The sequence below is a fragment of the Symsagittifera roscoffensis genome, chromosome 7, assembly GCF_963678635.1.
Source record: "Symsagittifera roscoffensis chromosome 7, txSymRosc1.1, whole genome shotgun sequence".
Classification (NCBI taxonomy): Eukaryota; Metazoa; Xenacoelomorpha; order Acoela; family Convolutidae; genus Symsagittifera; species Symsagittifera roscoffensis.
This window is the reverse complement of record NC_087068.1, coordinates 34,320,433-34,464,611: the sequence shown is the minus strand read 5'-3', so window position 1 is coordinate 34,464,611 and position 144,179 is coordinate 34,320,433. Positions and strand designations below refer to the sequence as shown.

Genomic DNA, 144,179 nt, shown 5'->3' with positions numbered 1-144,179 from the left:
ACAAAACAATTCTGAGTTTTAACTTCTTCTCTTTCGTCACTTCTTTGTTCTTCTTTTTTCGTCGTTTAGAAGTTCTAAAACTTCTAACTTCTTCTAAGTTCGTTTCTTCTTGCATCTTGTTTTTCGGTCATTTGTCAATGCTCCATCTCCTCCTCCTGCGACATTGACTCTGCACTTTCAGTTTCTGTGTCGTGCAACACATCAGTAGCTATGCTGACGCTGTTGGAAGCAGTCCTCCAACACTTCTGCTCTTATACTCTTTGTTAGAAAAAAGGTAGGGTATCAACGTTAGATTCTCTGTTCCGGCAGAAGCTGTTGTGGAGGCACAACGTCACGTTTCTCTCCAAATCTTCCTTCAACATCGCTTCCTTCTCCCTTCCATTACATTCAATCGTCCTGGAATTTCTCTTTACTGCGGTAGTCACTGCATTCCGATGAGTTACAAAAGCTCGCTTGAAAGCTACTGCTCCAATATCCAGCTGATACGCACTGTAGACTCCGCTTCGACATATGCCTCATAGCATATTCGTACAACCATGCAGTCATGTTGGCTCTAAACCATGGCATCAGTCGTCTTCTGGTCCATATAATTTTCACTTCCATCGGAATGTTCACGATTTTGCACATTGTCTCAAATAGATCGAAATCTTTTAGACAATCCAATTTCTGCAATTGTTCTCTTGTTGGCGTCTCCTGTCTATTGTTCTCTTTCACATGAGCTTCCAGCCATCGTATCGCATCATAACTCCCACTATCACTATAGTTATGGGCCGTGTTGAGTCTGGTAAACCCATGGAGAGCAGCTCTCCACAGACCCAGATCAACACCAGATTACTACGCCCGGGGTACCACCATGTTTGCAGCAAGCAATGGCAGGGAAACTCATCATGTGTTGACATGATGCTCCTCCAGCTACGCTTTCCCGAAGTTTCCAGTAGTGGCTCCACTTCCATCATCGCTCGGTGGATTTCATCATTCTCATCTCTGCATTGTAATCCGTGACGGTTGATCCTTTCTGCTTTTGTTTTTCAAAGTCACTGAAGTTCCCACTGGCGTATCCCATGAACTTCTTTACCAGTATCGATTCTAACTCCTCCTTAGTTCTCTCTTGAACTGCTGAGAACATTTTGCACCCTAACTCATAAGACTTTTCTGACATTCTCGCTAGTCTTACGCATTTTGGCACCGAGAAGGCTTCATCCACGATCGTTCTCGTACTTTTCACATCCACAGCTACGAAATGCACTGGGTATCTGCTCTTGCACTTTGGAGCTAATGTCGATCCCACCAAATATCGCGCTCCCGACGGTCTGCGATATCTCTCTCTGTTTCGGATGATCATTACTGCCTCAATCGCTTCCCTCCACCTTTCTATTTGTTTTTGCTCAGTATGCAAAACTCCTGGGAACACTTCTACACTGATGGCCGTGACCCTCTCATGCTTTTGTTCTTGATTCAATAGTGACTCTAATGAACGAAACAAGCTGTAGAATGCTAGTGCAGTCACTAGATTCACCTCGGTTCCTCCATGGCAATCTGCGATCAGTTCCGTTTCCGTTTTCGTCCTCATCACAATGTTCCTCCAGGGTCCTCACGCAACCCAAACCTCCACAGATGTGACCTTTCAGTCCACAGGCTTCTGCCAGACAGCTACCAGGTTTGACCCAGTCATCTGGTCCCCAACCAGCCAACTCTATCTTATCTTCTCCGTTGCTCTTAGAGTATGTCGTCATCACGTTAGAGATGATGTTAAGATCACGCAGGTTACAGTCTGATTTCAGTTCCCTCTGTACGTCTTGTAGTGCAAGTAATATCGAATCAGAGTTGGGACTATGACACCATGATGGTTTCATCAGTTCCCACACCACCATCAAGCTCGTTCTCAGCAGTTCGTCTGAAAATCCCAATCCAAACTCCACTCGTTTGTCAGATTTTGGCACTGAAGGTGCGGCCACCTTCTCCTCTAGGACTAGTCCCAGCCTGATCTGCTGATTAGCAGCGCCTCTTATCGTTGCAATTCTCGATGTCCAGAACCGTATCATTACTGCTTGCTCGTAATCAAAGAAGCAATCGCGTATATCTTCATTTAGGAAAAGTTTGTACGCTATCCCTGATTCCGGATACGTAACTGTTCGATTTCTTTCTGTTTGGTTCACAGTATTCACTGGATTTCGGCAGTGCTCCCATAGATTCCTTCGAGAGCCTCAGTTCCTTGTTTGAGAACCTCCTCATTTCGTCGATTTTCTTCATCGGTTCTGGTTCCACGGGTTCTTTCATGTTTTTTACTCGCATTGGTTTGCTCTGATGTATATCCAAAAGTGCTAGCAAGAGCAAGGCTTTCGCTCGCTCATCACCTTCTCTTAGCATCTCGACACAAGTGCTCAGTGCTGGCACTGAAATCTGCTCTATCATAAATCGAACGAAACAGAGAGCGTCTCTCCGCTTCGCGCACGCTTCTGCTGCTTCTTCTTGGGTCACCAGATCTTTCATATTCGTAATTCAGAATACATGTTCTTCCTTTGATCTTTTCCTTTCTTCAGAATCAAATTCCCGCGTGTTCTCCAGAATCAAATCTTCGGCGTGGTTCTCATTTCTTCTTCGAAAAACCGTAACACTACCGCTCTCCATGGAAGGCTCACCAACTGCTCGATCGTTTCTGCATGCATTTCAGACGACGCTAGAGTCCCGTATGCTTTCTGTTTCAGGGTGGTGCCTTGCATTATGGTCCCCAAATAACCTTCCATGGCACTTTTGTCTTTCAGAGCCATGAAGTGTCCTCTGGCCAAATTGCTGTACTCCAACATCTCCATGTATCCACTGGGGGGTTCATCTATTGATACGGTATCCGACACTGTCAGTCGGTTAAATTCCACTGCCACTAGCTGTCCTACAACACTTCCTTTTCCGTGGTTCATGGGAGACGGTTTAAAGTCTTTCATAGTACTCTCTCCACATGTCTCTATCTTCTTCCGTACTGAGCATGGTCTTAGTCATTTGGTCCAGCTCCTTTCTGGTCTTCTCCAGTTCGTCTTTCGTCCCATCTAGATCTTGCATGGTTTCGTTCGTTTGAATCTCCTCTTCTACTCTCGTCCTTTTTGGTGGCACAGCTGCTCTCAGTTGTGAACTAGACGAGGCAACCTCGCTCTTCATTTCCTGATGCATCCTCCTCAGTCCAGGCTTAGGCTTGGTGGGCAAAGGCATCTCACCTGGCTGGTAGGGCCTCGAACTTCCCAAGCCAGGCTCATTCACCAAGTCACTCCCTGAGAGAGCCCCGTTTCTCCACCTCATCACTCCAACGTTCGGGCGGTCTAGTACTCACCTTTCTCCATATGCTGCCATCAATCAGACTTCCGTGGGGCGGTCCCCACGGTTATCATGCCCCGAGATGTTTATCAAAGCGGTCAGCAACATGACTACCTCTGGGTCCTCCAGAGCGAAGTCTCGATCCGTTAGCCTTCGATAGATCGCATCTACCATCGGTCCTACATATGCCACTGTCAGGTCCATCAGTTCGTCCAAAATGAAATTAGCCATTTTCTTGCAGTTTTGATTTTACTATCGATTCGATGTTTTGAAATCAAGTGAGAAATTAAACGATCAATCAGGATGTAGAAAAGAGGTCACGAATATCGCATTTGTCAGCTTTACACTAGTTTAATTAAAAATTCTTTAAAACAGTCAGATAAAAAGATTTTGATCCTAAAATTTATTAAAATCAATCAGTTTCTAAATTTTTGGATTTCGAGCTAAGATTGGACAGTTCAAACTTTGGATATATTCCTAAGATCGTCATTCAGTAGTTCATGGTCACTAACTCCTTCTTACCCATGGTCTTAATAACATAACACATAACATAACATAACACACATATCAGTATGACGCCCTCCCGCATGCCACCTAAACTCAGCCTATACTTAAGTAATATTTCTTATGTAAGTATACTTGTATGCTAATGTCAGAGAAGATTACGTGTATCAGTGCGTACAGCTCCCGTGCATGCAGTCGTCCTCTGTTCGGATCGTAAACTGGAAGCGAAAGCTCCTTCAATTACCTTTCCACAGGGAAGTCTCTAAATCTCGTCAAGGACACGACTAGGTTTTCCGGGTCCACGTGCCGCTTCTCTGTCGCCCTCGTCAACAAGAAGCATAAATACTTTCCCGGTATCTGTGACCCCGCCGGAGGCAAGGCTGCTACGCCCCCTATTCCTGGTCTTTGCTTCCAAAGGAGTTCTATGTTTTTATAGTATCTCTTAAAATCTGCTGCTAACTCTGTCATAAAACTCTTGACTGCTGTGATTGCTATCGCACATGTTCTATTTGTGAGTATGAAATCGCAATCTGTTAGTATTATGCTACTTGAATATTCATTTGGTAAGTTAAAATATGACATAACTACCCTCCCTAGGTCCTCGGCTGTTTCTGCTTCTAAATCTCCTGTCGCTCTTGCTATTCTTATTTTTTTTGTTAATAAATTATCAGTGTGAGTAAGTCCTACCCCCCTTCCCCGGTTAAAAATATCCATCGACGTCCCCGTCGATCGCATACCAGATATCAAGTCGAGGTTGGAAGTCGGAATGAGTAATTGCCCTTCATGGGCAGCCCAGGAAGGATCCTCTCTTTCGGTTTTTAAGTATTTTATGCTTTCACGATCTACATCTTGAATTGTGACACTGGTCTCCTTTGGGTCCGACGTCACCCAGGAGCGCCATAAAAATATCTTTGTAACCTTCGCCCGGAAGTACATATGGAAAAAAAAAGCTACGACTGGCCAGCGTCTAAACAAAGCTCTACATGCTTTTCACCGTCTCTACCAAAGCCAGTTCTTTTGGTGGTCTTTCTAACATTGGGACGACAAAACCGTTACTGCTTTCGGCTTCGCTCAAAACACCCAAATTAACTTAGTTAGATGCAAGAATGATGAGCTCATGGCTGGGTCTCAGTATCCCCAGACCACGAGGTCATTCCTAAAAACAGGGTGATTACTATTTGTTATATTACTATTGTTTTCGTTCAGTAGATAAAAATCATCATCTCCATTGGAGATGGATCAACCCTTTCCCTCAACTCTTAGCTTCTTATTATCAAAAAATGAATCCAGATGTTATTCAAATTCCATTCAGGACAAAACCAGGAAGCTAAAAGTTTGTATTAAATATTTTGAGTTCAGGTCTCCAGACCCCTCCGGATTCCTGAATCCGGGGAAAAAACGTCCTTATTTCCTTTCCGGAAGGCTAAATTCACGATTTTACCACCCTTCACCGTTGGCGTGAATGGCTTTGTAACAATTATAGGGACACAATCGTTACAACTCGGAGCGGTCTCTGCTAGTACTCTGTCCTATTTTTCTATTTCTTGTCGTTGTTTCTATCGCAACTATAGTTGTTGTTGTTGTGTTTGTTCTCTCTGATTTTTCTTCAGAATGGCCGTTTCAGCATTTCTCAGAAATCTGACGTCATCATTCGTCATTTTAAAAATTTAAAACACCAGAATATCCTAGCCTTCACAGTTTGTCTAATCCTTCAAACTTTTCGCCTAGGGAACATGCGAGTCTTTTGGTACTCTCTTGAGTGTTCGGACATTTGAGATGGCTGTAAAAACTTAATGGTCTAGCATAAATCATTTTCTATTTATGCTTTTTAACAGTTTTTTTATCAACGCGTAAAGGACATTGAAACCATTGGGTTTTTTTAGAGTTGCTAAGAGAAAAAATTACACAACTGATATGATACCAACTAGAACAACTATCACATCCAATCTAATTTATCAGTCCTGGCGGTTTTAAGCAATCTTTGCTTTTGCACTCACTGTTCTTTTTCCTCATCTTGACGCAGCATAGGGTTAAAAAAGAGATATTGACTGAACTGTAGGGGACTGAACTTACCCATGACAAACGGTTAGTGGGAATTTGATAAATCAGCAAATAAAAAAAAATAAAAGACAACTAAAATAATTTAAAATTTAAAACCGAACTACAAATTCAGAAGCAAGGAACAATCTCACCCGAGCTTAGTAGTTCCAGCGGTGCATCACCAGACACTTCAAGCCAGTTACAGTTTCCCCCTTCCCCACAGAAAGCCACTTGACAGACCTGTCTCTAAAATCCCTCAGAGGGCGCTCCACAAACTTTAGTTACATGCGAAGACAACCACATAGCTGGGTCCTGAATCCCCAGATTACGTGACTAATATTAAAGACACAGCTTAGAATCCATTATTTACTATGGTTTTAGTGACAGTTATATACTTAATCCATTGGGGATGCATTGACTTTTTTTTCTCTCCAGCTAATCAAGCTCTGAAATACTTTGTAAAATCGAAGTTATTTCATTTATTCTGGACATCACTGCAGCTAAAAAGTACATTCAAGAGTCTCACACTGTATATAAGAGTCTCTGGACACCGGACCTCCGACGATTCCGTTCCCCTCAGAAATAACGTCGTTATCCCTCTAATCTCGTGGTACGGGAGGCTACGTATCCGCTCTGGTTGTCCCACTGAAGCCTCCTTTCTTCTAATCTGCTTCAGCTAAGCGTCTTATTGTGGCTTGTTATCACACTAAAACGCTCCGTTTTTCTCGTTTTTTCTCCATATTTTTTCCGTCTTATTGATTCGTCCTGTGTTTTCGTTTTGTTCTTATTGTCCTTTTCTGGTTAAAATGGATGTTTTCAAGTTTCTCATAAATATCCATTCCAAATCGAAAATTTGAAAATATAAAATTTGTAACATTCGCCCGGAAGATACATATCGACGAAAAATAAAGCTAGGTTCTAAGATGACTGGCCAACGTCTAAACAGAGCTCTACATACTTTTCACCGTCTCTACCAAGCCAGTTCTTTTGGTGGTCTTTTCAATATTGGGTCGAAAAAAAAAACGTTACTGTTCTCCGGCTTCGACCAGAACGCTCATATTTACTTAATTACGTGCAGAAATAGTGAGCTTATGGCTAGGTCTCAGTATCCCCAGACCACGAGGTCACTCCTAAAATCAGGGCTACTACTACTTATTATATTACTATTGTTTTTGTTCAGTAGATAAAAATCATCATCTCCATCGAAGATGGATCAACCCTTCCCCCCAACTCCTAGCTTCTCATCCTTGAACAACGAATTCAGATGTTAATTAAATTCAACTCAGGGCAAAGTAGGGAAGCTAAAAATTTATATAATAAAGTTTCAGTCCAAATCGCGAGACCCCTCCGGATTCTTGAATCCGGGGAAATAAGACTCTTTTTCTCCTTCGGAAGGTTTGCTGCTAAAAATTCAAAACTGCTGCATTTGCTTTTATGTCCAATCTGGTCCAATGTCACATACTCCCCGGACAACTCGGTCAATGTCCCCATTGAATCTTGCAATATTCGTAAAATTGGTACAGTGTCATCGAACAGAATTTACAAAATGCACGAAATAACTTTTATCCACGTCATATCGACTCACTGCAGAATATAAATGGCATCATACTACATTGCTATAGCCTTCTAAATTTTTTCACCAATCTGCACCTTGAGGATATGACTTAAGATAAAACATTTTTTCTGACTTCCAACGTCATTGCCCTGATTTAAAACTTTTCCCCTAGGGTTTAAAAGGTGTTAGTTTGCAGGACAGTCCTGCCAACCAACAAGCTAAAATTATCCTACTATGCTTCTTCCCTTCGGAAATTTTAGCTGTTATTGTCCTGAATTTTAAAATTAAGAAACTTTGTGGTTAGAAAGAACAATGAAACAATCTCCCTCTTCAAGAGATTACTCAAGCCTTTCATGTCACCACAAAGTGATCAGTTCTCCTAGTTGATTAAAAACAGTCATGCAGGCTGGAATAATTAAATATACTCTTTACTCAAGCCTTTCTAAATAAATAGTAAGTGTCTCTAAAGCCACTAACCAAAATCAAAATGCAAGTTTAAAAATGCAACAAATTCTTTAATGTTCAAAACTCAACTAAATGTTTCAGTTTCAATTACAACTTGGTTGCTTAGTTTCTTACTTGAGTTTTCGTCACACACATAAAACAATTCAGAGTTTTAACTTCTTCTCTTTTGTCACCTCTTTGTTTTCTTCTTTTTTCGTCGTTTAGAAATTCTAAAACTTCTAAATTCTTCTAATTTCATTTCCTTTTGCATCTTGTCTCTACGGCCATTCGTCAATGTTCCGTCTCCTCCTCCTGCGACATTGACTCTGCACTTTCAGTTTCTGTGTCGTGCAACACATCAGTAGCTATGCTCACGCTGTTGGAAGCAGTCCTCCAACACTTCTGCTCTTATACTCTTTGTTTACAAAAAGGTAAGGTATCAACGTTAGATTCTCTGTTCCGGCAGAAGCTGTTGTGGAGGCACAACGTCACGTTTCTCTCCAAATCTTCCTTCAACATCGCTTCCTTCTCCCTTCCATAACATTCAATCGTCCTGGAGTTTCTCTTTACTGCGGTAGTCACTGCATTCCGATGAGTTACAAAAGCTCGCTTGAAAGCTACTGCTCCAATATCCAGCTGATACGCACTGTAGACTCCGCTTCGACATATGCCTCTTAGCATATTCGTACAACCATGCAGTCATGTTGGCTCTAAACCATGGCATCAGTCGTCTTCTGGTCCATATAGTTTTCACTTCCTTCGGAATGTTCACGATTTTGCACATTGTCTCAAAAAGATTGAAATCTTTTAGACAATCCAATTTCTGCAATTGTTCTCTTGTTGGCGTCTCCTGTCTATTGTTCTCTTTCACATGAGCTTCCAGCCATCGTATCGCATCATAACTCCCACTATCACTATCGTTATGGGCCGTGATGAGTCTGGTAAACCCATGGAAAGCAGCTCTCCACAGTCCCAGATCAACACCAGATTACTACGCCCGGGGTACCACCATGTTTGCAGCAAGCAATGGCAGGGAAACTCATCATGTGTTGACATGATGCTCCTCCAGTTACGCTTTCCCAAATTTTCCAGTAGTGGTTCCACTTCCATCATCGCTCAGTGGATTTCATCACTCGCATCTACTGCATTGTAATCCGTGACGGTTGATCCTCTCTGTTTCTGTCTCTCAAAGTCACTGAAGTTCCCACTCACTTATCCCATGAACTTCTTTCTCAGTATTGATTCCAACTCTTCCTTTGTTCTCTCTGGAACTGGCGAGAACATCTTACACACTAACTCATAAGATTTTTCCGACACTCTAGCTAGTCTTACGCTTTTTGGCACCGAAAAGGCTTGATCCACGATCGTTCTCGTACTTTTCACATCCACAGCTACAAAATGCACTGGGTATCTGCACTTGCACATTGGAGCTAATGTCGATCCCACCAAATATCGCGCTCCCGACGGTCTGCGGTAAGTTTCACTGTGTCGGATGTTCATTTCCGTCTCGATCGCTTCCCTCCATTTTCCTATATACTTTTGCTCAGTTTGCAAAACTCCTGGGAACACTTCTACACTGGTGGCTGTGACCATCTCATGTTTCTGTTCTAGATTCAATAGTGACTCTGAAGAACCAAACATGCTGTAGAATCCTAGTGCAGTCACTAGATTCACCTCGGTTCCTCCATGACAATCTGCGATCAGTTCCGTTTCCGTCCTTGCTTTCATCATAACGTTCCCAAACAATATAGTCAACTGCTTGTGTTGTCTCTCTAGGGTTTTCACGCAATCCAGACTTCCCCAAACGTGACCTTCCAGTCCACAGACTTCTGCCCGACAGCTACCAGGTTTGACCCAGTCTTCTGGTCCCCAGCCAGGCAACTCCACTTTGTCTTCCCCGTTCCTCCTAGAGGCTGTTGTCATCACATTATATATGATGTTCAGGTCACGCAGGTTACAGTCTGCATTAAGTTCCCTCTGCACGTCTTTTGTCGCTCGTAGTATCGAGTCAGCATTGGGACTAGGACACCATGATGGTCTCTTCAGTTCCCACACTACCATCAAGCTCGTTCTCAGTAATTCATCTGAGATTCCCAATCCAAACTCCACTCGTTTGTTGGATTTTGGCACGGAAGGTGCAGTCACCTTTTCTTCCAAGACTAGTCCCAACTTGGTCTGCGGATTAGTAGCGCTTTTAATCGTTGCAATTCTCGACGTCCAGAACCTTAGCAACACTGCTTGCTCGTAATCAAAGAAGCAATCGCGTATGTCTTCACACAGGAAAGGGTTGTATGCTATCCCTATGACTCCGGACACGTAGCTGTATGACTTCTTTCTGATCGGTCCACAGTACTCACTGGACATCGGCAGTGTCCCCATAGATTATTTAGTGAGTCTGAGCTCCTCGTTTGAGAATCTCCTGACATCGTCTATTTTTCTCATGGGTTCCAGCTCTTCAGGTTCTTTCATATTCACCCTCATTAGCTTGCTCTGATGCATATTCAGCAGTGCTAGCAAGAGTAAGGCTTTTGCTCGTTCATCACCCTCTTTCAGCATCTTGACACAGGTGTTCAAGGCTGGCACTGAAATCTGCTCTATCAGGAACCGAATGAAACAGAGAGCGTCTCTCCGCTTCGCGCACGCTACTGCCATTCCATCCTGGATTATCAGATCCCTCAGATTCATCATCATGAATACCTTTTCTTCTTTTGACCTTTTCTTTTCTTCTGAGTCATATTCCACGCAAGTTAATCCCATCATGCAGCAGGCGAACCTCAGTTGTAATTCGGTTCTCACGTAAGGTAATGCCATGAGAGCGTGTATTCTCGGCGTAGTCCTCATTTCCTCTTCGAAGTACCTCAACACCACTGCTTTCCATGGAAGGTTCACTAATTGCTCGATCGTCTCCGCCTGCATCTCAGACGACACTAGAGTCCCGTACGCCTTTTGCTTGAGGGTGGTGCCTTGCAACATCGTTTCCAGATAACCTTGCATGGCACTCTTGTCTTCCAGAGCCATCACATATCCTCTAGCCGAGTTTCGGTATTCCAACATCTCCATGTATCCACCGGCGGGTTCATCTATCGACACAGTCTCCGACACTGTCAGTCGGTTATACTCCACTGGTAGTAGTTTTCCTGCGACACTTCCCTTTCCGTGGTTCATGGGGGACGGTTTAAAGTCTTTCATGGCACTTTCTCCACATTGGCTGAGTATCTCCATTTCCAAGGTTGCTCCAGTCAGAGTGCGGTCACTCCTTTTGGATTTGTAACCTGTTGACTTTATCCCTGCCATGAGAATGGGTGGCACCATCGCTACATCAGTTAACATTCTGTCCGTGCCAGGCAATTGATAATCACCTTGTCCCAAATCCATGGCCTCTTCGACTCGTTTCCTTTTCGTTGAATTGACAGCTCTTATCGATATCTCCGAATCCACCTTCGTCTTTCCTGCTCTCCTCTGTATCACTTTACTGACTAATTTATCTTCATCTCGTTGATCTTATCGATCACCAGTTTCGATCGCATCGTTCCTTTCCTGGTCCTTGACAGATACACCACCTCTCCTTTATCCTCCTGCGGTGTCATCTTGATGGGAGAGTTCGCCTCACTTTCGTCAGTGGCTGAGTCAATCAACAACTCACTCAATCTCCCTTCACACTCATCAAAATTGTCGAGGACTTCCCGCATCAATGGTCGGTTGAGACTCACTTTCAAAATGGACTGTGTCCCGTAGCTCTGAACTACTGTCCAGATTTCTTCCATGAACGCCACTCTGTCCAATTTACATCAAGTCTTATTCTCATGGTCTCGGTGATGCACTTCCCACTCTTCTTCGGGCAACGTTCCCAAGAAAGGTACTCTGGCTGCGCCTTCAATTCTTCTTCTCCTCGGTGATTCCATGAGGAGTCTTTGTTCGTTATCTTTTGAATTGCCCGGAGAGCTGCTCTCCGGCAAATTCCGTTTCATTTCCATAAAGGCCGACGGAGGTTCCAGTGTCAAAGTGCCTTCGTCTGCTGGCTCAGCCACTCCCAACGTATCCGCATTTTTTTCAAAGTCACCGAGGAATTTGAAATCCAGGCTGGATAGTTCTCCTGTCGATGCCTTGTCGTCTTCCCTGTCTGCTTGATCGTTACCTTGTTGCATTGGTTCCTCCGTTCGACGGCTTCCTCCCTGTCCATCATCTCCTTCTGATGTATGTTTTTGGAGCTTGAGGGTCCTTGTTTTTCCGTCTCGGCCCATTCCGGAAATTTTGGTATGATCAGTATGCCGGCCGATTCATCTTCCTCCTCTCCATGGACCACTTTGATTTCCTCACAGCCTAAGGGTGCCAGGAAGGTTCTCGCCTGCAGCGTTCCTCCTACCGTCAACTCCAGTTTCACACTAGTCAGGATCAAGGAGGCCTCAGGCAGTTCGGCTCTGCCTCTCATCTTCATAGGCGCTAAGACTAACCTCGCCCATTCCTTATCAAATCCTCCAGGCTTGGGAGTCGCGGCGGTGCTTATTCGTCTCCTCGTCGCCTGATCCGTGTAGGCAAATCGTGTGTATTGGAACACGGCGGCATTCCTCCCCACAAAGTATGGATCCATCGTTCCCACGAATTTCTCTATCCTCCTTTCATTGTTTTCAAACGCTCTTAGTCTAGGAGTTTGTACTACGGAGACTGCTCCGAGCAACATCCTTGTTATCAGAGGGAATTCAGGGATTTTTTCTGGCAGCTTTTCGTAATCAACGCAATTTTTCGTCTTTTCTCTCACCTTGTGATATGCTGCAGTGAGACGAGGAACTCTGGTCATTTCACCATTCTTCTTACCATAGGGTCTTAGATTCCAGAGCTTCGGAAACACCTCGATGTGCCCTCTCTCTACTTCTCCCATGCGATCACGGAAGTGATCGTCAAAATTGATGACTGTCATTTCTGGCTCTGATATTTTCGCAAATAACAGATCTTCGCTCAAGAGCTCCCGCAATACGTGCTGCCCACAATAGTTCAGCGCACTACCGTCCACTGCTGAATTGAGGTTCAGGTGCAGTACCGACCTCCTGTATGCCTCCACCTTGACATCAGGGAGCGCAAACGTGACTGCTGGCCCATAAATCACTGTCACAAACTATGTGGCTCCCCTGATCAACGCTAAGGGATCGGTCCTCATAGCCAAGCTTAGATCAGTTAGTAGGGGCATGCCCCCAACATGTCGTCTCACGTCTTACCCCCTCTCAATCGTCTCATCCTCTCCCGTTCCAAAGCGATTTTGCTACAAGAGATACTGGATAAGAGTGTGTCTCAGTTCTGTTATCTTATTTCACAAATCTGTGGCTTTCTTCACATCAAATTTCTTCCCACCCCCAATCATTTGTTCCGGGTAACGTGTGAGTTTCATTAGTCCGCCCAAGTTTCCATGGGTAATCGCAATCAATGTTAGAAGCCCATCTAACCGCAAGTTCTGGATTCCTTCGGTGAGTAGCATCACCGGTCCCTTCACGAAGCTCTCTGCTCCAAACGTCACGAACAAGGCTAGTAGTTCCACAATCGACACTTCCACTACTGCTTGGAGGAATTCTTTTATCAAGTATCAAGAGAATTTTGGGTAGACTTTTGCCAAGAAGGACGCGGTCCATCCGGCTCCCAGCCCTTCCAACATGCTATCAGTCCGTTCAAAGCCTTCTTCTCCATTCACCTTCTCATTCCAGAAAGTTTCCAGGGTAACTTGGCACACTCTGTTTACGAATTCGGCTGTATTTTCTCCAGCATTCTCCGCCAGCTTCACCTCCTTTAACAAGTAGGCAAGTATCTTCTTGATCATTACTGGGCTTTGCTCAAAAGCATCCGCACCCAATGCCGCTACTCGAGGAGTTAGATGTAGCCACTGATTAGCCTCTGGTTTGGTTCTCAAAACCATCGTCTCCAAGTGAGCTCTAGTCTTCTGGGAATTTTTCCTTCTCTCTCTTTCTCCTGCTGCTTCCATCCCTCGGAACCATAAATCTTTCGACATCGCTATGATCACTCGATGGTCGTCGCCTATTCCCGGTTTCAGTTTGAGTTGTCGACTGAAGTTGGACAGTTCCAACCCCAGCACCTCGTCCAGCACCAGCATGTGTAGCGTATGGTCCTTGAATCCTGTCAATGCGATTGAGATATCCGACCACATCGCAGGTAGCTGAGCCCTGAATGGTCTCAAGTTCTCCATCTCTATCATGCGATTTGGGGCCGATATGATTACATCATATTTCCCTTCCGAAAGCAAGGCCACGATCGCATACACGAATTTCATTCCATCCGGGAGATGTGCATACCCCGGAGACAGCGCGAAAACTACTCTCGATGTCGTTTTGGTGAAGGACCCCTACTTCATCGCATCCACCACTTCACCCATTGACTCGAGGATGTCTTTTATTGCTGGCCATACAGTATTTTCTGCCGTTGTAGGCTCTCTGAATCTGCTCAGGAAACCTCTACTGTGTAAATGGTCGTTGATGCCAGCAAACACGATCGTGATTGGATTCATATCCGTCTGTCTTTGTACTCCGATAGCCAATGACACGGATTGCAATAGGTCCAGATCGACCGCTGCCAACATTGTGACGTCCGGCCAAAACAGGGACTTGGAAGTGTGTGCGAACTCTGAATTCGCTACTGTCATAATCTTGGCCTTACTCATTTCTGTTTTGGCCTTACTCATTTCTGGCGCCCTTGTTATCAGAAATCTTCCAGGTCTCTCTTCCAATTCCCCTCATCTTGATTCAGTTTTACGTCTTGTAACGGTCGGGCGTTCACTGTTCCCATTGTGTTATTAGAGGGCAGTCCCTCTAGGTCAGCAAACCTCAAGGCAGTTGTAGAGCTGAAGTTTATGCCAGCCGCTATCAACCAGTCCACCCTGTTATCGAGTACAATCCGCTGACCAATAACCTTGCTCCGTTCAGCATCCTCATGGCATCCGCTGCGAAGCTCACCGTCTGAATGTTCAGTTTCATCAGGTCATCCTTGTATATGTGCCATGGAGAAGGTATTGGCCTCGACCACATTAGAGAGCTCCTGTTAGGGCGTCTTTCCTCTCGACTGGTCCTTGTCGTCTCCGACCTCGTGTCCGATCTAGAGGTGCTGACTGTCTCTTCCATTGGGTTGACAGGCTCTAGTCTTCTCCTAGGTCCTCCTCATTGGCGCTTCTCCCAACCGATCTTGAACGTGTGTTCTTTGACCTGATTCGCTAGAGCTCTGCTGTCTATAGTTCGTCACGGCCGGACCGTCCCCAAGCGTGTTTCCAGGCTAGGAGGCACAAAGGTGGTAATCACAGGTTCGTTAAATGCTCCCTCCTCCTTCAGCGCTCCTGTGTCAAAGAGTTCTATTCCCAACTCATCCAATCGCTCTTGGAAAACTCTGTTCAACCAAGCCTGTCCTTCTATATTATCGAAGTGGATGCCTTCCGTAGTCAGCCTGGCCTGATCCATAGCTCTCAACTCATGTTCGATGTCAGGATCATCCTTCCTCAGGATCAACTCAGGATCATCCTTCCGGCATTCCGACTTGCGAGGTTCCTTAGGATGTTGTTCCACCTGACTACTCCTTCGTTGTGCCTTCTCCCTGTTGCAGTTAAACTACTTGCATTCATTGGCACAGTGCAAACGGTCAGTACCGCTGTTGAAATTCTGCCAGAGAGTAGTGAACAAGCACACCATCATCGATTCCCACAGTGCTTCCTCCTCATCCGAGCTTCTCGAGATGTTATTTGTCCCAACTAGGATCTTTACATTAGGGATTCTCCCTGGGTTCATCAACTCCACCCTCCGAAAAAACTGGGCTATGGTCGCACCTCTGAAGGCCATCACCGTGATGACCCAAGAGGTCCTCAAGTTCGAGAGTACTCTGACTAAGCTATCTCCCAGTATCAGATGCGATGTCCCTAGCGGTGGTTGCTGCAGGTTCACTGCCGGGTTCCAGGTCGCCCGATTGAAGCAAGCTCTCGAATCCGCCTCAGGAACTCCTGTTAAGTTATATTTCAACTGATTGTTCTTCTGTACATCTATTACACGTGACACTTTCTTCGCCGGCATCTTTCGTATCTTCCTCTCTGGGACTTTAGAGCTCCCCATTGGTGGCGTTGCGTCGCTAACACCCTGGCTGGTCATCACGTTTTGGGAGAGTCGTACTCTGCCCGTATCGTCGATCGTTCCATAGGGTGCAGTCACCCCGGAACCTGGCGCATTCTTGTTGGCGACTAGTCGTCCAGCTGTCTCTATCAGCTTCCTCACCGTTTGTTCCACGACTGGGTCACCCAAGGTGTCACTCGGGTCCGGGATCGTCACTCGACCTGTTGTTGTCGGGGGTCTCGTTTCCGTTGTCTGATTCATCTCTCGAGGCGTCAAGAGCTTCATCGGGGACTGCCCACCAGGAATACTCCTTACAGGTATCGCTTTTTCCACGGCTGTAGTCAATGCCGCCGGTTCCGATAGCTCCTTGTAGTCCCGCCTCAAGCGCTCAATTTCTTCACCCTGCTTTTTGTTGCAGTCTTCGAACAATCTCTTCCACATGTCTCTGTCGTCCTCTGCAATGAGCATGGTCTTAGTCACTTCATCCAGCTCCTTCCTGGTCCTTTCCAGCTCATCCTTCATCCCATCCAGATCTTGCATGGTTTGGTTCGTTTGAACCCCTTGTTCTACTTTCGCCCTCTTCGGTGGCACAGCTATACTCAGTGGTGAGCTAGACGAGGCTTGGGCTTGGAGGGCAAAGGCATTTCACCTGGTCTCGATCCATTAGCCGACGATAGATCGCATCAATCATCGGTCCTACATATGCTTCTGCCAGGTCCATCAATTCATCCAAGTTGCAATTATCCATTCTCTTTCCAGGTTTTGATTTGATTCGATTCTTTGATTTGAATCAGGTGAGCAATTAAACGATCAATCAGGATCTAGAAAAGAGGTCACGAATATCACACTTGTCAGTTTCACCTCATCTTTTCGTTAAAATTTATTTAAAAACAGTCAGATAAAAAGATTTTGATCCTAAAATTTATTAAAATCAATCGGTCTCTAAAACTTTGGAATTCGACCTAAGATTGGACAGTCCAAAGTTTGGATCTATTCCTAAGATCATTATTCAGTTGTTCGTGGTCACTAACTCCTTACCCAGGACTTTAATAACATAACACACATATCACACTCTACATAATGTAGTCTAACACCCTCTTACACGTCACTCAGCCTATTTTTAAATTATATTTCTTATGTGAATAAACTTGTATATTAGTATCAGAGAAGATTACATGTATAAGCGCGTACAGTTCTCGAGGATATGTAGTCGTCTCTGTTCGGGTCGTACACTGGAAGCGAAAGCTCCTTCACATCTCTTTCCACGAGGAAGTCTCTCAATCTCGTCAAGGACAAGACTAGGTTTTCCGGGTCTACGTGCCGCTTCTCCGTCGCCCGTGTCACTAAGAAACATAGGTATTTTCCCGGTTATCTGTGACGCCGCCGGAGGCAAGGCTGCTACGCCCCTATTCCTGGTCTTTGCTTCCAAAGGATTTTTATGTTTTTATATTCTTTCTTAAAATCTGGTGCTAACGCTGTCTTAAAACTCATGTCTGCTGTGATTGCTATCGCACATGTTCTATTTGTGAGTATGAAATCACTGTCTGTTAGTATTATGCTACTTGAATATTCATTTGGTAAGTTAAAATATGACTCAACTACCCTCCCTATGTCAGGTTTCTTAGGTTCTTCGCCTGTTTCTGCTTCTAAGTCTCCTGTCTCTCTTGCTATTCTTAATTTTTTTATTATCAAGATTTCAGTGTGGGTAAGTCCTACCCCCATTCCCCGGACAAAAATATCCATCGACGTCCGCGTCGATCGCATACCGGGTATCAAGTCGAGATTGGAAGCCTGAATGAGTAGTAGCCCCTCCTGGGCAGCCCAGGAATGATTTTCTCGTTCGATTTTTATGTATTTTATGCTTTCACGATCTACATCTTAAATCGTGACACTGGTCTTATTTGGGTCCGACGTCATTTCGTTCAGCCATTCATAGACACGCAGATTCGTCAAGTCTTGTTCATATGACTGCCGTTGCTCGTCGTCGAATTCTACCTCGGGTTTCGACCGGTCATCGACCCACTCCTCTTCTTGATCATCAACTATGTCAATGTCCTGTGACACAGTTATTTCCTCTAGACCCACTACTTCTTCCCCTATCTTCTTTAGGTCTATCCTGTCCACTACAAAATTGTCGCCGTAGTTTCTTCTTGGATCTTGTCCTGTCATTCTGACGAGTCTGTATCCTGAACGGAAGATCCGGTTCCAAGTTTTTAGGAACCTCCCTTTGTTCAGGATCCAGCCAGTGCTCTTCTGCGTAGGGTAAAGTTTCATTGTCCGCTTCAATCACGTCATTTGGGTCCAGGTCCAGTGGTGTACTTGTTCCTTCCTCTATGACCTTATTTCCATCGTTCTTTTCCCTGGTGGCCTTCTCATTGACCTCACAAGCAGGGTCCATCATTAGATAATCTCCTTCTTCCATGTCTGCAGGTATACACCAGTCTTCTGTCGATGGATTTTGTGGCTTAATGCTTTCGTAATGAGCGGCTCGGCCAGTACTCAGTCTATGAAAGCTTCCCTCCTGGTGCACCTCCGTAATCATGAAGGATTCCCTCCTTTTTTTTAAAAGCTTTTTTGTTCCTTTCGGTGGTATGACGTTTTGAAATACCCATACGTAATCATCTCCTACCGAGTAAGCTTTTGCACCAGCTGCTTTCTTGTCAAATCTTTTCCGCTGCCTTGCCTGTGCTTGCTGAGTATTTCGTCTACACAAGTCGTTCAACTCTTGCTAACGTCTAATTACATCCCTCACATAGACCTGTGGTGACATCTTCTTCCCCTCATACTCTGGGTAGAAGAAAGTCAACGGCAAAGACTTCTCGTGCCCTGTCAGCATCATATGTGGGCTGACTCCGGTGGTGGAATGTTGTGTGCTATTGTAAGCTCCCATCACCTGTGGAAGATAACTCTCCCAATCGGTCATGTACCTGGAACAATATACTCTCAGCATCGACACTAACGTTCGAATCTGCCTTTCCACCAAATCATTTTTCTGTGGATGGTATGTCGCGGAGTGAGCTTGAGCAACTTGTGAGCGTCTCATTAGCTCTTTCCTGAGTTCTGAATGTTCAGTTTCATCAGGTCATCCTTGTATATGTGCCATGGAGAAGGTATTGGCCTCGACCACATTAGAGAGCTCCTGTTAGGGCGTCTTTCCTCTCGACTGGTCCTTGTCGTCTCCGACCTCGTGTCCGATCTAGAGGTGCTGACTGTCTCTTCCATTGGGTTGACAAGCTCTAGTCTTCTCCTAGGTCCTCCTCATTGGCGCTTCTCCCAACCGATCTTGAACGTGTGTTCTTTGACCTGATTCGCTAGAGCTCTGCTGTCTATAGTTCGTCACGGCCGGACCGTCCCCAAGCGTGTTTCCAGGCTAGGAGGCACAAAGGTGGTAATCACAGGTTCGTTAAATGCTCCCTCCTCCTTCAGCGCTCCTGTGTCAAAGAGTTCTATTCCCAACTCATCCAATCGCTCTTGGAAAACTCTGTTCAACCAAGCCTGTCCTTCTATATTATCGAAGTGGATGCCTTCCGTAGTCAGCCTAGCCTGATCCATAGCTCTCAACTCATGTTCGATGTCAGGATCATCCTTCCTCAGGATCAACTCAGGATCATCCTTCCGGCATTCCGACTTGCGAGGTTCCTTAGGATGTTGTTCCACCTGACTACTCATTCGTTGTGCCTTCTCCCTGTTGCAGTTAAACTACTTGCATTCATTGGCACAGTGCAAACGGTCAGTACCGCGCAGTTGAAATTCTGCCAGAGAGTAGTGAACAAGCACACCATCATCGATTCCCACAGTGCTTCCTCCTCATCCGAGCTTCTCGAGATGTTATTTGTCCCAACTAGGATCTTTACATTAGGGATTCTCCCTGGGTTCATCAACTCCACCCTCCGAAAAAACTGGGCTATGGTCGCACCTCTGAAGGCCATCACCGTGATGACCCAAGAGGTCCTCAAGTTCGAGAGTACTCTGACTAAGCTATCTCCCAGTATCAGATGCGATGTCCCTAGCGGTGGTTGCTGCAGGTTCACTGCCGGGTTCCAGGTCGCCCGATTGAAGCAAGCTCTCGAATCCGCCTCAGGAACTCCTGTTAAGTTATATTTCAACTGATTGTTCTCCTGTACATCTATTACACGTGACACTTTCTTCGCCGGCATCTTTCGTATCTTCCTCTCTGGGACTTTAGAGCTCCCCATTGGTGGCGTTGCGTCGCTAACACCCTGGCTGGTCATCACGTTTTGGGAGAGTCGTACTCTGCCCGTATCGTCGATCGTTCCATAGGGTGCAGTCACCCCGGAACCTGGCGCATTCTTGTTGGCGACTAGTCGTCCAGCTGTCTCTATCAGCTTCCTCACCGTTTGTTCCACGACTGGGTCACCCAAGGTGTCACTCGGGTCCGGGATCGTCACTCGACCTGTTGTTGTCGGGGGTCTCGTTTCCGTTGTCTGATTCATCTCTCGAGGCGTCAAGAGCTTCATCGGGGACTGCCCACGAGGAATACTCCTTACAGGTATCGCTTTTTCCACGGCTGTAGTCAATGCCGCCGGTTCCGATAGCTCCTTGTAGTCCCGCCTCAAGCGCTCAATTTCTTCACCCTGCTTTTTGTTGCAGTCTTCGAACAATCTCTTCCACATGTCTCTGTCGTCCTCTGCAATGAGCATGGTCTTAGTCACTTCATCCAGCTCCTTCCTGGTCCTTTCCAGCTCATCCTTCATCCCATCCAGATCTTGCATGGTTTGGTTCGTTTGAACCCCTTGTTCTACTTTCGCCCTCTTCGGTGGCACAGCTATACTCAGTGGTGAGCTAGACGAGGCTTGGGCTTGGAGGGCAAAGGCATTTCACCTGGTCTCGATCCATTAGCCGACGATAGATCGCATCAATCATCGGTCCTACATATGCTTCTGCCAGGCCCATCAATTCATCCAAGTTGCAATTATCCATTCTCTTTCCAGGTTTGATTTGATTCGATTCTTTGATTTGAATCAAGTGAGCAATTAAACGATCAATCAGGATCTAGAAAAGAGGTCACGAATATCACACTTGTCAGTTTCACCTCATCTTTTCGTTAAAATTTATTTAAAAACAGTCAGATAAAAAGATTTTGATCCTAAAATTTATTAAAATCAATCGGTCTCTAAAATTTTGGAATTCGACCTAAGATTGGACAGTCCAAACTTTGGATCTATTCCTAAGATCATTATTCAGTTGTTCGTGGTCACTAACTCCTTACCCAGGACTTTAATAACATAACACTTATATCACACTCTACATAATGTAGTCTAACACCCTCTTACACGTCACTCAGCCTATTTTTAAATTATATTTCTTATGTGAATAAACTTGTATATTAGTATCAGAGAAGATTACATGTATAAGCGCGTACAGTTCTCGAGGATATGTAGTCGTCTCTGTTCGGGTCGTACACTGGAAGCGAAAGCTCCTTCACATCTCTTTCCACGAGGAAGTCTCTCAATCTCGTCAAGGACAAGACTAGGTTTTCCGGGTCTACGTGCCGCTTCTCCGTCGCCCGTGTCACTAAGAAACATAGGTATTTCCCCGGTTATCTGTGACGCCGCCGGAGGCAAGGCTGCTACGCCCCTATTCCTGGTCTTTGCTTCCAAAGGATTTTTATGTTTTTATATTCTTTCTTAAAATCTGGTGCTAACGCTGTCTTAAAACTCATGTCTGCTGTGATTGCTATCGCACATGTTCTATTTGTGAGTATGAAATCACTGTCTGTTAGTATTATGCTACTTGAATATTCATTTGGTAAGTTAAAATATGACTCAACTACCCTCCCTATGTCAGGTTTCTTAGGTTCTTCGCCTGTTTCTGCTTCTAAGTCTCCTGTCTCTCTTGCTATTCTTAATTTTTTTATTATCAAGATTTCAGTGTGGGTAAGTCCTACCCCCATTCCCCGGACAAAAATATCCATCGACGTCCGCGTCGATCGCATACCGGGTATCAAGTCGAGATTGGAAGCCTGAATGAGTAGTAGCCCCTCCTGGGCAGCCCAGGAATGATTTTCTCGTTCGATTTTCATGTATTTTATGCTTTCACGATCTACATCTTAAATCGTGACACTGGTCTTATTTGGGTCCGACGTCATTTCGTTCAGCCATTCATAGACACGCAGATTCATCAAGTCTTGTTCATATGACTGCCGTTGCTCGTCGTCGAATTCTACCTCGGGTTTCGACCGGTCATCGACCCACTCCTCTTCTTGATCATCAACTATGACAATGTCCTGTGACACAGTTATTTCCTCTAGACCCACTACTTCTTCCCCTATCTTCTTTAGGTCTATCCTGTCCACTACAAAATTGTCGCCGTAATTTCTTCTTGGATCTTGTCCTGTCATTCTGACGAGTCTGTATCCTGAACGGAAGATCCGGTTCCAAGTTTTTAGGAACCTCCCTTTGTTCAGGGTCCAGCCAGTGCTCTTCTGCGTAGGGTAAAGTTTCATTGTCCGCTTCAATCACGTCATTTGGGTCCAGGTTCAGTGGTGTACTTGTTCCTTCCTCTATGACCTTATTTCCATCGTTCTTTTCCCTGGTGGCCTTCTCATTGACCTCACAAGCAGGGTCCATCATTAGATAATCTCCTTCTTCCATGTCTGCAGGTATACACCAGTCTTCTGTCGATGGATTTTGTGGCTTAATGCTTTCGTAATGAGCGGCTCGGCCAGTACTCAGTCTATGAAAGCTTCCCTCCTGGTGCACCTCCGTAATCATGAAGGATTCCCTCCTTTTTTTTAAAAGCTTTTTTGTTCCTTTCGGTGGTATGACGTTTTGAAATACCCATACGTAATCATCTCCTACCGAGTAAGCTTTTGCACCAGCTGCTTTCTTGTCAAATCTTTTCCGCTGCCTTGCCTGTGCTTGCTGAGTATTTTGTCTACACAAGTCGTTCAACTCTTGCTAACGTCTAATTACATCCCTCACATAGACCTGTGGTGACATCTTCTTCCCCTCATACTCTGGGTAGAAGAAAGTCAACGGCAAAGACTTCTCGTGCCCTGTCAGCATCATATGTGGGCTGACTCCGGTGGTGGAATGTTGTGTGCTATTGTAAGCTCCCATCACCTGTGGAAGATAACTCTCCCAATCGGTCATGTACCTGGAACAATATACTCTCAGCATCGACACTAACGTTCGAATCTGCCTTTCCACCAAGCCATTTGTCTGTGGATGGTATGTCGCGGAGTGAGCTTGAGCAACTTGTGAGCGTCTCATTAGCTCTTTCCTGAGTTCTCCTACGAAAGCTGTTCCGTTTTCCGATTGAAACGTCATCGGACAAGCGTGTCTCGCTATCCACGTATTGATCAGGTGGTCGCACGTCTCTTCCGCCGAGGCAGTTATGCAGGGCACGGCCTCTGCATTTTTCGTGAAATGATCTATCATGACCAATACCTGATTATAACCACTGTCTGTCATGCATATCTTTTGGTGATCTATCTGCACCACCTCGTTGAATTCAAACGACTCGATCGATTGCCAGGGAAATTGCAATTTCCTTGGATCCTTGACCTGTTGGCATGACAGACATGCTGTTACCCACTTCTCGCATGCATTTTTCATTCCAGGCCACTCAAAGCGCGTCAGGATCCTCTGGTACACCGTGTCGATCCCCTGATGGCCCATCTGATTATGCGATAAGAGTTGTGTCTGACAGAGTTGCGGCAACACTATCGCGTTATACTTGTATAGGACTTTGTTCTCATCTCTTCTCAAGCCACAATCCCATCCTTGTTCAAGTATAACCTTCCCTCTTTCTGCATGAAATACTGTCTCAGGATACGGTAACTGTCTTCCTCGAGGTCTCCTTTATCCGGAGAACCATTCTCGATCCACCTTTTCAGGTTGCTTGTCATGCGATCATTTCTCTGCGCCCTTAGAAGATCCGAGAGTCTGTATCTCGCCTTCAAGTACGTCTTCATGATACTCATCTGACTATTCAGCTCATTGGGCTGGTGTGTGTCTTCCTCCATCTTAACGCACCAAATCTTCGCCAACGGCTGTGTTTCTTGTTTGAACGGCTGAAGATCAGTCCTGGCTACCTCTTTTTGTGGCAACAGAATAATCGAATGTTTCGATACCGCTATTGTTTCCAAATCATCCGCTGCGTTATCAAAGACTCTTTCGCTTGGTATGAGGTAGCGATCACTGTCAGGATCCTGGTACACCTCTCTGGCCAAATCCCTTGCACGAGTTTCCACTAATAGTGTGTGGATCGCTAGTTCGGACAGTTCTGATCCCGAGCTCGAGTTTCTGTTTGAGTAGGTGTCAATTCCTGAGTTTCGGGAGTTGTCATCTGTTGAATAGGTTGTTATGGAGTCTGCACCATCTCCTAGGTCAGTTCTGTGCTTTCTTCTCATCCATCTGAACTCCCCGGATAAAACTTTGTTCTCCAGGTCCTGCCTCCCATCAGGAACTTCCTCATCTACATCAGACTCCCCGGATAAACTTCCTTGTCCCGGGTGTTGATCTTGAACTCGCTGGCTATTCTCATCTTTCGTCTCCCCGGACAAACAATCTTGGACCGGGTTTCGTTCTACCTTTTCACCTTCTTTATCCTGGTCCACAAAGACAACGGTTTTCCTTCGCGTAATGCCCCCTGTTCTTTCCGTCCGTACGAAGTACTGGTTAAAACTTCATGTGGTATTGAGGATACTAGATGCTGAACTATTGTCCTACAATCCCTCTCGTTCTCTTCGTGTTGTCGTCTGGACGGCATGATCTTCACCTTCTCCCTGACTGTTAGTGATGCCACTGCTGCTGTCCACTCGGGTCATCTCCGGTCACTTCCCTTTCTAACAATTCACCCAGCATCCGCATCACTTTCGGTGTGACCTGAACCATTTTATCCAATAATAAGAGGCTGTTTATGTTCATGCGAGAGAATTCTTGCTGGACCAGGTTTGAGCGCAGCAACAGATCCAAGGGGACCGGGTCCTCCTTGGAAAGGATCTTTATCTCGGCTGCTTTATCTACAGGTAACTCAGGATGCCCTGGAATTGGATGTCCAGACTTGTCCAACCATCTCGTTAAGGGAAGCGCTTCATAAGTTTTTTTGTCCAGAAACGAGAATCCTTCCTTTATTTCTGCCTGATTGGCTTGCTTCTGTTCCAATTTTTCAAAGAACTCAGTTTTCTTGCTGAGGCTGTCAGCTTTCTGGTGTTTATCACATATCCTGTGCTCGATTATCATGTGGTAGCCATCCAATCTTACTATCCATCTACCAATATAACTCTGATCCATCGAGTAGGTCTTCAACCAGGATAACGCTCTGTTGTCTACGCGTAACTTAAAGGTTGCGCTACCTCAAGTATGCGCGGTATTTTTCCACAAATGTGACTAGTGCAAACATTTCTGCTTTTGGTGAACCATATTTCATCTCAGTGTCACTCAAGACCTTGCTGCCGTATGCACTGGGACGGAGAACCGTTCTTCCATTCCATTCTTGCTCCTGATGCAATATTCCTGAGATGGCTACTACCGATGCGTGTGTGTCAAGAACATACATGCCCTTTTCTGTAGGCTTGCCTAGCACTGGCGCTTCGCACAGTTCCAGCTTTATGTTCTCGAAGCAACTTGTGCTTCATCGTTCCATTCGAACTTTTTACCTTTGTTGCGCATCAGCTTCTGCATCGGATACACCTTGTCTGCATATCCTTTAATGAACTCACGGCAGTAGTTGGCAAACCCTAAGAAGCTCAGGAGGAGTGTGTCCGTTCTGGGAGCCTTCCATGTCAACACTGCTTCTGCTGCTTCTGCGTCCGGCCTCACACCATGCCTGTTCACCATTCTTCCCAGGTACTTGATTGAATCCCTAAGGATTTCTTCACATTTCGATGGTTTGCACTTCAAGCCTGCTCTTTTCATGCATCCAAAGACCTCATTTAGCCGATCAATGTGACCTTCCAGGGTCGGTGTTGCTATGACTACGTCATCCACGTAACACATCACAAGATTCCCGTACTTTTTTGTCACTCTGGTCAAAGCCTGAGCCATCAGTCTTAGAAAAGTGGCCGTTGCGTTGCACAAGCCGAAGGGCATCCTCTTCCACTGGTACAACCCCAACTCACACGCGAATCCGGTCTTTTCTCTATCCTTCTTCCGCAGCGGGACATGCCAGAAGGCAGAACCCAAGTCCAATGTGGTGAAGAATTTGGCATCACCAAGTTTAGAGAGGCTCTCGTCTATTCGCGGTATCGGGTACGCATCTTTTATCGTTACCGCGTTCAAGTAGCGTTCCATCATGTCGTATTCGAGCAACATTTCTATTTCCGCTCGGCACGTTTCCAATTTATGTGGCGTCATTCGTCTTGCGCCTTCCCTATGAGAAACGGCGCCTTCCTCAAGTTCGATTTCGTGTTCGACGAAATTACAGCAACCGATATCCGCCTTATGTCTTGAAAATACATCCGCGTTCCGATTTAAAACCTCCCGCAGTAGCTCGAAATCTCCCTCGCCTATTTTTCTTTTTAACTGTTCTATCTCTGGCAAAACCGGTTTGTCAGACTCTAGTTCATATGACGAGGGGCGTTCCGGAAAATTCGAGCAGCTCGATAAGCCGTCGTCCGTGTCGGACTTCATTGAAAACAATTTATGAATAGATTTTAATTCATTAATTCTCTTTAAAATTTTCTCTTCATTGGCATGATAAGGACAGTCTTTCACACTAAATTTCTTCAAGTTCTGTGTCTCTTCATAGTCAGTCCTCATCGGCAAAGCGTAAACAAGCTTCTTTCCACGCTGGATTGAAACCGTGGTGTCCAGTGTGTTCAATAACACACTGACACACAGTCCGTTTCGCATTACCGAGAAGCTCCGGCCTAAAATCACTGAGCCTTGACTATTTAGATTCGGTACCAAACAAACCTGTTTAATATCACTTAACGAATTTAAATTTCTCATTCTGGCTGTAGTTTTACTTTTCCGTCTGAAAAAATTGGTACCTTGTTTTCGTCTGTTTTATGCTATTAATTGGTTTCTTAACATACTTCCAATCCGGGTTCCTAATCCTTATTAGACCGTTGTTCAAGTCGATCATCGCGTCAAAATTCCTGACGAAATCTCTGCCCAAGATGAATTGGTCGGCGTCCTCCAAATTCTCTACCACCAGGAAGCTCATCCAAAGATCCCGTCCTCCCATTTGGAGAACCGTTATTGGTGTTCTTCCGGCTACGTAAATCGCTCCTCGATTGGCGGCGGCCAGTCGGAGATTCTTTGGAATTAGATCTTCCCTCGTGAAGCCCATTGTTTCCCAAGTTTTTATCGGCATCACACTCACTACCGCTCCTGTGTCCAGAAGTCCTGTGACTCCGATTTTCTTTCCGTTGGTGTCGAGCAGATGTGCGGTCACATCTGCTTCGTACCCAATGTGTTCTGCGTCTCGTTCCATCATGGCGTTATGGCCTATCCTGCGGACTTTGAGTTCCTCCTCACCCAAATATATCTGCCCTATTTGGTCACTATCTGGTGTCACATAAGTCCTAGTGTAGATACTGATTCCATCCACGTTCAGCATCACTTGATACGGCCCATAGACTTCCACGTAGCGTCCATGAAGCTTCTTTATTCGAGGGCCACCCGTTGTCAGTAGTGCTCGCACCGCTCTTGACTCAGTGCATGGCTCCACCAGCCTCAGATAATCTGCATATGTGTCCAAATGCATCAAAGTGAACTCCGATGGTTCACTCAGATTTCTGATTACCTGGTGTCCTGCTACCGAGATTATTGACTGTATTTTGCTTCCTTGCGGCACCATGCCGAACCTCTGACCGGAGATCACATTAAGTTTCATGCTCAAACTGCTTGGTGCCTTTGTCTCATCGACTTCTGTCGCCTCGAAGGTATTCAGTTTCTCCTGTAGTTTCTCATTTCCCAGTTCCAGTTTCACTTTCTGTTCGATCTCTTTTGTTACCAGTTCCTGCTGCACTCTATTTAGAACATCCCTCGCGGCTGCCCTATAATCAATCTTGAAGTCATCGGCCGCAGTCACTGGTCCCGGTTCGCATATCTGTTCAGTTACTGCTTGCTTTCTCTTCGTCACCAGCTCTTACTGTTTGTCTTTTCTGCGCACCTCCGCTTCACTCAAAAGGCGAGCCTTGCTGGCTTTCACTCCTGATAAAGCTTCTTCATGCTTTGGATGCTTGATGTCTGCTACAGCATCCCAGAATTGCGGACAATCCGATTTAAAATGACCTTACAAGTTGCAAAAGAAACACCTCGGGCCGAACTTTGCAAATACTCCCCTCATGAAATCTTCATGATCGACCTCTGACGCATCTTCGTCTTCGAGGCTAAAGCCTTTTGCTTTCATGCCCTGTTTGTAAGTTGGGCATGCTGACACATGATGGTCCGTTGAACTGCAATGGGCACAAGAGCGTCTCTTGTCCATATCATCCCTCGGTTTCTACCAGTTGTTCGCTTGGTTTGCTGGTCCGTTGTTAAAATTGCCATAATTGTTCTTATAATATCCAGATCTCGAAGGAGGTTTCAACAAAAGATATTCTTTTGACTCCAGCCTCAACTCCTCTGGTGTTGGCGCATTGGTTGATAGTGGTGTGTAATGCGTTGCTAGCATTGTTCGAAGTTCATCATTCTTCACGCCATCGATGAATTTCGAGCCTACTGCCAGGTTCACCCGTCTGTTTGACTCATCCGGTTGACTGCGTCTTCTCAGCATTTCCATGTCGTCTAGGAACTTGTCTATCGTTTCATCTTCTCGTTGCCTCCGTTTCTCGACGCGCGTCATTGCCTGGTGCCCCTGCACCCCTGATCCAAAACGATTTAACAAGATTTCGAAGATTTTCTCAGCTGTGTCTCGCTGAGATTGCTTCTTGCCCATGACACAGTTCAGGGCTGTCCCTTCCAAGTTACTGGTGAGCGCACTGCATTCTTGTCTTTCCGATAAATCCTCTTCCTCGAAATGCAGTTTCATTACCTCTATCCAGGTGTCAATACAGCCATCAGATTCGTCTTTGTAGCATCTTGGTTTCTTAAAGACTCTTCTGGACTTCTCACTGCGTTCATTGGTTCTGGATAACCTCGTCAGGAATGTCTCCAAAGACCTGTTCAGGGGTTCAAAGGCTGTGGCCATTGCCGTAGCATCTCTCGAGTGCCCCGCCTGAGTATCATCGCACCTTGTTAAGGGCTCTGTTTTCGGTGCATCTCTGCAATCCGAATCGCCGTGTCTGTTTCCCCCTTGGCCCACATGACTCCTCCCTGGGCTCGCATGTCTCCTGTTACCGGAATCACCTCTCCCAGTCGCATGTGTGCCTTGCGTCGGTCGTTCAATTGAGGTCTGTCTGTTCCCGATGAACTTGCTCTACTGTTTGGGCCCCATGTACTATTATCCCTTGTGGCATAGCCTGATGAACTGCCCCTACCTCTAGTGGATTCATATGTCCTCCTCCTTTGATGGTCATTGAAGTTCACTTTCGGCTCCCTGCTGGGACCTCTCGAATTAGGTTCCCCTTCTTTTGGTCCGTTGTTGCTGCCTAGTAGACCGTCCAACCTATCCATGATAGCCTGAGTTCGCCTCACCATCATCGCATCTATTTTTGTGTCAAGAGTCCCAAGAGACTGCTCTTGCTGAATTCTTAACTTCTCCATGTCGTCTCTTAAGCGTAACTCTCTCTGTTCCGCTTCTCTTGTCATTCGCGACAAGTTCTTCGCTATGTGCTCGTCCGTTCTTTCCTTCAGGCGTTTTTCGCTCCTACTAACTTCTTGTCTATTGCGGTTTACTTCTTCCCGCAGACTTTCTCTTTCAATGTGGACTGCTCTTTCTAGTTCACTCATTCTTATGGACATCTGTTCATTTTGTTCTCCCATACTGCCCACTATGTTGTTCGAGGCTTCTTCTAATGATGCCCCGTTTTCCACCACCGGCGTCACTAGTGGCGGTGTCACCCTGTCGATCCCAGGTAGCTTTGTGCTGGTCGAGATTCGGGCTTTGATTCTCTGACTCGATATCATTTCATTATCCACCTCCGGATCCGCCGATGCGTTGCCTAGCCCTTTGTTTCTATTCTCCCCAGTTCGCGTCTCTGAATTTGTCATACTCGCAAAGCCTCTCGACTGGCCTGGTGTGTTTGCGTCTTTGCTTATCGTTCTCACCACACCATTTTGTCCTTGGTTCCAGTCTCTCTTTCGACGTATGCCTTCTTCTCTTGGGTCAAACTATTGAGGCTGACTTGAGATCCAAATTCCACTTGTTCATCTTCGTCCTCTTCTTCCTCCTGGGATTCACCTTCGTTTCCTGTGCCCACTCCCATGGTGAATGGAAAGATGTTTCCGAAAGTGTTCTTCATTCTTTCTGAGAACGATGAGGACCTTGTCTGTTTCTCCGTCACGCCTGCCTTCATGGTCTTGTCTGTGGGAGATCTTCTAGTTGCCACATTTTCACTAGAGATGTCGGACAGTTCCGACATCTCCTCTCGGTCCAGTGTCCCGGTGGAAGTGACAAAAACTTGGCCTTGTTCTACCGGAGTAGATTCACTCGCCAGCCTTCTGTCTCTCCCCCCCGGTCCATGTATTCCCTGGTTCTCATTCATGGCCTGGTCCGGGTGGACCTCCACTTCTAGCATAGCTTTTAGCTCTTCTGAGGACTTCTGACTCCTGGTTCCAAGCATTCTGCCTGAAACCGTCTCCCCTTTGTCGGTCCGCGCTCGTGTGATCCGTTCCACAAAAGGGTCGATCATTGCTCTTCTTTGCTTTTTAGTCATGAATTTCCTAGAGCTATTACCTCGTTTAGGTATTCTTGATTTATCTAGACTCATTCTCAATTTTTCACTTCTTAATGCCTATACACTCAATTCGATTGCTGGTGACCTTCTAGTTTGACTATCGATAAAAATAACACAACACAATAAATTCCAAAAATTACTATTAAATAGTGACCACGAATCCTTGTATGTTATGACGGCACAGCGTATTCACAACTTGTTCACAATATCCATTTTTAGTCGTAAGATTTGAGAACTAGCACAGTATGATGATATCAGTCAATTTAAAAGATAGTGTATTCACTACCCAATCAAGCACAAACTGTTGACTCAAATCAGATATAACACAATAAGAATATTTTTATGAAAAACGTATGTGTTTTGTACTTTTAGTTGGTTGCAGTACAATAGTCGAACTTGCTTTATAAAGAAAGAGCTTTCCCTGCTTGGTGCTGCACCAAACAGACAAAACTTGAAGGCAGTGATTTTCTCAAGTGGGCGTCTATTGCACCCATTGTCCTGTGTTACCTATCTGCCTTCGGACTGCCCGAGCTAGACCTACTAAAATCCTCAGGGCAGTCACTTTTCTCAAAAACGTTTTAGGATTTCAATCCACACCAATGAGTTACAAACTCTAGACTTAGTGTCGCGAATATCCGAGTTTGGACCTGTTTTTTTTTGGTCTGGTCTTTTTTGAAAGGCAAGTAATCAGTGCAGTCACTGATTCCTAGCCTGTTTTTTAATAACCTAACACCCCTCACTCTTATCTTTTCTTCTATTTGCCTAAGTCCTTTAATAAAATAATGCCCCTCCGGTTTGACAAAAACAGTACCCCTCCGGATTGGCAAAAATAGGACCCCTCCGGATCGGCAAAATTGAAACCCCTCCGGTTTGGGACCCCTCTGGGTTAGCAAATGTAAGACCCCTCCGGATTGGGACCCCTCCGGTTTTGTGAAAACAAGACCCTCCGGATTGGGACCCCTCGGAATTAGGAAAGAAGTAATTTTGACCCCTCCGGATTGGGAGCCCTCCGGATTTGTAAAAATAGCTTTTCTGAGACTTCCTTGATTTTCAACGTACACCTCTCCGGATACGTTCACCGATGCTATTATGCTTTTTGTATCAGCTGGGAAGGGTATGTGGTCCTTCCCTAGACCCTTCCGGATTGAAGTTAAGCCTCTTATTTGACAATTCACGCTAACGGTGAAGGGTCTTATCGCTAGCCTAATTTCGGCTCTATCAAGGTTTTCCGGTGCCTTTAGCCTTCCTTATTCTTCTAGAACAGCGTAAAATTGCCTTATTCAACCGTTTCTACCCTTTGGTAGGGGTGTAAGGGCTTTCCAAAAAAAATCTATAAAACGTGAGGGGTCTACCCCCGCGAAATGGCGAATTTGATAAAAACAATCTCAAAAAATTTTCAGGCTTACTTTTTCGAATAATTTTTGTTCCTATTAGTAAGCTCAGCTAATTTCTGATCTATTGGTACCAAGATCAACTGGATCTGTCCAGTTGTTCTAAAGTTATTATTCAAAACGTCTTTTTTCAAAAGTCAAGAAATTTTTCTCTTATAGGTTCCGCCTAACTTTTTCCGCAATCCTGTTCTTTTCGACCTAAAAATTATTGATCCGAGCTCAGAAGGCCTATACTCTTCTAGTTCAATGCAAAAGACCCGATCTAAAATGCTATAGTTGAAAAAATTTACGAAAAATTATGCTATTTGGACCCCTCCGGATTGATGAATCCACTGAATCAAACACTTTAAGTTCGATTTCTCTGTACTCCGGAAGGCTTTCGGTAAACAGGTAGATTCACTTGTGAACGTTGCCTGAACAACTATTTTTACTGTCCTAACTCAAAGATTTAAAAAAATTTTCTGAGTTTATAGTGTTCCGTTTTCTCAAAAATCACGAAAATTCGGTTTTTGGTACCAAAATAGTTCCAACCACTTCCGAACTAAACTTAACCGGTTCTACCTATTATAGTAGTGCAATTTCGATGTAACACACTAATTTAGCGCTTTTTCACATTTCAAAAAATATCGATATGTCAAAAATCGCGATTTGTGGGGGGATCAAATTATCGCTATTTTGACCCTAAAAACCGGTGTGTTTTCTTTGTTTTTTCACTGAAAAACGATAAAGGAGTATTATTATGGGCTATATAAGTAATAATAATAGAATACTATACCCCTCCGAGTTTGTTCAATAACCGAATTAAGGTGCTTAATTCAGATATTCGCAGTTCGGTGAAGGATCACTACAGTGCAGCACTGTCGAGCACCCCACAGATTACTATCTTAATTTTTGTACCAAAAGGGATACAAAACTCGTTAACTATACCCAACAGTCGATTGTTGTTGTCGTTGAGCCCCTCCTTGTTGCTCCTTGTACTGCTTGCCGGATCAGTCTTCCCCCAAGACCCCTCCGGATTGAGCGCAAATCAGCAGACCCTTCCGGATTGAGTGCAAATTAGCATTAACGTGCTTAAATACTCAAACAACCCTACAGTACAATAATCACAAACGGGCTACAAAAATGATCGTAACGATTTTGATTGATATAATTGCCTGTAATAACAATATATCTGTCAACAACAAACGGGAGTGTCGGATCACATCTTGTCTGGGGGGATGATTTCTACTGCTGTTTTTTTACTTTTTTACTGTTTTTGTTTTTTTTTCGGTTATTTTTTTATGTTTTTTGTTTTTCTTGGGTACTATACTACTTTTTGTTTGGTTATATACATATATTTAAGTGTTTTTGGTCACAAACCTCTCAGGAAAGGAGGGGATGGCCGATCCACCACCCTTCCTGGTTCGTGAATTTGCGGTCTTAACTAGGTTAAAAAGCTATTCACGGTAATCCGGAAGGCTTCCGCGTTCCGAACTACCCTTCCTCCCAGGCGGTTTTGGCTTATTAAGGGATTTAATGTGAGCATCCGCTCGGCGCGGAGTGCTCGTTAGCGGTTCTGGCGGTCATGATGTTTAAAAGAATAACACCCAGGAGCGCCATAAAAACATCTATGTAACATTCACCCGGAAGATACATATCGACGGAAAATAATAACAGGTTCTAAGACGACTGGCTAATGTCTAAACAGAGCTCTACGTGCTTTTCACCGTCCCTATCAAGCCAGTTCTTTTTGTGGTCTTTTCAACATCGGTCGACAAAAACGTTACTGTTCTCCGGCTTCGTCCAGAACGCTCAAACTAACTTAATTACTTGCAGAAATAGTGAGCTCATGGCTGGGTCTCAGTATCTCCAGACCACGAGGTCACTCCTAAAATCAGTGCTACTTCTACTTATTATATTACTATTGTTTTTGTTCAGTAGATAAAAATCATCATCTCCATCGAAGATGGATCAACCCTTCCCCCCAACTCCTAGCTTCTCATCCTTGAAAAATGAATTCAGATGTTATTTAATTCAACTCAGGGCAAAGTAGGGAAGCTAAAAGTTTATATAAAATAGTTTCAGTCCAAATCGCGAGACCCTCCGGATTCTTGAATCCGGGGAAATAAGACTCTTATTCTCCTTCCGGAAAGCTGACTTCCACCCTTCACCGTTGCTCGCATTGGCCTTGCAACTATTGTAGCGGCACAATAGTTGCAACTCGGAGCGGTCTCTGCTCCTTCTACTTTTTCTTTGATTCCGATTCTCATTTTTTTGCGTTGTTGTCGTTGTCGCAACTATCGTTGTTGTGTTCTTCTTCAAGTTTTTCTCCAAAATGGCCGTCCCTGACGTTTCTCAGAATTATTTCGTCATCTTTTTGAATTTTTAAAATTTAGGATTTTCCGAATCCTTCAGCCTTCACGATTTGGCTAATCGTTCGAATAACGCTCTTATTCCTTCAAAACAGCCAATTCGGAAGGTTCGCTGTTAAAAACTCGAAACTGCTGCATTTGCATTTTTGTCCATTCTGGTCGAATGTCACAATTCTGGAATATTCCTACCCTCCTTTTCGTAATAATTTTGTAGCTAATATCGCTAATGCCTGGTTTCGTTCTCGTCGGAGGATTCGACTGTGCCAATCCGTAGGAATGGCAAACACCTTGACTGATCGCTCATTTCTCTCCCCCCCCCCCCAATGATGTAATTTTGGTGCAAATTTCAAATTTGTAAACATCTGATTGGTTGAATTTTTCTTTTGTATAGCGCCCTTGTTTCAAGATATTTTCATGATCGATGATCATTTTATATGATTTTTTATACTTTCAATACTGATGATGCAAAAATGTGCGAAAAAGTTTGTAATAACATTTTAAAATCCCTCTCTCTATCCACGTTATGTTTTGCTCTTCCATAGCTAGATAATTCCTAGGATTTTGAGTGGAATGTGTGTTGAAGGGACTTCTAACTGTAACCTCGGTTACTTTGATATTTTTGACCTTCTGACTAGTCGTCAATAGGGAATTTTGGCTCACTCCTAAAATCAGTGCTACTTCTACTTATTATATTACTATTATTTTTGTTCAGTAGATAAAAATCATCATCTCCATCGAAGATGGATCAACCCTTCCCCCCAACTCCTAGCTTCTCATCCTTGAAAAATGAATTCAGATGTTAATTAAATTCAACTCAGGGCAAAGTAGGGAAGCTAAAAGTTTATATAAAATAGTTTCAGTCCAAATCGCGAGACCCTCCGGATTCTTGAATCCGGGGAAATAAGACTCTTATTCTCCTTCCGGAAAGCTGACTTCCACCCTTCGCCGTTGCTCGCATTGGCCTTGCAACTATTGTAGCGGCACAATAGTTGCAACTCGGAGCGGTCTCTGCTCCTTCTACTTTTTCTTTGATTCCGATTCTCATTTTTTTGCGTTGTTGTCGTTGTCGCAACTATCGTTGTTGTGTTCTTCTTCAAGTTTTTCTCCAAAATGGCCGTCCCTGACGTTTCTCAGAATTATTTCGTCATCTTTTTGAATTTTTAAAATTTAGGATTTTCCGAATCCTTCAGCCTTCACGATTTGGCTAATCGTTCGAATAACGCTCTTATTCCTTCAAAACAGCCAATTCGGAAGGTTCGCTGTTAAAAACTCGAAACTGCTGCATTTGCATTTTTGTCCATTCTGGTCGAATGTCACAATTCTGGAATATTCCTACCCTCCTTTTCGTAATAATTTTGTAGCTAATATCGCTAATGCCTGGTTTCGTTCTCGTCGGAGGATTCGACTGTGCCAATCCGTAGGAATGGCAAACACCTTGACTGATCGCTCATTTCTCTCCCCCCCCCCCCAATGATGTAATTTTGGTGCAAATTTCAAATTTGTAAACATCTGATTGGTTGAATTTTTCTTTTGTATAGCGCCCTTGTTTTAAGATATTTTCATGATCGATGATCATTTTATATGATTTTTTATACTTTCAATACTGATGATGCAAAAATGTGCGAAAAAGTTTGTAATAACATTTTAAAATCCCTCTCACTATCCACGTTATGTTTTGCTCTTCCATAGCTAGATAATTCCTAGGATTTTGAGTGGAATGTGTGTTGAAGGGACTTCTAACTGTAACCTCGGTTACTTTGATATTTTTGACCTTCTGACTAGTCGTCAATAGGGAATTTTGGCTCTTTTACAGTTTACCCCCTTTTAAAATACCGAGTTTTATGTTTTTTTTACGGGTTATTACAGCTGAATTCGTGATGTTACTCTGTAAAGTGTGATGAACAAATCTGTTCAGAATTGTCGATTTGTCACCTAGCCAAATTTCATTGCATTATGACAACGACAACGTTTAATAGACTTTTCAAATTTAATGGGGGGGGACTGGAAAAGAGCCGGCATTTTTGTCTTTCCGTCACTGTATATTTTCTGGCGAATGTTACAAGGTCTTGTGTAGTAACTTCGGTTATCATGATAATTTTTTAAATTAAAAATGAAGGTGCACTAAAAGTGGGCAAAACCGCCTGCTTAATTTTTTAAATTTTTTATGTAATTGATTTATTTCCAGGTTTTTGGAGTCTAATGATCGGCACAAGCAATGGCCCCAAAAATTACCAAAGCTGATCTTGATAAAAAGCCATTGAACTTCAAATTGCTAGTTATTGGTGATAGTGGTCAGTCTTCATTTTTTTAAATAATCCGTATTACTGGAGGAGATTAATGAAATGATATTACTCATTTTTTCGTAGGAGTCGGGAAAAGTAATATCATTAACGTCTATGTCGGCGAGCCATTTCAGAGTGAGTACTGATAATATTCATCATTAGTAAGTACTGCTCGAAGTTTATTTGTTTTGTTTTCTAGTAGATTTCAGGGACTGAAAATATGATTTTAGTCGTACTGGCTAAAAAAATTTCAATAACTTTTCATCATCAGGGACGGTAGAGAATCGCGAAAAAGTTTCACGTTTTCCGTGCAGATAAACCCGGAAAAAACTATTTGCGGCAAAAAAAACGCAAAAATATGCAACTTCCAAAACCGGAATTCAGACTTTTGTTACTTGAATTATAGGAAGGCAAGTTTTTCAAGCAGCTCCGGGGACATATTTTCCCGTGCTTCATTCAAAAATATTTTGAAGTAGAAGAATCGCTCAACCATAGCAGAAGTTGATTACAAACGCAAACTGAACTTCAAAGTCACAGCTGAGCAGTGGCCGAATTTCCGGTACTAGTTTACGTGTTTGGTACCGTGACAAAACTAGGTTACATGATTGATCCCGCCTATTTTATAAAAAGAAGAGTCAGTTTGGGAATTCAACATACGCCTTGGAGTTGGTAACCGGATTCGCACCCTTTATTAGCCACATACTGTACCTCAGTTTTTATTAGGGACCATAGCCTTTTTGAGTGACCAAACAAGTAAACTAGTACCGAATTTCCTTTTGACCAAAAAAGCGCGGCTGTTCATCTAGTTATTTCAGAGAACCACAGCTTTTTTCACAAGAAAATCACTTTTTTTGAACGTAAATCAATTTTTCTTTCAAATGGATTGAAAGGAACATGACGGCTATATTCCGTTGCCAGCTCAACAAAATCTTGAAAATCGGACGAATGAAGGTTTCAAACGGTCAGAAATGCGAACCGAAAAAGTGCGACACGAATTTGTGTTTAGAACATCTCGAATCTTACATCGTTTGGAACTTTTTTTTATAAACATAAGACAAAATTGAGGACTGAAAGTAGAATAATAAAAATGATGTGGAAATTTTTTAAGGGAAATTTTTCTGAGTGAAACTTTTTTACATGGATATTGTTCTGTGATTGTTAAAACTGTCGGAATAACTGGACCTAATTTTAATGAATTACGAATGACACTGATCAAATCAACCGTTAAGCGGTTGCGTAGCAGTATTTAGACAACCGCGTATTCATACTCGTCGTTAAGCAGAAAATGCATCGTTAACCAATCAGAATCGATACAAAAAATCATATCATATCCGATTTTTGATTAGGGCGCTGTCCCTGTCCCGTCACATGTGGTTGGCAGCACCATGCGTTGTCGAACTGCAACTCTACATTAAATACGGTCTTGCGGGGCAGAGTGGATGAGGTAACGTTCCTTGATATCATTTTCCACACAATCTAACCAAGTTTTCTTGGTCTCCCACTTCTTTTGATGGATGAGATCTTTATCTCACTGGCTATTTTGATGCATGAAGCGGAGGGAGCGCGCTCAACTTGACCGAACCATCTGAGTTGAGCGATGGTTTGGTCCCTGCTCGGGGGGAGAAGCGCGGACCTGTGGATTTTCACAGATCGCAAAATTCAAACCTGGGGGGGGGGGGGGGGGAGAGGAGCCCGACAGTGTGTTTAGCCTAGGCCACACTGTCGGGCGATACTTCACCCGTCAACAACTCACCCACGGAGTAGCCGACCATGGGGGGAAATTACAGGCAATCAACATCCAACAACAACAACCATCTGAGGCGTCTGCTCCGAAGGACGTTGATAATGTCACACAAGTCGAGTTTATCAGAAAGTGCACCTGGGAGCATCGCGAGGTCATTTCGTTGGAGTCCTTACAGATCTGATAAGTTGGGACCCCAAGTTTCACTTCCGTGCAGCATCGTTGATCGTACACTAGAAAAATACTTTTTTCCCGCGTATTCTGAGTGAAATGTGTTGTGAAGTTAGCATAGTGAGTATTATTCTGATTCTGCACCAGGCTGAGCTACATCTGGCATCAATTGCACTATCACAGCCCCCACTCGCGCTGAGCATTTCACCCAGGTAAAAGAAACTTGACTCAACATCAAGCGTAGTGCCGTCTACATCAATCATGTTCGAAGGGCGACCATCGATAGGCCGCGACAATCCAGTGCATCTGGGGCAGCCAGCCTGATATTTATCAGCATTTCTTGTTAACCCACAACTTGCTCTGACAGCAAGCAATGGAGTTGCTTTCAAAACCTTTATGGCAGACAGCACAATGGTACTTCCCAAAGTGCTTGAGGGGATCAAGGCCGATCCTGAGATCAGGAACTTGTCTTTTTCATGTTGACTCGCAGACCCTGACCGTCCTGAGTCTAGCGATGCATTGCTGAAGCGTATCTGCCATTATAACTAAGTCATCCCATTGAGATCTCCCAAGACACATCTTCACGTTAATTGAATCGCTGTGAGAGGGCCTCTAAGACTAGGATGAAGAGAAGTGGACTTAGAACAGAGCTCTGATGTACACTGACACTCACTTTTAATTTTTCGCTGTACTGCCCGTTTACTCGAACCCGACTCCGGATTCACAGTACATACCCCGGACGACCCGCACTGCCCATTCTATAGCACCGAGACTTCGAAAAGCGCATCACAGTACCTGCCTGGGTACACGGTCAAAAGCGTTCCCGAGATCCACGAAAGCACAGTAGAGACGCCTGTTGGCAGGAATGTGTTTTTCTTGAAGCTGTCGAACGGTGAATATGGCGTCAGTGGTACATCTGCCAGGTACAAAGCCAAACTGCATCTGGTCTATATGCACCATCCTACGAATGATGGGATCAGCACTCGTTCTACCAGCTTCATGACTTGATCTGTGAGTTTCAGTCCTCGATAGTTGCCATGATTTAGGACCTCTCCTTTGCCTTTGCGGAAATTCAGAATGTAGCTTTCGTCCGAGTCTGGGAATAACACCATTTTTGAAAACAGCTTCAGTAAGTTGTCTCATCAGTTCGACGCCAAGATCTACAGTTGGTTTCAGCATCTCAGCAACAATGGCAGATGGCCCAGCGGCTTTGCCACTCTTAATTTTGCTGAGGGTCATGCATATTATTTCTCTAGAAACTTCAGGTGGCTGTCCAGCGATCGCCGCAGTCTTCGGGAGCGTCTCACTTGGCCAATCAAATTCTACATTGAGAGGTCCGGAATAGTGTTGAACCCACGCCTTCAATTATCGTTGTCAAGAATAGCGAGCGCACAGGCATCCTTCTGCACACAACTCTAGCACGAGATGTCCAGATTAGCGCGATCTATCTGCTAAGCGACCCGGAAGACACCATCACCCTTTAGAGAAACGGTGGCGAATTCTTCCTTCTCAGCAGCAGACTTAACAAGGCAAACATTATGTTTTGACTTGCGTTTTGCTTTCAGATTAGACTCTCGAGCCTTTGGCGCTTCAGTCGTCTTGCCTACCTTCATGAAGGAATCAAAGTTTTGAAACGTGCGCGCTTCTCTTGCACAACGTGTTCATTTTGTTAATTCCCACCAAGTTTCAGGTCTCTAGTTGTGGTTTTTTGATAGGCCTTATACTACAGTGGCAGCCTTCAGAGTCAGAAACGCAGGCGGCACCAGACATACTTAAATGCATTATCATAAATAGACTGAGCAGTTGACATCCTGTGTTTCTGAAGGGTCTCCTAGAATTGGTTGGCTATGACGCGTCTCTAAGCTTCCATGTGCGCATGCGAGGTATGAACTTGCACTTCTTCGCCCACGACAAGGTGATGTTGTCGGACGCATTCCTCATTTGGAATAAGTTCTAAATCAGAAACGGCACTGCTAAAGGACTAACCATAGAGTATATAATCCAGCTGCGTAGCGTGGCCACCCGATCTGTATGGGATGAGGTGGGAGTGTCTCACCTTGAACCAGGTGTTGTCGACTCGAAGGCCGTTGGCAAAAGCAAATTCCAGGAGACGTTCGCCTTCTGTATTACGCGAACGGTAACCGTGTCAACCATGTCCCTCTTGGTAACCAACGGAAGCCCATTTCTGTCCCTCTTGGTAACCAACGTGCCCATTTCTGTCGTCAACCGGGATTAGTATCTCAGAACCTGGAATCTTGGTAACAGCTTTTTGCAGTTGATCAAAGAGAAGCACCTTGGTATCGGCGGACAAGCTACGTTGTTGAGCATAAACTGAGATAAAGGTGAGAACTCTATTTCCAATCATCAATTTATTTATGATGATTCTGTCCGAGATGCGCTGCACTTCAATAACTTTGTCCGCCTAGCTTTCAGCATGGAGCATACCTGTTCCGCCAAGACCTGATTCGTTCGAACAGTAGTAGAAGCGGTACTTGTCGCTCTTAGTTTTCAGGGTACGGACCTGGTTAGCTGCCATAGTTTCCAGGGTACCCACGTTCCAAGTGGCAACTCTGAATTTGATCTAGACCGGGGTCTAGTACGATTTGCCACAATGGCCGGACCCTGCTTCTCACACCCAGGAAGAAGCCAAGCCCGAGACGTTATCTGGATTCCGCTTATGGGCAAACTTCAAAGGGCTGTCAAGTTATTACCCCTTGGGCAGATGGGGCCCTCAAACCCGGGAGGGTATCCCATCTAGGAGCAGGAAAACGCCGATCGTGCGCGCTTGTCTGCACAACTTGGCCATTTTGTTCATTCCTCATTCCACCTCCAAGTTTCAGGTCTCTAGTTGTGGTTTTTTGGTAGGCCTCATACTGCGCGGTCTGTATTTCCGTTTCGGCTTATGTTTTGTCGACCTAGTTGCTTTATCGTAGAATTGTTTTTCTTGATATGCGCTACTTACATAGTAGTTGCTCATAGTGTTTTGATTTACTTCTGACTTCTGCTCTTTGTAACTGCTGTGTATATCATCAATTTGATTGTCTTTTCAAGGGAACATTCATCACCACAATTGGCGTGGATTTCAAGACAAAATTGGTAAAAAGTGACCGACAGTCTGAGGTAAATACTGCTGTTGTTGATTCTCAGCAGATCCAGGACATCAAATTGAACATCTGGGACACAGCTGGACAAGAAAGGTTCAGAACTATTACTTACACTGTACTTGCTCATTACTGCCGTGATTGAAGCGGATTCTTGAACGGAGCGGCTGCTCTGCCTGACCTACAACCTAAGCTTTAGGCGCTGGGGAAACCTGGATTTTCTGTTGGGGCGCCGACCCCAGCCATTTCCAAAGTGGATATGGCCGCCCGACAGCGTTTTCCTGCTCCTAGATTGGATACCCTCCCGGGTTTGAGGGCCCCATCTGCCCAGGTGTAAAGACCCGACAGCCCTTTGAAGTTTGCCCATTAACAAGGTAGGGCAGGGATGCAGTTTAACGTAGTGGCCAGGACAATTATTACAATTATTAATAATTGTTTATTTCGTAAATTTGCTTTCTCATCTCAATTCTTATTGGCTAATATAGTTTTTGTCTGCCTACTTACTAGCATGAATACGCCGTTGTCTAAATACAGACCGCACTCTTTGTCAGCATTGCTGTAAATCCACCACAGCAACAACAACTTGCAGTAATTATTGAAAATTCAGTTATCCGAAAATTGGTTTCGGTCTATTATTATATAGGCTTGATGGCCTCATATTGGGTCTCTCGACCAGCTAAAAGAAATTTTGCGTACCTGTGTGATTTGAGGTTGAGTGAGACTTAATATTTTTTTTATATTCTCAAAATTATTTGAACTTATTTTTGGCTTGTTTTAATCTCCTTTTTTTTCGTTTTAATTGGTTTCGGCTTTTTTTTATATCAGCTCAGTGACCTCATATTGGGTCATTTGACGAGCAATTAAAGTGTTTTGTTTGTTTGTGTGTTGATGGCGAGGGGGACTTGTTAGCTTAAGATCTCGTTGACTTTGTTTCGTCTTATATGATTTCTGCTAAATTTTTTTCGACTTTGTTACCGCTTGTTAAGTTTTCTTTCGATGCTAATTTCACATTCTATTGCCTTTTTTAATTGTTGTATCGCAAGTGATGTGTATATCATCAATTTGATTGTCTTTTCAAAGGAACATTCATCACCACAATTGGCGTGGATTTCAAGACAAAATTGGTAAAACGTGACCGACAGTCTGAGGTAAACACTGCTGTTGTTGATTCTCAGCAGATCCAGGATATCAAATTGAACATCTGGGACACAGCTGGACAAGAAAGGTTCAGAACTATCACAACAACGTGAGAAAAGTGTTCGCTAATTAACGTTCGCCTGTAGAAGCGGAAGCAATTAGACTAATTATTAAGAGTAATGAACGTAGTGAAGACTCTTATATAGGTCTTACTGATTACGCATACATACATTTTGACGCATCTATGAATGCACTTACGTAGCTAGGCACTTTTCGAGTTCAATTGAAATTCATTAAATAGCGCTGATTTAAATTATCCGGACAAAACGAACAAAACTTTTTCAAACGCGTTTTCCCCAAATTGGGTTAAAAGATTAGACAAAAAATAAAGAGAACAAAAGTTGCCTTGATTTTCATGAGAATTAATCTGGTGCAATGCTTTCTCCGAAATTCTCAACCAAAATTTTACCCCAAAATTGGGTCATTTTGGCTTTTTCAATTAATCAAAAATTACGTTGAAACTACCTTGTTAATTGATGAGGAATATATATCACAAGAAGCCTCTTACACAGCCTAACAAAGTTTCAGAAAAATTAAATCTCCACAAATTCGAGTAATTTGTTTAAAATTTGTTTTTAAGCAAAGATTTTGGGTTTTATAAATAAAAATTACATTTCTTGGCTATCAAGCAAAAATATTTTCCCTTATACATGTTTTTGGAGATTTAATTTTTCTGGAACTTTTGAGTTTAAAACCAAGGTGACTCACTCATAGATTAGTTTCAGATAAAGTACGCCGTCTGTTTGTCACGCTATCTTATTTTCGGCCGGATAGATTCGTGCAACTTCTTAGTCTAATACCGATCTTAATCTTTTTCTTATATCTCCTAGTCTCAATAGATCTAGTGTATACTGGAGTTAGATTTCTGGAACTGTTCTGAAGGAGAACAACTTTCTTCGAAGTTATTTTTAAATTGTTCTGTTGCTGAAACTATAAATAGCTTCAGCGGTACAAAAAATTGTAAGTGTTAGTTATGGATCATGATTGGTTAGTAAGAAATATTTTATAGAGGTAGTTTTATCATTAATATAATTGGTCATAAAGACTAGTTTTAAACTGTTTCCTTCCATCAGGGGTTTAGAGAGTTTTAGTTTTCAAATTGTTTATTGTAGTGAAGGATGGATTGAGAGATTTCTTGAGTCTTGGAGTAGTGTCATTTTGAAGCAGTGGCTGCGTGGAGGAAGGAGAGATGTAGTTGTCTTCGTTGTTCCGGAAGTGGGTCTCGAGAGAAGGAGGGCAATTGTTCGTGTTCCGGAAGTGGGTCTCGTTTATCTTAGATTGTTTTGATTGATCGTTTCAGATTAATGCAATGATGTGTAGATTTCGTTAAGCAAGATCGAGACTATGTGCAAGGCGGAGTTTGACTTCTATGTGTGAAGCGCCAAGTGACTAGGGTCTGTATGTGAAGTCCACATCGAGTTGGCCATTTTTCTTCTTCAATGGGCACCTTTGCTTCGATGTTGGTCCATACTTTAATCTTATGAGGATTGTGACTACGGCAACAAACCAATAGAATTGCCATTCTAAAGTCAGAATGTCGTCGAGTTTTTATCTCCCTTTTCTGCTCGTTCCTTTTGCTCTAAGAATTCTTTTTACCTTGCATATTATATCTACTTCTTGTTATTGAGATCAGTTTTAGTTGTGATAGTTGTTAGTTGTTTTCGCAGAAGAGTTTTTTTAAATTTGGTTTAGGTAATTTTAAAGAGTCGCTCACCCTTTAGGAGTGCGTGTCGTAAGCGTGATGTAACGTGGTGGGTTAGGCCGGCTATATAGCATGCTCAGGGCGTCCTACTTGGTGGTGAGGCCAGTTGAGGTAGTAAAGTTTTTCCGTCTCTCTGAGCAGAGTCTCTTTTTCTATTCAATTTTTTGTTTTTTATCAGGAGTTTTTCTCTCTTTTTGTTTGTCTTTGGTTGTGTCCTTTTATCAAAAACAGATTTTGTTTTGGGGTTTTCTTTTGATTATTTGGTGTTTTAAGTGGTTTCAAAGTTGAAAGTGGGTTTCAAAAGATTAATTTATCCAATTTTAATCTGGGTTTAATCTGGTCTGAGTACCGTGGGATTTTCTCATATATGCGGTTGGTTTTGTGGTGTTAGTAAGCTGCGTTGGTTAGTTTAAGCTTACCTATAATTCCCTTTAACCGGTTAAGGGAAAGTCTCAAATGCGTGAAAACAAATCAGAGTCTCAGTTAGTGTTGAAACTTGAAGTTCATTCATTAAACAATTCTACGTAGGCGAGTTACTTGATTTTTGTGGTGGATAGAGTGCGTGAAATGTGGTCAAGTAAATGAGAAATATTCGAAGTTTACACAAGAAGCACACCTAAAAAGGTTACTTATCTTTCAATTTGTTTGCATTAGTAATTTACTACTTCGTATTTTCAAATTTTACTTAAAAATTTTTAATTTATTGCATCTGTTATTAACTTCACTTCACTTGAATAATTCAGTTTCATTGTTAGATTAAAGTTTGAAAATTTGAAGAGAGAGTTTGTGATTTTTTTTTGTTTTGTTTTGTAGATGGGTGACTGGTGAAATCTAAAAAGGAAAATTCAAAAACAAGTGTAAGAGTGGTGAGTGTCTTCTGTATTTGTGTTAGTAATAATAATAAATTATACCTACGAGGGTTCGTTTTCAGGGAAAAATCGATGGGGAAGTAAGTTTTTATAGTGTCAGATGTTACTAAAAGCTTGCCAAGCATGCGGATTACGTTTTTAGTGCAAAAAAGTGGCCAAAGAGTCCAAGCGCTCTGATGTTTTTTTACTTTTTCGGGATTTTTGAAAACAGTTGGTGATTTGTGCTTCGGATTAGGTTATAAAGTTTGTGATAAATTTTGATGTTACGGATGTTTCCGAGTGGGGCTATTTCAACGGGCTGTATATAGTCGTGGGGAAGTATGATGGGGCAGGCGTCATCTAGTGGGAAGGTTTTAGTCAATGGGCAAAATGTATACATCTGTCGGACGGGGTCATTATTACGGATGATGCCGTGCAAGTTGGGATTTAATGCAATTTGTGAAGCTTAAGAAATATGGTGATGTGTATTTTGAGTTAATGATCATAAATCGATGATGCGGGTTACGGGACGGTGAATTGTGAATTTAATTTTTTATGTGTATAGGTGGGTTAGTTTCGTTTTTAACATTATTTCGTGTGAGCAGTGGATCTCTTTATTCAAGATTTTCTTTCTTTCGTTAATTGGTGAATTGTTAATGCGTTTTTTTGTCATGAATTTGTTGTTGTTGATTTTAAAGGTATCTAATTCATGCTCAAATTGATTGTCTGTGATAGGTCTGGGTATGTCGGGTTCGTTACTCGATAGAGGGTAAAGGATAGGGGTTGCGTCAGTGGGTGAAGAGGGAGAGGAAAGAGTTTAATCAGGAAAGGGGAAGTTTATGGTTTGGAAAGGTGGTTGCGAATACTGGTAGGGCTTGGTTCGGAGTCAAGGAATTCATCAGGGGATTCTGTATCAGAATTATTTAAGTTAGAAATGGTGTTAAAAATTGTTTGGTTTGAGTCGTATGAGTCCATGCGTGGTGAGTTAGAAGAAAAACTGGGTAGGGGAGAAGAAGTGACATCTGAGATTGATACGAGGGAGGTGTGACATGGGCGATTTGATTTTTTTATGTGGTTATTCTGCAATTGTATCATATGTGTCGTCGGTATTCGGTTGATACTGGACTTCGATGGAGATTACTAGGTTGAGATGTATGTTCAGTGGTTAAGAGTGTTTCTTTAACTTGGTAGAACCAAAGATGGGATGGTTATTATGTAGACTGTGTAAATCTGATGGTGCTGTAAGTGTTGTATTTGTATCATGATATGGGTGTCGTACGTGTTCGGTCTTGTAGATAGTTTTTATCTTATTTTCACTAATCAGGGCGTCAAGGAGATTTTTATTAATGGAGGTGGAAAATATTCCAAAAAATACTGCAAATAAGTTGAGTGCTACGCTTGCTTGTCTAGTGACATGTGTATGTTTAGCGCATGTATTATAGTTTCCTTTTAATGGTGAAAAGAGCAATCCTATGAAATTAAACATTGCGTATAATATAGTAAATCGTTCTAATATACAGTATGGCCATAATCGAAAAGCGAAGAGTTCGTTTTTGATGTTTACAAAACTAAAATTAGGTTTTGTGAGATATCCTGTGGACGGTATTTTTGAAGTATCCACTATAGTCTTGTCTGTAGATATCTGAGAAGCCTGCTGTTTTAGCTAGTATTTGTAAGTTCTGATCGGTTGATTGTCTTTGTATTGTATCTATTTTGTGAGAAGTTCTTGGAACTGTTGTTTTGATGGGACGTTGAATGTCGGTATAGAGTAAATACTTGATTGTAGGTCTATGTTTTGGTTACGAGCAATTGCCTGTATGCTCTCGGGTCTAAATTTCTTCAAAGGTGACATTATTGTGGGGTATGGGGTGAGAAGGTAGTATTTGTCTTCGTTTGGATTTAGCTGTACTACATTGTTGCGTTTTTCAGATCCACACGGGACCGCTCTATCCCAAAAATAGGTTCCTCGTGATAGTGTCTCTACGAAATGTACTTTTTAAAAATAAAATCTAGGTATACGTTGGTAAAATCTATCTTCAAAAACGTAAAGCGGTGAAACTTTTTTCGTTCATGTGTAAAACCATAGAATGTTTTCTTCATACTCAATGAAAATGGAGCGGTTGCCTGACAATAGGTACCCTGCATAGGGTATTTTAAGTACTGCTTAAGCGAGTGATTGTACTGTTGGTGTTCTTTCTAGTTCACATAAATGATGAAGTGTTTCTATTTCGGAGAGTGACATTTCTTAAAAAGTTCTCCTGATTGTGTAGTCGAGTTTCATATCAAGATGAATATCGTAGTGAAATGCGCCAAAGTAAGTGTTTTTTATTTGTGAAAGTTCTTGTAATCTTGTTTTATCTTCGTTTTCTGGATGATTTTTCCGCCAGTGTTACCGGTGTTGTTGTAAAAATTTCCTGGTACATGGGTTTTTCGCCTTTGTTTTGATATGGTTGCGTCATATCGTGTATTAATTTGCCTGTTTTTATGTCGATGCCTTTTTTGTATTCAAGGGTAAACTTGAAAATGTGTTAATTTATTTTCTATACCTTCGTTGTTTTTATATATGTTTGGATTTGATTTGATTCGATCAGGTTTGATTTTTTCAAAAGGTATAGATTCGATAAAATATTTCTTGTGAAATTTTATCATCCTTGCGTGAGTTTTAGCAATTTGAAATGTGGTCCAAGTGTTTTCGGGGAATCAAACTATGGTTTCATGTGTTCGTGTAGTGGGATCGCAATATCCTTGATCCTTTTTACAAGACAAGTGGATTCCTTGATACAATATAGTGTCATCTTTAAGATCTCTTGTTAATTGCACTCTTTTCTATTTGAATTTTCCAATCGAAAAAATTTATTTCGTGGTAGCCTATGTTTTTGGTGTCGGCTTCACGATTTGATGGTTTTTTTTATTCCGATATGTGGTACTCATTTTTTATCGTGTAGGTCATAGGTTAAACGTCCGTGTGCGCCATGATATGGGATTTTATTGTCTAATTTTATATGTCTTTGGTGTTGTTCAAGTTGTGCTTGGTTACAGAGTCTGGAAAAACTTGAAAATTTACTTATTTTCGATTTTTTTTGTTTTTGACTTTTTTTAAACGTTGTAGTTCGTTTTTATAATCTTCAGGGTTAAGATGTTTAAGTCTTTCGATATTACTTTGGTGAAGGATTCATGATCGAGTCTGTTTTTTTTTGCTAATTGAAACTTGTGAACAATATACTTTCTTCTCTGAGAATGTGGCTCTAATTTGATATCCTCTGAACATGGTAGCTCGGGATTTGGAGTAGAGTGTTGGTACTATCGTTGTTGATTCAATACCTTTGGTTCAGATTCGCCATGTGTTACTTGATTAATTGCATATTTATGTAATGTTTTTTGTTGATTATCTTTACAATCGTAATGTGTGACAATGAGGTCTTGTGGGACTGTTCGGCGATGAGGTACAGATTCTAGATAAACTAGAAGGTAAAGGATTTTTTTTTGAAAAAACTATTTGAAGATACATGTGTTTGATAATCCTAAAAAGGGATTATAGAATGTGATATAACCGATAGTCTTTTTTATATATCTGTCGTATTTGTATATACGTTCTGTTGTGATAAAGGGAGGTTTGAAGATTTAGATTGAGCTGTTATATTTGGTGGTGATAGTGAAAATGGATGATTAATCAAATTATTTAACTTTATTGTTATTTCGAAGTTAAGGGTTAAGTAATGTTGTGAAAGGATTTTTATGTTCTTGAATATCCTTATGAATATCGTGTCGATATTGAAGTCAAAAGAGGGTGCTAGAAAGGAGTTCAAATGTAATCGTAAAGCTGTACTTGTTCCTTTTAGGTCACGATATCTGTTTGTGATGAAGTGGGGGGATTAAAGGAATTTTCACGGATTTGTTCAGAGGTTGGCGTTGATGCTAAATAATCTGATGGAATGTTTGGGGTTTTTTGTTCGGAAGTAGTTTGGAGTGATGGTGGTGGTGTTTAGTAGGGTTTTACTAGAAAAGTCTAGGTGAGTCGACGATGGTGATGAGGGCATATTAAAATGAACTCTCGGTGTTAATAGATTACGGGTCCGTCGGGGGTGAATAATTTGTGTTTCTATTGTAGTTGTCACGTTTTGGTTTTGGCTTAAGTGTCTAGTTCTGTTAAGGTCCTGTTGGAGTGATGGGTAGATGTTTTATGTTGGTTCGTATTGTGGTTCACTTAGGGGTGCTTGACGAATGGCTGTGTTAATGTGTTAATGGTTCGGATAATGGTGCTTGTCTTTCTTTAAATGTTTAAGGATTTTCTACAATGAAATACGTGTTGATTGTTGGGGTTGATTTGTTTGGCTAGATGTTAGTGTTGTCGGGGGATCATGGGGTGAAAAGGTTGGCGGGGATTTCTTAATAGGATTTGGGTTAGCAATTTTGAAGTAAATTTGTTTTTTTTATTTACTTAGGTTTATGTTTTTAAAACATTCTCCTGTGAAAATGATTAATAAAATAGCTGCTAATGCAAATTGACTATTGACTTTGTTGCATTTGAAAGTTGGTAAAATTAGAGAAACAAGAAAAGTGAGGAAAGTTACAAAAATAATAAAAAATATCTGTTATACTTAGTAGGCTTTGTATCATTTAGAAAATTGTTAAGTTTCGTACCTGATTAGGTGTTCAAAGGTTTTGGAGAGTGAGGTTTGTATAGGGGAATAGAAATTTATAAATCGGCCGCAAAAAATTAGAAGAAAGAGGATTACAAGTTCTACAAATCGGCGATGAAAAAATACAATGTTGGAAAATGTTAAAAAATTGAGAGAAGAGTTGAAATGAATATTTTTTGTTGAACTGAATTTGAAAGAAGCAATTTGATAGAACTGAATTTGAAAGAAGCATTATTAATTTGCCTGTTTTTATGTCGATGCCTTTTTTGTATTCAACGGTAAACTTGAAAATGTGTTAATTTTTTTTCTATACCTTCGTTGTTTTTATATTTGTTTGGATTTGATTTGATTCGGTCAGGTTTGATTGTTTCAAAAGGTATAGATTCGATGAAATATTTCTTGTGAAATTTTATCATCCTTGCTTGAATTTTAGCAGTTTGAAATGTGGTGCAAGTGTCTTCGGCGAATCAAACTATGGTTTCATGTGTTCGTGTAGTGGGATCGCAATATCCTTGATCCTTTTTACAAGACAAGTGGATTCCTTGAGACAATATAGTGTAATCTTTTAGATCTCTTGTTAATTGCACTCTTTTCTATTTGAATTTTCCAATCGAAAAAACTTATTTCGTGGTAGCCTATGTTTTTGGTGTCGGCTTTACGATTTGATGGTTTTTTGATTCCGATATGTGGTTTTCTATCGTGTAGGTCATGGGTTAAACGTCCGTGTGCGCCATGATATGGGAATTTATTGTCTAATTTTGTATGTCTTTGGTGTTGTGCTTGGTTATAGAGTCTGGAAAAACATGAAAATTTACTTATTTTCGATTTTTTTTTGTTTTTGACTTTTTTAAACGTTGTAGTTTGTTTTTATAATCTTCAGTGTTAAGATGTTTAAGTCTTTCGATATTACTTTGGTGAAGGATTCATGATCGAGTCTGTTTTTTTTTTGCTTATTGAAACTTGTAAAAAATATACTTTCATTTCTGAGATTGGCTCTAAGTTTATATCATCTGAACATGGTAGCTCGGGATTTGGAGTAGAGTGTTGGTACTATCGTTGTTGATTCAATATCTTTGAATCAGATTCGCCATGTGTTCCTTGATTAATTGCATATTTTGTAATGTTTTTTGTTGATTATCTTTACAATCGTAATGTGTGACTATGAGGTCTTGTGGGACTGTTCGGCGATGGGGTACAGATTCTAGATAAACTAGAAGGGAAAAGATTTTTTTTTGAAAAAAAACTATTAGAAGATACATGTGTATGATAATCCTGAAAAGGGATTATAGAATGTGATCTAACCGATAGTCTTTTTTATATATCCGTCGTATTTGTATATACGTTCTGTTGTGATAAAGGGAGGTGTAAAGATTAAGATTGAGCTGTTATATTTGGTGGTGATAGTGAAAATGACTGATAACCAAATTATTTAACTTTTTGTTATTTCGAAGTTAAGGGTTAAGTAATGTTGTGAAAGGATTTGTATGTTCTTGAATATCCTTATGAATATCGTGTCGATATTGAAGTCAAAAGAGGGTGCTACAAAGGAGTTCCAATGTAATCGTAAAGATGTACTTGTTCCTTTTAGGTCACGATATCTGTTTGTGATGAAGTGGGGGGATTAAAGGAATTTTCACGGATTTGTTCAGAGGTTGGCGTTGATGCCAAATAATCTGATGGAATGTTTGGGGTTTTTTGTTCGGAAGTAGTTTAGAGTGATGGTGGTGGTGTTTAGTAGGGTATTACTAGAAAAGTCTAGGTGAGTCGACGATGGTGATGAGGGCATATTAAAATGAACTCTCGGTGTTGTTAGATTACGGGTCCGTCGGGGGTGAATAATTTGTTTTTCTATTGTAGTTGTCAAGTTTTGGTTTTGGCTTAAGTGTCTAGTTCTGTTAAGGTCCTGTTGGAGTGATGGGTAGATGTTTATGTTGGTTCGTATTGTGGTTCACTTAGGGGTGCTTGACGAATGGCTGTGTTAATGTGTTAATGGTTCGGATAATGGTGCTTGTCTTTCTTTAAATGTTTAAGGATTTTCTACAATGAAATACGTGTTGTCGGTTGGGGTTGATTTGTTTGGCTAGATGTTAGTGTTGTCGGGGGATCATGGGATGAAGTGGTTGGCGGGGATTTCTTCATAGGATTTGGGCTGGCAATTTTTGAAGTAAATTTGTTTTTTTTATTTACTTAGGTTTATGTTTTTAAAACATTCTCCTGTGAAAATTATTAATAAAATAGCTGCCAATGCAAATTGACGATTGACTTTGTTGCATTTGAATGCTGGTAAAATTAGAGAAACAAGAAATATGAGGAAAATTACAAAATAATAAAAATATCTGTAATACTTAGTAGGCTTTGTATCATTTAGAAAATTGTTAAGTTTCGTACCTGATTAGGTGTTCAAAGGTTTTGGAGAGTGAGGTTTGTATAGGGGAAAAGAAAATTATAAATCGGCTGCAAAAAATTAGAAGAAAGAGGATTACAAGTTCTACAAATCGGCGAAGAAAAAATACAATGTTGAAAAAATGTTAAAAAATTGAGAGAAGAGTTGAAATGAATATTTTTTTGTTGAAATGAATTTGAATGAAGCATTTGAAAATTGATTTGCTTCGTCGAACTATTTTTTAATTTTTTTTGGAGGTGAAATCAAGATTGGTCGAATTGTTTGATGATTTTTGGCAAGAGGGTTGGATATTAAGAGTTTTGGTGAAAGGAAGCATGGGTGTTTGGGTTGCTAATTTCCTTAATCTTGTTTTTATTTATGGGATGATCAGGGGTTTTTGGGAGGTAGGACGGCCTTGGGCTAAGTGATCATGTTGAATTTTGTCTTAAGGCTTTTTTGATATGTTTTTTAGGGGTATAAATTGAGACAATGTTGTTGATTTTTGTTTTGAAGGATAGATGAGGGTTGCAACTTTTATATGATAATTTTTTAAATTGTCAAATACAAAGTTAGTGCATAATTTTGACCTGGAGTTCTTTGAGTGATAGTTATAGATCTATTTCAAGTTGGAGATATATCTGCTAATATTAGTGGTGTTTAAAGATTAATGAGATGATATCAAACCACTTTGAGTGGCTGATTTCGAACTAGTTATTTCGAGAGAGAAAATGAATGTTTGTATTTGAAAACTACTCTAAGTTTTTTCTAAAAAAGTTATTAATGTTTTTTTTAATTAATCAGAGGGTTTCTGAAATTCTACTTTCTTTAGTTTTTCAGATTGTAGGATAAAAGTTTTGGATTATTTTCTTAGCTGATTTCTAAGGCGAGATGGTTGGCGTTGTTGTGATTTTTCTCTTGGAGCTTACGCTTTAATCTTTGTTCTTGAACTATTTGCTTTTCAGGTTTTTCTGGTATTTCTCTTTGAATTATGTCCGGCGATGGTGGTAAATGACTGAAGCTTTGTGATTTTTGATGTACGTTTTTTTTCTGTGTTTTTTTTCAATAAGTTTCAGTCCTGTGAAGTAGTATAATTTTGTTAATTATCTTTCGGATAGTATGGTATAAGGTTATTTCGATGTTGTACTAGGTCTTTTTGTTTTGATCGATAGGTTTATATGTGCGTCTATAGGTTGTTCGATTAATTGAAATGGTTCTTTCCGGGTAGGTTGTAACTTTTAGGAGATTCGTTTTTGAATAATAAAATTTGGGGTTAAAACAAATATTCCAATTTTTATGGTTCGATTCTGGTGTAAGACGTAAATTTATTTTAGTTTGAATGTTTTGTCTTTGCAACAGCTTCTTAGCATTTTTTGATAAATTTCATTGTTTTTATCTCTGTTTGAAATCCAAGCTGCATGTGTTCCGGGGCTAATTTTAAAATTTGTGGATGGTGAAAATGATCTTCGTCATGTGTGTAAGGTGCTAAATTATAACATTGAGTCTTTAGTGGGTTCACAACAACCTTGTGCGCTTTTTGAGTTTGCTGTGAACATTATTGGCCTACGTTGTTTTCGATAAAAAACCATTTCGAATGACGAGAATCCAAATGTTGTTGTGGTTTCAGAGTTATAGGCTAATGGGAAGCGTTTTTTTGCATCTGTTGACCATTCGGTGTATTTTTTATTGTTTCCATTTATTGTACATCAAATGTTTTCTTGTAGCGAACGGTTCATGCCTTCAACTAATCCATTTGTCCATGGGGCATGGGATGTCCGGGGTTTATGTTTGATATTATAAAGGTGGTATAATGTAATGATTTCGTTATTTATGATTTCTGTGCTATTGTTTGTGACAAGGATTTCTGGTAGTCCAATTGTTACTATTCAATGTTCATAAAGTTTTGTATAAACATAATAAGTAATATAATGAGGTACATGATTAAGTGCTACATAATGTGCTACTAATAACATCAACTTTTACGATTGTATACGAATTTCTTTTCGAGGAGGGTGATATAGGGCCTTTGGTGTCAACTGAATTTCTCTGATTGAAAAATAGACTTTGACCTTTAAAATCCTGTTTTTGTGCTAGTTGTGTTTGGTGTGGGATTGATTTGTTTAATTGCCATGTCATTCAATCATTGCAAAGTACTTTTCTCGATTTCGCTACATATGGAAAAAAAATGCTGAGTGAATTTTGAATGTTTTTTTTTCTGATCCTGCATGTCCTTTTGTATGTAAGGAATGTGAGACATGAAGTGCAATAAGAATTGAGCTCAGTCGGAGACAAGGTATTTTTGTGTCTTTAGAGTATTATTCAAGAGGTCAGTGTTTTCATTAATCGTTGTTTTGTCAAATTTTCGAAAATATCGGGGTAATATTTTATTTCCGAATATTGTGATATCGGCTTTAGGAGGTTTCCTTTTATATTTGTGCCGAGATTTAAGTTGTCGGATGACAGGGTCAAGATTTTGGTTTTTGTAATTAGTGAAGCGTCATTGTTTCTGTATTTGGAAGAAAAAAAATGATTTTCATTTTTTGAAAGAGGTTTATTATCTAAGGGGTCTTGTAAATTAAATATTCTATTGGTTGTTTATTTTTGATCTAATTCGGGAGGACCTGGCAATTTTATGGTTTCTATGAGATTTTTTTTCTATTAGTGGGAATGATTTGTTGCGTTGTGGTTTTTGTTTAGGTGTTTTCCGCTGTATGCTATTTTTTATCCATGATGAATATAATTTTGGCTTAAATATTTTTTTTCCTAATAAATCTACTTCACAGTGGTTGTTTTGATAGCGGAGATATGAGGGAAAATTTTCTAAAGTATTTTTTTGCTTATTATCAGAGTCAGTTTTTACCGCGTATCTACATTCTAATCGTCGTGATGTTTCGTCTTTTGCGAGAGGTTTTTTAAATATTTTGTGGTATTTCTACTGTTGTTTTTCGTGTTATCAGTTCAGTTGGTGTACTCTTAAGTTTGAATTACATTTTTGTGTAAAGAGAAAAGTTATAGGTTTATGATCTGTTATTAAAACTGTTGGTTATTTTGATCCAAGGATTAAGAATTCATACTCCGTTAATGGATATTTTATGGCTGTTTATTGTCTTACAATGGCTGTGAGTTCTGCCTGTGTAAAAAGTCTTGAATTTGCTGATATTAGATTCATTTTTTGTACCTTTATGTGATTATAAGAGTGCTGCGTCAATTCCAAAGTTGGAAGCATCGCACATAGCATAGAGTGGTTGATTTGCATCTGGGACTGTGTTTGAAATTTGTTCTGTGAGAAGGGTTTTGATTTCATCGAAGCTTTTTTGATGTTCTAATGTCCATTCAAATTTATTTCATCTAAGAATATTATAATTTGGTCTGAGATATAGTTGCATTATTTTTTAAACATATTTACCTGAAAAAATAAGCATTCCAAGGAATCTTGGATTTTCTTTTAATTTGATCGTCATTGAAGTTTTAGGACTACATCTATTCGTGTTTTTATGGGTGTGACTGTGGTGCCTTTGATAATATGTCCAAGGAATTTTACACGGGTAAGCAAAAATGTGATTTATCTGTGGCTGCTTTCATATTTCCTTTAAGCAAGTTTTTGTATTTTTTCTGAAACTTGAAGCTTTTCTTGTTTGTGATTGTATCAAAATATTGTCTAAATTCAAAATAACGTTTTGCCAAGAAATTTTGGTCTACAAATTTTACTCATAAATGCTGAAAAAAGCTGCTGGTCCTATGGATATACCGTAAAACAGTCTAGGATTTCGTATTGTTGATTTCCAATAGCAAATTGTGTTAGTCGACGTGGTTGTTCATTCAGTGGCATTTGATTTTATGCGCTATTCATATTGGCAGTTGTATAGTATTGTCCGTTTAGTTTTGTAACTTTTAATTGTATTGGTTCTATAGGCCAATTGCATTTTCATTCATCCATTGAGGAAATGAGATATCGTGCATCTAGAACGATTTTTAGTGATTCGCCTTTTGCGAGATTAATTACGGGGTTAAAGAACGTGTTTCCTTTGGGTTTTTGTTCTTTGTTTACCGATGAGATAATATCGTATTGTTCAAGATTGTCTAGAAGTCTGTTCACTTTGTCTTGTAAGTGAGTTGGTACTTTACTTGCACGTTGTTTTTTGAAAACTGCGTCGGGTTTAAGTGGAAATGAAGTATTGAATAGATTTTTCGATGTGGCATAAAATTTGGATGTGGCATGAACCATGGGATATTTCATTAATATATCTCCTTGTTGTTCAAATTCTTGTTGATTGATTTGACAATAATGAAAATTTAACATTGTTAAGAATTGTTGTTGTTCACTTGTTTATTTTGAGATTTGGAGTGTTGGTTTAAAATAGGGTTTTTTGTGAATAGGGGGTTTTTGTGTTTCGTTTTGAATCATTTGTAATATTTTTATTGGATAATTCTTCATTAAGAATTGTTGATTGACAAATAAATTTAAAATATTGTTTTCACTGAATGCTCTTTCCGGTGTAGGGTGAAATGTTGTATCTGGTTAGCAATATTCTAAAATTCCTAATGGTGCTGTAATTTTATATGGTGAATTATAATTTATATGTAGTGCTATTTGATCTGTGTTTGTACCTTTAGAGTATTTGATAGATGAAATCGTTACTCTAAGATTTTGTGAAATGGTTTAAATTCATGATCAGACATATACGTTTGTGTTTTTTTGATAAGTGTTATCTTGATGTACTTGGTTGATGGAAAAATCGTATACATGTCCAGTTAATGGTTTTAAATGATCGGGTAAAATTTTGAAAAAAATGGATGTTTTAGTCTTTGAAAAATTATTAGGGATGTATTTTTGAGTTTTGTATGTTAATCTTTAATTTGTAGTTTGTTGTTTAAAATTTTGATAGTTTTATTTATTTAGTAATAAATAGGGTTCCAACTATGTTTTGTTTAATTTCTGTTATGTGGAATATTTGTTTGAATGGTTTGTGTGAAAGTTTGTTTTGTTCCATTGCTCGAGTTGGAATAAGAAATAGTTGTAGTTTTCCATAATTCATTAAACTTGCGCCTTGTGCAAGTTTTGGATGTAGGTTTTTGATATGCAAATAATAATTGATTCTGCACCAGAGACGATTAAAAAAATCTCTTTCTAGGTCTGTTGGTTGAAAATTTTTGTTTTTCGGGTTTTCTAAAAGAAGTGGAGTTGTCCAAGTTTTTTCTGTTGTATGCTGGTATATGTTATTCATATTTCAATTCATTTCATTTATATGTGGGGTGTAATTTTTAGTAATTTGGTTCTTATCTGGTTCCTCAGGATTAGAATTTTTAATGTGATTTTGATAATAATTCGATTCACTCGAAGTTTGATATTCATGATATATTTTAAGCTTGTTTATAGCGTGTTTTCTGTATCACTTACGTCATCTGTGCTTTCAAAGTGGCTGTGGTTTAATTGTAATTAGGTTTCCGTGTTGTCAATACCTGAAGGTTCTAGAATTGTTTCATCTGTAGATTGTACTTGGTTAATCTGCCTTTGATATTTTGGTGTATTCTTTCTGTTGTTTTGATTTTTTTTATTTGATTGAAATTGCGAATTATTTCGGTGTGGTGATTGAGAATTTTATCTTGATTTGTTTTGATAGTTGTTAATTCTATTTCTTGAATTTTCCTGAGATTTATTGTTATAATATTTATTGTATGGTTTATTATTAGAATAATTTTATAATCTATTATTGGAGTGACTTCTATGTCGGTTATTTAAATAATTTCGACTTCGATTATTAGAAGAGTTCCGTGAACGATCTTTAAAGTGGATTATAATTCGGGAGTTTGAATATGAGTGGTTTCTGTTACAGTTTGAATCATTATCTTACTTCAGTTTGATCGAAAATAATTATTTTTGAATTGGTTGTTTTAACTAATTGATCTGCTATATCTATTTTGTGAATAATTTTGTGAATTTCGTCGGTCTGGTGATCTTCCGCGAGAATAATTTGAATAAGGGGATTGTGATCTGCCATTGCAATAGCTATTTGAAAGTAGTTTCCCTGAGCTATTTTTATTTTGTATTTTTTTTGGTAAATGTTGATCCTTTTTCTTGTATTGGTAAAAAGATTTGTTTGGTTGTCTATGTTTTGGTGGTCTTTAAAGTGTCTTGCTGTTTTTGTCTACAATCAGCAATACTATGTCCCTACCTGCGACAATAGTTACACTGTTTTTCGAATGAAGGTTTGTCTTTAAATTTGGATTCTTTTCATAAATGTTCAAGATTTGTGTAACTTTTTCTGCTAATTCATTATCAGAGTCTTGAGTATTGTTAATATGTGAAGTTCTTGTGTGAGTATTATTTACATATTGTTGTTTCAATTTTTCTGTTTCTTCTAGCTTCATTTTGATTTCTGCTTTTCCTAGTTTATCTACGAATTTTCTAAATTCTATATCGGGTTCTCTAATTGATGATGGAAGTGATGCTCTCTTTTTTATTTCAGTTTTGCTTTATTGTGGTGTTAGTCATCATTAAGATTTCATTCATCTTCGTATTTTTGTAATCATGTGTATTAAGAGAATAAGCTTTTCGGACTAGGGTTTATTTCGTACTGCGAGTTGTTTTTTTGTTCCTTTCGGAAGTCTGCGAATTTCATTGCATAAAACTCTGATGTTTGTTTCTTTTCCATTCAAACATTTTTGAAAATTCTTGTCCAAATGTTTTTGCAGTCGGGTTTAATTTCTATGGGTGAAACTGGGAACCATTTTTGAGCTGCACCATCAAGTGTGCTTTGAATTAATTCTATACGCCTATGTATTCAATTTTGATGAAGCCGTGTGTTTATTAGTTCTGGACCTGTATTCAAAATTAGGTTTGCTGTAACTGCATTAAGATAGTCTTCTACTGAGTATTCATGGTCTGTTCCTGTGAATACCATGAGTGGTTTGTTAGATGTTATGGATGGTTCACCCCTAAATATGGACTCATTGTCATTTGAAGTGATTCTGCAGTGTTTGCTATTTGTGTAAAATTTGTAAATTGGGTTTTTGTAATTTCATGTTGTTGCAAGTAATAAGGCAATAGGATTTCGTTTTGCACTGAGTTTGATTGAAAACCTTGAGAATTTGGGTAGACTTGTGTTTTCATGTTGAAACTTGGTTGTTCTCTATTTTTTTGTTAAGCAAAAAAATGTTGTTGCGTTTGATGTGTTTTTTCTGAATTTTTTTTGAGGATCAAAAATGTCTGGTTGATAAATATCATCTGATTAGTCATATTTATAGCATTTTTTTTCATTGGTGTTTATTGTATTGTTATTGGTTTCGGTTAAAGTAATCTTTATCTTCAGAATAGTGTGGTTGACTTCTTGTGAATTGTCTGTTTGTTGTAGTTTTATTTTGTTGAATAAATGGATGATTTTCAGTACGGTCCGGTGGACTTTTTCGTTTTTCATTAATAAATACTGATTAAGATCCTGGTTTTTGTATCTGCTGCCTGTATTCTTTTTCTTGAGTTTGGTTCCGTGTTGTATAAAGAGGTTTTCCTGTTGAGTTGCTAATATTATTATTCGTGAAAAAATCATATTTCTGGTTTGCAAATTTATTCATGTTAGCTTGTTTTTGCTTGTTGTTTTGTCGTGTTTTAGTCATTGGTCTATTTGTTTGACAATCTATTTGGGAGTATTTTGAAACAACTTATGGTTTTACTGTTGATTGAATGTTGTTTGATGAAAAGAAGTATTTATGTTATGTAGTGTTGTGAGTGTTGGGTGAATAAGAGAAATGCTCTGTTGTTGTTTTAGGTATTATTTCTACTAACTCGTCGTTCATAAAATGTGATCGAGTTTGAATCTCTTGGTGTGTCAGACTTCTAGTTCCATTAAGGGTTTCTTGTGTACTCATAAATGTTGAATTTAAACTATTATTGCTTGCCCTATCATTAAATAATGTGTTATAATTTGAGGGTGTTGTATCAGTTGTCAGTGGTGTTACTTTTAAATAATCTTTGTGTACAGAAACTGTGGCGTTTGCTGTACTTGATATATCGTTAGGATTATTTAAAAATATTATATGCGACCATTCAGGATCCCATAGATAATGTTTCGTCTACCAATACTGTTTCATCGTTTGTAGTTTGTTCTCGAAAATTTTTTCTTGCTGGTGAAAGTAAATCTAATTTGTGTTCGAAATAATCTATTATGACCCAGGCTAGTTTTACTTGAAGGTCGGTTTTCACTATTTGTAAGATTTCATTATCAATCAGTGTTTCACGAATTGTATCTAAAAATTGCGAAAAAAGATTGATTTCTTGTCGTACTTTTGCATGTCGAGATGTTTGTGGTGGTGATACGTAAAATGTTTCGTTTGATTCTAATATAGATACCTAGCTATAAATGATAGCAAAAACATCATTTGTGAAATTTGAGTTTGCTCTTTGTGAGTTTTGATGTTGAATATTTTAAATTTAATCTGAAATATATTGAGAGTTGTAATTCTATATCATCTGTTTGTTTTCGTCGTGGTGTTTGATTTGATGATTGTGGTGGTAATATTTCAATAGTAAATATGCCGTAATGTGGAGTTATATTACTGATGCCTGGTAGATAATGATCGAGTCTACTGATTTTTATTTCAGGAAGTTCTTGCTTCCATGGGCAATTTCCTTTTTGAGACAAGTTTGCAATTAATTTATGGCAAAGTTGTACTTGGCCTCTAGCGGGATTGCTTTGTGGGTGAATGAAAAAGGGAAGGAGAGTGATTGTCAAAATTCTCGTTGTATTGAATCATTTTTTTGGAATTAGTTAATATCTAACTTACTATATGCCCTTTTGGTTGATTCCAATTATAGAGTCTTCCTGGCTTACGAAGCTATGAATTTTTTTTTTCTGCATTTACCTTTCATAGATGATGGCGTTACGGATTCTGATTCGGAAAAACATTTTTGGTCGGTAATTGCTTTATCTGTTTTGTCAATTAAATCTGGAAGATTTTGAGGTTCTTTTTTGTAGTTGTATCGGATTCTGAAACTGCGTTTCGTGTTTTGGAAAGTTTTTCTTTAATATTTTGTTGTTGTTCGGTCATTTTAGCCTTTTTTCTCGATTGTTTTTTCGATCTGATGTATCCTATTTTTTGTTTGTGCGGTGTAATTACGAGATCGTATCTTTCGTTTTGAATTAAACAATTGTGGAGTATATTGTTTTTTCATTTCCTAAATTATCTCCTGACATAAATTTTTGGACGATGGTTGAAAAATCCAAGAGTTAGAAATTTTATTTAGCACACTGTTAGTTCTTACGGTTTTTGTGAGGTTATCCTAACCATGGGGCATATGTTGACGAGTGTAGACGGGTTGGAGAGAGAGAGATACAGTATATCAGTTAGTTAGAATGATGTTTTACTTTCTCGGTGGCTACGATTTATTTTAAGTAAAACTTACTTAATCTTACTTAGGGTTGTGATTTGTGATCAAGGGTTGGAGAATAATAAATTAAATCAGTTATAATTAGAACACAAGTAGACCGTTAGATTTTATTGTAGGTCTTACTAAGTTTATGATGTTTTTGGCTGGGTCAACTAAAAGGAGGGGCTCAAGTGAAGTTCTTCACTGTTTATCTTAATTAAAATGGCTAGTTATTCAAAAAATTCTATTAATTCTGGGTCGTTGATAAGGTTTGGAGAGTTAACGACGTTTGATGTCGTCAGACACTTTTTTTAAGACGTGGGGAGAACAAAGTTGTTCTAATTGCTCCAAGGATAGCCTTGATGATCTAGTCTTAAGGAAAGTTTAGATTATTACAAAACAAGGATAGGCCTTGAAATTATTTATTTTGAAGATTTAAGTTAAATGAAAATTTATGAATTAAAGGTTGATTAAAAATTAGAAATTTAAGTGATATTAATTTCTAGATGATTATGGATATCTTTTAGATAAAGGGACAAAGAAGCATTAGCCAGAAGGGGTGGGGATACGAGTCCTTGAGAAGCAAAGAACTTCTTATACATTGAATAAAAACGCTTCAATTTAACTGCTAACTAATTTTTGTGTTTTTTAAATCAATTAATTTTAAGTTTACAAAAGTTTTAAAGTTTTTGCAGATTTGTTTGAATTGAACGACATTCGTATCTTTTTATTAGTCGTTATTATGTTATATAATTTGGTTATACATCATTGAGAGGTATTTGGCTTCGAAATGAATCTTGCTGCTCCAAGTAATTTTCATTTCATGTTAAAGATTGGAATTTTACTGCATTGATAATCGTTGCAGTTTGCGTCCTTTCACGATATAGCAGCTTGGTCTGCTGTTCGGTTTTTGACATGATGTTTACCGTGTCAAGTAAAATAATGCAGTAGACGTATTGACACCTAGAGACTTACTTATTAAGTTGTCTTCGTTATCTAACGTTTTGTTATTTATTTTTGAAATTAGTTCTTTTTTGTTTTTGCTAAATCTAAGTTTGTTATGAGGTACTGTTCGAGCCTCTTGGTCGCACCGATTGAGTTTAAATACGAGTTGGCTCACTCATAGAGTAATTTCAGATAAGGTACACCGTATGTTCGTCACGCTATCTTATTTTGGGTAGGATAGATTCATGCTACTTCTTAGTCTAATCTTTATCTTACTCTTATATCACCTAGTCTCAATAGATCTAGTGTATACTGGTATTTGCGAGTTAGATATCTGGAACTATTCTAAAGGAGAACAACTGTCTTCTAAGTTAAATTCGAATTATAATGTTGCTGAAACTATGAATAGTTTCAACGTTACAAATAATTGTCAGTGTTAGTTATGGATCACGATTGGTTAGTAAGAAATAATTTTTAGAGGTAGTTTTATCAGTAATATAATTGGTTATAAGTACAAGGTTTAAACTGGTTCCGCTTTGTTAGGCTGTGTAAGCGGCTTCTTTTGATATATACTCCTCATCAATGAACAAAATAGTTGAAAAAGCCAAAATGACCCATTTTTAGGGTAAAGTTTTGGTTGAGAATTTTGGCGAAAAAATTGCACCATACTACTTTTGATGAAATTCTAAGCAACTTTTGTTCTCTTCACTTCTTGTTGAATCTTATTCCAGTTTGAGAAAAACGTGTTTGAAAATCCTTTTTTTTTTCAACTTTTTCAGGATAAATTAAATCAGCACTGTAGCTCTCTCCAAAAATGAACGTGGAAATGGTGAGAAAAAAAAACGTGAACGGTTTCTAGTTTCGAAAGCGGAATTTAGCTTTCAGATTTCCAGCAGAATAAAAACTTTACCCATTGATCCAGTTCTCTCAAGTTGGGTCAATATTATCAAAAAAGCGCCAATCATAAATTGTTCTAGAAATTCAAAGAGTTTAAAGGGCATCTCTTTGAAATTCGAAAGTTGATTTTTTCAAGAAATCAGTTTTTTTATGTTTACTTGCTTCATTCTTTTTCAATCTTCTTTTTTGTTCTGATTTTTATGAAGCCAATTTGATAAAAAATCATTTTGGTTTAAAACATTGTAGTTTTTGAATGAGTAAAAAAATGGTTCGAATTGTTCAACTGTGCATAGTTTTTAGCACTGTAAGTAAAGCAAGTGACGACTGTTAATCAGTAACTTTGGCTGACGATTACGGGTGGTGCCGGAGGATTGAGTGTTAGGTGATTCATTTGCTTAATGGAAGGCAAATCTTGGTCTCTAAGAAAAAGTGCAGGCGGCATAAAACGAATTACCTATTGATCAAGTTTCCTCAAATTGGGTTCTTTTTTTATCGAAAAGTGGCAATCTGGAAAATTCTTGAATTTGAAAGCGCTTTAATAATTTGTTTAGTCAAATTTTCTTTGAAAGTCTAACGGATTCGCAATTTCATTGACATTTTTTCTACTGGCTGATGGCTATCTCTATAAGATCGGTATTTAGAGTATCTTCGATTCAGAAGTTTAGGTTTTCTGAAGGAAGTCTTTTTTATCTTTGAGTTGGCGATTTGCAACTTGGTATAAAGAGCAAAACAATGTTAAAAATGTTGTTTTTGGAATATTACGTTTTTCTCTTGTACTATGTATTGGAAGAAATTAAGTGTTGGAAAGCTGTGCATGTAAAAACTCTTTGGTCTTTCTCTATTGTGTTTCAGATACTACCGAGGCACACAGGGAATCTTAGTGGTGTTCGATTTGAGCAACAAGCAGTCGTTCATGTCAATCAAACGTTGGCTGCATGAGATGGAGCAGAACTGCACTGGGTCAGCCGATGTTCCACCGGCGATCATATTAGGTAAGGCTGCTTAAAATTTACCTAACACACTTAGGCAAGTAGGTCTACAGAAATTAAATGAAGAAGTATTAAGCAGTCTTTCAAAAAACGTAATGAAGATACTTATCAAGTGTCAAAGAACGTAGTGAAGACTTTTATCAAGTGTCAATGAACGCAGTGAAGACACTTATGGAGTCGCATTGGACGTAGTGAAGACACTTTTATGTCATGAAAATTTCTTTTTTGCGCAGAACTAAGTAATAAATTTTGATCATTTTCAAATTTGACTGTTTACTTCTTGATTTATTTGGTTAGAAATGTAGTTTAGAAATGTAGTTCAGTGTAAAGGTCCCGAAAAACGTCCTCAAATTCTGATTTTGAAAATGGGTTTTCATGATCAGATTTTCTAGCGAAATAACATTTTTTTTTCTCCTATTGACCCAGTTTTCCTCAGATTGGGTTTTTTCATCAAAATTTTCAAACATGATTTGTTCTAGAACTTCAGTAAACGTTAAAGTTATCTATTTTTTTCTTCGAAAGTTGAGATTTTTACGTTACGTTTTGAGTTAGGTCCTTTGTGGTTAACTCATAGAGTAATTTCGGATAGGGTACACCGTCTGCTCGTCACGCTATCTTATTTTCGGCCGGATAGATTCGTGCAACTTCTTACTCTTATACTATCTAGTCTCAGGTTGTTTAACTAGTCTCTGCTAGGCTCAATAGATCTAGGGTATACTGGTTTATTGCGGCTGCTGAAGTTCTCTCGGAGAGTCCAACTAATTTCTAAGTTAAATTCAAATCTCTCTGGTGCTGAAATTACAAGTAATTTCAGCACTTACAAATAAGTGGATTGTTAGTCAGATGGATCATGATTGGTTAATATTAAATACTTTACATTGGTAAAATATCTAATTTATCCAATCATAAAATGTAGTTTAGATCAGGTTCCACCCATCCGGGTTTTACAGAGTTTTTTAGAATAGTTTTTCTGCAATTCGAAGGATGGATGATGGACGTTGGTATTTGGCGAACATCATATTTCTTTTCCGGTTTCTCTTGTTAGAGAAGTTCCAGAACGCTGGAATTAGGGACATCAAACGTTGTGTCTTCTTGTGACAACGACTGTGTTTTCGCAACAAACTCAAATCTGATTTCAGAATGGTTTGCTATGACAGGTTTTTCCGTTTCATGTAGAGAACTTCTTTTGTGTTTGACCTTGTCTGGGAATGGCGTGGAGATTGTGCGTGGAGGGGATGCCTGGTTACTCGGATCTGTACGTATACTTGAACATCGAGGTGGTCATTGGTCTAGTTCAATGAAGTCCTTTTTTACGAAGTCAAGTCGTACTCTAAATCCTTTGAGTTGTGATTGTGAGCGGCATATCGATTGTGGTTGGCCATTCTTTTTCGAGTGTAGTGGGGTCGTTTTGTCTTTGGATGTTCGTCCTTGGTGTTGTATGCTGATCTATATATTGCATAATATAATTTACATTTTATAAAACTTTTATTAGTTTAATGTTTTTTAATTATGATTTTGGTTAGTTGTTTTCACAAAAGCTTTTTGTTTTAGTTCAGTTATTTTGAAGAGTTACTCACCCTTGAGTAGCTCTTATTAAAAATAGGAGTGTGGTCACAAAGCGTGGATGTAGCACGGTGGGTTAGGCCGGCTATAGAGCATGCTCAGAACGTCCTCTTCTGGTGGGTTAGGCCAGGAGTGCGGTGTTTGTGAGAGGTCCTGTTATGTGATAACGTTTTATGTTGGGTTTGTTGTGGTTTTTCTTATGTTTTGTTGGTTGTGTCCTTTTTTCAAAAATCAAATTGTTTGTGGTATGGGTTTGTCTTTCGACTTTTTTGTGTTTTATTATTTCTTTCTTAGACTTTATAATAGTCTTCAAAAGAATAAATTATCCAGTTTTAAACTGGGTTAATCCGGTTTGGGTACCGTTGGTTTCCTTTTCTTAGTCATGCTGTTATTCTATGATTTGTGGTGTTTAGTAAGCTGCGTTGGTTAGTGTTGTTTAGTATATAATTCCTTTCCAACCGGGTTAAAGGAAAGTTTGAAACGTGTTATCTTGTGTTAGAGTTGTTGAGTGTGAAAGCTTGAAACTGAAATTCATTATTTTAAACAATTCTTCGTGGGCGAGCTGTGCGAGTGTGGATAGAATTTTTGTGCGAATGAATGGAAATATCAAAAGGTTAGTACTGCATTTTCGTTTTATTAATTTATTACATAGAAATTCAAATTTATTGCTAGTTGTTGGGAAAAATTAAGTTACAAATTTTCATCATTATTAGATTTACTGCTTGTGGGGGAAAAAATTTATAAATTAAATTACTGCATTGGTATTATTTTTATTTAATTGTTTGGTGCAAAAAATTAATAGAGTTTTAAACAGTTTGAAGAAGTTTTCTATTTTTTATTTTTCTTTTGTGAATTTTTCAGATGATCGTTGGATGAAGGCTAAAATTCTAAAGAAGACATGGATAAAGAATGGTTAGTTTTAATTTTAATTTAATAGTTAATAAGGTTTATAATTCATACTTACCTGTTAGTCGTCGGGGAAGAAACCGTGGGGGAAGATGTCGTGGATGAGGTCGGAAGTTGTTAGTAATTTTGCTAAGATGCGGATGATATTTTCTGCGAGGAAGGGTCGGGATTCTTCTGCGTTGAAGGTCTTCGTGATGGGACAAAAAATATACATTTGGGTTATGGGGTCGTAATTTCGAAGAATAGCATGAAGGTTAGTATCTTTAATGCAATATGTGAAGTTAAGAAAGAATGGTGAGGTGTATTTGGAATTGATGAATTGAAAACGGTGGTGTGGCTGTCTGGAGGGAGTGTGTAGGTCGAAGTGATTTTGTATAAAACGATAATATGTATATGTGTGAGTTTGTTTAGTGCGTAACATAATATCGTGTGAGCAGTGCAAATCTCGTTCATGTGGTGCAAGGAAATGAAAGGTTAGTGAAAATAATTGAAAGCGTTCTTTAAAACTTTCGTAAGCTTGTGTGTCTGTTAGTGCTTCTGAAATGATGTGGTCAAATTTGCGATCAAAGATATTGAGTGTAAATACATATGGTGTTTTAATGAAAAATTTTTCTGTGATTTGCGGGTTAGCGAAGCGATCATCATCCAAAAATTGTTCGGATGATGTTATGATCGTAATATTCTAGCGTATATTCGTTAGCTCGGGGTGCAGTGTATGTTTTTAGTGACTTTTTATATCCTATGTAAGTAAATTGTCTATGTGTTAGTGGTGTAGTGAGTCGATATAGCATGTCTTTATTTCATTCTATATCGATGTGAGTGTTAGATAAAGGTAGGCAAAGGGGATTAGTAAAATGATAATATGAGGTCCAAGGAAGGGTAGGCATTAAAACGTGTTCATCTACAAAACTACGTGTGTCGTTAGTGTCGTGAGGGGTGTTTAAGGTATATTGTGGAAATGAGGGTAAGGTGATAGCTAAAAATTCTTTCGTGTTAGTGTGATTTGGATGATTTATATATTCACGGGCTGTTCCTGGTTTTGTTGGGAAAGGATGGTTTGGGAACTTTCTCTTAAAAGTGCGATAAGCTCTATCAGTGCTGAGTGAAGATTCAGTAGATGTGGATGATGGTGCTAATGATTCGGTATAAACTGAAGAGGGTGTAGGGGTAGGTGGGTTGGATGAATCTATTGTGGATGAAATTTGGTTTATAGTGGGGGTGTCAAGGTGGTAGGGTTGTTGTTGTAGGGTAATAAAATTATCTAGTTCTGGGGAGATTTGGGGGGTATCTGGAGAATTGGATGATCGGTCTGAATGAAGTGAAGAGTAGGTTGGAGTGACTTGGGAAGCATAAGAGGGTGTAGAATTGGTTGGGACAGGGTTATTTGGTAGTATTGGTTGAAAAGGGGGTTGGGAAAAAATTGAGGGATTGGTGTGAAAATTATTGGATGGAGATGGTTCAGAGTCGGCAAATTCATCGGGGGTTTCAATATTCGGATTATTGAGTTGTGAAGTGGAGTATAAAACTGAGATTTGTGAATTAGTATCTGAATTCATGCCTGATGTTACATTAATGGTTGGGAAATCGGGTGGCGGGAAAGCAAAAAGTGGAATTATTGTAATTGGAGTGGTTAGGTTGGTTGGGTGGGAATTTGAGCGGTGTAGGGATCCAAGTAGTCGGCTCATCGTGGGCTAAAAAAATTATTATTTTGAGACTGAAAAGCGGTGGTATGGGGTTGTTCTATAACTTGTTCATAAGTATTTTTATCTTGTGAATAGTGTGTCATTATATGTTGGATGGGACTTTGTGATATGGTTGGTCTAAAATTTGGATTATGTGTTATTGCTAAATTTCGAAAATTTCGTGGGACTAGGGATAGTGGATGGTTATGTGGTAGGGGTGGTAACTGTGGTGCTGTAGGCGTTGTGTCTACATTGTTATGTTCTTCGTCGTATGTGTTGTCTTGTTGCTATTTTTGTGTTATATTCTTTTATTTGTGCGTCTAAAAGAATTTTGTTTATTGATGTAGAAAAAATTCCGAAAAATCCTGCAAATAGTATGCGTGCTACACTTGCTTGTCTGTTTACTTGTGTGTGTATAGCACATGTGTTGTAGATTCCTTTTAAGAGTGAAAAAAGAAATCCTATAAAGTTAAACATTGCGTATAAAATAGTTAATTTTTCTAAGATGTAGTAGGGCCATCCTAGAAAATCGAGAATTTCATTTTTGAGTGTAACAAAGCTAAAAATATTGATAGATGATATATCTTGGGGACGGTATTTTTCACCGTTTAGATATATATAGTCTTTAATGTCTTTAAAATATCCGCTATAGTCTTGCGTATAGATGTCTGCAAATCCTGCGGTTTCGGCAAGTTTGCGTAAGTTTTGGTCAATTGATTGTCTTTGTATAGTGTCCATTTGTGTTAATAATTCTTGGAATTGGTGTGTTCTAATGTGATGTTGAATATCGGATTTTGAATATATTCCTATTGATTGTAAGTCGATATTTGGGTTTCGAGCGATAGCTCTAATGCTTTCAGGTGAAAATTTTTTGAGTGATTGCATCAATGTGGGATATGGGGTAAGAAGGTAATATTTATCTTCATCAGGGTTTAGTTGTACTACATTGTGGCTTTTTTCTGATCCACATGGGACTGCGGTATCCCAGAAATAGGTTCTTCTTGAAAGTGTGTCAACGAAATGTACTTTATTCTTATAAAAGATAGGGATTCTTTTATAGCATCGTTTATCTTCAAAAACGTATAGTGGTGATACTTTTTGGTACAGGTATAAAACCATAAAATGCTTCCTTCGTAGTCTAAAAAATTTGATCTATTTCCTGATAGTAAATATCCTGCGTAGGGTATTTTTAATACTGCTAGTGCAAGTGATTGTAATATTTGTGTTCTTTCTAATTCGCATAGTTGGTGAAGTGTTTCTAATTCGGAGAGTGACATTTCTTGAAAAATTCGGCTAATCGTGTAGTCTAATTTCATATCTAAGTGAATATCATAGTGGATATTACCGAAATATGTACTATTCATTAGTGATAGTTCTTGAAAACGTGTGCTTTGAGCGTCTTGGGACTTTAGATGTCCACCAGGTTGACCTGTATTTTTTTGAAAATTAACTGGTATATATGACGTTCCTTCATTTGGAGGATGACTTGTGGCATATGGGTCGATTTTTATTTTTCCAGTGGTCATGTCGAATCCTTTTTCGTATTCAACTAGTATTTCGGAGTATTGTGTTTTGTGAAGTGGGCTTTTATATTTACATGCAAGTTCTGTTTCTTGATATACTTGAAAACGTGTTAATTTATTTTCTATATTGTGAATGTTTCTAAAATTAGAACTTAGTTTTTGTAATGGATTTACTTGTTCATATGGTAATGATTGTATAAAATATTTTTCGTGAAATTTTATCATACGAGCGTGTATTTTTGCTACTTGAAATGTTGTACATGTGTCTTCGGGGAACCAAACAATTGTTGCTTGTGTTCGTGTTGTAGGGTCGCAATAACCTTGATCATTTTTACAAGGTAATCTAATTCCTTGATAGATCATTGTGTTGTCTGATAAATCGCGTGTGAGTTGTATTTTTTCGAGTTGTATTTTCCAATCGAAAAACATTATTTCTTGGTATCCTTTATTTTTTGTGTCTGCTTTGCAGTTTGATGGGTTATTTATACCAATGTGTGGTATCCAGTGTTTATCGTGTATGTCATAGGTTAATCATCCGTGTGCGCCGTTATATGGGTATTTTTCATCTAATTTTATATGTCCTTGATATCTTTCAAGTTCTGCTTGATGTACAGAGTCTGAAAAAACTTGGAAGTATACTAATTTTCTATCTGAGCTTTTATTTTGTGTGATATTTAGTCTAAGTAACTCGTTTTTACAATCTTCGCGATGTAGGTGTAAAAGTCGTTCGATATTACTCTGGTAGAATGATTCATGGTCAAGTCGGTTTTTATTTCCGTTTGAGACTTGTGAACAATGTACTTTCTTTTCGGAAAATGTTGCTGTGAATTTATATCCTATAACTGTTGTTGATCGGGCTTTTGAATAAAGTGTTGCTATTACATTTGTAGTTTCTATGGCTTGGGGTTCTGTTTCGCATTGTGATACTTGATTTATTGCATATTTGTGTAGTGTTTTTTGTTCGTTTTCTTCACAATCGTAATGTGTTACTAATAAATCTTGGGGTCCTGTGCGGGGGGAAGGGTTTATGTTTTGATTTGAGATTACTAGAAAAAGGAGTTGGAGAAAAATTAATAATTTTAGAATATACATGTGTATGATAATCCTGAGTATGGGTTATAAAATGTAATGTAACCAATTTTCTTTTTGGTGTATCTGTCGTATTTATATATTACTTCAGTTGTTATAAATGGTGGTGGTAGTGATTGAGCTGTTATGTTTGGTGGGTTTAATGGGTAGGAATGTTGAGTAATGTTGCTTAATTTAACTGTGATTTCAAACTTTAATTGTAGACTATTTTGTTGGAGTATTTGGATATTGTGATCACGAATATCGTCGTGGATGTCTTGTCGATATTGTAGTCTATTGAGTGCCCAGTTGTGAAGGCGATTACTTTCTAGGTGTTGTCCAAATAATGGTGGAGGTGCTGTAAATGTATTCCAATCTAGTCTTAAGGGAATAGTTGTTGATGATTGTTCTCGATATCTTGCGTCGAGATTATTTGGAAAATTTAAGTTAAAGGGCGTCGGTGAAATTTGGCTAATTGATGGTGTTGATGGTAGTGATAATGTTTCCGGTAGTGATGAGGATGTTGTATCTGAAGAAATATCTATTGGGTCATTGGTTAAATTTGGTTCACCTTGTGTGAATGAATGTGTTTTCCAATATGGTAGTCGTGATGTTTGGTTTGGGGGATTAAAGGGATTTTCACGTATTTGTTCAGATGTTGGTGTTGAACCTAAGTAATCTGAGGGTAGGCTTGAGGTGCTACGTTGTGAAAGAAGTGTAGGGGTTTCTGGTAAGATACCAGTGGGGTTTTCTGGAGTGCCTTGTGATGGGGATTGAGGTATTTCAAAATGAACTCGGGGAGTTTGAAAATTTCTATTTCGTCGAGGATGTATAATTTGTCTATTTATTTCGGTTGTGTTTTGGTTTTGGCTAGGATGTCGTATTCTACTTATTCTCTTGGTAGTGTTGGGTATAGGTTATATGTTGGTTCACTTAAAGGTGCTTGCCGTTGAACGGGTTCTAGTGGTTCAGATAAGCGTGCGTGTCGTTCTTCAAAAGTATATGGGTTATCCTGAAAGGAAATTCGTGTAGATGTTTGAGGATTTTGGGTAGTTGAAGGTGTTGTTGGGTTATCTTGGGATGATGTCGGTGAAGACTGACTTTGTGACTGTTGGTTAGCAATTTCGATAGTTTTTTGGTCTATTCTTTTAGTGAAAAAGTTTATGTTTATTATAGTATTCTTGTAAAAAAAGAATTAGGAGGATTGTTGCTAGAGCGAATGTGATGATTGCTTTCTTTATACATTTGCATATGGTCAAAATGAGGGATGATAGAAATGTTATGAAAATTACAAATAGTAAAAAAATATCAGTTCTACTGAAATTGGTTCGTATCATTTAGACAAGTTTTATGAATCGTACCTGTGGATATAATCAAGGGCTTTTGAAAGTTGGAGGAATAGTTCAAATATGGAATAGAAAATTTAAAAAATATTGCAAAAAATGATTAAGATTATTACAAAAGATTCAAAGATATCAAAAAGAAATATTATGAAAGTTTTAAATATCGTAAAAAATTGTTTGAGATTTGTTAGAATTATGTTGACTGATTGGGAGAAGAGCATTTAAGAAATGATTTCTTAATCGAATAATCGAATATTTTTTGTTGTTTGAGGCAATTTTCAAGTGTGGTCGGATTATTTATTGGTTTTTTGACAAGTGGGTTGAGTTTTGTGAAAAATTGTTGGGGGCAATTTTTATGGTGTTCGGGAGGTCGTCTTTTTCTTTATTTTTATTTGTCAAATGGTCCGGGGTATGGTGAGATTTTTGTACTTTAGGCTAATTAAAATGTTCGTTTTGTTACTTTAGGCTAAGTTAACAGATTTGTTTGGGGGGGTATTTGAGGTCTGAGTTGGGGAAATATTGATGATCTTTGGGTTATTAGATAAGGGAGGGTTATGATATTATGGTGATATTTATTTTAGTTGTCAAGTTGGAGTGGTTTGCTTATTTTTGACCTGGAGGTCGTAAAGTTATAGTTATAGATATGCCTGGAGTTTTATATGGTTCGTCTAATTGATCTGAGTTTAAGTTAGAGAAGGTGACGGATTGGATGAATCCTATTGGTTTAAATTTGAACTAGAATCATTCCGTGTTTGTCAGCATGTTATCTTGAAAAATGAAAATTCAAAATGTTTCAGAGGTTTCAAGACTGTGAAATATAAAATTAAAGTTGTTTTTGAAATTCGACTTTCTTTAATATTTTAGATTGTGGGATGAATATTTCATAATTTTTACGTGGTTGATTTCTAAGTCGTGATGACTCTCTATGTTCTGATTTGTCGATTTGCTCTTGGGGTATTATTTGTTCTGTCATTTTTCTATTTCTTCTTTCTTTTTGAGATGTATTTTGATCTAGATTTTTTGTATTGTTTTTTGTGGTGGTTGATTTTGTATTTTGATTTTTGAGGTGAATATCATTTTGTTCTTTTGTTGTATTTTCCGTATGTGGGTTATTTTGAATAACTTTTAAACCTGTAAAAGAATATAATTGAGTTAGTTCGCGGAGTGCGTATTCTTATGGATAATAAGGTAATAAGTTATTTCGATGTTGAACGATTTCTTTTTGGTCTGAGTCGGTGATTTTATATGTGACATCAGTGGGTTTTGCAATTATTTGGTATGGTCCTTTACGAAGGGGTTGTAATTTTTTAGAAATTCCTTTTTGAGTGTTAAAATTGGGTATTAAAACAAATGTTCCAATTTTTAAATCGGAGGCTGGTGTAAAGCGTGAATTTATTTGTTCATTAATGTTTTGCCTTTGTAACAACTTTTTTGTTACTTTCTGGTAAATTTCATTGTGTTTTTTATCTCTGTTTAAAATCCATTCGGTGTGTGTACCGGAGGCTAATTTAAGAATTTGTGGGTGATGAAAATGATCTTCATCATGTGTATGTAAAGGTAGGTTATAACAAATTGAGTCTTTATTCGGTTGACAATAACTTTGTGCGTTTTTATGAGAGTTTGCTGTAAACATTATTAGTTTGCGTGGCTTTTGGTTAAAAACCATTTCATATGGTGACATTCCTAGAGTTGTCGTAATTTGTGAATTATATGCTAAGGGAAATAGTTTTACATCTGCTGACCATTCGGTGTATCTTATATCATTTCCATTGATGATACATCTGAGATATTCTTGTAATGAACGGTTCATACCTTCGACTAAGCCGTTTGTCCAAGGTGCATGAGATGTACGTGGTTTGTGTTTGATGTTATATAAGTGACATAGTGTGATGATTTCATTATTTATGAATTCTGTACCGTTGTCTGTAACTAAAATTTCTGGTAGTCCAAATTTGGCTATCCAGTGTTCATAAAGCGTTGTGTAAGCGTAATAAGCGTTACAATGTGGTACTGGGTTAAGTGCTACATAATGTGTAAATGCGTCAACAATTACCATAATGTAGGAGTTTCCTTCAGATGAGGGTGAAATTGGTCCTTTTGTATCAAAGGAGATACGGTGGTTAAAGTACAAACTTTGTCCTTTAAAATCTTGTTTTTGTGCTATTTGTTTTTGATTTGGATAAGGTTTATTTAGTTGACATACTATACAATCATTGCATAGTACTTTTATCCAAATTGGTGCATTTGGGAAATAAAAGTTTTGTATGAAATTTGAATATGTTTTCTCTGATCCAGAGTGTCCTGTATGTGTGTATGTATGTATGTGTGTATGTGTGTATGTATGTGTGTATGTATGTATGTATGTGTGTATGTGTGTATGTATGTATGTATGTGTGTATGTGTGTATGTATGTATGTGTGTATGTGTGTATGTATGTATGTGTGTATGTATGTATGTATGTATGTGTGTATGTATGTATGTATGTATGTATGTATGTATGTATGTATGTATGTGTGTATGTTTGTATGTATGTGTGTATGTTTGTATGTATGTGTGTATGTTTGTATGTATGTGTGTATGTTTGTATGTATGTGTGTATGTTTGTATGTTTGTATGTATGTGTGTATGTTTGTATGTATGTATGTATGTATGTATGTTTGTATGAATGTTTTTAACTAAGACTTTATGTGTATGTTTGTTTATGTGTAAGTACGTATGTTTGTATGTATGTATATATGTTTGTATGTATAAGCGTATGTATTTAAAAAGTGCTGAATGTATGTATGTATTTTCGTATGTATGTTCATACTGATGTCTATAAATAAGACTTCATTTTTGAATGTATGTATGTCTGTATGTATTTTTGTATGTATGTAGTATTTTTGTATATATGTTTGTATGATTGTCTCTGAGTAACTATTTATATTTGTATCTATAAATGTAAGTATGAATGTATGTATCTATATGTATATATGTTTATGTATGTTTGTGTTTATGTATACATATATGTATGTTTGTATTCAATATGTGTGTATGTATTCGTTTTTGTATGTAAGTTCGTATGAATATCCTTATATAAGTTAATATATGTGTATGTATAAGTGTATTTATAAAAGAAATTATGTTTGACTATTTCTGGAAGTATACATGTAAGTTTGCGACTTTTGCAAGTGTCTTTGTTTTTATGTGTATACAAGTACGCAGCTTTATATGTTTTGTGGGTGTATGTATGTTTGAGTATAGGTGTAATCGTTTGTTGTATTTCATTTAAAAGTATATATGTAACTCAATCCAAATCTTTCTTATCTCTCTTCTTAAGTTTCTAGAATATTCTGGAATAATCAATCAGATACTATAATTATAGTCTTTTTCATTTTCTTGATTTGCAAAACAATTTGATGAATTTCTCAAAATTTTCCTCAAAAAATTTGATCTGCCAGGTATCCTTATTACGAACAATACAATTTGAAACTGGCATATGCAGCATCCATTTTAATTTCAATTCCTCTGCAGTCAATGGCCATGAAAAATGCACTAAAATAGGAACATGAAAGATCAGTTATCAAATTTTTACAAAAATTTATCGATGGAAGCAGCAAACAACAATTTCAATCGGTAGCAGCATGGGGTTCAAAGTGTTTGATGTAATGTTGCTCATAGAGATAATGATTACGATAACCAAATTATAAGAAGAAAATTATGGTTTCTTGAGGAGAATCATTGACCGTGCAGATGAACACGATCGATAGAAGAATGTTAGAAAATGACATACTGCTGGTAAAGCTGAAGACGGTAAGCGAGCAAAGTTAAATTCGACAGAAGTGAAGCAATACTGTAATCAGATAAACAGTCAGTAGACACTTTTTTAAATTCAAGACTCATTTAGTTGATAGAGCTTTTTATGATACTGGCTCAAACTGCTTACGCCTTTTGTCTTTGAAATAAATAGCCAGTCTTTCTGCATCGGGACTCAAAACTTTAATTCCTCAAAGTAAAATTTCCAAATACAATTAGTACAAGAAATTATAACATTTTTTTTCCATTACTTAACTAGTCTTTGTTAGTCGTTCCAGCTTAAGATAACATAAGATAATTGACGTTTATCGAAACGCATTGAAACTATAAAATGGCACTTACATCATTTCGGAAACTGCTGTAGCCAAATTGGTCTGAAACTAATGTTTAGTGTGAAACAGCTGTCATCCTGATGGAATCCAAAGATCCAGGTAGAGTGTTGATGATAAGGCGTATTTTTATATCTTACAATTTCAAAAAACTAACGGTTCTTCGAAAACAAGTCTTGTTAATAGAGAAGACGAATATCGATACAAAACGAGAGGACATAGCATGTTGCTAATTTTTTTGATCCTGCTAGTGATTAGAGCGTGAATATGAAAGCTTGTATCACCTCAAACATATATTGAAAGAAAGGTCGAACTCTTAACACAATTAGTTGTAGATAAGTAATCATATATTTGGGTCAAAAAGCCACCGTATTTTGAGAGGCAATAGCGTGATCAGGAAAACAGTCAAAAGTTCAGATTTATAATACAAAACAAAGTTTAATTTGTTGAGCAAAGGGTTAATCAATGATAATGACGGATAGCGCTCCAATTTTTTTGAATAGAAAGCTCTAGCTAAAACTAGTTTGACATTAATTAAAAGATACTGAGAACACTTGACCAGATTGTAGTATCAAAATAAACAGTTATTTGATTGCTAATTTTTTAATGGAAAAAGCAAAATATTTGGATGCTCAAATTATATCCCCGAATTCATATCGTTTTGAGTTTGTATCCATAACTTGTCTTTGTTTTTGTTGTCTTTCTCGATTGAATTTGCTCTAATTTGGATAACTGCTTTATTCGATAGTCACTCTGTTTAGTTGTATATATTTACACATAAAAAACAGTTTTCACCCAGTTTTTAGGTCCGCTTTGACGAATATTTTAAAAATTCTGTTTGCACAATAAAGTTAATAAGGCGTACTAAACTTTTCTAGAAGCCTCAAAAATTGTTTTTTTTTATTATTATAAAAAGTGGTATATGCAAGTCATAGAAATGGCTGTAGCAAAATTAAAGGGCACTTTTGGCTTTCATCAGTGTTCTCGCTTTTCAAGATCTTAAGCCACTTCAACTTTTTAGCTCTTTCAACCTTTCGATAAAATCAGAGCTTTTGTCATAGATTTTAGGCGTTTTTTCACTCTCCTGTAGACACGGAAAATGGAAATGTCGAAATTTTCAAGCAAATTTCATTAGGTTAGAGTTTTCAGTGTTTCGTAATTTTTCTTGGTCTTTCACCTTCATTTGGCTTTAAGTTTTTTTTTTCATTCCTATTTCGTTCAAATTGATCATTACTTTTTGCCTAAATAGAGGTGGCGGCCGCCGCACTTGACCAACTTTCCATTCTTCGCGATTTAGCAATAAAACATGCATTTTTGAAGGAAATCGTTCACCGCCGCCAACAGTTAAGCTACGCTGCCAAAATCTTGAGATTTCCAATTTGAGATTCTGCACCCAAATACGGAAGTTTGACCTCGGGTGACCCCTGGGTGACCTAAATTTGACCTTTGGGTGTTTTGACCTCAAAATTGCATTAAAAACCCCGAGATTAACACCGGAAAATGGCGTATTCCCCAGCCCAACCCCTGGAAATGAGAATGTGTCAACTTTCTAAAGTAATTGGGAGGAAACTTATCTACTGGGAACAAGAGCAGAAGCTGATATAGATTTAGTTTCATATTGCCAGCTTGGAGTAGTAGAGTTAATTCAAAGTGGACTTGGTAAATATTGGGGTCAGTTTAGCTTGGCGAATGATTTATTAATAGCAATTCAACTAGACTAAAGGAAAGTAGTCCCAGAGAAAAATGGTAGTAATAAGACCGCAGCATGAGAATTAAGTCTCCTAAATAGTATGAACGGACGGGGACTTTATTGGAAAGTGCAGATAGAATTTTTAGATACTTGAAATGAATTAGCTCCCCATAAAAAGGGTCTCCCCCTACCCTTGGGAGGTCGGAACGTTTAAGGGATAATTAAAATAAAGACCTTGGGAGGGTCACTGAGTAAACATAGCATGGTTTGGAGGTTGAGTTGAACTCGAGGGCTGACGTTACTGATGTCAGGAATTGGCTGATTAGAATCGTATGACATTTGTTTGCTTGGTCAAATTGTGACACCTATCGCATACCGGGTATCTAATAAGCTTGAAAAGACTGATAAAAGAAACCGAATTTAGCACGTGGCAGAGTTGACAGGGGGAGGGATATAGTCTTAAAACTTGTGCAGACGGGTGATTTAAGCGGATGTCAGGACTGATAGGAAATGGCGTGACTCAACTACAACTAAGTGTAAAGAAAGATAAGGAACTGGAGGTTACCGGAGAGCCTTTATGAGTCAGAACAGTTGTTAACTACTTTTAAGAGTAGTTGATTCTCAGTCAGAGAAGAGAGCAATTGATACTGAGAGAGAGTATAGTTGGTTCTCAATTAGTTAGAGAGAACAATTTTTACTAGTGAATCAAGTAGTTGGTTCTCGGAGCAATTATAGCAGAAACAGTAGATAGTTGCAATTAGGCAATTGTGCTGATAAATCGCTGAATTCACTACCCTAGGGACCTCTTTGCGGTGTCATTAGGAAAGAGAGAACGAACTTAGAGAAGCAGTTCACTGAATCTACATGGCCTGAGCAAGGACATCATGGAGTACTTTTCCGAACTTTTGGCGCTCGTTTCGGGATGTACTTCAATGTTGCCCGCTTCAACAATATGATTTCATCCAAAGATGGCATTCTTGTTGTGCTGATTGAGTTGGCTTGCCCTGTTTCGTGATTTTTCCAGGCACTGCACTTCCGAATGTGATTCGCGATGTACGCCTGAATCAAGTTTGTGACACGCACCTATAAATCTGCGCTGTGACGTCAACCAAGCTTCCGGTACTTCGCCAGGTAATATGCCTCTTCTGTGCTTTTCCATGTGCGACAGTTCCCATGTTAGAGCGATGACTATTTTGCATTATGATATCAGGCACTTGATGCCACTGCATGATTCGTCCATGCATCCAGTAAGTTCTTCCTTTGGGTTCGGCGTAGCATCATGTTGCGATAGAGAGTTGAGAGAGAAGGAGAGCTGGTGGCTGCCTGTGGTGCTGCCTAGCAGCGTTAGCGTCTGGGATTTAGAGATAGCGGGCTGGGTTTCTGTTTTTTTTTGTCGCTTGCATTCAGGGTTTCAAGCATTTGGGTCATATCGCTGGTGCTGCTTTCAGAAAATTCTGACAATGGTGCTGAGCAGGTGTTGCACCTGAAATCCGGGGTCCACGAGTGGCTATTGCGCGGATCAATGCATTTCAAGTGGATCCATCCGCAGATACCGTAACACACTGAAACGTCGGAAGCGTCATTTCGCTTTTCATTCTATAACTCAAACTATTTAATATGTTCATCACAACAATGAAGTTTTTTTTGTGACGTTTTGGATATTTTTCTCTGAAATTTTTCTCAAACTATTGTACCGTTTTTCAAAAAATAGTACCAATGGACCGTTTGGCTGCACTTCTATGTGCCTGCTTATTTTCATTTCACCCCACTAGTCTCTTTTTTTTACCCCACGAAACAGCCTTCGAAAGTTTCAGTTGGGGTATTTTTGACCAAATTGTTTGAAGTTGTTCATTTTCTCAAATACTAGATGCGTAAATCTGAGATGAAGGTTTCAATCAAAAGAACAAATGATTGGGATCTCTTTCTCAAGCGGTTATTCGCTATTTTCGACAGAAAAAAAAGATATGGCCTCAAGCAAGACCATTTTTTGACATTTTGGTTTTTAAAACTTTTCTTAAAAACTACCCTGCCAAATTGGAGATTGAGGTTTAACCGAAAGCAAGAATCCAGTTATATGAATCTTCCTTGCTGAAGAGGTTCTGCCCTGCGTTTTGAAAAAAGTATCACTTTAGAAAGTGTCGAGTTGTTGAAATTTTGCTCGTGTTTGGAAACTTCTTTTTTCAAAAACTAGTCGGCTGATTCTGAGGTTGGTAGTGCATTAGAGCTATTATGGTGCTCAGATTATCTCTGCGTAATCTTTTTCACTCTTTAGTTTGTAGAAAAGCCTAAATGTACTTCATCTTATGAAATTATCCTATTCCCATTCTTTAGAGAAAACTTTATGGATTTGAAAAGTCAAATTTTTGATTTTTTGATCGTTTTTTGGAATCTTTTTCACTTTTTTTCGAAACTAATAACCAAAGTTAAGCATAAATTCAAAATTTCGTCTTTAAAACGTTAGAACACTTGCACTTAAAAGATGGATTTAGAACCCGGTCAACTGATTAGAATGCCCTATTTTTGAATAACTTTAAAGCTGAGAAGCAGAAAATTGCGAGTTTAAAGCGATTGAACGTCTTTCTCAACGGAAAAAAAATAAATCGAATTCAGCTAGCACGCCCTTCTCATATTATCAAATGACTAGCAAAAAAAATAGTTTTTGTTTTGATCAAGCAATGAAATTTCGAAAAATTTAAATTTGAGCCATATCGTAAATTGGTTTGAACAATTTAAACTTGCATAAAAAATTGATTCGCAAAAATTTAAGTGAAAGTGTTTCTAAGCAAGCTTTTCCAGCTTCAAAACTTTGAAGTAATTCGAGTTTTTTATTAGCGATTCGGATGGCGAAAAGGTTAAAATTTTATATTGAAGGCATTCATGCGATGAAATTTTGACATATGTCGAGTTGTTTCTAAGAGCAAATCGGTCCGCGAAAAATAAATTTTTCTCAAGCAATTTATCCAACCTATGAATTGTCGAAAATTTTTCTCCGGATTGAACAGGTTCGCTCCAAATTTATCGTTTTTTAATGAAAAATATAGTGTGACGTCCTGTGGTGAGCATTCCTGGAAAAACCTAGATTCATGAGTATAAATGTAATCTCGATAGCTCACTTGTCGTGTTTTCGCTATTTTTTTTAAAAGGCCGGCTTTCGTTTTGCCTGAAAGTGAGTTTAGCTGATTCATTTGCCTTGTCTGTCTGCGTTGCAGGGAACAAGTGTGATATTCCCAAAGACAAATGGGAGGTGACAGAGGAAGACCTGGCTGATCTGAGACGCAGCAACCTTTACTACCTGACTTCAGCGGCCACAGGGGAAAACCTTGACAACGCATTCTCCCATTTGACAGGTAACCACTTATTTCAAGCGAAGCGTAGTGTATTGTTACGAACAATTTTGCTCCAACCTAAGTCGCAAGTGAAAGTGCTCATTGGTGGCACATTTCAAATATTTCAATTTAATCATTATTAAGCGTATTAAAGCATAGTTAGCCCAAAGGCATATGTTGCTGCTTTATTTTTGGCTAGTGTTAGGCCCTGTTTGAAAACAACGGATATTGAAAATGCATGGGATTTGTTTTCTTTTGCGACGCTTTGAAATTTCAATTTTTCTCGAAAACTACTGAACCGATTTTCAAAAAATGTTATCAATGGACAAATCGGCTGCTATTCTATATGCCTGCATATTTTCATTTTACCCCACGTTCTACGACCTTCGAAAGTTTCATCAGGGGGATTTTTGACCTATACTGGGCGACATTGAAAACGCAACCGCAAAAACTCTATGAGCCAAACAATATTTAAGGATGTTTGAATTGAAATTTTGAAAAATACGATTGCTTACTCTGATAGATAGCAACAGCATTTAACGACTTGCCTGTAAAATTAAATTTTTTTTAAAAGCTGGGGCAAAAATAACGTAGAAAATGGCCTATGTTTTGCCTGATTCAATTCATAGAACTAAATGTAAAGCCTTAAATGTAAATCCTAGTCTTTTGAATTTTCAATAAATAAAACAAAATTGAAAAAAAAAGCCATGCATATACCTTTTTTTTGGATCAAAACTGGATTTTCCAGGTTAATTTTAGGCATAAACATTTTCAAGCTTAGGAAACTCAAATTTCTAAAAAAACTCAAATATAATTTAGTTGCGAGCAATGTGATCAAATTTGTTCAAAAGCGTTAGGTTGAAAGATCTCACATTTTTTCAATCATTTTTACTAAGAGGAAAAAAAGTAGCGAAACTCTTTATGATTCGTTTTTTTAATGTCGCCCAGTATATTTATTTTTGAATTTTTCATTTTCTCAAATAATAAAGGCACAAATGTGAGAGGAACGGGTTAACTAAAGAACAAATAATTGGGATCTCTCATTCTCAAGAGGCTATTCCCTAAATTCGCCAGAGAAAAGTAATGGCCTAAACAAGCCCTTTTTTGATATTTTGGTTTATTTAATTTTTTTAGTTGTCTCAGAAACTACCCTGCCAAGTCGGAGAGCTGGGCCACTAGTTTATTTCAAGAGACGGTGGAGCAAATGCGAGGACTTAAAATCCTAGTTAAATAACATTGCAATAGTTTCATTTTTTTGGTCGAATTTTTGCTGCATAGCATTGTCAATTTGATAGAAACTGTAGCTGCTTTATTGGTGGCTAGTGTAAATAAAATTACCAGCGGTCGTGGAGCAGTTGTGAGAAAGTGTTACTCCTAATCTTAGCAAAAAAAAATTCTTTTTGTTTTGCCTGTTTAGAGATCTTTTTTGCTTTTTTCTCGCTTGTGTTTGCGAAGCGCAGCTTCGCCTCGGTGTATGCTCATGTTGTCCTTGTTTGTTGTTTTTCAAGACCATTAGTGATGTATTCTGTTTCGTCATTTTTGTTTCAACAGCTCTCTAAGAGTACGAGAGAACTATGGATTTAAGGTCCGCTCTTTTGGCAGCTACTTTTGACGACTTCAAAGAAAGTTTATAGGCAGTCAAGTGCAGTATCGTATTAATGTCCAGTGCTCATAAAAAAACAGATAAATTTGGCTGATATATGATGTTAACGTGATTTTGACGGCAGTTTTTGCTTTTTCTTGCACTTCTAATTCGATTGCTTTTTCTAGAAAAAAATGGAAACCTAATTGTGAAATGACTTGTGACCAAGATGTTCTTTCGCTGTGGCAACGGTTTTCTCAAATCTTTCAACAGAAACAAATCCGTTTGAAACGGAAGATATCAACCCAGTGGCCAGCCCATTGGGGGATTTTATTATCCAGGAATTGGCAATTGTACTGAGAGAGATGAAAGAAGATGACTTGCACTTTGGTTCTATGGGATGTAGATCATCTACCAATCCCGTTTTTTGCTATTAGGCAATTCAAAGAACTGTTTGCAGAAAAGAAAAAAACTCCTGCATCATATGCTTGTTGACATCGAGTGCCCTTCGACCCTTTCCCTGGGAACTGATCCCATGGGCTCTGAGGCAACTGAGAGTTCGCGAGAACCTGTTACGACTAATAGTACAACGAGTCGAAAAACAGAGTTCGCCGGCCCCCAGATGCAGTAATTTCTTCGATTTTAATGTAGGTGTGCATCAAGGATCGGCACTATGCACATTGTTATTTTATATGTTAATGGAAGAGGCTACGAGAAACTGTCGTTCCATGTTACTGTGTGGTATGCTGTACGCAGATGACTTTGTGATATCCGCTAAAACGATTCTCAGTCTTTTGAGAAGTTTAATACTTGGAACAAGGCTTTGCAAAAACGCAGTTGAAAAATCAACATGGATAAGACAAATCATTTGACTTCAGGCCAAAGTCTATTTTCAAAAAAAACCGGACTAAATTTATGCATTTGTTGTTTGAAGGGAGTCGGCGTCAATTCAATGCGCTGCGTTCCTTGTAACAATGGGTGCATAAAAATTGCAGTAGTCTGAGGAAAATACCTAAACATAATACTATCTACATTTGTCCAAGATGCAATAATCATTCCAATTATCATTCAAATCAGAATTCAAAATCGCAAATCAGACTTCAATTTGGACGAAATGTGGCAAATTGGGCCTATGCGGCTGAATAAAGATATTGATTGATTACAAGGTGTCATATCTACGGGGCTTGTCTCCGGCCAGCTCTGATGTACTTCGCTGAAACCTGGACGCAGACCAAGGCATCCAGCACTCTTAAGAGAGGTAATGTGAAAGCTCCGCGTAGGATTATCGGATTGACTTATAAAGACAGAGTTACCAACGAAGCAGTTTTAAAAATGACAGGTCTTGTTGAATTAGACAAGCTACAAGTGCGTTTGCGGCTACGATTGTGTGGCCATGTCCACCGAAGAGAAAATGACCATGCGCTTTAATCGACAGAAGATGTTTCAGTCCCAGGGAAAAGACCAACAGGAAGGCCTAAAACTCTGGCGCGAGTGTGATGAACGAGACTTGAATACTTTAAGCCTCAAATCCACAGACTGCCTTGATCGCGAATGGCATCAAAAAACGTGTTATCTTCCATTTAATAGCTTGAGTGCTATTCAGAATGCTCTTATCTGAAGCATTGCTTATGCGCTTTCAAGTTGTCCTACCCCGCCAAAATGGAAAAACGGACAATAAACCTATTAATAGTAGTAGTAGTAATCAGCCCTATGGGGGGTTGGCCTGAGTTTACTTAAATCTTTTTGGTTTTCGAGATATGGCGTTTTTTATTATCATGTTTAATTTTTTTCTTTCAAAACATGTAAACTTGTTATTCTAAACCTTTTGATTGATTGTTGTTTTACACTCTGGGTTGCAAATCAAGCCTGCAGTAATATTTTTCAGTTTTTTTGGTTTTCGAGATTTGTCGCTTTTTTCAAATTTATGACTCAAAACTGTGATCAAAATTTCAATGTTTAAAAAAACACTAACAAATTGTATTTTCTCAACACTGTTGTGGGGAGCTGTTTTGGTACTTATATGGGTTGCCCATCTGCTATCCACCAAAAAGGGTTGAATAAAACCTTTAAACCGCGCAGATTTGCTGTTTGTTTTATTTTCCTTGAAAAACTTGGAATATTCAACCCCATATTGTGGTGATTTCAGGGTCTTCCTTTGTACTATTTTGAGATATCTGTTTTTGGCTGACTGACCTTGAAATTTTTCTGAAGGCGCCTCTGGCGCCAATCTATACTAAGTGAGAGGGGGGAAGCGCGCGCCGAAAAAAAGCGATTTTTTAGTCGAAATTTTCCAAAAAGTGCCTAAAAACGCCTCATTTCTTAAACCTTTTTTTTCAAAAAATTGTTGACTGCGGCGCAGAAATTTTGGTTAAATTAGGGTGTCTTTATAGTGGTTTGGGAGATCTCAGTAAAAAAGGTCGACAAAATTTTCAAATTTTTTGCGAGGTAACTCAATACGGAAAGCCCATCCTTTTGGCTAATTTTCAAGTGTAAAAATGTGAAGGTCACGAAAAACGTAATCGACTTCCAATTTCGAAAATGGAATTTAATTATCAGATTTCCCAGCTAAATAAAAACTTTACCTGTTGATCCAGTTTGCTCAAATTGGGTTAGTGTTATCAAAAAAGCCCAATTTTTTTTTTTTTTTTGGGTAACTCAAAGAGCTTTAAGAGCATGCGCTAAAAAAATTCGAAATTTGTAGTTTTTTTTTCAAAAAACAAGTCCGTTTTTTTTCTGTTTCCCTGCGTTCCTTGTTCTTTTCCACCTCAGTTGACTATGTTATCATATTGCATTTCAGCAGATGCTTTTTTTCATTTATACCCCACCCTTTCCCCCCAATGATAAAATATAGAAAATGAACCGTTTCATCAAATAGTTTGATCGATTTTGCTTGGAAATGCTGGGCTGATATCCCAAGCTGAGCTCATATCTATGAATTTTTGGTAGACAAAACGGCAAAAAAGGAAAAAAAAAGAGGCAGTTTGAGCTGCTTCGTTTTGACCGATCGTATTTTACTATCTTGCCTTTCTGAGTAAATCAATCCAATTTTGTTGAAAAAGTTTTCAATAAATTTTTTACTCAGGTAAGGGGGTATAACCGAAAAGACCCCAGCAGATTAACACAAAAAGATCGATCAAAGGTTGATTGATATAAATAAACAGATGCGTTGTCTGCGTTTGAGTCTCTCCTTTTTAGATAATTATCTCAAGATTGAAAATTTTTCCTTCTCAGTTTTTTATACAACGCATGATCTATGGTGACCAGTCTATTATCATGTTTGTCGATTAGAATGACCATGTAAAATGGTATAGTTGACTCGCTCGCTGTTTACACAAGCAAAGCTTGTGTGATAGTATGAACTCTCTTTTTTTCCCACCTAAGTCGCAAATATTGTTGCGACAAAATAAGTTCATTTTGAAAGTGTTCATTTTGATATATAACCAGATATCAAGTACAAGGTATCATGGATCTGTAGCATAGAGGTATGCAAGGAGACCCGCAACAAAATAAGAGGGTTCGAGCGTGGGCAGGGTCGGATGTTTTTAATTTACTATTTCGTATACTAGTTAATGCGTTCGCTCTATAAATTGAGGCGTGTTAGTTGGTAAATTTCGTTTGTTTTTCAAATTGAGTGGTACTGCTAATGCGTCATTATTGGCTTGCGTCACCTAGCAATTATCTAGACTCATAATTGGCGTGCGTCACCAAAAAATTTTGTGGACTCAATGTTTCACTCATTCAGTTTTTCCCAGTAGCGTTATCGGTCATATTTTCGCTCAAGTATGCGAAGTACAACTTCGCCTCTGTGTTCAAGATCTTGTAAACTGAAAATTAGAATTTAAATTGAGTGCATTTTGTCGAAATTGAAATACGACATTTGTGTACGAATTTAAATGATTTTCATATTTTTAGCACTTGTTCATCGCTACGTTCCCATTATCTGTATTAGCGTCAAAAATTTTTCAGTTTGATATTGTTCAGTTTGAGTATATTTGTACTGCTCAAATTTTTGGTGGCGACTCACTAGCGTGTTAACACTAGCCTTGCCTGTGTTATAGTTTGAACTCTTTTTTTTCCAACTTAAGTCGCAAATAATGTTGTGATACAATTGTTGCGACAAATTGTTTTCATTTTGATCCAGCTATTAAGTACAGCCGATGCTAAGGATATTAACACAGCCTATTATATTACAAATAGCATTGCGGTAGGGAAGGAGACCAGCAACAAAATAAGAGGGTTTGAACTTGGGCAGGGTCGGATATTTTTAATGAACTTTTTCGTTCACTCGTTAAAATGCGTCCGCTATATAAATTGAGGCATGTTAGTTGGTAATTTTTTTTTCAAGTTGACTGGTTTTGCTAAAGCGTCATAATTGGTATGCATCAATTAGCTCTCGAATAATGACAGTTTAATTTGCGTGGAAAATTTTGATTGACTTCATATTTTGAATGTGGATTTAATAAAAAAAGGTTTTCAATCTGGAAAAAAGTTTTCCTACTGGTCAGACTTTTTCTTCTGTATCATAAAGTTTTCTCACATTAGGTTAATTTTTTTTTCAAACTAGCCGATCAAAAATTTCTTTGAAGTTCAAAGAGATAACTGAAATACGAACCTGAAAACCGGAAAACTACAAAAAAAACAGTAATTTTTGTCGGCTTTCTCGAAATATTTGTAATTTTTTTACTGTCTTTTGGCCACGTTTTTGGTTTGTTCTGATAAGTTTCCTTGTGCCAATTTTGTGAAGTTCAGTGTGTTTGTGAAGTTCATCTTCGCCTCTGTGTTCTTTTTATCCAATTGGAGTGCAGTGCTATTCTTTTTTCTGATCTTTGAAGTAGTTGGTAATTTACCATTAAAATTCATTTAAAAACATACGTTTTCCTTTTAGTTTACCATTTACCTTGTTCAGATCTAATCCTCAAGCGAAGGGCTGTGGATAATCAGAAAAAGAACGACCTGCCTTTCACCACGCTGGACATCAAAGGCGGTGGCGGGGCTTCAGGTAGTGGCAGGTCGAAGAAGGAGAATAAAAAAAATACGCTCACAAACTCCTCCAAGTGTGCTCTCATATGAGGGTTCGAAGATATCAGAATAGTAACTGTTAATCTTACTTTCATACCGGAATTAGTTAAAAATCAGTTGTCTAGCTCATTGTTAATAACTTCATAGCAGAAAATGGCTTGAAACAGAAAATGATTGAAACACAGGCAGTGATAATAAAAGCAGGACAGATTTCTGATTTTGTTACCTTAAGACTAATTAAATTTTAGAAGATTATTCAACCAAAAATGAATGTCTTAAAATAGTACCAAAGTTGGGACGCTCAACACGGTGAGAGAAAAGCGTCAAGCTTCCACCTAAATCCGCCCCTGAATACAATTATACATTTTTTTCAACCAAAGACGTTTCGATGCTCAGATTTTTGTGATCAATTGATTTTGAAAGGCGTTCATGGCCCGCTTGTATTTGGTAGTCAAGCATGATTGAAAGCAATTTGTATGCGTGGAAGTATAAGGTTGTTGGATATTCACGTGTGTGCTCAAAAGTTAATTGCAATTATTTTTTCACTTTTATTCTTTACCATCAATTAATTTTAGTTGCTACTGAGAGTAAATTAAATGCATTTATTTAAAATCAAAAATTTGGTCAGTGTGTAAAATTTTGAATTAACACAAGGATTTTTTACGTCTTTTCACACAAAGATTTTTTAAAGTTTTCGTCTCACAAAAGTTTGTAAGTTTAAGTTCATGGACGCTAATCCGATCCGAGATTAGCGAAAAAACCTTCAATGCAGCCAGAGGTTATATGCGCAAAGGTTTACCTGCTCGTAATAGTTGAAAGGTCGCACACCTTCCATGGGCAGTGAACTCAAAATAAAAATAATTACACTGGCGTCAGCTTAGTGTGTTATTACCAACCTTCTTTTTCACCTAACTCGCAAATGAAAGCGTTCATTAAAAGTGTCCGCTGTTTTGGAAACTTCACTGTACCATTGGAAGTTGCATAGCATCTATTCTCTGCTTTATTTGTTGCTAATGTTTGTTCTATCTTCTATCCGCTATTAAGCTTCCGTGGCTGAGTGGTTAGGGTATGTGACTCTTAATCCAAGTGGCAGGTTCGAATCTCAGACGTTCCCGATTTTTTTCGCTAATTTGAGGCTTTTACTTTTTTTGAACTTTATTAAGCTGCTTTTTTGTCGTGTTCTCGCCAGTGAAGGCAAGCAAAGCTTCGCCTCTGATTAACGCTTGCTACTAGCAAGCGTTATCAATTCCTAATCTACAGATTTTTTCTGGTTAACAACTTGTTTATCATTTTTTTTTGGTATTTGGCTAATAAATAATTCAATTTTTTCTAGCATTTTCGGCTGACTTGATCTGGATGTAGCGAATATGCGTGGGACAGCAAATTTCTGGGTTTGAACCTGATCAATTTTTTCAAACGGACTTTTAAGAAGAAAAAATGGTCGGACTATTATTTGTCTGCTTAGTTTTTTCTGCTTGATTGATTGTTTTTTCTGCTTGAATGATTTCGGGTTGAATATAATCAGTTTAGTGGCCTAATTATGGGTGTTTTCAAGAAAAATAGCTTTTTCATGCTCCCCCATCGGATCGCACTAAACGCTTAGAATAGAATTTATTGTTGAAAGTGTCTCATGATTGAAATTTTATTCAGAGTAATGAACGTAGTGAGTACTCTTATATAGGTCTTGGTGATTTTTTTCTGTTTTCTTTTCAAGCTCAGTTATAATTTTTCTCGGTTTTCTCAATGATTTATTTTTAAGTTCAGTTTCTTTCCTTTGTTAAAAGGAAAGCAGACCACTATCGAACATCGAAAGTCTAAATTTCTTGAAAAGCGTCATCAACTTCTAGTTTCGAAAATAGATATCATTTATCAGATTTCTCAGAGAAACTAAAACTTGACCTATTGATCCAGTTTTCTCAATTTGGGTGAATTTTATCAAAAAGGACCCATCATAACTAGTTCGTGAAATTCAAAGAGCTTTCAGGGCATCTATTTTGTCTTCAAATGTTGAAAGTTTTTTTTTTCAAAAGTCAAATCAGAATGGTGTTTTCTGTTTCCTTGCGTTCATTTATGTTTTTAACTATCAGTTGTCAATGTTTTTTGGTTCTACGGGGATTGGCCTAAGTTTTGTCGGCCCAGTTATCGCTCGATATCTATATTTTTTGATTTTTCGTTAAACTCAGTCGTTAGTTATTTTCTCGTTATTTTGGACGTGTTTTCTTCAAATAAAAGATCATTCCAGACAACTTGTTAAACTTTATTTTAGTTGTGGTGCTTTTGAATTTTTTTTGTATTTAGTGACTCCGCTCAGCCTCTATGTATATTGAATCATTATATTAAAAAAAAAAAAATCAGTTAAATAATTGCAATTAGTTTTTGATCAGTCAAATTTTGAACATTCTTCCCAGTGGTCTAGAGATAATCTTTTTGCCTTTTAATCCCTTGAACTCCATCCAAAAGTTATGTTTAGAGTGGCAGCTAGTTTTTTGTCAAATTATCTGCTTCTGATAATAGGTGCTTCAAAATTTGTCACCAAATTTGAAGCTTTGCCTCATTAAAATTCATAATTGTGCTTCGTATTTCACATTGTGAGTCAAGGTGGTGCTTTGAGAGTTTCTAGTTAAGTAAATCTGTTTGAAGACATGTGATTCACGAGAAACTCAAAAAAACCGCCGCAATTGATTGAACATAGTTTGAAACATCAGCAGTAAATAATATAGAATCAAATTGAAGCTTCGTCGCATCTCACAGATTATTGATGTAATTGCTACTCAAGTAAATCCGTTGTTTATATTTTTGGTGTTCAATTTTTGCTTTACTGGTCTTCAAAGTCTGTTTTCAGTTTTATTGCAGGATATGTATGTAAACCAGCGCTAAAATACGCTCACTTTCGAAGATGGTATTTGCTCGGCTTTGTATTTGTTCCGACTCGAAAAAGTGAAAAAATATGCGTTTTTTTGTCGGAGATCTTTGGTCAACATTTGATGTGAGCTGTGAAATCAATTAAAGACTGGGGTGTAATTGTGATAATTTTGCTCGTGTCTGCTTACTGCAGATCGCCTGTGGTTTTTTTTTTGTGTTGTGGTTGGAAAAAGGGGCACTGGGTTTTCGTGAGAGCGTAACCAGTACGTTATTTTGCATCATTGTATGCGCCTTATTTTTAAATTATTGATCTGATTTGATGAATGTAGATGTTTTAATTTCAATGTTTTTTTTACCTCGGTGAGATATTTATAGCAAATCTATGCTTTCAATTGAGTTTCAAGTGATGAGGAACAAAAAAACCTACCGGATACTTAATGTGGACGAACGCTGATTTAGCCCAAAATCTTTTCTTTTTCCATGTACAATAAGGTACAAGTACCACTAGCAGAGACCAGGGGATAGTTGGCGTTGAAAGTTGAATAAGGAAACCGTGCTTTCGTGAAAATTAGCGCAGTCAAAAAGTTGGTATTGAGATAAGTTGGCGTGAAGTTTATCAGTCAGTTGTGTCGTCGGAAGCCAATCACGAATCACAAATCTCTCCGCACCGAATCACAAAGATGAAGGTACTTCCCGCACTGAAGTTTTTTGAATAATAACCTTTTATACTGGATTTTTATTGTCAATCTCTATGAAATTCAACAAAAAATACTTATAATCATTTAACGATGAATTACAATAATTATTTTTGTCAAATCAAATAAATCCATTTTTATTGGTTATAATTATTTACAATGGTTTAAGTAGTATTGTGTGTCCTGGATCCTAAGGGGGGGTCCTTCTAAAGGGGATTTTCCTCACGTAAAGCAAAGTCCTAGGGACAGGGTCCTTAATTTTTTGGAGGATCCTCATCTTAGGATTTTGTTAACAAAAGAAATTTTCCACCCAAAAAGCAGAAGACCCCCTACTTAGGATCTTGCTCAGCTTAGCTTAATAACCAGGGACAGGATACAATTTTCTTTCTAATTCCAATTTTTGGGGTCCTAATTATTGGTCCTGGTTAATAATATGAACCATATTAATTGTTATTTTTGTTTCGGGCAAATGAATTATCGACCTAATTGAAATTTGTTAGTGAAAGTGAAATTGACTTTTATGGTATACAATAAAAATTCGCCGACAATTTTGGCAGCGTAGCTAAACCGTTGGCAGCAGGAAGCTATTTCCTTAACTTGAGAAAAGGAAGTAAATTGAAATCACTATCCGAACGCGGCGGCCATTTCTAGGCAAAATATACCAAATGACAAAATTGTCAACTTTTGAAAAAAGAAAAAAGAAATTAGAGAAAACTTGGTGTACTGAAGATATTGATAACGAACATTTACATTAAAGTAATTTCAACAACAGAAAAAATCCGTTTTTCAAACTCTGTAATGAACGCTACGTGTTTCTCGAGAGGGCAAAAGAATTTTCAAAGAAAGAATGAGAGTTATTTTTCAAAGAACAATTTTATTTGAGTGCGCGTCAATATATCACTTGGTGCATTTCTACAAATTATAAGTATGCTACTATGAGTGATCTAAATATTGCTTATTATGAAAATGTATTCCACTATTCGTTCAATTTTAACTCACTATGGGTTGATATAGACTTGGAGTGAAAAATCCGTCAGTTTCAACAAGTTATTAAAATATTAAAAACTTCCCGTGGTTGATTTGATTTTTTACCACCGAAATCTTATTGAAATTAAAAGGTATCTGCTAGGTTACTTTTTTTTGCTTTGACTGGAAATTCAGCAGGTTGGAGAGGTGTTGGAAAAAATAAACAATGAAATCGCAAAAAAAAGCAGAGTAACTCCTATTGATTTAAAAAATAATTCACGAAATTTATACGTCATTAATGGTGGCTTGATTGGTATTGATAACTCTTCCTTGGACAAATACTTGAAAAAATCTAATTTTTTAAGATTGCACGCTATTTTGCACAATGGACCCATATTTAAACACAAGTTTTAACAAGAGGGTCCCCCGTACTGTTACATGTTGTCCTTAAACTGTAACAACAGCTTATTGGGACATATGACTGGAAAAGTTTTCTGCCTCTTCAATTAGTTGAAAAAACCAAAAGTGTATCTTTTACTAAACTGCTAAGCGAGAGATCAGTTGTGCCTGACGTGGAAGGCTTTCCTTACAAGAAAACACCTTTGTGGTTGAAGAATTACCAATAAAAATTTCAGGTTATGGCGACCGACTCTTTTTTCGTCTCCAGTGAAGTTCAATATACTTCCAAAGCTCGAACGAAAAGCACTGGTTAACAACTTATTTACACGATCTCCATTGGAAAAACATTGGTTACATTAACATACATTTAAATCAAATACTTCAGAGTTCTGTGTTGAGAAATCCTAGAGGCAATTTTCACGCTAAAGGAAAAGAAAAGGGTACTTGGACCGAAAAGTTGAAAAACTAAATGATTTGGGTTGTCCTCGGGTTGAAAACTTACATTTCAAAAAATATCCAAGTTGCAATAGACATATACCTCTTTACAACTCCAGGAATTATAGAGCCCTGAAGAAAAGCAAGGTTTTTATGATAGGTTGAAAAATGAACAACAGCGAGAGATCAGCGAAAGTTGAGACATACCTATCACCAAATCCAATGCTTTGCGCGTGGATGACTCCAGAGGGTGATATTAAAATTCTATGAACAAGAATAGAGCGTATTGACTAAAGCTGCTATTTTATCCAGAGGAAAGAGCAAATAATAGTTTCTGAAAAAAAAGTTGTCTACATTAAAGAGATTTTTTTCTAGTTAATGATCAATTTGTGTAATTCCAGAGATTCAAGTTTATCAACAATGTTAGCCAGGAAGCGAGAAGTATCTTTTCCCGAACTAATCTTAGTACACAAACGTCAGCCAGGAGTTCAGATGGATCTAAACAGCAGTGGATTGCCAGATGAGCTTCAGACGAGTGTGACAAAGCATTTTGTGAAAAAAAAATAAAGTACTACAAAAAACATCCCCGCAAATTCTGTTCTAGAAGTGCATGACATAAATAATAGAGACTTCACACGTTATGCAAGTTTATATTGTTCATAATCTTAATTCAATTTTTTTTTTGTTTTTTGAAATTTTTTTTCACAGTGTGAAAAAGTCTAACACAGTCGGTTGGATCGTTTTTCAATTGTCAGAAACAACAGCAGCAGTAAAGGACCTTGACGCAACGAAACTTACTGAGGTTGTTTATAACGAGACAAACAGTGAAAAAAAATCAGGGAAGTTTTGTAACAATGTAACATTGCCAAGATCTGAAGTAGTTTTTGTTGCGCAAATGGTAGTAATTCTAATTTACTAACTTTTTGCATTCTCAAAATTTCTTTCACAAAACCAAGTTGCGAAAAAACTCCATTTTGGTTCAATTTTATCCGGCTTGGTTTATTACGTACTACCAAACGCAAGGATATGAAAAAAGTGATTGATACTTCGACAAGAGTTTTCATGGCGATAGTGGGACCCTCAGGATCCGGGAAAACGAGGTTGATTTTCAAACTTTTGTTGGGAAAAAATTTTACCCTTAATTTGGAACCGTTCTAAGTCTTTACGAGAGATGCAACATGCATTCTCAGTAAAACTAACTTCCGGCGAAATTCAACAGTTTCGAATCTGTAAGAAATTTAGAAAACGTTTCTCTAGTTTTCGATGACTCATGCGAATATATCTATATTGACAAGGAGTTTGTTAGATTACCGACAGCGAGTAGACAGAGGGATAGGAGAGATGTGATATATGTTAAGCATAACTTGTTTCAACAGTCGATGGGTTAAGATTGATTTCATTACTTCACTCATACTGTTCAAATCGCCTCGTGACCTTCAGCAACTAGATCTTTTAGGAAGTAACTGGATCTTTTAAGACAATTGAATGTATCAAAGTTTTTGAGAAGCTGTTACAAATTAGCTACCAGAGACTCTTTTGGACATACTCTTATCGACTTGGATCCCCGTACATCACCTTATGTGAAATTTTGTTTAACTATCACACAGCCTGGGCCAACAATTTGCTTAAACCCTTTTCTAAAGCAGAAACTACTCCAATCACAAATGAAAAAGAAATAGTGATCTATTCTGCGGCATATGGTACAAGTGAACCCTGAACAGCTAAGACGGTTAATTAGAAAAACTGCACATCGCGAGATTATAACAGTTATTTGCGAATGTTTGCTCAATTTAGTTTTTGAGGAGCTGTCGCAAATTAGCTACCAGAGACTCTTTTGGACATCTTCTTATCGACTTGGATCCCCGTACATCACCTTGTTTGAAATTTTGTTTAAATAAAACACAGCCTGGGCCAACAATTTTTCAAACCCTTTTCTAAAGCAGAAACTACTCCAACCATAAATGAAAAAGAAAAACTGATCTATTCTGCGGCATATGGTACAAGTGAACCCTGAACAGCTAAGACTGTTAATTGGAAAAACTGCACATCGCGAGATCATAACACTTATTTGCGAATGTTTGCTCAGTGTAGTCAATGCAAACGTGCCCGTGAAAGTTGCCATTCGAGACAGCATACAAGTTTTTAATCACTCCTAAAGCCAGTGCTGTAAAAAAACGTGCAATTTTTCTGATTTAACAAGGTTTCCATCTAGTGTGGCAAAAACATTATTTTTGTTACAAGTATTAAGTTAATTCACAACTTAATTCAAAACACTTACGTTAAAAACGCACAACTATCCTACCTTAACCGGCGTAGAACTATATTACCTCCTTAAACGAGTAAAACTACTGCAACGAAGGAACATTTACGATAGAAAAAACGGTAAACAGACCGAAACTATTTTAGGACAGTTACAAGTTTTGGAAGAAAAAAAATTGTTAGGAAAAACCATGCTTGACATCATAAAAAAATCAGAAAGAGTAACCAGGAATCATTACAATGAGATATGAGATGGTATATGTGAATAAAAAACTAACAGGACTTAAGACTGCATTTTTTTATACGAAATAAAGCAACCAACAAAAAAACTACACAAGCCGGCGTTCATTATCACTAACTGCTGTCAACTTGAATGAGAAGCTGGTAAAAATCAAAATGCCAATTGCGCGGTTCAGTAAGCGTTATTTAAGGGTCAAGAGAAACAAGGACTCGGACCCTCAAGAACTCGCTCAATATCCCTCGATTGGCAGGAAAGAAGTAGTTTAAAACCTTAGAAGAAGTAAAAAGCAAAAAAGAAAAAGTCGAACCAAGAAAAAGTGGAAAAACCCGAAGCCAAAAACGTGAAAAGCAGTCAGAAGAAGGTTACGACTCGTACGGAACGCCCAATATCGATTCAGATTCTCCAGCGTCAGAAAAGACAGAGGCGAAAACAATAGAGTGGGAAAATAGCTAAGATTGATGAAAAATTGTCGAAAACTAGATAGAGTGACAAAAATCCCGCGTTATTTGGTAGTGTGAACAACTTGATAAAAAACTAATTTGTCGCGACAAAAATTTAAACATTTCATTCACACTGAACCTGCATACACTAATTATCGAACTTTCGTCCAACAAACGCCTCGAATCAAGGTCATAGTTTACGATATCGACGAAATCTGGTCATTGGATCTGGCCTATTGTGATAAACTTGCCAAGTACAGCCATGATTTTAAGTACCTGCTTGTTGCAGTTGACTGTGTCCCGCTATCTCAGAGTGCAAGCTCTGAAACCAAAGTATGCTACTACAACAGCAGAAGCATTCAAACTTATGATAACGATAAATTAACCGAAAAAAGTATGGGTGGACAGAAGCACGGAGTTTAAAGGGTCCTTCAAAGATTCATGTGAATAAAAAAAGTATAAAAACATATAGCACAAAAAAACTTGGAGGATAAATGGACACACTCATACATTGACAAATTGCAAGATTTTGTCAATACCTTCAATTCGAAAACAAATATGTCTAAAATCTTGCACCAAACAAAGTAACTTAAGAAGATTTTCTCGCCTAGTTTCATTAAGAGCAGAACAGTCACTGAAATTCGTTCGACGTCCGAAGCGTTATGTTGGTGATTATGTTAGAATCGACAAAGTAGACATACCTTTTCGCAAGGGTTGCAAACAATCGTTCATCGATGAAGTGTTTGAAGTTTTTGACCCACCAACACGAAATCCCGCAACAAAAAATTTGATCGATACTAACAGAGAACCCATGGGTTCTCTGTTAGTATCGATCAAATTTTTTGAGTCTGCACTAATTCTCCTTCTGGAGAGGGAAAAATCATAAACAATCATGACTGAGGGAACTTCCAGCCTTTTCACCCATAATGTTCCCTCGTTATTATCCTTGTTTCATCTTCATGAATGAACGTTTTTAAAGATGACACACTGGTCAACTTCAAAAAACTCCTGAGTGAAGAAATAAGTTTGCAAGGTGGATGGAGAATAGCAGTTACAGAAATTGCCTTGCCTACTCAGATAAGCATCGTAGCTGACAACAATATTGTACTGTCTCCCAAACTGGACGCCTTCTGGGAACCCCCATCGGAGGCAGATGTGGGGAAGTTTCGACCTCCCTCCAAGATCCACAACCACCAGGGTACTTTGCAGAGTACATGGTGTTTTCACCTGGGTGTCCAAGTAATCCCGCGGTCTTGAGACACCCAGCCTTCTCCGCGGACAATGAACAAGAAACCCAAAAACGCCTACTCCGCTCCGGAGATGTTGAGACCAACCTCGGCCCCAACTGCCCCCACTGCACTAAGAAAGTGACCAACAAAGACTACTCAATCAAGTGCGGTGACTGCTTGGGCTGGTTCCACCGACGCTGCGTCAACATGAGTTTGGCTGAAATACGCAGCTGGGTGACCTGGAGATGGCACTGCGGCTGCACTCCAGCTCCCGCACCGCCGGCTCAGCAGAAGAAGAAAGAACCAACAAGTCAGAACGAATGCATCCTCCAAACCAATGTGGATGGTTGGAGGGGGAAACAGACCGTCCTCAACAAGCTGTTGAGTGAATTCAACCCAGAAGCAGTAGTCCTACAAGAAACGAAGATCAAGAATAAGTAAGTCCGAGGTGCCGAAAAAGAGCAATTACACCGCTATCACAGCTGAAAGGTCCCTACACCGCACGGAAGCTCAAGAACTCGCACAAAGAGGTCTTGCCATCCTGGTCAGAAACAATGTGGCAATCAAGAAGGTTTTGGGGAAACTCAACACCCCTCCTAGCGCCGTTCTCGAGACACTTGGGGTCCGAGTCGCCTTGGCCAAAGGAGATGTCGACCTCTGGAACATCTACCGGCCCCCGGCTCGCGACCACAGAGACGCAGACCTTCATCTCGACAAGTGGCCGACTGGTGAACAAGTTATCATCCTCAGTGATGCTAACTGCCATGGGTCGTGGGACAAAATCCTCGCCTCCGACGCCCTCGGCGAATCCCTCGACGAATGGGCTGCTGACAACAACTTCCTCTTCTTGAACAGCGGACCTACAAGGTGGTCAAGCATAGGAGCGGGCTCGTCACCTGGCGTGACCAAGGTGAACACCAGCAAAGCCCATGTTTTCAGCTGGAAGACGCTGGACAGCATTGGGTCTGACAACCTTCCCATCCTTCTGTCCACCAACGACAAGAAACAGAAGGACAAGCCCAGCAAGAAGCTGAACTTTAGCAAGACGGACTGGCGTGCCTTCCGCACCGCCTGCGAGAAACAGTTTTCCGACAGTTAGCCGGAGCAGTCGCCGGTGAAGGACTGCAAGCTTGTCCTTCTGCCGGTGAAGGACTGCAAGCTTGTCCAAAGCGGCCAAACTCACCACTCCTTCCTCGTCAGGAAGAATCTCCAAGCCCTGGTGAGCTGCGAACTGCACTGAAGCCAAGCGCAAATACAATGCGGCGCACAAGCTCCTCCAGAGGAATAGACAAAACCAGACCGCCATTGAGGAATGCAGCGCTGTCAGAAGCGACCTCGAAGAAACCATCAGGATTGAGAAAGCTGCTTCCTGGAGGAACTTCGTTAACGAGTTCTTGCCCTCCACTCCTGAGACAAAGGTCTGGAACACCATCAGGAGCATGGATGGCCGCAGCAAACAGTCTCTCCCGGGGACCCCTCTTGTCGAAAACGGCAAAGAGTACGTTACCGACAAACAGAAGGCCGATGCAACGGTTGGAGTCTACGCCACAATCAGCCACACCAAGATCCTCAGGGAAGACTCGAAAGCACCCTACAAGACGGTTCGAACCAAGCTTCCGCCTGCTATACATCTTCAACCGCAGCTGGACTGAGAGCCGGGTTCCCAGCTGTTGGAGAAGAGCAGTGATTATCTCCATTGTGCAGTGATTGTCCCCATATCCCCTGTGAGTGTCGGAATATGCCTCCCTACGTGTGCCCCTGTGAGTGTCTGAATATGTGTCCCTATGTGTGCCTCTGTGAGAGTGTGAATGTATGTCTCTATACGTGCCCCATATGTTCCCCTGTGAGTGTTGAATATGTGTCACTTTGTGTGCCCCTGTGAGTGTCGGAATATGCCTCCCTACGTGTGCCACTGTGAGTGTCTGAATATGTGTCTCTATGTGTGCCCCCGTAAGTGTCTGAAACTGCCTCCCTACGTGTGCCTCTGTGAATGTCTGATTATGTGTGCCTCTGTGAGTGACTGAATATTTGTCCCTATGTGTGCCCCTGTGAGTGTCTGAATATGTGTCCCTATACGTGCCACATATGTGCCCCTGTGAGTGTTTGAATAAACGTTCCTTTGTGTGACCATGTGAGTGTCTGAATAAACGTCCCTTTGTGTGCCCCTTTTGAGTGTCTGAATATGCGTTCCTAATTGTGACCCTGTGAGTGTCTGAATATGTGTCCCTATGAGTGCCCCTGTGAGTGTCTGAAATAGTGTCTCTTTGTGTGCCCTGTGAGTGTCTGATTATGTGTCCCTTTCTTTGCCCCTGTGAGTGTCTGAGTACGAGTTCCTATGTGTGCCCCTGTGATTGTCTGAATATGTGTCACTATTTGTGCCCCTGTGGGTGTCAGAATATGTGTCCCGTTGTGTTCCCCTGCGATTGTCTGAATAAAAGTGTCCCTATACGTGCTTCTGTGAGTGTCTAAGTATGAGTCCCAATGTGTGCTTCTGTGAGTGTCAGAATATGTGTCACTTGGTGTGCCCCTGTGAGTGTCTGAAAATGCCTCCCTACGTGTGCCCCTTTGAGTGTCTAAATATGTGTCTTTTTACGTGCCCCATATGTACCCCCGTGAGTGTTTGAAAATGTTTCACTTTGTGTGCCCCTGTGAGTGTCGGATTATGCATCCCTACGTGTCCCCCTGTGAGTGTCTGAAAATGTGTCCCTATACGTGCTTCTGTGAGTGTCTAAGTATGAGTCCCAATGTGTGCTTCTGTGATTGTCAGAATATGTGTCACTTGGTGTGCCCCTGTGAGTGTCTGAAAATGCCTCCCTACGTGTGCCCCTTTGAGTGTCTAAATATGTGTCTCTATGTTGGCCCCCGTGAATGTCTGAAAATGCCTCCCTGAGTGTGCCTCTGTGAGTGTCTGATTATGTGTGCCTCTGTGAGTGACTGAATTTGTGTCCCTATACGTGCCCCACATGTGCACCTGTGAGTGTTTGAATAAATGTCCCTTCGTGTGACTATGTGAGTGTCTGAATATACGTCCCTTTGTGTGTCCCTGTGAGTGTCTGAAGATGCGTTCCTAATTGTGACCCTGTGAGTGTCTGAATATGTGTCCCTACGAGTGCCCCTGTGAGTGTCTGAAAATGTGTCATTTTGTGTGCCCTGTGAGTGTCTGATTATGTGTCCCTTTTTTGCCCCTGTGAGTATCTGAGTACGAGTCCCGATCTGTGCCCCTGTGATTGTCCGAATATGTGTCATTATTTGTGCCCCTGTAGGTGTCAGAATATGTGTCCCGCTGTGTTCCCCTGCGATTGTCTGAATAAAAGTGTCCCTATATGTGCCCCTATGAGTGTCTGAGTATGAGTCCCTATGTTTGCCCCTGTGAGTGTCTGAAAATGTGTCATTTTGTGTGCCCTGTGAGTGTCTGATTATGTGTCCCTTTCTTTGCCCCTGTGAGTGTCTGAGTACGAGTCCCGATCTGTGCCCCTGTGATTGTCCGATAATGTGTCATTATTTGTGCCCCTGTAGGTGTCAGAATATGTGTCCCGCTGTGTTCCCCTGCGATTGTCTGAATAAAAGTGTCCCTATACGTGCTTCTGTGAGTGTCTAAGTATGAGTCCCAATGTGTGCTTCTGTGAGTGTCAGAATATGTGTCCATTGGTGTGCCCCTGTGAGTGTCTGAAAATGCCTCCCTACGTGTGCCCCTTTGAGTGTCTAAATATGTGTCTTTTTACGTGCCCCATATGTACCCCCGTGAGTGTTTGAAAATGTGTCACTTTGTGTGCCCCTGTGAGTGTCGGATTATGCATCCCTACGTGTCCCCCTGTGAGTGTCTAAAAATGTGTCCCTATACGTGCTTCTGTGAGTGTCTAAGTATGAGTCCCAATGTGTGCTTCTGTGAGTGTCAGAATATGTGTCACTTGTTGTGCCCCTGTGAGTGTCTGAATATGTGTCCCTACGAGTGCCCCTGTGAGTGTCTGAAAATGTGTCATTTTGTGTGCCCTGTGAGTGTCTGATTATGTGTCCCTTTCTTTGCCCCTGTGAGTGTCTGAGTACGAGTCCCGATCTGTGCCCCTGTGATTGTCCGAATATGTGTCATTATTTGTGCCCCTGTAGGTGTCAGAACATGTGTCCCGCTGTGTTCCCCTGCGATTGTCTGAATAAAAGTGTCTCTATATGTGCCCCTGTGAGTGTCTGAATATGTGTCCTTTTACGTGTCTATATGTGCCCCCGTGAGTGTTTGAAAATGTGTCACTTTGTGTGCCCTTGTGAGTGTCGGATTATGCATCCCTACGTGTCTCCCTGTGAGTGTCGGAAAATGTGTCCCTATACGTGCTTCTGTGAGTGTCTAAGTATGAGTCCCAATGTGTGCTTCTGTGAGTGTCAGAATATGCGTTCCTACGAGTGCCCCTTTGAGTGTCTGAAAATGTGTCATTTTGTGTGCCCTGTGAGTGTCTGATTATTAGTCCCTTTCTTTGCCCCTGTGAGTGTCTGAGTACGAGTCCCGATCTGTGCCCCTGTGTTTGTCCGAATATGTGTCATTATTTGTGCCCCTGTAGGTGTCAGAATATGTGTCCCGCTGTGTTCCCCTGTGAGTGTCTGAATATGCGTCTCTATATGTGCCCCTGTGAGTGTCTGAATATGTGTCCTTTTACGTGTCTATATGTGCCCCCGTGAGTGTTTGAAAATGTGTCACTTTGTGTGCCCTTGTGAGTGTCGGATTATGCATCCCTACGTGTCCCCCTGTGAGTGTCTGAAAATGTGTCCCTATACGTGCCCCTGTGAGTGTCTGAGTATGAGTTCCTATGTGTGCTTCTGTGAGTGTCAGAATATGTGTCATTTGGTGTGCCCCTGTGAGTGTCTGAAAATGCCTTTCTAGGTGTGCTCCTGTGAGTGTCTGAATATGTGTCTCTATGTGTGCCCCGTGAGTGTCTGAAAATGCCTTCCTACGTGTGCCTCTGTGAGTGTCTGATTATGTGTGCCTCTGTGAGTGACTGAATATGCGTCGCTATGTGTGCCCCTGTGAGTGTTTGAATAAACGTCCCTTTGTGCGACCATGTGAGTGTCTGAATATACGTTCCTAATTGTGACCCTGTGAGTGTCTGAATATGTGTCCCTATGAGTGCCCCTGTGAGTGTCTGAAAATGTGTCACTTTTTGTGCCCTGTGAGTGTCTGATTATGTGTGCCTCTGTGAGTGACTGAATATGCGTCCCTATGTGTGCCCCTGTGAGTGTCTGAATATGTGTCCCTATACGTGCCCCATATGTGCCCCTGTGAGTGTTTGAATAAACGTCCCTTTGTGTGCCCCTGTGAATGTCTGAATATGCGTTCCTAATTGTGACCCTGTGAGTGTCTGAATTTGTGTCCCTTTGAGTGCCCCTGTGAGTGTCTGAAAATGTGTCACTTTGTGTGCCCTGTGAGTGTCTGATTATGTGTGCCTCTGTGAGTGACTGAATATGCGTCCCTATGTGTGCCCCTGTGAGTGTCTGAATATGTGTCCCTACACGTGCCCCATATGTGCCCCTGTGAGTGTTTGAATAAACGTCCCTTTGTGCGACCATGTGAGTGTCTGAATATGCGTTCCTAATTGTGACCCTGTGAGTGTCTGAATATGTGTCCCTATGAGTGCCCCTGTGAGTGTCTGAAAATGTGTCACTTTGTGTGCCCTGTGAGTGTCTGATTATGTGTGCCTCTGTGAGTGACTGAATATGCGTCCCTATGTGTGCCCCTGTGAGTGTCTGAATATGTGTCCCTATACGTGCCCCATATGTGCCCCTGTGAGTGTTTGAATAAACGTCCCTTTGTGTGCCCCTGTGAATGTCTGAATATGCGTTCCTAATTGTGACCCTGTGAGTGTCTGAATATGTGTCCCTATGAGTGCCCCTGTGAGTGTCTGAAAATGTGTCACTTTGTGTGCCCTGTGAGTGTCTGATTATGTGTGCCTCTGTGAGTGACTGAATATGCGTCCCTATGTGTGCCCCTGTGAGTGTCTGAATATGTGTCCCTATACGTGCTCCATATGTGCCCCTGTGAGTGTTTGAATAAACGTCCCTTTGTGCGACCATGTGAGTGTCTGAATATGCGTTCCTAATTGTGACCCTGTGAGTGTCTGAATATGTGTCCCTATGAGTGCCCCTGTGAGTGTCTGAAAATGTGTCACTTTGTGTGCCCTGTGAGTGTCTGATTATGTGTGCCTCTGTGAGTGACTGAATATGCCTCCCTATGTGTGCCCCTGTGAGTGTCTGAATATGTGTCCCTATACGTGCCCCATATGTGCCCCTGTGAGTGTTTGAATAAACGTATCTTTGTGTGCCCCTGTGAATGTCTGAATATGCGTTCCTAATTGTGACCCTGTGAGTGTCTGAATATGTGTCCCTATGAGTGCCCCTGTGAGTGTCTGAAAATGTGTCACTTTGTGTGCCCTGTGAGTGTCTAATTATGTGTCCCTTTCTTTGCCCCTGTGAGTGTCTGAACACGAGTCCCTATGTGTGCCCCTGTGATTGTCTGATTATGGGTCATTATTTGTGCCCCTGTGGGTGTCAGAATATGTATCCCGCTGTGTTCCCTTGCGATTGTCTGAATAAAAGTGTCCCTATGTGTGCCCCTGTGGGTGTCTGAGTATGCGTCTCTATGTGTGCCCCTGTGAGTGTCTGAATATGTGTCCTTTTACGTGCCCCATATGTGCCCCCGTGAGTGTTTGCAAATGCGTCACTTTGTGTGCCCCTGTGAGTGTCTGAAAATGTGTCCCTTTACGTGCCCCTGTGAGTGTCTGAGTATGAGTCCCTATGTGTGCTTCTGTGAGTGTCAGAATATGTGTCACTTGGCGTGCCCCTGTGAGTGTCTGAAAATGCCTCCCTACGTGTGCCCCTGTGAGTGTCTGAATATGCGTCCCTATGTGTGCCCCTGTTTGTGTCTGAATATTCGTCCCTCTAAGTGCCCCATATGTGCCCTTTCATAATGCCAATTTGTTTCGTAAAATACAAATATGATGATAATTAAAAATTAGCTGTGTGTATTGTTTCTCACAGGATACACCCGCTTATGTATTAGGCGGTTTGAAATAGGTTTAAATTTGTTTTGCTGAGTATTAGGTTTGAAGTTTAACCTAAAAATTATTTGTGAAAATTTCATTTTTTCAACAAGATTCCTTGAAAGTTCAACAAGAATCATGAAAAGTTCATTGACTCTTGTTCATAAGTTTAAGAGTTTTTAACAGACTGGTTGCTTGAAATCTTTTTGTTACGACTTTCGCAATGAAAATAACGGAGTGTTTTTTCTCGGGCTAATTTTTTAAAGAAAGGTGCTTTGAGAGAGTTCTGCATATGCTCAAACTGCAGGTTCATGTTTTAAACAATTATGCGGAAAAACTGAATTCAACGATCAGAAAACTTCAGAATTAAAGGCTACTAAATAACTATATTCGTTATGAAAATTAACCAATTGTTTTGAAATTTTCAACTCAAATTGCCATCGCACACAACTCAAATTGAGATAAAGTGACAAAAAATCTGAAAATGATTGAGAAAATTGACCAAAAAGCTCCATAAAAGTTGGTAATTATATTTATTTTTTCAATGTCAAACCTACAATCTTGAAAACCAGAGAACATTGAAACAACAGCAGTGAACGCTGTTCAAACAAAAAAGAACATAATATGGATCCTTTCGGTTGCGGATTCGTGAACTTTGGCGGCAATTTAAAACTTGAGCTCATAAAATCCGCAGTTTTGATCACAATTTTTACTATGGTTTTCGCAGTCAAAGTTATAGCCCTTGGTCAACGAATCCACAGTCAAAAATCAAATCAAAGGGCTTTGGCTTTGTTGATATCTTTTTTGCAGCTCCAGGACCATCTAATCCACCTTGCAAAAAGTACTCACCTAAGTTTGATAATGTTGCGATAGTCTTTCCCCTCTTCTTCTTTGTTAGCCGCTCCATCGTTAAGGCCACCCCACGCTAACTTTGCGGGTTAAATATTAAGAAAGGGTGCAAGTAATTGGGCGGTTCGGGGTATCTTAAATGTGCGAGGGGATGGGCTATCTTTTACCTTGTGTAAAAGGTGATTAAGCGTTAAAAAAGTAACATTAGCACCCCTTACTCCAATCAACCCCATATTTTCAAGCTTGTTTCTAAACCTCCTATAATCTACCCCCGCACATCCCCCAACACCAACACTCATTTATCCACTCTCCCGCTTTTAAACCGCTCATTTGTAGCCCCCAACCTCTTAATTGAAAGAACTGCGTTACATAAAAAGAGTAAAAATTTATCATAAGAAGGTAAGAAAAATGACGTGAAAAAGAAAAATAAAAACTAATTGGAACAGCAACATTAGTTTAAAATGAATCAGAAAAAAGGCAATTGCGCTAAAAAATATGTGTGAATGATCATTAACAATCATATTACTACTGTCGTTTTGTGACTTCCTGATATCTTAAACGTAAATGTGAACACTCTTTAATAGTTGACTGTATGATAAAGTTGGTAACTAAATATGAGAAACCATGGAATTGAAAACTCAAAAGACTAATAGTTCAACAATCATTATCATGGCAACCACAGAGGGATCTGGACTCCTCTACCAGTACTCCACGGCAATTTCATCCAGGTTTTCTAGATGGACCAGGACCAGGCAAGATCTTTCCAAAACCTGTACTAGCCTTCATACAATATGCATTAAAAAACAATTAGTTACGGCTGCGTTTCATTGTTGCATTAGTTGCAAGTAAGAGTTTATATTGGTATTGTACTCAAAATTGTGAGTGAGGTATGTTTCACTCGAAAGACCGAAGCCAGTTTTTTGTCTCAAAAGTTCTGATTTAAGTCAATGTACATGAATGGCGTAGGTAATACAGTTTTTTAATAGGTCAGAACACTTTCCATCACAGTTTTAAGACGCGTTTTTTTTGCTGCTTTAATTTAAAATCATGAAAAACTCCTCGGGGAAACAACAACATATTTCGACAAAAAGAAGCCTTTTTTGCATTTTTAAGCTTGGTGTTCCTGACCCATCATTAACTTAGATTTCTTTATAAGAAAAAAAGCGCTGTAGAGTTCATAACTCATCTAAAGATAAAAAACAAAAACAAGGTTGTTGAAAGTTTTTTAAACTTTCAAAATGGATTAGAAGGAAACACTACGCGTATTAAAGTTTCTGATTCAATGTAAATAGGTTCTCAAAGTCAGTTGAAATTTTCTGTTGTTTCATAAAAATTTCCACTTATACACACAAAAAAAAGTTTTTATCGAATTCAGTTTTGAGATTTAATTTCTTTAATTCATATAGACTAACAAAAATAATCTGGGCAATATTTTTCTCACGCACGATATTTTTTGAATGAGAATCCTGGGCGTCCGGAACGGTGCGATGCTACGGCATCCTACGTCGAAGACTACAGCGACTTACAACATCCACTTCAACAATTGGTTTTTCAATTTCTCGGAGCCTTTGCTACCTTACAAATTTATTTCAAAGCTTACTTCGAAAAATAAAAACCAATTGGAACAGCAACATTATAAAAAAAGGCAAACGCGCTAAAATAGTATGTGTGAATAAATATTAACAATCATAATACTACTGTCGTTTTGTGACTTCCTGATATCTTAAACGTAAATGTGAACACTCTTTAATAGTTGACTGTATGATAAAGTTGGTAACTAAATATGAGAAACCATGGAATTGAAAACTCAAAAGACTAATAGTTCAACAATCATTATCAAGGCAACCACAGAGGGATCTGGACTCCTCTACCAGTACTCCACGGCAATTTCATCCAGGTTTTCTAGAGGGACCAGGACCAGGCAAGATCTTTCCAAAACCTGTACTAGCCTTCATACAATATGCATTAAAAAACAATTAGTTACGGCTGCGTTTCATTGTTGCATTAGTTGCAAGTACGAGTTTATATTGGTATTGTACTCAAAATTGTGAGTGAGGTATTTTTCACTCGAAAGACCGAAGCCAGTTTTTTGTCTCAAAAGTTCTGATTTAAGTCAATGTACATGAATGGCGTAGGTAATACAGTTTTTTAATAGGTCAGAACACTTTTCATCACAGTTTTAAGACGCGTTTTTTTGCTGCTTTAATTTAAAATCATGAAAAACTCCTCGGGGAAACAACAACATATTTCGACAAAAAGAAGCCTTTTTTGCATTTTTAAGCTTGGTGTTCCTGACCCATCAGTAACTTAGATTTCTTTATAAGAAAAAGAGCGCTGTAGAGTTCATAACTCATCTAAAGATAAAAAACAAAAACAAGGTTGTTGAAAGTTTTTTAAACTTTCAAAATGGATTAGAAGGAAACACTACGCGTATTAAAGTTTCTGATTCAATGTAAATAGGTTCTCAAAGTCAGTTGAAATTTTCTGTTGGCTTCATAAAAATTTCCACTTATACACACAAAAAAAAGTTTTTATCGAATTCAGTTTTGAGATTTAATTTCTTTAATTCATATAGACTAACAAAAATAATCTGGGCATTATTTTTCTCACGCACGATATTTTTTGAATGAGAATCCTGGGCGTCCGGAACGGTGCGATGCTACGGCATCCTACGTCGAAGACTACAGCGACTTACAACATCCACTTCAAGAATAAGTTTTTCAATTTCTCGGAGCCTTTGCTACCTTACAAATTTATTTCAAAGCTTACTTCGAAAAATAAAAACCAATTGGAACAGCAACATTATAAAAAAAGGCAAATGCGCTAAAATAGTATGTGTGAATGAATATTAACAATCATAATACTACTGTCGTTTTGTGACTTCCTGATATCCTAAATGTAAATGTGAAAACTCTTTAACATTTGACTGTAGGATAAAAATGGTAACTAAATATAAGAAACCATGGAATTGAAAACTCAAAAAACTTGCTAGTTTTTTCATCAGAACAAACGTACGACTTCAAAGTTGGTTCCGTGCAGCTTTTGTCTTGCTCGCTAGTCAATTCTAGCTTTTATCTCGTTTGCCCGACAGAGCAAACCTTTCTCCTTATAGTTGGTTAAGCTCAGCTTTCTCGTCGCTTTGCTAGCAATCCTAGCATTTTCAGTTAGTTCTTCAGAACAAACCGTTCTCCCTAAAATTGGTTAAACCCAGCTTCTTCGTCGCTTCGCTAATGTAACTAGCACTTTTTGTTTGTTCGCTAGAACAAACCATTCTACTTAAAGTTAGTTAAACCCAGCTTCTTTGTCCCTTCGCTAGTAGTCTCTAGCGTTTTTCCTTTGTCAGTTAGATCGAGTTTTCTATTGAAAATTGATTCCGCCCAGCGTTTGTCTCGCTTGCTAGTCAACTCTATCTTTTCTCGTTTGCTCGACAGTGCCAACCTTTCTACTTGAAGTTGGTTAAACCCAGCTTCCTTGTCGCTTCGCTAGTGTATCGAGCATTTTTTGTTTGTTCGTCATAACAAAACGTTCTCTCTAAAGTTGGTTAAACCCAGCTTCTTCATCGCTTCGCTAGTAAAACTAGCAATTTTTGTTTGTTGGTCAGAACAAACCGTTCTCGTTAAACTGGTTAAATCCAGCCTCTTTGCCGCTTCGCTAGTAGTCTCTAGCTTTTTCCGTTTGTCTGTAAGAGCAAGCTTTTCTCCTGAAAATTGGTTCACCCAGCTTTTGCCTCGCTTGCTCGTCATCTCTAGCTTTTCTCGTTTGCTCGACAGTGCCAACCTTTCTACTTGAAGTTGGTTAAACCCAGCTTCCTTGTCGCTTCGCTAGTGTATCGAGCATTTTTTGTTTGTTCGTCATAACAACACGTTCTCTCTAAAGTTGGTTAAACCCAGCTTCTTCATCGCTTCGCTAGTAAAACTAGCAATTTTTGTTTGTTGGTCAGAACAAACCGTTCTCGTTAAAGTTGGTTAAATCCAGCCTCTTTGCCGCTTCCCTAGTAGTCTCTAGCTTTTTCCGTTTGTCTGTAAGAGCAAGCTTTTCTCCTTAAATTTGGTTCACCCAGCTTTTGCCTCGCTTGCTCGTCATCTCTAGCTTTTCTCGTTTGCTCGACAGAGCAAACTTTTCCTCTTAAAGTCGGTTCAACCCAGTTCCCCGTCAGTTCCCCGTTGCTTCGCTAGTGTATCTAGCGTTTTTTTGTTTGCTCGTCAGAAAATTTTTTATCAAAGTTGGGTTAGCCCAGCTTCTTCTCCGCTTCGCTATTTGTCCCTACATTTCACCGTTTGCTCGCCAGAGCAAACTTTGCTCCTCAGCAGTACTCGTGCTTGTGTTTTTCAAAGCAAAGCCCTCTTCAAAATTACCAGTCGCCACTGGTTTTCCCTTACGGGCCCTAGGACACTATTTGACTAGTTCTTAATAGTATTTCATCCTTTTATCTCTTTGCTTGTTGGTCGGCTACCCAAGGGCTCCCAAAGTTAACAAGATTAGGAACCAATGGCACTGTAGATATTGTTCATTAGAAGAACTTGTTCGTCAACTGACAGCCAAAATAGCTCCCAAGAAGTCGACGATGTTTAGCTTTCCCTCGAGGATTTTGTTGCTCTCGTAACAGAAATTGAAAGTATAACTGATGAACTAGCTTTCTTTTCTTCTGATGAAGTCAACGACTGTTTAGAACGTACTTCTATATTGGCAATAGAAAATGCAAAGCAATTAAGCAAGTGATAAAGTACGAGAATACTTGCATCAAGACGGTACATCATTCAATCGTAGCTTAGTTGCTCCAGCTGAAAAAAAAACCATAGCTGCTTTTGCAACAGTGTGCAGTTCCAACGTTAATTCAGTTGCTACAGCAACAGTAACCACAAGCCGGTCATTCTTGAAAATGTTGTTTTTTGATGTGATGTTGTATATCTGATCTTGATTATATTATACCTAACGATTGTAAGTCTATTTTGTGGTTACGAGCAATGGCTCTTATACTTTCTGGTGAGAATTTTTTAAGTTTTGGCATGAGAGTAGGGAATGGAGTTAAGAGATATTTTTAATCCTCGTTTTGGTTTAGCTGTACTACATTGTGGCTATTTTCAGATCCACATGGGACAGCTGTCTCCAAAAATATGTGCGTCTTGAAAGTGTATCAAGAAAAAACACTTCATTTTTTTTTAGCAAAAAGGGATTCTTTTATAACATCGTTTACCTTTAAAAACGTATAATGGTGATACTTTTTTAGTACATTCGTAGTACCAGAGAAGGTTTCCCTCGTAGTCAAGGAAATTTGATCCAATACCTAGTGACAAATATCCTCCATGGGGTATTTTCAACACTCCTAATGCTAGTGATTGTAGATTTTGTGTACGTTCGAGTTCGCCTAGGCAATGAATTGATTCTAGTTCGGATATTGACCTTTCTTGAAAAAATCTGTTTAGGTGCAGTCTAGTTTCGTATATAGGTGTATATCATTGTGGATTGCGCCAAAATATGTATTATTCATCAGTGAAAGTTCTTGTAAACATGTACTATCTTTATCTTGTGGGTGAAGTTTTCTGCTAGGGTTTTCTGCGTTTTTCAAAAATGTTAACTGGATTTTTCATAGTTGCGGTTTTGGATTAAGTGATTCGGGTGTATCTTTATTTTTCCTGTTTTCATGCAAACCTTTTTCATATTTGACAAGAATTTCTGAATATTGAGTCGTGAAAAGTGGTGTTTTATTTTTACAAGCGACTTCTGTTTCAGGATAAGTTTGAAAAATTAGTTTGTTTTCAATACCGTTGATTTGATTTTGATCTTGTGATTTGACCTTTTTTTATTAGGGTTGACTTTTTCTAGCGGAATTGATTCAAAAAGCGACCATTCCAGGCAACCATTTTTGCTTGTTTTTAGCAACTTGAAAGGTGGTACACGTGTTTTCAGGGAACCAAACAATGGTTGCCTGAGTTCGATTGATAGGATCGCAGTAACTTTAGTCATTTTTACAAGGTAAGTGTATTCCTTGATTTTATATAGTATTATCTTTAAAGTCTTGTGTTAATTGTACCTTTTGTAATTGTAATTTTCAATCAAAAAAATAAATTTCTTAGTATCTTTTATTTCTTGTGTCAGCTTTACAGTTAGAGGGATTATCAATTTCAAAATGTGGCATCCAATTTTTTTTATGTAGATCATAAGTTTAACGTCTGTGTGCGCCGTGGAACAGGTATTTAGCGTCTAGATTAATAAGACATTGGTATATCTCAAGTTCTGCTTGATTTTCAGAGTCTGGGAAAGCTTGAAGTTTTATTAATTTGCGGTTTGAGCCTTTATTCGTAGTTAATTTTAATCGTCTTAGTTCGTTTTGGCAGTCTTCGGGATTTAGATATAAAAGTCTGTTAACATTACATTGATAAAAATATTCGTGATCGAGTCTTTTGTTGTTTCCATTTGAAACTTGTGAGCGATGTACTTCTTTCTCTGATAATTTTACTGTGAGTTTATATCCTGTTCAAGTTGTAGCTCGTTCTTTTGAATAACGTTTTGCTATTATGTTTGTTGCTTCTCGGTCCTGTCGTTCAGATTAGCATTGTGCTACATGATTTATTGCGTAATCCTGTAATGTTTTTTGTTGATTTTCTTCACAATCTTAATGCGTAACTAGAAAATCGTGTGGTCCTGTTCGGGGGAAAGGATTTTGATAAGGTGGAGGTTCTAAACAAACAAGGGGGACAGAGGTTTAAGTAAGAAAACTATTAAACGATTCATGTGTAAGATAGTCCTGAATATGGGTTGTAGAAGGTTATGTATGCAAGTGTCTTTTTTGTATATCTATCGTATTTCTATATATCTGTTGTAATAAATAGAAGACGTAAATACTGAACTGTTTTTTTTTGGTGGATCTAAAGGCTTGGGTGATGAACTGCATTTTTTAAGTTTTTTTGTTTTTTTTTTCTCAATTTTAGGAGTTGAATTATCTTAAGTAAGAATCTTTATTTTTATTTTCTTGTATATCTCTGTGGATGAGGAGTCTATATTGTAATCGGTTCAGTGCCCAATTATGTAGTCTATTGCTGTCAAGATATTGACCAAACAGGGGAGAGGGTTTCTGGTCGTGACAGAGAGGTGTCGGATGATAGATCTAAAGGATCGTTTACTAAGTTTTTTTCGCCTTGAGTCAATGCTTGTGTGATCCAATGTGGAAGACGGTGTTGAAGAGGGTGGGGGGTGCTAAGGGGCAGTAAAGGGGTTTTCACGATTTTGATCGGAAGTTATTGTTGATCCTAAACAGTCCGTTGGGATATTTAGAGTATTTTGTTGTGAAATCGTTTTTAATGATGGAGTAGTTTTTTGAGTTGTTTTACTAGAGAGGTGTAAAAAGCATGGAGATGGTGATAAGGGTATATTGAAATGAAGTCTGGGTTTTGCGAAGTTTCTATTTCTACGGGGTTGGAAAATTTGTGTTTCTCTTGTAGATGTTTGATTTTGTTTTTGGCTTGGATGTCTAGTTCGAAGTGTAGACGTTGTAAGTTGGTTCGTAATGAGGTTCGCTTAAAGTTGCGTGGCGGATTGCTGGTTTTAAAGTTTCAGATAATGATGCGTGTCTTTCTTCTAATGTATAGGGATTTTCTGGAAAAAAACGCATGTGGTTGATTGAGATTGTTTGTTTGGCTAGATTTTGGTGTCGTTGGGGGTTCTAGCGATGAACTTGTCGGTGGGGACTGAATGCTATTTCTAAAGTATCTATTATGAAAAAACACAAAATTGAAAAAGGTTACAAAAAAAACAAGTTTTGAAATAATTATTTTGAAATATTGAACTGGTCGAGAGAGAAGCATTTCAGAAATGATTTGGTTCGTCGAAATATTTTTTTATTTTCCGAGTTGCAAATCGAGTGTGGTCAGATTGTTTATTGATTTTTGATAAGTGAGTTGGATATGGGCATTTTTTGGTGAAGAAAAGCTTCCTAATTTTTTTTATCTATTAGATGGCTAGGGGTTTTGTGAAATTGTATCGACTTTAGGCTGAGTGATCATGTCGGATTTTGTCTTTAAGCTTATCAATATTTTTATTTGGGAGAGCTGTTGTATATAAGTCGAGACAATGTTGTTGATTTTTGTACAGCGTGATAGTAGAGCGTTTTAACATTTAGATTATGTTTATTTAAGTTGTCAAATATAAGAAAATTGCTTATTTTGACCTGTAGGTATTTTAATTAAAATTTTATATCTATTTGGAGTTAACAGATTGCAGATTGTCGGCTAGTGAAGTAGTGTCAAAATGCGATGATGTTTCGAAATGAATTTGATTGATCGAATTTGAGCTAGTTTGTTCAATGAATTATTAATAATAAAGCAATTAATATAAATCAAAAAGGTATGAGTTAAATGAAAATTTTTTAAGTAATCAGGGAGTGGTTTCTGAAATTCAACCTTCTTGAATATTTTAGATTGCGGAATGAAGGTTCTTTAGTCTTTTCGTAGTTGACTTCGGAGTCGTGATGATTTACGTTGTTGTGATTTTTCTTTTGTCTTTTATGGTAGATTTTTTTTCTTCTAGTTTGCAATTTAGCCTTTGTTTTTAGCTGTTTTCTTTCAGTTAATCACTGTAGCTTCCTGTGGAGTGGTTTCAATTATTTGTTTTATGTTTTTTTGGTAAAACTGAAGAACAATTCAAATGTTGGTTTTCTTTTTGGTCCTTCATATCTGAAGTTTTTGTGCAATTTTAATCCTTTTTCAGGCAATTTATGTTCGCGAAGGGCGTTTTCTTTTGGTTAATATGGCAAAAGATTGTTTTTGTGTTAATTTTTTTCTTTTTTGTTAGAATCAAAAAAATTATGGGTAACGTCAATGGGTTTGTCAATTATTTGGTATGGTTTTTCGGATAGGTTGTAATTTTATGTATATTCCTTTTTGTTTTAAAAAAGTTGAAAATATAACATATGTTCCGATTTTTGAATTTGTAGCTAGTGTGAAACATGAATTGATTTGTGATTGATTTTTTTGTCTTAGTAATAGTTTTTAGCTATTTTTTGATAAACTCCATTGTGTTTTCATCTCGGTTTAGGATGCAATATGTATGTGTTCGAAACGCTAATTTTAGGTTTGTGGATGATGAAAAAGATCTTCATCGTGTGTATGTAATGGTAAATCATAACAAGTTGAATCTTTAGTAGGTTGGCAATAACTTTGTGCGTTTTTTTAAGATTTTGCTGTGAACATTATTGGTTTCTGTAGTTTTTTATTAAGTAATTGGTTTCCGAATTTATTGGTTTTAATTGGTTTCCGTAGTCCTAAGGTTGTTGTTATTTGTGAGTTATAAGATAGTGGAAATAGTTTTACGTCAGTTGACCATTCAGTGTTTTTACTATCGTTTCCAATAATGATACATCTAAGATATTCTGATAGCAAGCGGTGCAGATCTTCGACAAAACCATTTATTCATGGGGCATAACATTGCCATTGTTTGTAACAAAGATTTCGGGTAAACCAAATTTGGCTATCCAATGTTCATAGAGTGTAATTTATGCGTAATAAGCATAACAATGAGGTACTGGGATAAGTGATACGTAGTGGGTAAATGCATCAATTATTAGTACAATGTATGAATTTTCTTCTGAGGAGGGCGATATAGGGCCTTTTGTGTCAAAGGATAATCTGTTGATAAAATATAAGCTTTGTCCTTTAAGTCTTGTTTTTGATGTGGATTGGGTTTTTTAGTTGACATGTTATGCATTCATTACATAAAACTTTCATCCAAATTGGTGCATTTGTAAAGAAGTGTTTTTGGATCAAGCTTGAATATGTTTTTACTGATCCTGATGTCTTTTTGTTTTTAGAGAATGTGAGATGTGAATTGCTAGAAAAATCAAACTCAAAGGTAGACAGGGTAATTTGGTTTCCCTGTTTTTAAATTCAAGGAGATTTTTGTTTTCACTTTTTGTTGTGTTATTGAATTTTCTGAAATTTCTAAGGAGTGTTTTTTTCCCTAGAATTGTCATTACTGCTTTTATAGGTTTTGTTATTACTTATGCTAGGATTTAAGTTGTCTAATTACAGGGTCAAGTTTTTGGTATTTATGTAATAATTCTAGCGTTAAGTTTTCTGTAACTGGTAGAAAAATGATTCGAGTTTTGGTTTACGAGAGAGGTATATTATTTAAAGAGTGTTGTAAATTGAAAAATTTAAAGGAAATAGGTTTTTTATGTACAATTTTTGTTTAGCTGATTTTTGTTGTGTGCTGTTTTTGATCCATTATGAGTATAGTATTGGTTTAAAGGTAGAATGTCCTAATAGATCTTCTTCATAATGGTTAGCTTAGCAATCAGAGTATAAAGGAAATTGTTGTAAATTCTTTAACTCTGTGTTGTCGAGATCGGTTTTTACTGCATATTGGCATTCCAATTGTGGTGATGTTTCGTCTTTTTCAAAGGAAATATTTATATTTTGTGGCTTTTTTACGGTTGTTTTCTTTGTTATTAACTCAGGTGTTGTGTTTCGACTAAGTGTGTCTGGTAATGTAAGGTTTTTTCCTGCAGTCCAAACCTTGAGTAAGTTTGGAAGTTTCCTTAAGATAAATGGAAATATATAAACTCTATTGTTTGGGTTTGATTTTTGTGTGAATGGAAAAACTATAGGTTTGTGATCTGTATCTAAAAATGTTGGCTGTTTTGATCCACGGGTTCGAAGTTCATATTCCGTGAGAACATATTTTATGGCCTTACATTTTTTCATAAATGTAGAGAGTAAGTTCGGCTCGGGTAAATAGCCTTGAATTCGCTGAGATAGGTTCGTTTTATTTGTATTTTTGTGTGATGGTAATACTGCTGCGCCAATTCCAAAGTTTGAAGCGTCACAATTAGCATAAAATGGTTGATGGGGATCTGGTATCATATTTGATATCTGATCTGTAAGGAGAACTTTTATTTCATCAAATTGTTTTTTTTTGTTTCCATGTACATTCAAAATTACTTTGCTGTCTAAGAACAGTGTAAAACGGTCTTAGATATAATTGCACATTATATATTTTTCCATAAAAAAGTTAACATTCCAAAAATGTCTTTGAATTTCGTTTCATTTGATGGGGATTGAAGTTTCATTTTAGCATCTATTCGCAATTTTATTGAAGTGATTGTGTTTCCTTCAATAAAATGGCCAAGGAATTGAAAAAGGGTAAGAAAGAAATGTGATTATTTGTTATTTGTCTTTTTGAGCTGATATATCCTACTGTTTGTTTGTGCGGTGTGATTACTAGATCGTCTCTTTCGTTTCTAATCAAACAAGTGTCTAATATGATTGTTTGTTTGCTGCCTAAATTATCTCTTGATATAAGGTTAAGGATGATGGATGCAATACTCGGAGGTTAGAGTTTTTATGTCTTAAAATTTTAGGTCCTATGGTTTTTGTGTGGTTTTCTTAGTTTGCGGCATAGATTGTCGTGGTTGACGGGTTGTAGAGAGAGTATATCAATTCGTATAGAATGTTTTTGTACTTTGTCGTGACTAGATTTTCGGAAAAGAAGAAATTACTGAATCTTATCTAGGGGTTTGATTTGTGATCAAATGATGGAGAATAGTAAATTTAGATCCTTAGGTACTTTTTTAGAACTTACCAATACTTCAAGGTTTTAGCCTGCGTCATCTAAGAGGAAAGGCTCCATGAAGGATAAGTAACCGAAGTTCTTCACTGTTTATCTTAATTAAATGGTTAGTTTTCATTAAACTCTTTTAGTCCAGGGTCTTTAATAAGGGTTGACGAGTGAATCGACCTTTGAGGTCGTTGGACACTTTGAATTAAAAGGTGCGGAGAACTAAGTTTTTCTAATTGATCCGAGGGAGGCCTTGATGATCAGATAGTTTAAATGAAATAAAATGTACTCTAAGTTAAAGATCCAAGGGAAGCATTGATGATCTGTTTTTCAGTTGAAAGGGTTTTATTAAAAAGCAAGGATAAGCCTTGATAAATTTTAAAATAAAGTTTTAAGTGAAATTAAAGTGTTGAGAGTTAGTCTTTAAATGATGTTAGTTTTTTGAATAATTCTGGTTACATTTTTACGTGATGAAGCTGGGATGAAGAAAAAAAAAGATTTCTTGAGAAGCAAGAAGTATTTTATAATTTTATAAAACTTACGTTAAAACTTTCTACCAACTAACTTTTTTAATTAGACTCAAAAAATTAATTCTTTTAAAAAGTTTTGAAATTAATTTATTGCCGATTTGGAAAGGAAACAACTTCTGCTACTTTTATCAGTCAGAGGTACCCTAAAGTCAGAGTTTCGAGTCCCGGCTAGGCAGTTTTTTTTTCAGAACTGATAAAACTGAAGAAAAAAATTTCCGGTGGTTATCGAATTGTGTGACTTTCGTTTGTTCTGCTGATGTTTTACCGTTCTTATTTCCTTCAAGTGTTTTTGGTTTACATCTGTTTTTTATAAAAGTTAAAACCACATCTCTGAATATAAATTTTTTGGTTTATCTTTCTTTTTTAAAGCTTCAAAGCTATACTCGGCCTAAATGATTTTGTCTTGTTTTTATTGGCTAATTTAATTTATTTTTTGTCGCTTACAGGGTAAAAAAAAACAGTGATTTTTTTGAAAAGTTCAGGTAGTTTTGGCAAATTTCGAAATTTTAAAACTTAATTGCTCAAATTTTCATAACATTAATTTCTTATGGCTTTTTTCTGTTTAGTTCTTGCTCAATGGGCGTCTAGCCACTTGTTGTTGGCGTATATGCCACTCGGTCATTAAAAGCATATTTAATGCTGTTGCTGTGTTTTTTGTCCATATTTTTTTCAGATTTTTTTTTCCGCCTCACTTTCATTCGCTAGCTTGCATTGCTGCGCTTGCGTTGTATTGGAAGTGATGCGAGGCTCCGCTTTGCCTCTGTTTTGAATAAATTTTAGTGTCTGAGTTTTTTGCAAAGATCTTCTAACGAAATCTAAAACGTGTGTTTTTGTTGAAGCCAGTTTAGTGTGTGAAAAACACACCCAAATACAAGGTTTCGAATCTCATAGTCCGACTTCAAAATGTTCTTGAAAAGTGTGATTTATTTGAATTCATAGTTATACTCGTTTTAGCTCCATATTTATTATCGTTGAGGCAGGTTCTGAGATGAAAATGAGAGAATGAAATTGTTTTGAGGGTTGCCCATTTTTTTAAAATGCATGGCACTTTTTATAAATGGGATTTTTAACACGTTCTTTGAGGTCAGAACTTTCATAAACTGCAAAAAATATGGCTGTTTCGTGCAATTTTCAAAAATACTGGCATCAGGGGCGAATTTAGGGGGGGGACGTTCTTCCTCTCCGTCAGGGGTTCGACCCCCTGCCGACCCAAAGGGTCCCCCTTTGTACTATTGGAACCAGATATAAACTATAGTTATTATTGGTTATAAATTGGATATTTTATCTCTATAAAGTATTTAATATTAACCAATCACGATCCATCTAACTAACAACCCACTTATTTGTAAGTGCTGAAATTACTTGTAATTTCAGCACCAGAGAGATTTAAATTTAATTTAGAAATTAGTTACCTCTCCCAGAGAACTTTAGCAATCGCAATAAGCCAGTATACTCTAGATCTATTGAGCCTAGCAGAGACTAGTTAAACATCCTGAGACTAGTAGATATAAGAGTAAGATTAGGATCGGTATTAGACTAAGAAGTTGCACGAATCTATCCGGCCGAAAATAAGATAGCGTGACGAGCAGACGGTGTACCCTATCCGAAATTACTCTATGAGTTAAACCTAAAACCTAACTCACTATTGTGAGATATCCATTTTTGGGGACGGACCCCAAACTTTTTCTAAGGGCGCCCTTGGCTTCAACTTATACTAATTTTGAAGGGGGAGCGCGCGCCGAAAAAACATGATTTTTTGGTCAAAATTTCCAAAAGATGCCTTCTTCCAAAAATTTGCCGGCCGCGCAATAAAATATGGCCGAGCCAGGGTCTATGTAGTGCTTTGGGAGAGCTCAGAAAATCTATTTGGTCGACCTCAAAAAAAAGGTCGGCAAAATTTTCGCATATAGCCTTCTTGTCAGAGAGGGGGAATTCTAGCTATCAGTAGTGACAAAAGACCCTGTCTCAAGGATTTGACCAGCAGATTTCAATTCTAAGCGAGATATATGCTAAAAACGAGAATCCATGGCTCCCTGAACTTAATCATTCTAACATCAAAACCGATTGATTACTCAGATCATCGCCCACAAAAAGGCTCAACATTTGTGCTTAAACGAGAAAACATTACCTTTTCTGTCAAAGATTGATTTAGATTAAGGGAAATATGAAACAAGGCAAAGTTGTTCCATGATATCATTGGACAAACTAAAACCGATATCCACAGGCCATGAACGGGTTATTTCTTTTCCCATATTTTGCATATAACAGTACATGTTATAAAATTTCCTCGCGATTTCTCTGTAGAAAGCAGCGAATTCAACGCCTTATCAGTTCTGCATAACCTGCTTCTGTATAACTGAAAGAGGTGACCTTTAGCTTTCGGGTTTACAATTCTATCTAGACTGTGCTAGCAATGGTTCCACTTATCTTAGATCTGGGGTAGTTCCAGGCTCTGTGTTGTGTGGGTGCAACATGCAAATCGTATTTACGTTGTTATGAGTGCCAGTCATTCCTTTTACTCTTGATTTTAACTGAGTAGTCAAACCGGGAACCGTTTCTCTAAATATTCCATTCCATTTCTTCACAGTTCTATTCATACAACTCTTGACAACGAAAATGGGTACGTAGATTTTAAGGAAATCAAAAAGTCGGATAGAATTTTTACACTGCCCGAAACACTTAAAAAGACCCATAGTTTCCATCACAGTGTCTTTGGGCATTTTTTGAAGATTTTTACTCAAAAACCCGCCACGCATTCCTTTGTTTTTTCTTACAATTGAACAGATTAAGAGCAGGTCGATCAAACTGGGCTGTAGCGGATGATTTGAAAAGGTGGTAGATCTCTATGGCTGTGAAAATAAAGGCTTCAATTCATCCAACTTGAAGTAAAATTGTACGAAACACAATTGTCTTGTCGATTCAGCAGCCGGTATCAGTTTTTTGTTAATAAGTTGCTGTTTTTGTCAAAATTCGTTTCCTGCAAAAGATTTCAGCAACTTGTTAGAAAGTTTTAAAGTCAATATCGATCTTGATCAAGCTTTTTTGAGATGCCTGAATTCATGTGATTCAAGTTCGCAATAGCTCACAGTGAAATATGAATAATTTGAAAACTTTTTTGAAGATTTTCTGAATTTCATGATTTTTTTCTGTAATTATTGGCGTTTTCAGAAAATTTAAACCTCCAAATGATGTTTCGGAAAGTTGAAAAGTAAAACCTGGTTGAAGGCATTTTTCATGTTTATACCTTACGCATCTCAGAAGCTGGCTGATGTTATCAACGGATACCAATCAGAAGTAGTGAATTATCTTGAGTCACGCTTTTTATGGACTAAACATGCCTAAGTTTTTGAAAAGCAACGTTTTACAGATGATAAAATAGTGGTTTGAGGTACTCCTAAAATTTCAATTTCGGCTTGAAAACCCTTCAGCTTGCAGTCCCGTCGGCCTGTTGTCCTAGAACCGTTCAAAAAAGCAGCAAAGCTAATTCACGTGCACAAAAATTCTTTTGCAAATTTTAAACGCAGCGGATTATTGTGTCACGGAGCCGAATACCCGGATAGCCCAAAAATAGATTCGTTCCCAGATAGCCGAAACACAATTTCGTTCCCGGATAGCCGAAGTGTTTTGAGGTACTTTTAAAATGGTAATTTCGGCTTGAAGTCCCGTTGTCCTAGACCAGTTCAAAAAAGCAGCAAAACTCATTCACGTGCAAAATACTTTTTTTTTGCAAATTTTATTCGCAGCGGATTATTGTGGAGCAAGTGGTCGATACGGTGGCGCGTCACGGAGCGGAATACCCGGATATCCGAAAAATAAATTCTTTGCCGGATAGCCGAAAAACAAATTCATTCCCGGATAGCCGAACAATAAAATCGTTCCCGGATAGCCGAAAAATAAATTCGCTCATTTCTCTACTTCTTCCCACTCCCTTGCCCTCCTCCCAATTACCCCTCCCCCTACACACATTTACCCCACCATGCCCATCTGGCAAAAAATGAACTGTTAAGAACCACCAAACTGAGGGCCCAAATTGAGGGCCCCAACCGAAATTATAATCAATTATAGTGTTGATGCAGGCGCGGATCTAGGAATTTCTCGAGAGGCGGGCGCGGGGGTACAAATATTTAAAAACTAACAAGCAAAAACGCCGTTTTGTGGGATTTAAAACAATTACCAAAAATTTGCAATTTTCAGCGCGTGCTCCCCTTTAAAATTAGCATATATTGAAATAATTTAGAGTTTGACGGCCAAAAAATGACTTTTGTTGTTAGTTATTCAATGAGAGTAAAAAAAAAGGCACACCAATCTCCTAAAAATGTTCAAATTTTTGTAGCTAACAGGCTGCAAAATTTTGAGGAATTTTTTGTCCAATCAAAATGGGTCTCATATTGTGAAGAGTTTTCTTATTTGATTTAATTAAAACTTGAGGTATTTAATTTTCGGCTACCCGGAAATGCGGTTCCGTGGGTACGCACCGCCGATACTTGTGAAAGCCGAGTTTGAAATTAGCATTCTGACTTGCTAATTATTGCGAGTACCTTACAATACTTTTGCATTTTCATTTATGTTACTTAGTTTTATCTTGCTCGGCCTGGGGCTAGGTCTTTTACCAGACCAACCTTCTACCAGACTGACCTTTTACCAGACCACAATGCAATATTTCAATTGAGATAAAATTGAATTAGTGGAAAATTCGAAACGGAAGCGGTTACATTAAGCAAAACTTCGCTGAGAAGCCGTGAAAACATTGTCGTTAACCAGACTAAACGGCGTCATTGCATCTGTCTATCAAATTTGTTTGTCGAGTCTGGTAAAAGGTTTATGTTGTAACTTTTCTGGTAAAAGGTTGGTCTGGTAAAAGGTCGATCCCCTTTCGGCTTCTGTTGCAATTAATCTTGTCGCTTGCCTACGAAGTTTTTTTTTCGAAGTGAAAAAAGGTAAAATTTTATACTTCCTCTTTTCATTCCGTTGTGAATTGCTTTAAAATGTCGAACGCTTTCAAGAAAAAGGAAACGAAGTTTTTGTTTTTTCTTCTGCATTACGCTTTCAAGAAAAAGGAAACAAAGTTTTAGTTTTTTCCTCTGCAAATGTCGAAAGTTTTCAAGAAAAAGGAAACGACGTTTCAGTTTTTTCTTCTGCATTACATACTTCATCGAGACCTATGTATATGATTTAACTCTTCATGTGAATTCGCTGGTCATTTAAATATAAAAAAATGCGAACTTACTGCGTTGATTGGCAGTAGACTGTGAGTTTAAGCCCTAGATGGCTCACTCATAGAGTAATTTCAGGTAAGGTACACTGTCTGTTACTCACGCTATCTTTTATTTCGGCCGGATAGATTTGTGCAACTTCTTAGTCTAACACCGATCTTAATTTTACTCTTATAACTCCTAGTCTCAATAGATCTAAGGTATACTGGTATTTGGTAGTGAGATATCTGAAACTGTTCTAAATAACAACTCTCTTCTAACTTTTATTTAAGGTTTTCTCTTGCTGAAACTATGAATAGTTTCAATGTTACAAATAGTTGTCAGTGTTATGGATCATGATTGATAAGATAGAAATATTTTGTAGAGATAGTTTTATCAATAATATAATTGGTAATAAATACTAATACTAATTTTAAACTGGTTCAAACTATCCGGGGTTTAGAGAGTTTTAGTTTTCCAAATGCCTTTTGTAGTGAAGGATGAATAGAGAGGTTTTTTGGTTCTTTAAGTATTGTTTTTTGATGCAGTGACTGCGTGAAGGAAGGAGAGATGTACTTGTCGGCGTACAGAGAAGGAGGGCAGTTGTTCGTGTTCCAGAAGTGGGTCTCGTTCAACCTAGATTTTCTTGAGTGATCGTGTCAAGATTTCAGATTAATGCAATGGTGTGTTGATTTCGTTAAGTTTGAGCGAGACTATATGCAAGGTGGAGTTGGACTTCTCTGTGTGAAGCGCCAAGTGACTAGGATCTGTATGTGAAGTCCACGTCAAGTCGGTCAATGTTAATTTTTCAATGAAAACCATTGCTGCGATGCTGGGTCGATACTCGAAAGCCTGTAAGGGTTGTAACTACGGCAACAAACCAAAAGTTTTGCCATTCTAAATTCTAAATGTTGTCGAGTTTTCATATCCTTTGCTGCTCGTTTTTTTTTCTAAGAAATCTTTCTACATTGCTTAATATATCTATATCTTGTAAATGAGATCAATTGTAATTATGATGAATATTAGTTGTTTTAGCAGAAGCGTTTTTCTATACTTAGTTTTGGTTATTTCAAACATTCGCTCAGCCTAGAGTAACTCTCGTCAAAAATAACTCTTGTCAAAAATGCATGATGTAGGGCGGTGGGCTAAACCGGTTATAGAGCATGCTCAGGACATCCTACTGGGTGGTGAGACCAGTTGAGGGAGTATGACTTTACCGTCTCTTTGGACAGAGTCTTGTTCTTTTTTATCAGGTGTTTTTCTCTTTTTTATCTTTGGTTGTGTCCTTTTATCAAAAAAAGTTTGTTGTGTACTGATTTTTTCTGTCGATATTTTTGTGTTTCAAGTGATTTCAATAAAACCGGAAATTGGGTTTCAAAAGACTTATTTATCCCATTTTAATCTGGGTTTAATGTGGTCTGAGTACCGTGGAGTTTCATTTATTAAATAATTCTTCGTGGGCGAGTTGCTCGAATTTGTTGGATAGAGTGCGCAAATTGTGGAATTGTGGGCGAGTAAATGAGAATTTTTCGAAGTTAACAAAAAACGCACACTTAAGAAGGTAAATTATCTGTAATTTAATTTCATTTATAATTTCCTAATCCGTTTTTTTGAGTTTTTACTACAGAAATTTTAATTAATTATATCTGTTATTAAATTTGTTTCATTTGAATAAATCCGTTTCATTGTTAGATTCGAAATTAAAAATTTAAAAGGAGTTTGTGATTTTTTAAATTTTGATTTTATTCTATAAACGGTTGACTGGTGAAATCTAAGGAAGAAAAGTGAAAAACACGTGAAAGATATTTGTGTTAATAATAAAAAGTAAAGGGGTTCGGTTTGCGGGAAAAATCACTGGGGGAAGTTAGTTTCGATAGTGTGAGATGTTACTAAAAACTTGGCAATCATGCGGACTATTTTTTAGTGCGAAGCAGTGGCCGAAGAAGTTCATGCGCTCTGATGATTTTTACTTCTTCGGTAATTGTGAAAAATTCGCGATTTCAATTTTTGATGAGAATGTGAAGCTCGTGGTTAAATTTGATATTATGGGTGTTCTCTAATAGGGCTTTTTCAAAGGGCTGTATATAGTCGTGGGGAGGTATGATGGGACAGGCGTCATCTAGTGAGAATTGTTAATCAATGGGCAAAATGTATATATCTGTCGGACGGGATCATAATTACGGAGGATGCCGTGGAATATGATGGATTTATTGCAATGTGTGAATTTTAAGAAATATGATGATACGTATTTTGAGTTAATGAACATAAATCGATGATGCGGGTTACAAGATGGTGAACTGTGATCATAATGTTTTTGTATAAATTTATAATATGTTTATGAGTGGGTTAGATTCGATTTTAACATTTTTTCCTGTGAGCTGTCGATAACTCTTTCTTTTGGTGTAATGAAGTATAATAGTAGTGCGGAGTGATTAAATTTACAAAAGAATGGCTCATAAGCTTTGGTGTTTGTTAGTGTGTGAACGATTATGTGATCGATTTTTTTATTAGTTTTGTCCAGAGAAAATAAATATTTTGATTTGAAGAAAATTTTTTCTGTTAGTTGAGGGTTTGTGTTAGGTTCGTCGTCATCTGGGAACTTTTCCATATATCTGGTGACAGCATGATCGTAATGGTTATTAGAAAATCGATTTTTGCGCGGTGCTATGAATCTGTTTAGTGTTTGGTTCAAACCTATGGTGGTGAATGATTGTCGTGAAGTGAGGTGGTGAGTTGGTAAATGATAGAGTCACAGAGTTCGTTATCATCGTTTTTTTTCAAAGGGAGGAGAACATATTCTTTGACTTATGATGTGTGTTGGATTTCATTATCTGTATTGTAGTAAGTACATTGAGGCAAGTTATGATTTTAAAGTTCTGGGGTGTCAGTGGGTTGGGGGTGTTGAGAATATTATCGGGATGAAAGTGGACGACTAATTAGGAATTGTGGTGTAGTGTTAGGTTGCTTTTGTTTAAAAACTTTCGTTAAGGTGCTTTCTGTAGATGCTAGTGCATACAAAGAGTGCATTTTTTGATTTCATTTTTTCACAAGAAATCTTCGCAAACGATTCTTTTTCGATTTTGAAACTTGGTCAACTTGAGATTATCAGATGTGTACGGCTCCCGTCCATGGCAAGGATTTTGTGTGGGAGGAACAGCGCTCACTTGACCTGTAGCTCTGTGATCTGTTAAAAAGGTACTGTTAACTGGAATAATAAATCCATTGTAATCTAATTATAAACAGTTACATTTAACTTTTGCAGTCTAATTATGAAACTCACTTATTACCAATTTTTTTGTTCGTTTTTGTCAAGTGTTTTATTTGTTGGAAAGTTATTGTATGGAGGTCACCCTGCCCGCACCGGACTTTCAGTGATAACTTTTTAATTTTTGTAGTTAAATGTCCAAAAATCTTGTTGAACATCAAAACCGAGAAACATACATTTCCGTAAGCTAAGTCTAAGAAAAATTAACAATCATACAATGTTAATATGCAGCCATCAAACTTTCGAAGAATTGTTTTCCTGTTTTGGCATATATGTCGGTGTATCGTCATAAATGAAAAAAAGAAAAACGTTTCCTCAAAATGGCTAATCATACAGTTTCCTTTTTGAAAGTTCTACGAATAGCATTTTATGACAGCGGAAGCATGTTTCTTTTGTTCGAATTCGCTCCAGATTTTTTGAACAAAAGTTTTCAAAAAAAATCTGCATTCAAAAATTATTGGATGAACAAAAACAACCGTTTCTTTACCGTTTCTCTGGATTTCCCGTTGTTTTCCGTTTCTCTGATTATTTGTTTCAAAAACAATTATTTATATCGCATAACACGTTTTTGTATGCTTGGATCAAGGCATGATCAATTAAAAACTCAAATTTTAATTAAGCCATGTTTGAAAGTTTTTGTCAAAATTTAAAATTTTGATATTTTCATTTATATGTAAGACAAATAAAAGACAACTCGGGTCCCTTAGAAAACATTAGAATCGAAAGACGGGCAAACCATTGGTGACTCTATTATGAGTAACCAAAGTCTTTGCCACTTGTGTTCGGTTACGAACACCACCCAAAAAACTTGAGAAATTAAACTTGAAAAAGTTAAATTTTTTGTTTTATGGTAAAATGCTGGTCATACAATTTCCATATTAAAAATCAGTGCTCATAGAATTTTGATTCAATTTTCTTTTCTAATGGAATTGCATGAAAAGTGAATGATTAAAATTTTTCCATTTATGAAAATTGTATGAGTAGCCTTTTTTCTCCTTATAAAAAACTTTCCAAAGCAATTTTTCGCACAGCGTACTAGAATTGCAAGGCTACCGAGTTTGAAAATGCCCGTTTAACTCGTAAAACTCCAGAACACCTCCTCCCCGCTGCATTTCTATGGATAACAAAACAATACATCTGAGGGCTCTTTTCCAGTTTCCCACCCCCTCGTAAAATTACAATATAAAAATATTCAAAAACTGTTCATACGGCGTTTTGCATGTAAATTTTGTTCCCCTGATCACGCTGACACGTTGTAATGCAGTTTTTATCATAATAAATCATTTTAAATTGACTTTCGCACATTGAAGTTGAGGAAAAATCAAAGGGTGGAACTGGGAAGAAGCCCATCTGAGTTTCATTGTCAGTATCTTCAAAAGTGAAAAATCATCGTTTATAATCAAATTATAATTAAATTTTTCTGAATTGAAAACATTTTGTATATTAGTTATAAACAGTTAATTGCTTTATTTTTTTGGGTGGTTGTTTTTGTGCTTCAGCGAGGTTTAATTTTTTTTTTCAGTTTTTTTGGACTTAACATGAATATATTCAGGGGGGATTTAGGGGGAGGGGGGGTTGCGTCCGCCTCCACTCCTCAAGGATTCGACTCCCTGTCGACCCAAAGGGTCCGTAATTTGTACTTTTTTGAGATATCCTCCATTTTTGGTGATGGACCCCAAAAGTTTTTCTAACGGCGCCTTTGGCGCCAACATATACCAATTTTTAGGGGGGAGCGCGCGCCGAAAAAACGCTATTTTTTATTCAATTTTCCAAAAAAAGCCTAAAAACGCCAGTAGTATGCATATAGTGCGTTAGGATCGGGGGGGGGGGATGTCATACATGGATGACCATTAGGTATAAATCATAATGGTCACCATGTTTTAAATGATCAGCAATGGTCACCATGTAATAATCCTAATTGTCTTCTTGTATAATTTTATACCTAATAGTCCTCATGTAAAACTTCGGTATATTATTGAGTATTCCCACTGAATGTTGTGGAAACGGGATTGGAATTAAGTTTTGGTCGGTGCATGTTTTCCATTCTAAAGTTTTGGTCGGTACATGCTTTCCATTCCAAATGACGTTATATACCTATTATATGCCACCAAACTATATGGTATATAGGAAACCAAAAGATTTTGGCAGCGTAGCTTAACTGTTGGGTGCGGTGAACGATTTCCTTCAAAAATGCATGTTTTACTGCTGATTCTCGAAGAAAGCAAATTTCGTCAAGTGCGGCGGCCGCCACCTCTATTTAGGCAAAAATTAATAATCAATTTGACCGAAATAAGAATGAAAAATTTCGTTCAGCCAAATGAAGGTAAAAACAAAGAAAAATTACGAAACACTGAAAACTCTAAAATAATGAAATTGGCTGAAAAATTTCGACATTTCCATTTCCCGTGTCTACAGGAGACTGAAAAAACGTCTAAAATCTATGACAAAAGCTCTGATTTTATAGAAAGGTTGAAAGAGCTAATAAGTTGAAGTTGGTAAAGATCTTGAAAAACGAGAAAACTGATGAAAGCCAAAAGTGGACATTAACTTTGCTGCAGCCATTTCTAAGACTTGCATATACAACTTTGTATAATAAAAAGGAAACAATTTTCGGGGCTTCTAGAAAACGTTTAGTTTTTCCTATTAACTTTTCTGTGCTAAAAAAAAATTTGGAAAATATTCATCAAAGCGGACCTAGAAACTGGGGGAAAACTGTTATGTGTGTGCCAATATATACGAAAGAACAGAGTGACCATCAAATAAAGCAGGTGAAAACTTTTTTGCTACTTTTAAGGAAAGCATTTATTTAAATTGGAGCAAATTCAATCGGGAAAGACTCTACACAAACTAAGACAAGTTATGGATACAAACTCAAAACTTGATATGAATTCGGAGTTATAATTTGAGCATCCAAAATTTTTGATTTTTCCATTAAAAGAACATGCAATTAAATAAATTTTAATTTTGATACTACAATCTGGTCAACTGTTCTCAGTATCTTCTAATTAACTCAATTTGGCTTTAGCAAGAGCTTTCTATTCAAAAGTTTGAAGCGCTATCAGTTATTATCATTGATTAACCCTCTGCTCAACAAATTAAATTTTGAGTTTTTTAATATAAATCTGATCTTTTGAATGTTTCCATGATTAAGCTATTGTCTCTCGAAATACGGTGGCTTTTCGACCAAGGATGATAGCTGTTTCAAACTAAACAACGCTTTCACACCAATTCGGCTACAGCAGTTTCCGAAAACTTGTAAGTGCCATTTTGTAGTTTCAATGCATTTCGATAAACTTCAATTATATTGTGTTATTTTAAGCTAGAACAACTAACAAAGACATGTTTAATATGACAATAAAAATTTGTTGGACAGTTTTACTTTGAGGAATTAAAATTTTGAGCCTCAATGCAGAAAGACTTGCTAATCATTTTTAAAAAAAGGCGTAAGCATTTTGAGCTATTTCATTGAAAGCTCTATCGACTAAATAAATCTTGAAATTAAAAAAAGTGGTACTGACTGTTTATCTGATTACACAATTGCTTCACTTCTGTGGGTTTATAACTTTGATTCAAAATTATGATTTTTCAAATGAAAACCATTGAAAATTTGTGGTTTTTAGAGATTGATCAATCATCCTTCAAATATACAGTACCTGTCAATGAGACTTTGCTCGCTTACCGTCTTCAGCTCTACCAGCCGCATGTCTGCACGATCAATGATTTTCCTCAATAAACCATAAATTATTTCTAATAATTTTCTGATCGTAATTTTTACCTCTATGAGCAACAGTTCATCAAACACTTTGGACTCCATGCTGTCTCCAATTGGACTTGTTGTTTGATGCTTCCATCGACAAAATTTTGTGAAAACTTGAAAACTGATCTTTCTTATTACAATTTTGAAACATTTTTCATAATCTTTGACTGCAGATAAATTGAAATTATCAATGCAACATATGCCACTTTTTCAAAGTGAAATATTCATAATGAGGATACCTGGAAGATCAAATATTTCGAGGAAAACTTTTTAAAAAAAATATCAATTTGTTTTGCAAATCGAGAAAACGAAAAAAACTGTCATTATAGTGTCTGGTTGATTATTCTAGAATATTCGAGAAATTTAAGAAGAAAGATAAGAAAGTTTTAGATTGAGTTACATTTATACTTTTATATGAAATAAAATAAACGATTACAACTAAACTCAAACAAATGTACCCCAACAAACATATAAAGCTGCATACTTGTAAACATAAAAAACATAAACACATTTTCATAAGTTGCAAACTTCAATTCATACTCACAAAAAACAGTCATGCGTATTTTGTTACAAACATACGTTTATTCATACACATTTAAATACTTACATAAGGTTAATCATGCAAACTTACATACAAAAACAATTACGTACACACTTACTGAATACAAATATACATACATGTATACATAAGTACAAACTTACATGAACACATACATACATACATACATGCATACATAGATACATACATACAAATTTACATATATACATACATATATAAAGTTACTTAGAGTCATTCATACAACCATACGTACAAAATTACATACATATATGCAAAAATTCTTCTATACATACAAACATTCAAAAATGAATGCATAAAGGTATGAATACAAACTCACATAGTCTTATACATATGAAGAATGCAAATAAACTACCATACAAACATAAATTTTACATACTTGCTTACATGCTTTTAAACCTGCAACCAATTATACGAAAATTTTGCTTTTACACATGCAAAGATTTTGACTTAATATTTCTGCTGATCTTTACAATAGAACCACATTTAAACACACCAGCTTACTTTCACTTCACACTCTCAAGACGAATATATACACACATTCAGACAAAAAGAGTCAGGCATTACAGACAGGCATTCATATGTCTTTCCATAAAATCATATAAACGTGCCTTTCATACTCATTTACGAATATGTATAAGTACTTGCCTACAAAAAGACGTGGAATGTACTTTACAAGCATGCAACTACTCATGTGTACACACTTTCCGTTTAAACAGACATAAAACTTCAATGATATGTTTGTACAATTTGCAAACCAGCTAACTTTTAAATCCTTTTAAACTGAAAAACATACATTGATACAAAATAATTGCTGGTCTTCATTCACTCAATCAAGCGGACATGCATTCGAGATATCTTATTTACATAAAAACATACAAATATACATAACTTCTAAATACTCAAATGAATACACACAAATAGTATGTGCATACATGATTAATTACATTTATACATGCAAAAAATTGTACACTTTTACATAGATGCATACAGTTTACATAAATAGATAAGCACACGCAAGTTTTGCTTACATACATGCAAAGATTTTACTTATTAGTTCTGCTGACCTTTGAAATACAAACACATGTAAACACACAAACCAACTTGCATTCACTTCACACATTCAGACAAAAAGAATCACGCATTACAGACTGGCATTCATACGTCTTTACATACAATCATATACATTCTTTACATATCTTTACATTTCATACTGATATACGAATATGCAGAAGTACTTGCCTAAAAATATACATTGGTTGAAAAAATATGCTTGTATTCATTCACTCAATCAAGCGGACATGCAGTCAAGAGTTCTTACTTACATAAAAACATACAAATTTACATAACTTCTAAATACTCAAATGAGTACACACAAACAGTATGTACATACATGATTAATTACAATTATACATGCAAAAAATTGTACACTTTTACATAGATACATACAGTTAAAATAAATACTAACATACGCAAAGCATATGTGCGTACATATATACTATGCTTGTAGTATCTTGTCTAACTTTCAAGAAAAACTAGAAATATTAGTAAAATTGAAGATGGGTTATAGTTATTCTTCTAGTTACAATTGTTTGGATTTACACGCGCATAAGGAAAAAAAATTGTACTCATACTTACAAACACATCAACTTGCATACATACACGCATACACAAAAAGTGTTTTTTCTTGCATTCGTTTATAGATTACTAGAAATATTCACACAAAAAATGTTCATTACGTTTTACATATGAGTATAATCAAATACAGTCAAACCTACATACACACTTTGGTTTTTACAATGCAAATGTCGCAAGCAAAAGATTTGCAAAGAAATGCCAGCTTTCAGCCAACTGATCTACACCATTTAGCAATGTTGTTCATCTTTGAAAAAAAAAAGGGCGATAAACAAATTTTTATTATGTCTGTTAATCTCTCAACCGAATTTTCCAACGGTATCAAACTTCAATTCAAAATTGACCAATGAGTCATGAAAAGCGCTTTTTGTGGTCAGAAGAAAAAACCGAGGCTTAATAACTTGCATAACACGGGAAAATTCCAAAACAAATTGTTGAAAGTTTTTTGTTGGACGGTCCGAATAGAGTTTTGGTTCGAAAAAATTTAGCCATTGTTCTAAGAATTGTAATCTTTTTTAAAAAACTTTGTTTTTTGATTCATTTGTTAGTTCTGTAGTTTGGTATATCTTCAGTTCACGATTAGGCTGCAGGTTTAACCGTACACCAAGTTACATTGACTAGAGTTGCATATTATGTTGTTTTCTCGCTAAACCATCAAAACTTTTATTATTTGAAAAAATATATTTGGTTCTGACACAGCTATTTAATACAGGTTCAACTGTTCTTTTTTTTTCATCTTTTCCCCCCGTATTTATGCAATATCGATAGTTTGAGCTATAGTATCTTAGAAAATAATCTTTTAACTATGATAAAAATAACGGTAAAGGGTATGTTTTAGAGGAAACAAAAGTTGTTCTAAGCTGATGTTCAACTCATTTTTTCAGTAATAAAGAAAACTTTCAGTAATTTTTTAAATTTGTGCAAAATAAACAACCCAACCTTCTTTTGCAATTTTGAATTTTCTAGAACGACTGTTTTTTAGACATGACTCTGAAGGAAACACAAATTTTTTATAAATTTAAAGAATTAGGAGCAAAAAAAATTTTTGTTCTTTTTGTTTTATTTAAATTGGATTGCAAAACAACCAGCTAAACATTAACAAAATTCAACTTAACTATTTAAAAAAAAACAGCACAAATCAGATTGAAAACTTTTCAATTGACGCCACGTTTAACAGAGATTGATGCGTTCCGATCCTTCTTCTTGTTTTTTTTTGCGAGCAACTGGCGTTTACATTTGGCTAATATCGGTTGTCTGCCTACTGCACCAAGGGCTCACTGTTAGACTGATTTCTGCAACGAGAGTAACAAGGTGAAGCTGGTGGCTCCATTTCCAGCCAGGCCGACTGGAGCCTCTCGGCTTCCTGGGACGATCCAAATCGTCTCTACGAAAGAGGAATGCGCTCATAAGGAGATGAGTAAATCTAGATCCTTGATTAGCATAACTTTGGCTATTTGCGCTGAATCGATGATATAAACTCCAATGATCAAAGAATTATCTTCTCTGCTGGCCTTTTAAACCATATTTGACCATATTTTCAAAAGATATAAATGCAATAAGATAACCTAATTGGAAAATATGTGATTTAGAGTGATCCATTTATCATTATTTGAATTTAATTGTTGTCTAATAAGGAAAGAAAATCTCCATGAGCAGTCTTGTCAAAAATAGTACGCTCTTGAGCGGAATCAGTCAAAATTTACACATACAGTTTTTTAAAGTTTTGTGGTAACGGAGAGCAAACATTGAACTGAAACGGTTAAAATTATGAATCAAATGATGAAAGCACCCGCCTGCAGAGGCGTTGTTATTGCGCTAAAAACAGAACAAGTCTTATCATGAATTGGAAATGAAATAGCTGATAAATGCTTTGTTTTGTGTAATCAAGACCACATCTTTTCTAATTTTTGATAGTAATTTTATCGACTCTTCTTTGAATTGAACAGTTTCGGACAAGTAAGAAAACACAGCATAGTTTTGGGCTCACTTTCATATCTTGTATTCAGCGGCTAATCTAAAATGAACACATAAATTTCCTTATGTTTGATTGAGATTTATGATTGGGTATAGATGTCAGTCCACATCCAGAAATTTTTTCAAAAAGAAACCCTTTACATTTTAACCTGATTTAGTCTTACCAGAATTCGTTTATCTGTTGGGAAACTTATTCAATTTGGCTACGCTTTGTATGATCTATCACTGGCTGATAAGCAAATGATTCGAATAAACTAGAATTTATGTATATAAGTCCGTGTTTGATTTTTTACGCGTTTTTATCGGTATGTAAATTTGTTAATTTTTATGTATATATGTTCAGAAGTGTAACAATAGCTAAGAGTTCAGCCACAAATCAAACTCAATGTAACTCTAGTTCCAGACTAGTCGAGATTTTCTAGAACATTTTACTAGGTGTTGTATCTGTACTATGTTCAACCAGATACTACAAGGTAATGTAATTATGTGTTAAGTGTGTGCTTCGCATGTTCGATATTTACATGCTTTACGGTTTGCTTGTATTGGAAATGTTATATCAGAAAAGATGTACAAGCATGTTGTTCCAAAACGTTTTCGAATCAATTTAGGATAAATAATTGTAATTGGAAATAAAATTCGATGTCAAAATCAATAGTGTGTGATATATTTTTAATGTTGTATCTGGTATTTTTTAGTATGTGGTGAACTATTCAGAAATCAAGAGCAGCAAAAAATTTGAGATGAATTGTTTGTCTATTTAAATTGGCACTTCTGATGGCATACTTTTGATCGCATAACTGACTTTATACATATGAATCATTATAAACAAATATATAAAACCAAAAACATACAAAGTAGACATTAACCGTGCTCACATTTACAAATAAAAATTGCTTAAAATGCCTATCTACACGCACTAATTTTACGTATCCAAATCTGATTGATAATCTGTACCCACTTAGCATCTGGTGAAACAATCTAGAATAACGAAGAGAAGTAAAAAGAAGAATTTGGATTGATTTTGACATCGAATTTTATTTCCAATTACAATTATTTATCCTAAATTGATTCGAAAACGTTTTGGAACAACATGCATGTACATCTTTTCTGATATAACATTTCCAATACAAGCAAACCGTAAAGCATGTAAATATCGAACATGCGAAGCACACAATTTACACATAATTAGATTACCTTGTAGTATCTGGTTGAACATAGTACAGATACAACACCAAGTAAAATGTTCTAGAAAATCTCGACTAGTCTGGAACTAGAGCTACATTGAGTTTGATTTGTGGCCTAACTCATAGCTATTGTTACACTTCTGAACATATATACATAAAAATTAACAATTACACATACCGATAAACACGCGTAAAAAAATCAAACACGGACTTATATACATAAATTCTAGTTTATTCGAACCATTCGCTTATCAGCCAGTGATAGATCATACAAAGCGTAGCCAAATTGGATAAGTTTCCCAGCAGATAAACGAATTCTGGTAAGACTGAATCAGGTTAAAACGTGAAGGGTTTCTTTTTGAAAAGTTTTCTGTATGTGGACTGACATCTATACCCAATCATAAATCTCAATCAAACATAAGGAAATTTATGTGTTCATTTTAGATTAGCCGCTGAATACAAGATATGAAAGTGAGCCCAAAACGATGCTGTGTTTTATTACTTGTCTGAAACTGTTCAATTTGAATAAGAGTCGATAAAATTACTATCAAAAATTAGAAAAGATGTGGTCTTGATTAAACAAAACACAGCATTTATCAGCTATTTCATTTCCAATTCATGATAAGACTTGTTCTGTTTTTAGCGCAATAACAACGCCTCTGCAGGCGGGTGCTTTCATCATTTAATTCATAATTTTACCCGTTGCAATTCAATGTTTGCTCTCCGTTACCACAAAACTTTAAAAAACTGTATGTGTAAGTTTTGACTGATTCCGCTCAAGAGCGTACTATTTTTGACAAGACTGCTCATGGAGATTTTCTTTCCTTATTAGACAACAACTAAATTCAAATAATGATAATTGGATAACTCTAAATCACATATTTTCCAATTAGGTTATCTTATTGCATTTATATCTTTTAAAAATATGGTCAAATATGGTTTAAAAGGCCAGCAGAGAAGATAATTCTTTGATCATTGGAGTTTATATCATCGATTCAGCGCAAATAGCCAAAGTTATGCTAATCAAGGATCTAGATTTACTCATCTCCTTATGAGCGCATTCCTCTTTCGTAGAGACGATTTGGATCTTCCCAGGAAGCCGAGAGGCTCCAGTCGGCCTGGCTGGAAATGGAGCCACCAGCTTCACCTTGTTACTCTCGTTGCAGAAATCAGTCTAACAGTGAGCCCTTGGTGCAGTAGGCAGACAACCGATATTAGCCAAATGTAAACGCCAGTTGCTCGCAAAAAAACAAGAAAAAGGATCGAAACGCATCAATCTCTGTTATACGTGGCGTCAATTGAAAAGTTTTCAGTCTAATTTGTGCTGCTTTTTTTTAAATAGTTAAGTTGAATTTATTAATCTTAAGCTGTTTGTTTTGTAATCCAAATTAAATAAAACAAAAAGAACAAAAATTTTTTTTTGCTCCTAATTCTTTAAAATTATAAAAATTTGTGTTTCCTTTAGAATCATGTATAAGAAACAGTCGTTCTAGAAAATTCAAAATCGCAAAAGAAGATTGGGTTGTTTATTTTGCACAAATTTAAAAAATTACTGAAAGTTTTCTTCATTACTGAAAAAATGAGTTGAACATCAGCTTAGAACAAGTTTTGTTTTCTCTAAAACATACCCTTTACCATTATTTTTATCATAGTTAGAAGATTATTTTATAAGATACTATAGCTCAAACTATCGATATTGCATAAATACGGGAGAAAAAGATGAAAAAAAGAACAGTTGAACCTGTATTAAATAGCTTTTTCAGAACCAAAATATTTTTTCAAATAATAAAAGTTTTGATGGTTTAGCGAGAAAACAACATAATGTGCAACTCTAGTCAATGTAACTTGGTGTACGGTTAAACCTGCAGCCTAATCGTCAACTGAAGATATACCAAACTACAGAACTAACAAATGAATCAAAAAACAAAGTTTTTTTTTAAAAAAGATTACAATTCTTAGAACAATGGCTAAATTTTTTCGAACGAAAACTCTATTCGGACCGTCCAACAAAAAACTTTCATCAATTTGTGTTGGAATTTCCCCGTGTTATGCAAGTTATTAAGCCACAGTTTTTTCTTCTGACCACAAAAAGCGCTTATCATGACTCATTGGTCAATTTGAATTGAAGTTTGATACCGTTGGAAAATTCGTTTGGGAGATCAACAGACATATTAAAAAATTGTTTATCGCCCTTTTTATTTTTTCAAAGATGAACAACCTTGCTAAATGGTGTAGATCAGTTGGCTGAAAGCTGGCATTTCCTTGCAAATCTCTGCTTGCGACATTTGCATTGTAAAAATCAAAGTGTGTATGTAGGTTTGACTGTATTTGAATACATTCATGGGTAAAACATAATGAATAATTTTTTGTGTGAATATTTCTAGTAATCTATAAACAAATGCAAGAAAAAATAGTTTTTGTGTATGCGTGTATGTATGCAAGTTGATGTGTTTGTAAGTATGAGTACAACTTTTTTCCTTATGCGCGTGTAAACCCAAACAATTGTTACTAGAAGAATAACTATAACCCATCTTGAATTTTACTAATGTTTCTAGTTTTTCTTGAAAGTTAGACAAGATACTATAAGCATAGTATATATGTACGCACATATGCTTTGCGTATGTTAGTATTTATGTTAACTGTATGTATCTATGTAAAAGTGTACAACTTTTTGCATGTATAAATGTAATTAATCATGTATGTACATACTGTTTGAGTGTACTCATTTGAGTATATAGAAGTTATGTAAATTTGTATGTTTTTATGTAAGTAAGAACTCTTGACTGCATGTCCGCTTGATTGATGGAATGAATACAAGCATTTTTTTTCAACCAATGTATGTTTTTAGGCAAGTACTTATGCATATTCGTATATCAGTATGAAAGGCACGTTTATATGATTGTATGTAAAGACGTATGAATGCCAGTCTGTAATGCGTGATTCTTTTTGTCTGAATATGTGAAGTGAATGCAGATTGGTTTGTGTGTTTACATGTGTTTGTACTTCAAAGGTCAGGAGAACTAATAAGTAAAATCTTTGCATGTATGTAAGCAAAACTTGCGTGTGTTTATCTATTTATGTAAACTGTATGTATCTATCTAAAAGCGTGCAATTTTTTTGCATGTATATATGTAATTAATCGTGTATGCACATACTATTTGTGTGTATTCATTTGAGTATTTAGAAGTTATGTATATTTGTATGTTTTTATGTAAATAAGATATATCGAATGGATGTCCGCTTGATTGAGTGAATGAAGACCAGCAATTATTTTGTATAAATGTATGTTTTTCAGTTTAAAAGCATTTAAAAGTTAGCTGGTTTGCAAATTGTACAAACATATGATTGAAGTTTTATGTCTGTTTAAACGGAAAGTGTGTACACATGAGTAGTTGCATGCTTGTAAGGTACATTCCACGTCTTTTTGTAGGCAAGTACTTATACATATTCGAAAATGAGTATGAGAGGCACGTTTATATGATTTTATGGAAAGATATATCAATGCCAGTTTGTAATGCGTGATTCTTTTTGTCTGAATGTGTGTATAATTTGTCTTGAAAGTGTGAAGTGAAAGCAAGTAGGTTTGTGTGTTTACATGTGTTTGTATTTTAAAGGTCAGCAGAACTAATAAGTGAAATCTTTGCATGTATGTAAGCAAAACTTGCGTGTGTGTCTAATTATGTAAACTGTATGTATCTAAGTAAAAGTGTACAACTTTTTGCATGTATAAAGGTAATTAATCATGTATGCACATACTATTTGTGTGTATTCAATTGAGTATTTAGAAGTTTGTATGTTTTCAAATGTATAATTGCATGTTTTTATGTAAGTAAGAATTCTTGAATGCATGTCCTCTTGGTTGAGTGAATGAAAACCAGCAATTATTTTGTATCAATGTATATTTTTCAGTTTAAAATTATTTTAAATTTTGCTTGTTTGCAAATTGTACAAACTTATGATTGAAGTTTTATGTCTGTTTAAAAGGAAAGTGTGTACACATGAGTCGTAGCGAGCTTGTATAGTACGAAACATGTCTGTTTGTAGGTAAGTACTTCTGCATTTTCGTATATGAGTATGAAAGGCACCTTTATATGATTGTATGTAAAGACGTATGAATGCCAGTCTCTAATGCCTGACTCTTTTTGTCTAAATGTGTGTATATATTCGTCTTGAGAGTGTGAAGTGAAAGTAAGCTGGTTTGTGTGTATAAATGTGGTTCTATTGTAAAGATCATTGATCGTGCAGACATGCGGCTGGTAGAGCTGAAGACGGTAAGCGAGCAAAGTCTCAGTGACAGGTACTGTATATTTGAAGGATGATTGATCAATCTCTAAAAACCACAAATTTTCAATGGTTTTCATTTGAAAAATCATAATTTTGAATCAAAGTTATAAACCCACAGAAGTGAAGCAATTGTGTAATCAGATAAACAGTCAGTACCACTTTTTTTAAATTCAAGATTTATTTAGTCGATAGAGCTTTTTATGAAATAGCTCAAAATGCTTACGCCTTTTTTTAAAATGATTAGCAAGTCTTTCTGCATTGAGGCTCAAAATTTTAATTCCTCAAAGTAAAACTATCTAACAAATTTTTTGTTGTCAAATTAAACATGTCTTTGTTAGTCGTTCTAGCTTAAGATAACACAATATAATTGACGTTTATCGAAATGCATTGAAACTACAAAATGGCACTTATAAGTTTTCGGAAACTGCTGTAGCCAAATTGATGTGAAAGCGTTGTTTAGTTTGAAACAGCTATCATCCTGACGGAATCCGAAGATTCAGGTAGAGTGTTGATGATAAGGCTTGATTTTTTATCTTAAAGTTTCAAACAACTAACTTTTTTTCGAAGACATGTTTTGTTAATAGAGAAGACAAATAACGATGCAAAAATGAGAAGAAATATCACGATGCGAACTGTTTTGATACTGCTAGTGATGAGAACGTGAATGTGAAAGCTTGGATCAACTCAAACATATATTGAAAGAAAGGTTGAACTCTTGATAACACAATTAGTTGCAGATGAATAAGCAAAATTTTGGTCGAAAAGCCACCGTATTTCCGTAGACAATAGCTTAATCATGGAAACAATCAAAAAATCAGATTTATATTAACAAACTCAAAATTTAATTTGTTGAGCAGAGGGTTAATCAATGATAATAACTGATAGCGCTTCAAACTTTTGAATAGAAAGCTCTTGCTAAAGCCAAATTGAGTTAATTAGAAGATACTGAGAACAGTTGACCAGATTTTAGTATCAAACTAAAATTTAATTAATTGCATATTCTTTTAATGGAAAAATCAAAAATTTTGGATGCTCAAATTATAACTCCGAATTCATATCAAGTTTTGAGTTTGTATCCATAACTTGTCTTAGTTTGTGTTCAGTCTTTCCCGATTGAATTTGCTCCAATTTAAATAACTGCTTTCCTTAAAAGTCGCAAAAAAGTTTTCACCTGCTTTATTTGATGGTCACTCTGTTCTGTCGTATATATTGGCACACACATAACAATTTTCCCCCAGTTTCTAGGTCCGCTTTGATGAATATTTTCAAAATTTCTGTTAGCACAAAAAAGTTAATAGGAAATACTAAACGTTTTCTAGAAGCCCCGAAAATTGTTTCCTTTTTATTATAAAAAGTGGTATCTGCAAGTCTTAGAAATGGCTGCAGCAAAATTAATGTGCACTTTTGGCTTTCATCAGTGTTCTCGTTTTTCAAGATCTTTACCCACTTCAACTTATTAGCTCTTTCAACCTTTCGATAAAATCAGAGCTTTTGTCATAGATTTTAGGCGTTTTTTCAGTCTCCTGTAGACACGGAAAATGGAAATGTCGAAATTTTTAAGCCAATTTCATTATTTTAGAATTTTCAGTGTTTCGTAATTTTTCTTTGTTTTTACCTTCATTTGGCTGAACGAAATTAAATCAAAATTTAATTTGTTGAGCAGAGGGTTAATCAATGATAATAACTGATAGCGCTTCAAACTTTCGAATAGAAAGCTCTTGCTAAAGCCAAATTGAGTTAATTAGAAGATACTGAGAACAGTTGACCAGATTTTAGTATCAAACTAAAATTTAATTAATTGCATATTCTTTTAATGGAAAAATCGAAAATTTTGGATGCTCAAATTATAACTCCGAATTCATATCAAGTTTTGAGTTTGTATCCATAACTTGTCTTAGTTTGTGTTCAGTCTTTCCCGATTGAATTTGCTCCAATTTGAATAACTGCTTTCCTTAAAAGTCGCAAAAAAATTTTCACCTGTTTTATTTGATGGTCACTCTGTTCTGTCGTATATATTGGCACACACATAACAATTTTCCCCCAGTTTCTAGGTCCGCTTTGATGAATATTTTCAAAATTTCTGTTAGCACAAAAAAGTTAATAGGAAATACTAAACGTTTTCTAGAAGCCCCGAAAATAGTTTCCTTTTTATTATAAAAAGTGGTATATGCAAGTCTTAGAAATGGCTGCAGCAAAAATAATGTGCACTTTTGGCTTTCATCAGTGTTCTCGTTTTTCAAGATCTTTACCCACTTCAACTTATTAGCTCTTTCAACCTTTCGATAAAATCAGAGCTTTTGTCATAGATTTTAGACGTTTTTTCAGTCTCCTGTAGACACGGAAAATCGGAAAATGGAAATGTCGAAATTTTTAAGCCAATTTCATTATTTTAGAATTTTCAGTGTTTCGTAATTTTTCTTTGTTTTTACCTTCATTTGGCTGAACGAAATTTTTCATTCTTATTTCGGTCAAATTGATTATTAGTTTTTGCCTAAATAGAGGTGGCGGCCGCCGCACTTGACGAAATTTGCTTTCTTCGAGATTCAGCAGTAAAACATGTATTTTTGAAGGAAATCGTTCACCGCACCCAACAATTAAGCTACGCTGCCAAAATTTTGTGGTTTCCTGTATACCACATAGTTTGGTGGCATATAATAGGTATATAACGTCATTTTACATGTAAACAAGCCAATACCCCCAAACTTTAGAATGGAAAACATGCACCGACCAAAACTTAATTCCATTCCCGTTTCCACAACGTTCAGTGGGAATACTCAATAATATACCGAAGTTTTACATGAGGAATTTTAGGTATAAAATTATACATGGTGACAATTAGGATTATTACATGGTGACCATTGCTGATCATTTAATACATGGTGACCATTATGATTTATACCTAATGGTCATCCATGTATGACAACCCCCCCCCCCCCCGATCCTTACGCACTATATGCATACTACTAACGCCAAAACTTGGTCTTTGTGGTCTTTTTAGTGCTTTGAGAGCTCGGAAAATCAATTTGCCCGACCTAAAAAAATCCGCCCCCACCCTCAAGAAACCTAGATCCGCCGCCCCTGAACATATTGTTTGCAGTTTTTTTTCCAGGAAAATTTTTTTTTTTTGGCTTATTTCAGCTTCTTGTCGCATTTCAAAGATTCTTTTTTTCGTTGTTTAACGTATTATCGTGGCTAAACGCGGGTTAATGGACAAACGTTGGGCAAGAGTATGCCAAAATTTGGAAAATTGGTGCGTCGGGGGAAGGGAGGGCAGGTGGCTGCTTATTTGACGGTAGTCGACAAAAAGACGCGCAACGCGAAACAAAAAAAAGGAAAAAAATCCCTTTTAGTGCTTTTTTAATGGATCATAATTAATTTTAATTCAAGAAAAAAATTGGATTATAAAAACTGAGTTTTTTTTTTCATTTAACTTCGATGCCCCTTTTACGCATATAAACCGAACAGACTACGGTCTTCCCCGTCCCCCACCTTCAGTATACCCCCGTTCACGGTGATGAAATTTCATAAGCTCAGATGATGAAACACGAGTTATGTTTTTGACAGTTTCTTAAACTGACTTTTTTTCTGTATATTTTTTTCCAGTAGTGGACCCAGCATTTGTCAACGCGGGAAAGCAAGAGGGATTGGAGATCTGGAGAATAGTGGTGAGTATAAAATCATTATGTCATCCTCTTTGTTCAATATCAATTTGATGCCTGTTTACTCCGCTCGTGCTGAGGTTCTCGTTCGACGGAAACCGTATTCGAGTTTTTGAGCCGAACAATGACCGTTTTCGACTTTTGAGCCGAAAGTTAGCCACTTTCGACTTTTTGAGCCAAAACATGACCGTTTACGACTTTTGAGCCGAACTTTGACCGTTTTCGATTTCAATTTTACTGGAAATTGACCGACTCTAACGGAAATTGTTAATTTTTTTTTCAACTTGTTTTAATTTATTTCGATTTTGTTCGACTTTACTGAGCATTGATCTATTTAACCGGGTTGAGGTCTGCAACTTAGGCCCACAGTTCGTCGAAAATCGGTTATCGTTTGATCCTTTCAGTCAAATCACGAGTCGAGCACCTCAGCCCACGGTGTTATTTTAAAATGAGCTTTGTTGTGGCCAAACCGCTCAAACCGCTCATTTTGAAGCAAGATTTTGAGCGTAATTGTCTAAAAAAACAGCTCAAACCGCTCAAATCTTGCTTCAAATTAGGTGAAAAATCTCGACTCGGGGGGCCATGTGAGCATCTTTTCAACAAGTTTTATAAAATTATGCTGATATGCCAGCAATATGCTGGACTAAATTCTGCGGACTTATTGTATGCAC

At 37.9% G+C, this 144,179-nt stretch overlaps 2 protein-coding genes across 2 annotated transcripts in view; both read left to right on the top strand.

The window, feature by feature from the left end:
• Positions 1-36,407: 36,407 nt before the first annotated feature.
• On the top strand, positions 36,408-89,170 carry LOC134851735 (ras-related protein Rab-35-like). The gene is made up of 6 exons (XM_063867953.1): positions 36,408-36,718; positions 36,794-36,844; positions 42,803-42,968; positions 64,545-64,684; positions 81,790-81,927; positions 88,395-89,170. Exons 1-6 carry the CDS (start codon positions 36,643-36,645, stop codon positions 88,556-88,558), a joined length of 735 nt encoding a protein of 244 aa, XP_063724023.1. The 5' UTR covers positions 36,408-36,642; the 3' UTR covers positions 88,559-89,170.
• A 31,284-nt stretch (positions 89,171-120,454) lies between these two features.
• LOC134851653 (gelsolin-like protein 1) overlaps positions 120,455-144,179 on the top strand; it is a gene marked incomplete at its 3' end in the record, with an annotated part of 40,821 nt that continues 17,096 nt past the window's right edge. The window contains 2 exon segments of the mRNA XM_063867830.1: positions 120,455-120,601; positions 143,453-143,514. Coding sequence (XP_063723900.1) covers positions 120,598-120,601; positions 143,453-143,514 — 66 coding nt within the window.

Coding starts and splice junctions, on each gene's coding strand:
- LOC134851735 (XM_063867953.1), top strand. CDS start 36,643: ATGGCCCCAAAAATTACCAAAGCTGATCTTGATAAAAAGCCATTGAAC. Junction 36,845..42,802: donor TGTCGGCGAGCCATTTCAGA/GTGAGTACTGAT, acceptor GTCTTTTCAAAG/GAACATTCATCACCACAATT. Junction 42,969..64,544: donor TTCAGAACTATCACAACAAC/GTGAGAAAAGTG, acceptor ATTGTGTTTCAG/ATACTACCGAGGCACACAGG.